Genomic DNA, 144,179 nt, shown 5'->3' with positions numbered 1-144,179 from the left:
CATAGAAAGATATTAACATACAAGTACCCACTGATGGCCATACTTAGAATCACTGAAGATCAACAATCCAGTATGTGTTTTTTAAGTGAGCCACATTCATATTTTAAGTGTGTATTCCACAAGTTGAATCTTTAGATGAGGCATTGCTGTAGCTTATTTTTTTTTTTTTTAAACATTTCTTTCTTTATTGAAGCATTTCTTTGAATAAAGTGACAATAAGTACAATGACATTGTGAGTTTCAGTTTAAGAAGATAACAGCAGAACAGGTGGACACATCGTGGCATTCATCAAATACAATATATGACTTAAAGAAGAGTCGATATACAGGCGGTTTGCATAATATTTAAGAATACCAGATACCCTCTATAAATATGCCATGCACTTACAGAGAGATGGGAACACGTCAGGGCCCCTAGCTAGCGCCATCAAGCTCTATGGGAGGATCTCCAAGAAAAACCCTGGTTTCAAACCAAAGTGTGTTGCGAAAACACTGACCAATGGCCTCCTTAGTATGAATAGGAAGTGTTTCAACAAAACTCTCCCATGTTTCGAAAAAATATTCCGTGCGAGATTCCTTTTGTAGTGAGGCTTCCAGCCAATCCATATGGCAGATAAAAAAAAGTTTGTCCCTAAACATTTCCAGTGTCGGAACAGAGCTGTGGACCCACATTTGCAAGACAGCTTTCCTAGCTGCCGAGGAGATTGCCAACAACAACTTCCTAACGGGTTTGGAAACTCTAATGCCAGGGGGTATAATGCCAAATATGGCCCACTCCGGTGTAAGGGGAATATAACTCACTAAATGCTGAGAAGCAAAGCGCCATACTGCTAACCAGAACCTTCTCAAAAGCGGGCAGGCCCAGAAGCAATGATATAGGTCGGCAGAGGGGTGGCCACATTTAGGACAAAAAGGATCAGCTAGTAGACCTATCAAGAAACCCCTGTGGGGAGAAATATAGGATCTGTGGAATATGCTCAGGTACATTTCTGTGTATTTTGCGGCTGGGAATGTGGTTATTGAAAAATGTAACATGCGTAATAGCCCCTCTACTTCTAGGTTGGGAAAGTGTTCCAACCATTGTGCTATTCCAGTTTTATATAAAGAATGGTCTAGTGTGGTATGGAGCTGTTTATAGTAGAATGAGATAGCCCCTTTAGATTGTTCTGGTCGCATCAATATGTGGTCTAGCTGGTTTCCCCAATCAGTTGTGGGTATTAGTCTGGAGATTTTACTTATATAATGTTGGGCTTGAAAAAAAGCAAAATTCTGTGGGCCAATGTCGGGAAATTTAGATTGGGCCTCCTCATATGTTAATGGTTTGTGGGATTTAGAATTAAGGAGTTGGCCTATGTTACATATTCCCACGGTTTTCCATTCCTTAAAAGAAGAGGCGGCTTCTCCGTTTTGGAAGCCCGGGTTGTTTAAAAAGGGCAAATGAATGGATATATGTTTATGTAATTTATATTTATGTCTCAAAGACAGCCAGACTTTCCTCGTGGTCATTAGGAGGGGGTTAATCATTAAGTCAGGTGAAATCTCGGCATCAGTCAAGTGCAAAAAGGCTACCAAAGACACCCGTGGGATAAAATTTTGTTCAAGAAATGAGTCAGCATATGTGTGGGTGTTAGACAACCAATCTTTAATGTAACGAACATGTGAAGCATAGCTGTACGTCAGGATGTCTGGGAAATTGATTCCTCCATTTGTTTTAGGCTGATCTAATTTAAACAGACCAATTCTCGCTCGCTTATTGTTCCAAATAAATTTCCTAAAGGTCGCCGTGATTTGTAGGAGATCTTGCCTAGAAAGTATAAGGGGGAGGACTTGCAGTGGGTAAAGAAGTTTCGGAAAGTATATCATTTTTATTATGTTCGCCCTGCTGTAGCTTATTTTATATTTTCATTTACTGTGCTTTTACAGGTAAAGTGAATCTGAGCAGAAACTAATGTAAATTTAATTTAAAATAGTTTTGCTCATTCTAGAATGTGTAACCCGGGTGCACACACTATTGTTCTCTCTGGTGTAACCCAGCCTCATACACCACTGTTCTCTCATGGTATAACCCAGCCTCATATACCACTGTTCTCACCTGGTGTAACCCAGCTGCATATACTACTGTTCTCTTCTGGTGTAACCCAGCCGCATACACCACTGTTCTCTCTTGGTGTAACCCAGCCTCATACACCACTGTTCTCTCCTGGTGTAACCCAGCCGCGTATACTACTGTTCTCTTCTGGTGTAACCCAGCCGCATATACTACCGTTCTCTCCTGGTGTAACCCAGCCTCATACACCACTGTTCTCTCTTGGTGTAACCCAGCCTCATACACCACTGTTCTCTCCTGGTGTAACCCAGCCGCGTATACTACTGTTCTCTTCTGGTGTAACCCAGCCGCATATACTACTGTTCTCTCCTGGTGTAACCCAGCCGCATATGCTACTGTTCTCTCCTGGTGTAACCCAGCCACGTATACTACTGTTCTCTTCTGGTGTAACCCAGCTGCATATACCACTGTTCTCTCCTGGTGTAACCCAGCTGCATATACTACTGTTCTCTTCTGGTGTAACCCAGCCACATACACCACTGTTCTCTCTTGGTGTAACCCAGCCTCATATACCACTGTTCTCTCCTGGTGTAACCCAGCCGCGTATACTACTGTTCTCTTCTGGTGTAACCCAGCCGCATATACTACCGTTCTCTCCTGGTGTAACCCAGCCTCATACACCACTGTTCTCTCCTGGTGTAACCCAGCCGCATACACCACTGTTCTCTCTTGGTGTAACCCAGGGTATCCGGACTCTAGGTCGACACTGTCTAAGTCGACATGAACAAAGTCGACACGGGGGAAAGGTCGACATGAGTTTTTCACAATTTTTTTCTATTTTTTTTTTTTTTTTTACTTTTTCATACTTTTATGATCCACGTGGACTACAATTGGGAACAGTAACCGGTGCCGAGCGCAACGAGCGAACGCGGTGCACTAATTGGGGTTCCCTATCACTTTATGAAGAAAATGACACAAAAAACCCCATAAAAAACTCATGTCAACCTTTTTCCATGTCAACCTTGTTCATGTCGACCTAATGGCCATGTCAACCCATTTCCTGTGTCGACCTAGTCACTGTCAACATAGACACTGACGACCCTGAGTCCCATACCCGTAACCCAGCCACATACACCACTGTTCTCTTCTGGTGTAGCTTCTCTCCTGGTGTAACCCAGCCGCATATACAGGTTGAGTATCCCTTATCCAAAATGCTTGGGACCAGAGGTATTTTGGATATCGGATTTTTCCGTATTTTGGAATACTGTAATTGCATGCCATAATGAGATATCATGGCGATGGGACCCAAGTCTAAGCACAGAATGCATTTATGTTTCATATACACCTTATACACACAGCCTGAAGGTAATTTTAGCCAATATTTAGAATAACTGTGTGCATTAAACAAAGTGTGTGCATACACACAATTCATTTAAATTTCATATACACCTTATACACACAGACTGAAGGTCATTTAATACAATACTTTTTATAACTTTGTATATTAAACAAAGTTTGTGTATATTGAGACATCAGAAAACAAAGGATTCATTATCTCACTCTCACTCAAAAAAATCCATATTTCGGAATATTTGGATATGGGATATTCAACCTGTACTACTGTTCTCTCCTGGTGTAACCCAGCTGCATATACTACTGTTCTCTCCTGGTGTAACCCAGCTGCATATACTACCGTTCTCTTCTGGTGTAACCCAGCCGCATACACCACTGTTCTCTCTTGGTGTAACCCTGGGTCTCCGGACTCTAGGTCGACACTGTCTTAGTCGACACAGTAAATAGGTTGACACTGCCATTAGGTTGACATGAACAAAGTCGACATGTGGGGGGAAAAGGTCGACATGCGTTTTTCACAAGTTTTTTCAATTTTTGTTTACTTTTTCATACTTTATGATCCACGTGGACTACAACTGGGAACAGTAACCGGTGCCGAGCGCAGCAAGCGAATGCGGTGCACTAATTGGGGTTCTTGATCACTTTACGAAGAAAATGACACCGAAAAAAAATAAAAAAACTGTTGTCGACCTTTTTCCATGTCAACCTTGTTCATGTCGACCTAATGGCCATGTCAACCCATTTCCTGTGTTGACCTAGTCACTGTCGACATAGACACTGTCGACCCTGAGTCCCATACCCGTAACCCAGCCATATACACCACTGTTCTCTCCTGGTGTAGCCAAGCCGCATATACTACTGTTCTCTCCTGGTGTAACCCAGCCGCATATACTACTGTTCTCTCCTGGTGTAACCCAGCTGCATATACTACTGCTCTCTCCTGGTGTAACCCAGGCACATATACTACTGTTCTCTCCTGGTGTAACCCAGCCGCATATACTACTGCTCTCTCCTGGTGTAACCCAGGCACATATACTACTGTTCTCATCTGGTGTAACCTAGCCGCATATTGGTGGTCATTCCGAGTTGTTCGCTCGTTGCCGTTTTTTGCAACGGAGTGATTACGTGGAAAATGCGCATGGTACGCAGCGCGCATGCGTTCAGTAATTTAACACAAAACTTTGGAGATTTGCACAAGCTCGAGCGACGTTTTTTCATCGCTCGAGTGATCGTAGTGTGATTGACAGGAAGTGGGTGTTTCTGGGCAGAAACTGGCCGTTTTCAGGGTGTGCTAAAAAATGCAGGCGTGCCAGGTAAAAACGCAGGAGTGGCTGGAGAAACGGGGGAGTGGCTGGCCAAACGCAGGGCATGTTTGTGACGTCAAACCAGGAACTAAACGGACTGAGGTGATCGCAATCTAGGAGTAGGTCTGGAGCTACTCAGAAACTGCAAGGAATTATTTAGTAGCAATTCTGCTAACCTTTAGTTCGCTATTCTGCTAAGCTAAGATACACTCCCAGAGGGCGGCGGCCTAGCGTTTGCAATGCTGCTAAAAGCAGCTAGCAAGCGAACAACTCGGAATGACCACCATACTACTGTTGTCTCCTGGTGTGCAGATGTATGTGCAGGAGCTCCTGAGCTCCAGAGCCTAGCAGTGCAGCAGAGTGAGAGTGCCCGCCCCCTGCAGGATTCCTGGGCAGAAGTTGCTGCTCTTAGCAGGGGGAGAGTGGAAGTTTCAGCAGGTGGAAGGCCCAGACCCGGGCCCAGGGCTGCTGCCGTCGGGTCCCAGAGGTATGAAGAAGGGGCAGGCATCCCCCATGCCACCCCCTTCCCCAGTGGTAGGGGTTGGGGGACAGGAAGGAACGGTGGATTCAGCTAGCCAACCACAGATTACAAGGAGTACCAGCAGTGTTGCCGGAGCCCCTTGTTAGGCAGCAGGGATCGGCAGGAAGATTGTGTACCCCTAAGCCTGTGGAAGGCACCTCTGCCAGTAAGATTATTGGTGGGGATGGTACAGTCGCCGCAGCGGCTGAGCCTCCAGACAAGGAAGGGGTTAATGTCAGTGTAACAGAGGGGATCTCAGATGCAGAGGACTCAGACTGTGATGTTTCAGAGGAAGATTACTGGGTCCATTTAGGTCTAAAGGAATTAGTGGCAGAAGCTTCTAAACTTAAATCCCGGTATTATGCTCACAAGAGAAAATGTAATACAATTGCCAATTTGGAGTGGGTCGGGATCCAGGGTGAAATGGATGAAATACAAGCAACCATGAGCAATATAAAGACGAGAAAAACATCTCTAAAAGAATGTGAAGGAAAGAAAAAAAAAGGCAAAAGTTTCCTTACAAGCAGCGATGGAGTTAACTGCAGTGCATAGAATTCAGGTTACACCCTCATCAGAGGAGTTTATTCACCTTGAGAAGGAAGAGGGTGTGGAGATGGAGGAATCCCCAGCTATTGATGAGCTCCAGAGTGTGCCTGTGATCCAGGAAGTGGCCGTGGTTGTTCTGGAAACAGCGTCATCGGCTGCAATGGAGACAGAAGCAGAGGCGAGGGGAGCAGACGGCGGCTCGGGAGTCCCTGGTGGTGCACCAAGCAAGGTAAGATCTGTGCAGGTGTTGTCAGGAGGGGGTTCCCGGGGGTTACCCGTGGCTTCCAAGGTGCCGGGCAATGGTAGCAGTAATGAAAATGCTGTAATAGGTGACAGGCCAGTGAGGACCGGAGGACAGGGCCTGGTGTCGGGTCTATGCAGGGCACAGTGTGGCATGGAGGATGAGCCTGTTAACATTTTGCTTGAATCTGATGCAGGTCCTAGTGTAATTGTGCAGGCTGTGTCCAAAGAAGTGCAGGGAGGTGTGGGAAAGGCAGTGAGGAAAACTGTAATAACTGATGGTTTGGCTCAAGGTCTGCCAGCTCTAAATCCAGAGACTTTGGATGCTGGTGAGAAAGCAGTTGCAGAGTCAATGTATGGGAACATTCCAGCTCCTGCCAGGGTGAAGGAAGTATTGTTGTTAATCAGTGCAGAAGTAAAGAAAAAGAATTCTAAAGACATCCCAGAATGAAAGGATAAAAATGTGTGGGGGGTGGGGGGGAATGCAAAGTGAAAATGTCAATTTAGCTCCACTTGTTTCTTTTTCAGTGACAGAGGGTGGATAGAGTGTGGGCAAGCCTAACCCTGAAGAAATGTCTTATGCACAGAAGGCGGCAGATATGGGGAAAAATTCTGGAAATAAGGATACAAGACTTGGTGGTGGTAGTGGTGGCCAGAGAGTCAGACGGAACCTAGTACAGTGTAGGTGGGTGGGTGATGGTGACCACCCACCTAAGACTGATTTTCTTAGGTTAATTTTTTCTCTTGGGGTTATTTACAGAGATTTATATGCCTGTATTCACCCTATAAAATCTGTTGAGTATGATGTTGGCTTTTATAATAAGGAAACATTGTTTATTTTTTGGAGAAAGTGGCCAGTAAACAAGGACAAGAATGGTTACTGTAATTATGAGGAAGATTTGATGGAGAAGCAAAATGACATAAAAGTGACCATCCTGGTCCACAATGAATCCATACCTGCGGAAGATATCAGGTTTTGGTTAAGCAGGCAATGTGAATTGCAATCCGACATCTGGCAAACGGACCACACAATGGGAGTGTGGGGAGGTGCTTGGTTGGCCAGTGTACGTCTGCATCCTGGGGAGACCGGTGTGCGCCATATTCCATCTGCGTACATAGGTCGAGACCGGGTGCAGATATTTTATACTGGTCAACCAAGGACATGTTTTAAGTGTGGTGAGGCTGGGCACCTCAGTGGTGACTGTGGAGGTGTGAAATGTTCGATGTGTGGGGAGAGTGGACATACATCTAGAACATGTAATAAGGTGAAATGTAACCTTCGTGGGGAGATGGGGCATCCCTACAGTCGTTGCCCCATGGCAAGTCATAACAACAGGGGTTGCATTAATTTTGAGGAAGGTAGTAGTTCAGAAAAGAGAATTACTAGGGGGGGGAGTAGTTAAAGTGAACAAAGAGAAAGAAATGTTATGGGAAATTGGAAAGAAAGTGTCAGAAGGAAGCAAAGATCAGCCTCAGGAACAAGCCCAGCCTCAATCCCAGTCCCAATCCTGGTTTCAGGTGAGAAAAAAAGGTGGGAAAACAACAAAGAGGAAAGTGGAGGAGGAGGTGATTCTTTCAAATAGGTTTGGGGTATTCACAGATGAGGAAGATGAGAGAGAAGTGGTTCTAGAAAAAGGGGAACCAAGACTTAAACCTAGAAGACAGAGAAGAAAGAACAAAGAAAGGAAAGAAAAAGTAATCAAGATGGTAGGGAAGAGAAGGAGGGAGAAGGGAATGCAGACAGTGAAATAGAGGATGTTGCAGCAAAAAGTTTAGAGTGGGATCTAATAGGGATTGAATTGGAGCAAATAAAAAGAGGTGAAGGAGTTTGGGAATCCACTGTTTGAGGATGAGGAGGTAGGTGTGGAGGTGGTTGCTGCTGAGGAGGAAGTGATGGTGATAGGGGAAGAGGCAGAGAGTGAATCTGAGAGTCAGATTAATCAAAATAATGAGTCTGGCCCTGGGTCATTGGATGCAAGGGAACCCCCTGACCCTTGTCCTAAAGTGGCTGGTGCAGGTGTGGATGTGATTGAGGAAGTGAATGGGGTAGCATGTATGTGTCACGATCCGGGTATCTGGACGCCATTTCTTACCTATCAGATGCCTCCTAAGGCTGGCTCAGCGCTCCAGGACCGGATCCCATCTGTTATCCTGATGTGCACATTCCCGCATCCTCTCCTGTCTCTCTGGACGCAGTCACAGTAACGCCTTATACATCTGGCATGGCGTCTCCCGCGGCCTCCGCCGCCGTCCCTGAGCTTCTGCATTCAGAGTGGCGATTACGTCAGCCGCGGCCTCCGCTGTGTCCGCGTGGTCGGATGTGCATCTGTCAGCCTGGCGTCTCCTGTTTCCGGTGGCCGGCGCCGCCATTACTGTTTTCCAGACCACATGGATTACAATCCAAACTTCCCTCCAAGTGTCTGCATGGGCGCAGCCATCTTGGATTCTGTCAGCTGATCATTCCTACCAATCCGTTGTCAGTATTATTAATTTGCATAATTGCCTAGCCAATGCCTTCCTTGCTGCAGGTATAAATAGGTTGTGCCTGAGCAAGCAAGGCGTCAGTGCTTTGGTTGTCAAACCTAGTTCCAGTTTGTCTCTCTTCTGTGAATGTCTTTCAGGTTCCAGCTCCTGTCTCCAGACTTCTGCTATAGAGACCCGCACCAGCATTCCATCTGCGGTGTAGCCTGACTCTCCGATCCATTCTGGACTCACCTGTTTCCAGCTACAACATCACCTGCTTCCAGCTCAGCTTCCAGCAGTGTACAGCTTCTCTTAAAGGGCCGGTGTCCTTTCTGCAGTTTACCACTCTCCACCGGTATTATTATTTCTCCGCTCTCAAATTCTACATTTCATCTACATTGCATCGCTCTCAAGCTTTATTTATTATTTAACTGGTTCCAGCCAGTATCCACTCCGTGCCAACACCTGTCTGGTTCTAACCAGTACCCACAGCAGCATTTTATCTACAGCAGTCCAGCTTTCCCTGGAACACCAGCTGGTACGACCCTGGGCTTTCCTCATTGCTACAGTTGAGCCTGGTAAGGACTTTCCAACTTGCAGATAATAAGAACTGTCTCATACCACCAGAGCTCTGTGGCCCCTGCCACCCTGTAGTACCCAGGAACTGTATTATTATTTCTCTGCTGATTTTTATGTTACTTTTTACTGCTACTGTGATGCATGGAGTTTGTCATAAATAAATATCATTGACTTTTACTCAAGTTGTCGTGGTCACGCCTTCGGGCGGTTTCTCTTCATGTTACTTACATGTCCAGGGGTCTGATACAACCTCCCAGGTTCTGGTACATCTCAGCCCCTACAACTGAGGCTGTCTTCCGTCAGCTCAGGCCCTCAGTTGTGACAGTATGGAGGTGGGGGTGGGGGTGATAACTAAAGTAATGTATGTGCATAGTCCATTTCAACAATCTGGAACCATGGATCCCCATCCTATTCGATATGCCACAATGAATGTGGCTTTCATGTTATCCGTACGTGCTCGGTATCTGGCTTTTGAGTTTTTGACAACCAGGACGTGGACATCTTGTTCTTTCAAGAGACCCGGATCAACATATTGGCAGCCCCTCACAAAGCTAAAAGTGATTGGAGGCGCGGGCCCTCTTTTTGGTCTCTTGCTGCTGAGCTGTACGGTGAGATGGCAGTACTTTTTACCGACATGGTAACCGTGCGCAAGGTTGTTGAGTTACAAGTGGGAAGGTGTATGATTTTGGATGTCACTTTAAGAGGACATAACCTTAGGCTTATCAATATCTATGGCCCCCAGTCTCGCTGGAATAGGCAATGTCTTTTTGAAATGATTAAACCCTTTCTTTTCATGGCCCAGCAAGTCATCTTAGGGGTCGATTTCAATGCCATCATTAGGCCAAAAGACAGGGGAGGCTCCAGAGGACTGAGGCTGGGCTATGATGAGAATTTTTTAGTTAGTATGGCTAGTCAGGCAGGTATGGTTGATGTACACATTAAACATCAACCAGACCTCACGGGTTCCACTTACTTTTGTGTTCAGCACAGATCTAGGAAAGACAGTTTTTTTTTAAGGAGTCCTCAAGTACTTTACCTTCAGAGGTCAAGTTTGTAGAGTTATCCGATCACGGGTACTTAAGTTTTGTTTAGAATGCATCGGAATCCTTCCAGAAAGGAAGGTGTCTGTGGTGTCTGAATGCTGAGCATCTTAAGGAAGAGGAAGTGAGACAGTCTTTCAGGGAGTTTATTCAGGCGCAGGAGTCACTGTTGGAGGCTAGTTGGAGTAGATCGGAGTGGTGGGTGGAAGTAAAAATGAGAGCCCGAAGTCTTTTCAGGAGGCTAGCAGTCAAAAAAATTACTACTATACTCTAAGAAGGAGATTGTCACAACTGAGGGCCTGAGCTGACGGGAGGCAGCCTCAGTTGTAGGGGCTGAGATGTACCGGAACCTGGGAGGTTGTATCAGACCCCTGGACATGTAAGTAACATGAATAATAACTGCCCGAAGGCGTGACCACGACAACTTGGATAAAAGTCAAATGATGTTTATTATGACAACTCCGCAACACAGCAGCAGTAAAAGAAAACGTAAAAGTCAGCAAAGAATAAATACAGTTCCTGGGTACTACAGGATGGCAGGAGCCACAGGGCACTGGTAGTGTGAGATAGTTCTAATGATCTTCTAGATGGAAAGTCCTTACCAGGCCCGGCTGTAGCAATGGAGATAACCCAGGATTGTGCCAGCTGGTGTTCCAGGAAAAGCTGGGTTGCTGAAGATAAAACAGCTGCTGTGGATACTGGCTGGAACCAGACTGTTGTTAGCACGGAGTGGATACTGGCTGGAACCAGTTAAATAATAAATGAACTTGGGAGCGATGAAATATGAACTGAAATGTAGAACTTGAGAGCGGAGAAATAATAATACCGGTGGAGAGTGGTAAAGTGTAGAAAGGACACCGGCCCTTTAAGGGAAGCTGTACTCTGCTGGAAGCTGAGCTGGAAGCAGGTAATGTTGTAGCTGGAAACAGATGAATCCACAATGGATTGGAGAGTCAGGCTACACCGCAGGTGGAATGCTGGTGCGGGTCTCTATGGTGGAAGTCTTGAGACAGGAGCTGGAACCTGGAAGACAATCACAGGAGAGAGACAAACAGGAACTAGGTTTGACAACCAAAGCACTGACGCCTTCCTTGCTCAGGCACAGTGTATTTATACCTGCAGCAAGGAAGGGATTGGCTAGGCAATTATGCAGATTATCAATACTGAGAACAGATTGGTGGAAATGATCAGCTGACAGAATCCAAGATGGCTGCGCCCATGCAGACACTTGGAGGGAAGTTTGGTTTGTAATCCATGTGGTAATGAAAACAGTAATGGCGGCGCCGGCCACCGGAGACAGGAGGCGCCAGACTGACAGATGCACATCCAACCACGCGGACACAGCGGAGGCCGCGGCTGACGTAATCGCCACTCAGACACTCTGCATGCAGAAGTTCAGGGACGGCGGCGGAGGCTGTGGGAGACGCCATGCCAGGTGTAATATGGCGTTTACTGTGACAGCGTCCCAGAGTGACAGGAGAGGATACAGGAATGTACACATCAGGATAACAGATGGGATCCGGTCCTGGAGCGCTGAGCCAGCCTTAGGAGGCATCTGATGGGTAAGAAATGGCGTCCAGATACCCGGATCGTGACAGCACCCCCCCCTTTAGGAGTGGCCCCAGGACACTTCTTTGGCTTTTGAGGAAACTTGGAATGGAATCTCCGGACCAAGGCAGGAGCATGGACATCAGAAGCATTGGTCCATGAACGTTCCTCAGGACCATAACCCTTCCAGTCAATAAGATATTGTAGTTGACCGTAACGGTGACATGAGTCCAGGATCTTGGCCACTTCATACTCAACGCCTCGTTGAGTTTGGACTTTCGGAGTTGGAGGAAGTGAGGAATGAAACCGATTCAAGATCAGCGGTTTCAACAGGGAAACATGGAATGTCCTGGGTATTTTTAAGAAGGGAGGCAACTGGAGTCTGTAAGCAACAGGATTGATGACTTGTTCAATCTTGAAAGGACCGATATAGCGAGGTGCAAACTTCATACTGGGGACTCTTAACCTCAAATTCTTCGTGGATAACCATACCCGATCACCCACCTTGAGAGCAGGAACTGCTCGACGCTTCTTATCCGCAAACTTCTTGTACCTGAACGATGCCTTGAGCAGAGCTGATCGTACGCTCTTCCAGATATTGGCAAACTGATGCAAGGTGATATCCACTGCGGGGACAGAAGTTGCTGGAAGCGGTTGGAACTCAGGGACTTTAGGGTGGAATCCAAAGTTAGTGAAGAATGGTGTTGAAGCAGATGAAGAATGATACTGGTTGTTATGACAGAACTCGGCCCAGGGAAGTAATTGAACCCAGTCATCTTGAGAGGAGGACACATAGATGCGGAGGAAGGCCTCCAAGTCCTGATTCACCCTCTCGGTTTGACCATTGGTCTGAGGATGGTAAGCCGTGGAAAACTTTAGCTTGACTTGGAGGACTTGACATAAACTTCGCCAGAATTTGGCTGTGAATTGAACTCCTCGATCTGAGATAATTTCTTCAGGAAGACCGTGGAGTCGGAAGATCTCTTGTATGAATACTTGAGCCAACTTGGAAGCTGACGGAAGACCGGTGAGAGGAATGAAGTGTGCCATCTTGGTGAACCGGTCAACTACCACCCAGATGGTATTGAACTTGTTGCACATGGGTAAGTCTGTAATGAAATCCATCGACAAGTGGGTCCATGGTCGACGGGGAACGGATAGTGGAACCAGTTGCCCCGCAGGCGACTGGCGGGATACTTTATGTTGGGCACACTTTGGGCAAGATGCAATAAACTCCAAGACGTCCTTTTTCAGAGTTGGCCACCAATAGGACCTAGAGATAAACTCCAGGGTTTTTTGGATACCTGTATGTCCGGCAAAACGGGAAGCATGGGCCCAATGCATGAGCTTCTTCCTTAACATCGGCTTCACAAAACTTTTCCCTGATGGGGGCGTAGAGTCCATCCCTACCGTGGAGAATGCCAACGGATTTATAATAGGATGCTTGTCTGAAGACTCTGACTCATTTTCTTGCTCCCATGAGCGGGAAAGGGCATCGGCCTTGCGATTCTGAGAGCCCGGACAGAACTGGAGTTTAAAGTCGAACCTGGAAAAGAAAAGTGCCCATCTGGCCTGACGAGGGTTGAGACATTGTGCGCCCTTCAGGTATAAAAGGTTCTTGTGGTCTGTAAGTATGGTGATTGAATGAGAAGCTCCCTCCAACAGATACCTCCACTCTTCTAGAGCGAGCTTGATGGCTAGCAACTCCTGGTCGCCAATGGCATAGTTGCGCTCAGCTGGGGAGAACTTCCGGGAGAAGAAACTGCAAGGGTGTAAATGGCCATCTTTAGCCCTCTGAGATAACACCGCTCCTACTCCAACGGAGGAGGCATCCACCTCTAAGATGAAAGGAGAGTCGATATCAGGCTGTTTCAGAACAGGCGCAGAGATGAACCTTTGTTTTAAAAGATTAAATGCTTGCATGGCTTCTTCAGACCACTTGGACGGGTTAGCACCCTTCTTAGTGAAAGCAGTAATAGGCGCCACAATGGTGGAAAAGTCTCGTATAAACTTTCGGTAATAGTTGGCGAACCCTAAGAACCTCTGGACCCCTTTGAGGGTTAAGGGTACCGGCCAATTTTGGATTGCTTGTAGTTTCTCAGGATCCATCTCTAGTCCGGAACCGGACACAATGTACCCTAGAAACGGAATGGACTTGACTTCAAAGACGCATTTTTCTAATTTGCAATAGAGATGATTGACACGGAGACGGGACAGAACCTCTTTAACCCAAAAACGATGTTCCTCTAAATCGTTGGCAAAAATGAGGATATCGTCTAGATAGACCACGACATGACGGTATAGAATGTCTCTGAAGATCTCATTGACAAAATGCTGGAAGACAGCTGGAGCATTGCTCAATCCGAAGGGCATGACGAGGTACTCATAATGTCCGTCACGGGTGTTAAAGGCGGTCTTCCACTCGTCACCCTCACGGATCCGGATGAGATTGTATGCACCTCGCAAGTCCAGCTTTGTAAAGATGGTAGCTCCGCTAACTCTGTCAAAGAGCTCAGTAATCAGGGGTAAAGGATAACGGTTCTTGATGGTAATGTCGTTCAAACCTCTGTAGTCGATGCACGGCCGCAGACCACCATCTTTCTTTTTTACAAAAAAGAAGCCTGCGCCGGCTGGAGAAGAAGAAGGTCGAATGAACCCCTTTGCTAGGTTCTCTTTAATATATTCCTCCATAGAATGCGTCTCAGGCAGAGACAACGGATAAGTTCGGCCTCGAGGTGGAACCTTCCCTGGAACGAGATCAATCGGACAGTCCCATTCTCTATGAGGAGGAAGGATATCAGCAGAAGCTTTACTGAACACATCCGTGAAATCTTGATATGGAGGAGGTGGAACATCAGACGACCTGGGGGAGGAAGAACAGACAGGCAATACTTTAAACAAACATGTCTCAGCACAGGAGGAACCCCATGCCAGGATTTGCGTAGTCGTCCAATCAATTGTAGGATTGTGAAGACGGAGCCATGGAAAGCCCAGGACCACAGGATGTGTGGCTCTTGGAATCACTAAAAAAGAAATAAGTTCGGAATGAAGAACTCCCACTCTCAGACGAACTGGTAGAGTCCTTAAAGAAATAACTGCATCAAAAATTTTGCTGCCATCCACGACAGTTAAAGAAATGGACGAAGGAAGTCTCTCGGTGGGTAGGGACCACCGTTTAACATAGGCTTCGGTAATAAAGTTCCCAGCTGCTCCGGAATCAAGGAGGGCAATGACGTTCCGATAACGTTGAGCAACTTGAAGCGAGACTGGGAGATTACAATCTTGAGGAGATGGAGAGGAGATCATTACTCCTAGCCGGCCCTCTCCTTGGCGAGCTAGGATTTGGAGTTTCCCAGACGTTTGGGACAGGCATTAATGGTGTGAGACGGAGCTGCACAATAGAGACAGAGAAACTCGGAGAGACGTCTTCGGCGCTCAGCAGGAGTTAAACGGGAACGGCCAAGTTGCATGGGCTCATCTTTAGATGGTGACAGTTGACGAGGAGGAGGAGCAGAAGATTTTGGAGCAGATGATCTTCCACGCTCAGTTGCTCTCTCTCTGAAACGTAAATCAACTTTCGTGCAGAGTGAGATTAGCTCATCTAACTTAGAAGGTAAGTCTCTGGTAGCTAACTCATCTTTAATACGCTCAGATAAGCCATGCCAGAATGCAGCATACAGGGCCTCGTCGTTCCATGCCAGTTCGGATGCCAGGATCTGGAACTGTACCAGATATTGTCCTACAGTACGTGACCCCTGGCGTAAACGGAGAATCTCGGATGAAGCTGAGGTTACCCGGCCTGGCTCGTCGAAGATGCGCCTGAATGTTGACACGAAGGCAGTGTAGGAAGATAGCAGGGTGTCGGACCTCTCCCATAACGGTGATGCCCAATCAAGGGCTGAGCCACTGAGAAGAGAAATAATGTAGGCAATTTTTGTACGGTCACTGAGAAAATTGCCAGGTTGTAGCTCAAACTGAATCTCACACTGGTTGAGAAATCCCCTGCAGAATCTTGGAGATCCGTCAAATTTTGCTGGCGTTGGAAGATGAAGACGTGGAGCAGAAATGGGTAAGGTGGGTGGGGTTATAGCTGGAGTCACTGTGGTTGACGCACCAGACGCGCCTGATCCACGGAGAGTTGTCTGAATCCCATCCAGCCGAGTAGAGAGATCCTGGAGACAGCGGATGATGTGGCCCTGTGCAGCCTCCTGATGTTCTAGTCGGGCTGCCAGTTCTTGCATCGGCCTGGCCGCTTGATCCTGGTCTCCGGCTGGATTCATTAGGTCAGTGCTTACTGTCACAACTGAGGGCCTGAGCTGACGGGAGGCAGCCTCAGTTGTAGGGGCTGAGATGTACCGGAACCTGGGAGGTTGTATCAGACCCCTGGACATGTAAGTAACATGAATAATAACTGCCCGAAGGCGTGACCACGACAACTTGGATAAAAGTCAAATGATGTTTATTATGACAACTCCGCAACACAGCAGCAGTAAAAGAAAACGTAAAAGTCAGCAAAGAATAAATACAGTTCCTGGGTACTACAGGATGGCAGGAGCCACAGGGCACTGGTAGTGTGAGATAGTTCTTATGATCTTCTAGATGGAAAGTCCTTACCAGGCCCGGCTGTAGCAATGGAGATAACCCAGGATTGTGCCAGCTGGTGTTCCAGGAAAAGCTGGGTTGCTGAAGATAAAACAGCTGCTGTGGATACTGGCTGGAACCAGACTGTTGTTAGCACGGAGTGGATACTGGCTGGAACCAGTTAAATAATAAATGAACTTGGGAGCGATGAAATATGAACTGAAATGTAGAACTTGAGAGCGGAGAAATAATAATACCGGTGGAGAGTGGTAAAGTGTAGAAAGGACACCGGCCCTTTAAGGGAAGCTGTACTCTGCTGGAAGCTGAGCTGGAAGCAGGTAATGTTGTAGCTGGAAACAGATGAATCCACAATGGATTGGAGAGTCAGGCTACACCGCAGGTGGAATGCTGGTGCGGGTCTCTATGGTGGAAGTCTTGAGACAGGAGCTGGAACCTGGAAGACAATCACAGGAGAGAGACAAACAGGAACTAGGTTTGACAACCAAAGCACTGACGCCTTCCTTGCTCAGGCACAGTGTATTTATACCTGCAGCAAGGAAGGGATTGGCTAGGCAATTATGCAGATTATCAATACTGAGAACAGATTGGTGGAAATGATCAGCTGACAGAATCCAAGATGGCTGCGCCCATGCAGACACTTGGAGGGAAGTTTGGTTTGTAATCCATGTGGTAATGAAAACAGTAATGGCGGCGCCGGCCACCGGAGACAGGAGGCGCCAGACTGACAGATGCACATCCAACCACGCGGACACAGCGGAGGCCGCGGCTGACGTAATCGCCACTCAGACACTCTGCATGCAGAAGTTCAGGGACGGCGGCGGAGGCTGTGGGAGACTCCATGCCAGGTGTAATATGGCGTTTACTGTGACAGCGTCCCAGAGTGACAGGAGAGGATACAGGAATGTACACATCAGGATAACAGATGGGATCCGGTCCTGGAGCGCTGAGCCAGCCTTAGGAGGCATCTGATGGGTAAGAAATGGCGTCCAGATACCCGGATCGTGACAGAGATTAGATTTCCTGATCTTTGAACAGGGGGGTAGTGGGGAAATCTCCGGGGTGAAATCACAGATGAGAGTACATCAGTATAGCCGTCTGTCTTCTTTGATTTTGGAGAGGGATTATGGAAAGTACCACTCCCCGGATCCCTACCAGAGTTGCAGAAGGGGGATTGATGTTAAAGAGATAAGAAGGCTTGTTGATGGAGATGGTGTGCTTCAGAAGGGTGAGGAAGGCATCCTAAAAGTCATCAGGTCCTATTATGCTGAACTTTTGTCTGGGAGGGCACTTGACAGAGAAACAATGGAGGCATTTCTGAGGGAGACACCTCGTCTTGTGTAGCCAGATGCTTCTTTTGACTGTGTCAACAGCGAAATAGGTGTGGAGGAGGTCAGAGAGGCAATTGGTGGGTTAACTCCCCAAAAATCTCCAGGGCCAGATGATTTAACAGCTGAATTCTATAAAGAATTCTCAGATATCCTGGCTCCTCGTCTTACGGAAGTATATAATACTAGCGTGGGTGAGGGTGAACTCCCTCCTTCCATGAGACAGTCAGCTCTTATTTTGCTGTCCAAAGGCAAGGACTCGGTCCATATTGAGAACTGGCGCCCCATCGCTCTTCTCAATATGGACAGAAAGATTCTGGCAAAAATCTTTTTCAACAGGCTAAGGGAATTTTCATAGCTTGTACTTTCACCTTCCCAGCACTGTACTGTAAAGGGCCGCAGTACCTTTACTGCTGTCCTTGGTGTCCGGGAGGCTCTTAAAAGGTGAAGGGCTGGAAAGTTGAATACGTTTCTGCTGGCATTGGATCAGTCTAAGGCTTTTGATCGGGTCAATCATGAGTACCTGTGGGCCTTACTTGAAAGGTATGGTTTCCCTATATGGGCGGTAAATTGTTTGAAAGTTTTGTATAAAAAGGCCGAGAGCTTCCCACTTGTGAATGGTTGGGTAGGGCCTGCATTTTCAGCAGACTCTGGTGTTCGTCGGGGGTGTCCCCTGAGCCCTCTTTTGTACGTGTTTGCAATCGATCCTTTTATAAGAAGGGCTGAGTGCGGCGTGTTGGAAGGGGTGCAGCTGAACCCAGAGTTTCCTTTGAGTGTAATAGCCTATGCTGATGACGTCACAGTAGTCCTGTCATCGGTGGCAGAGGCACGTGATGTAGACCAACTGATCATGGAATATTCAATCACTTCGGGTTCCATAATCAATCAGGACAAGTGTGAAGCTTTCTGGATGGGGGAGGAAGGCAACGAGTTTAATCTTCCAGACAGCCTCCCCAGGGCCAGTCAATGTATAAAAATCTTGGGCATCAAATTTGATCATGGTGACTCTGCCAGTACAAATTGGGTCGGGAAACTGGATGGTGCAACCCGTAAAGTAAAGAGCTGGATAGGATGGAATTTCTCTCTGAGGGAAAGGGTGGACCTGTATAAAACTTACTTAATCCCAATGTTTTTGTATGTCAGCTATGCATGTTTTTTGCCGCAGTCTTTGTGGACTAGAATGAATTCCTTGTTTTTTCTGCTTTTGTGGGGGAACAAGATGAACATTGTGAAAAGAGGTATCACTTACAGACAGAGGGCTGAAGGGGGCTTGGATATGGTAAACCCCGTAGTCTTCTTTGTAACAGCTTTTTTGAAGCTAAATGTTGGTGGTCTCTGTTTAGAGACGCCCCCTCGGTGGGTAAATGGCTTTAGGGAATGGGTGTCTCCTTTTATTAGAGTATGGTTACAGGATGACAGACTGAGAATTTTTCGGGCTCAGAGAGGCTACCTCCCAATCTATGTGATCCAGTGTCTGAAAGTGATCAGGCGATGGGGCCTGCAGGTGGGTGATATAAGAGATCTCTCGAGAAAGAAGTTGGGGAAGAGGGTCTTGTGTTTCCACTTTTATGTCCCATTGGCCCTGAAAGACTGCCCAGGTAATGTTCTCACACAAGGATTGAATCTGGTAAATTCCCAGATGGTACCTCTGAAGTTTAGGGCTATTGCCTTGTTCTCTTTTCAAGGGAGGCTTTATGTTAGGGGAAACATCAAATTTAGAAGTGCAGATGAACGTGTTTGCCCACGGGAGGAATGTCAAGGGGAGGAGGAGACCATGGACCACATCTTCTGTAGATGTCCCTTTAACATAAAGGTTTACAAAACAGTGTCTGGTGCCATAGGCATCCCTTGCCTTTCTGGGTTCAGTTATTCAAAGGGTATGGGGTTTTGATTTAGGCACAATATTTTTAGTCAGCTTAGCGGTTAGGTTCCACACGTGGCAGGCACGGTGTCTGGATAGTTTAAGAGGAAAAGTCCTTCCCTGTGAAGAGGTGGTGGGTCGTATTCTTCATGAGGTGAGTCGGATGATGGATCTGGAGAAGAAGAGATTGGACACTGTCAGCTAGTCCAGATTGTGGCGCCAGTTGAAACCCTCTTAGTGGGTGGTGGAAGATTTCCTCTTTTCAGTCTCAGGTTATTTTCTGTCCTGGTCACTTTTTCTCAGCTGATTAAGTTTTGTTGTTTAATTTTTTTATAATATGCAGATATGGTACTCTATTTATAATTATTTGTTGGTAGTCCGGTATGTATGGAGGGTGAAAGGTATAAATGGAGGTAGGAATGTGGACAAATGTGGGAGTGTATGGAGGTGGAGGGTTTATGATAGATGGATAAATGTGTGTTAAATGTTGAGTAAACTAAGGGGGTAATTCCAAGTTGATCGCAGCATCAAATTTGTTAGCAGTTGGGCAAAACCATTTGCACTGCAGGTGTGGCAGATATAACATTTGCAGAGAGAGCAGCCAGTATTAACCCTGCACAGAAACAAAATAACCCACCCAAATCTAACTCTCTCTGCAAATGTTATATCTGCCCCCCCCTGCAGTGCACATGGGCCCTCATTCCGAGTTGTTCGCTCGCTAGCTGCTTTTAGCAGCATTGCACACGCTAAGCCGCCGTTCTCTGGGAGTGTATCTTAGCTTTGCAGAGTTGCGAACGAAAGATTAGCAGAATTGCGAATAGAAATTTCTTAGCAGTTTCTGAGTAGCTCGAGACTTACTCCTACACTGCGATCAGTTCAGTCAGTTTCGTTCCTGGTTTGACGTCACAAACACACCCAGCGTTCGCCCAGACACTCCCCCGTTTCTACAGACACTCACGCGTTTTTCCCAGAAACGCAAGCGTTTTTTCGCACACGCCCAGAAAACTGCCAGTTTCCACCCAGAAACACCCACTTCCTGTCAATCACAGTACGATCACCAGAACGATGAAAAATCCTCGTTATGCCGTGAGTAAAATACCTAACTTTTGAGTAAAATAACTAAGCGCATGCGCTCTGCGAACCTTGCGCATGCGCAGTAAGCGACTAATCGCAATATAGCGAAAATCGACAACGAGCGAACAACTCGGAATGAGGGCCATGGTTTTACCCAACTGCTAACAAATTTGATGCTGTGATCAACTCGGAATTACCCCCTAAGTGAGGAATGTTGGGGGGGTTTCCCTGAAATGGATTCACAGAAATTATGTGGATCAAGGAAAATTTTTAAAATGAAAGTATGATAAAGTGATGGAAAACATATTTGAGTTCGGTAAACGGTAAATATCATGATGTAATGATCTCTGTTTATTTATTATGTATATAATTGTAAATATGATTATAATGTTTATATTTTGTTATAAAATGGAAGCTGTGCATAAATAAAAACATGCCCAGACGCATACACCACTGTTCTCTCTTGGTGTAACCCAGGGTATCCGGACTCTAGGTCGACACTGTCTAAGTCGACACAGGAAATGTGTCGACACTGCCATTAGGTTGACATGAACAAAGTCGACATGGGGGAAAGGTCGACATGAGTTTTTCAAACTTTATGATCCACGTGGACTACAATTGGGAACAGTAACTGGCGCCGAACGCAGCGAGTGAACGCGGTGCACTAATTGGGGTTCCCGTCGTTCCCGATCACTTTACGAAAAAAATGACAATTTTTTTTTTTTCAAATTCATGTTGACCTTTTTCCATGTCAACCTTGTTCATGTCGACCTAATGGCCATGCCAACCCATTTCCTGTGTCGACCTAGTCACTGTCGACATAGACACTGTCGACCCTGAGTTCCATACCCGTAAACCAGCCTCATACACCACTGTTCTCTCCTGATGTAGCCCAGCCTGCATATATTACTGTTCTCTCCTGGTGTAACCGAGCTGCATATACTACTGTTCTCTCCTGGTGTAACCCAGCCTCATACACCACTGTTCTCTCCTGGTGTAACCCAGCCTCATACACCACTGTTCTCTCCTGGTGTAACCCAGCTGCATATACTACTGCTCTCTCCTGGTGTAACCCAGCCGCATACACCACTATTCTCTCTTGGTGTAACCCAGGCAAATATACTACTGTTCTCTCCTGGTGTAACCCAGCCGCATATGCTACTGTTCTCTCCTGGGGGTAAATTTACTAAGATTCGTATTTTCCAGATTCAGGTCAAAGTTCAATCACGAATGACATCGACAGTGTAAAATTGCAACTTTTTGAATTGATTACGACTAATTTACTAAGCTGTCGTATTCGTGTTTTTCTTTTGTTCCGATGTCGATGTCATTCGTGGTTTTCTGCTGTAGAATGCGGCCGCGTTTGTTGTTTCGCGGCCGTGTTTTTTTTTTTTTTACGACTGCGTCACATGTCTGTTACGGCAGTGATTTAGAAATTGCGGCCGCGTTTTTAGTCCTAAGTTTCGTTTTTGTCACGCGTCCGTGATTGGTTGTATTCGTGAAGGAGGAGTGTCTGTGCATATTACTATAAAACCGCCCCAAACACACCGCACCTCGTGGGTTTAGCTAGTGGAGAGGAGAGAGGAAGGTGTATTTGGAGTTGGTGAGTTTGGTGGAGTTTTTGGAGGATTTGGAGAGGAGTTTTGTGATTGTTGAGTGCTGTACTGTGTGTGTAAGTAGTCTTGTCATATTTGTAGTATTGTTTTTTCTCAGTTTGTCTACTTTTTTGTCCTTGTTTTTTTTTTAAAGTCTTTTGTCATTGTTTGTGAGTGAGTGAGTGAGTGAGTGAGCGTGTGTGTTGGCTGTGTGGTGTGTAGTAGTAGTAGTAGTAGTGGAGGAGTGTGTTTTGTGTTTTGATTTTTCAGTGTTTTTTGTCGTTTGTCATCATGTCAGACTCAGAGGTCAGTGTGGTGGCGGAGGTTAGTGAGGTGGAGGCTGGTAGTGAGGTGGAGGCTGGTAGTGAGGTGGAGGCTGTTAGTGAGGTGGAGGGGGGTAGTGAGAGGGAGGAGGTTAGTGAGGAGGAGGAGGAGGAGGGGGTGCCTGTTGCTGCATTTTCCAGAGATAGTGATGGTGTTGTGGCTCCGCAGCCACGCACCACTACCAAGACTGGCAGGAATATTAAGTTCAGCTATGCTGAAAACATGGCGTTGGTGCGTGAGCTGATGAAGCACCATCGCCAATTGTTTGGTCAGGATGCTGGCAAGGTGTCCTCCCGCAGGAAGTCTGTCCTGTGGGGGCAAGTAATAGTTGCCGTCAATAGTGAGGGTGTGGTGAGGCGGACTGAGGACATGTGTCGCAAGAGGTTCTATGACATAAAGCGGCGTGTCAAGGCCAAGATGGCCAAAGAGGCAAAATCTGCCAGAAAAACCGGAGGTGGCCCCCCTTTCCGGGCAACCTATCGGGAGTGGGAGGAGCCTGTGCGGGCATTGATTCCTGCAGAAGTGGTGTCTGCTACTCATGTCCGGGATTCGGACCGACCCACGCAGGATGGTGAGTTGGATTTGTTATATTTATATTTAAATGTCCTCTAAATGTTTTTTTAAGCATTTTTTAAGGTTAAAGTAAGCAAAAATTGTTGGTCAGATATTGCAGGCCTATGCACCCTTAAGGTGTGTTTGTGTTTAGAAATTGCATTTTCCATCTTGCCTTGGCTGTTTTTTTTTAAAAAGTTTGCGCAAAAACAGGTGCAATGCCTGCTGGTATGTGTATTTGCCATAATAATTTTGCGATATTGCTTGGACATCGGTGTTGTATCTAATTGTATTTTTTAATATTTGATTTATTTACTTCAAAAAAAAGGTTCAATAAATGCAAAATTACATTTTGGTCACATTTGCAAGTAGTCAATTTATGCAATATCTGACGCATAATTCTCAAATGTAACAGATTTATTTTGTGCAACACCATGTACATTTTGATATACACCACAAATTAAGGAAGCACGAAGATCTTAAGCAGAAATTAGTTTATTTTCGAATACCTAATAGATGGTTACAGTACACTAAGGCTTTGCAGTTATAATTTTTACACAAAGCATGGTAATAATGTTTGCTCCACTTTTTCAACAGTCCGACAGACCAGCCGGCCAGACAGGCCTCAGACAACTCAGGATGATGCTGGGATTGCAGGTAAGACTTCACTGTAGTCACATATTCTGCAAACACATAGAAGTACAAAATATTAATGTTTAGATATTCTCATAGGTTCTGCTTCTGTAAGCCGACCTCCTGTAAGGCGCCCATCACAGGGCTCGGGCCACTTACCCAGGAGGCCAAGTAAGACACGGCGTCTTGGCACGGAATCTGCGGCTCCATCTTCCCCACCCAGGCGGCGCATTTCTGCAGTGTCACCCCAGCCACCACTGGCACTATTGGCGAGTCCACAGAGTGATGAGCCCCGATCACCTCAGTTATCTGGTGAGTCAAAACAGAAACTAAACACATAGCAAATAATCTACACAGTACAGTTACTATGTTGTGAGTTGGAGTTGAGATTACATGTTTGCCATAACAAGCAATGTGATGTTACGTCTTCAATTGCTAAAGGTGCAAATGCTTAATTTTTCAATGTCTTAGTGGTTGATCTCGCCAACATCATTTTTAAAAAAGAACATACATTTTTAAAAATTTAGGCCACACACGTGCACATTAAAATAAATATTAAAAAATTAAAAAAAAAAAAAAAAAAAACACCCTCCACAACATTATAGTGTTCACACATCTCCCCTGTCCGGTATGTAGACTGCTTACTTGCTCCGCTCCTCTGGACTATCCAGGTAAGCAGTCTATATCGTGGACAGGGGAGGTGACATAACACTGTAATGCTGTGGAGGGGAGGTAGTTAGGTGAGGATTACTCAAGTCTGTCTATGTGCACGCCTGTGATGGTATATATGTTTTTGGCGAAAAAACACATTATAAGTTTAGAAAAACAACTCGAAAAACTTTAAAAATGGAGTATTATGAATGTAGTAATGTGTAGAACTAGCAAATAAATTATTAGAAAAATAAACATTGCATGTTGGCCACCCCATACAGAGCCCAGCTTGATGGCCGACGTGGACCAGCAGGGACAAGACCAACAGGCAACCTTCACACTGCAACTAACACCTGTTGACCCGAGCCAGCCAATACAGCTGCAGGATATCCCCCAAGCCTCCATGAGTCCACAACTGGCACAAGCTCCACCCCAGACACAAATACCAGATGACTTTTGGGCCAGTTGGACAAGCCAACAGGCACAAAGCAATGCCAGCCTGACCGCACATACCCAACACCTTGCCAGTCTGCCCCATCATCTACCGCGCATTAGTCGCAACTCGGGCAGACTGATTGTACAAGTAGGCCGAATCGCAACATCGATGGAGCAAATACGGGCTGACAACAACCAAATGCTGGCTCATTTAACGCGCATCATTGATGAGCAACAGCGCCATCAGCAGGCACTCGTTCAACTCATTCAGCACAACCAGGTTGTGAATGAGTCGTTATCCCGGATTGTAGCCAGCCACACTGCAACCAACACACAACTGAATGCTAGCATTAATAATTTGAGCAACAACATAACATTGATGGCAGCTCAACAAGTGACCTCCAGCTCTGGGACCACGACCCCTATCCAAACGCCAGTAACCTCCCCTGTTCGGCGTTCCTCCAGAGCACGTGCCAGTGAGCCAGCACAAAGCACAGCACCCAGCACACACAAGCGGAAAAAATAAAACTTTTGACAAATGTAATTTTCACAATAAAAATTTGGATTTGACAAACACACAACTTCCTGTGTCCGTCTCAAACATTGTAGAAGCTGCTATGTATGTATGTATGTTTTTCATGGGTAATGACTGAAAATGTATTTATAACATCCACTAAGTACAATGTACACACCACTATAAACAACAAACAGTAAGGGCCATATTCAATTAGCAGTGATAACGGACTTTTCACGTGAAAAGTCCGGTTTTCGGGTGAAAAACCGGACTTTTCACGTGAAATGCAATTACAGCCTATTCAATTATCCTGGAAAATTTATCGGTGATCATGTTTTCACTAATTTCACTTCACCTTCTCTGAAGCAGGTGAAAAGTTGGGAAAAGTCACTATTTTAAGGTAAAAATGTTTGGATATGGTACAGAACTCCTGGGACACCCCCCTTTATGACTAATTAGGCACGTTGAAGTTTTTAATTATTTTTAATTGGCCAATAATGACATGTCATTTTTGGGGTGAAAAAGTAAAAAGTGATGGAAATTGGGGTTCAAGGTATGGGACAGGTATATTGGGGTGCTTTATGAGTGGGACAGGTGTTTTTTAGGCTTGCAGATGGGAGTAATCGGTCTGTTTCCACTTTTTTTAAAAGTACCCTAAAATGACCCAAATATATACTTATACCCATTTTCATGTACCCCAAATTTAGTGAGAGCATTTATTTTGCTCAAAAAAACTTGCTTTCTATCATTTTTTTGCATTTTTAAAAAAATGCATATAACCGCCATTTCACACAATTTAAGTCCCCAAAAACTCTCTAATGTGATCTCTAACACACTTCTCTTCTGTTTTCCTATGTTAGTTTAGCATTTTTTGGGGTACAGGCTGATTTCCCCATTTTCACCTGCACTTTTCACTGCAAGAATTTTCACGTGAAACCCGGTCGGAATTGAATAGGTCGAAAAATTGAGCGTTTTCGCGGCAATTTTCGGCCGATTGCCGCGAAAAATTTCGGGCGAAAAATTGCCGCGAATTTGCGAAAAATTGAAAAACGGAGCATTTTCGCGACAATTTTCGGCCGATTGCCGCGAAAAATTTTCGCGCGAAAAATTGCCGCGAATTTGCGGATAATTGAATACCCTAGATAGTAACAAAACACACAATAGAAAGTATTGCAAAGTGTTTAGTCAAGGATAATTACATCCTACAAAAACTTACCAGAAAAATACCTCAGGATCACTTCTTGCCGTACCTGCCTCCCTACATATGTACTCACACTGTCACCAGATGGTTCTAACTCCTCTGCTTGCTGACTGCTTTCTCCCTCATCATGTGCCAGATGTTGACTTAAACACAGATTATGGAGAAAACAGCAGCAGAACACAATTCTAGTCACCTTTGAGGGACTATACAACAAAAGGCCTGCAGATTTATCCAGACACCGAAACCGTGACTTCAGCACACCAAAACATCTTTCTATCACATTCCGCGTAGCCTTATGTGCATGATTGTAACTGTGTTCAGCAGGAGAATCAGGTTGGGACAATGGAGTAAGGAGCCAAGAGTAGCAGCCGTAACCCCCATCACCTGAAAAACAGATATAGTCAACATTAGGACATGTGTTAGATTATTCTTTCCCCTACTCAAAACTAGAGTTTGTGGTTAAAAGACATACACACAAAACATTTAAACATACCCAACAGCCAGCCATCAGGCATTTGACCGGCCTCAAATTTATCGAAGAGCGATGACTGACTGAGGATGAAGGAGTCATGGCAGCCACCAGGGTAACCTGCAACAACACTCATAATTTTAAAGTTTGCATCACAGACCACCTGGACATTAGTTGATTGTGCCAGATGTCTATTCGTATATATGTATTGGCGGCCCCTAGGTGATCTCAGCTGAACGTGTGTGCAATCTATGGCCCCCAGCACATTGGGCATGCCAGCAAGCTCATAGAAAGCTACCCTGACAGCACGCCACTCCGACTCCTCCGTAGGGAAGCAGATTGAGGCATTAATGTGTGGATCCAAGACATCCAAAACCTGAGTGGACATTAAACAAGCTAAGGTGAGTGTCATGTTAGGTATTCTATACAATACTGTGTTGTTTGTACTTACAGAAGCAACACTTAGACATAACCGCCTATGTATTTTTAGACTCACCTGATTCAAATATCTTGAAAAGGTGGGCTGTGAGATACCAATGACGTCGCCTGCCACAGCCTGGAAGCTCCCAGTAGCCATAAAGTGTAACACAGCCAGGAGTTTGTGTAGGCCTGAGACAGAGCGAGAGCGTGCTGTCTCAGGGTCTAGGCCCAGTTTGACAAGGTCATACAGGTGGAAAATGTTGGTTCTATTTAGGCGGAACATCTGTATGACCCTATCATCGGACAATGCGTTTAAGTTTAAACGCCCTCTAAAAAAACGAGGCTGGCGCAGCCTCCGCGGCACCTGGACAACCTGTTGACCATGTTCACTTACCTGGGCCTGATTCCTGGAAGCCTCATGGAGCAGTCTAAGGTATCCCACAGCAAACATAAATGCATTGGCACACACCACAGCCGCCATTTCAGAGTGAGAGAAATTCAAAATGTGCCTGGAACACTTTTATAGGGCCAAACATTCAGGTGTGAGTAATGGATAATTGAGTACACATGTAAACACGCTTTTCAAATGCTGGCGCGTTTTTTTTTAGGAAATTTTTACGATTTGTATTTTTTCGCGGCCGCAAATGCATTTTCACGGCAGCAATTACAATTACGAATGGTTAGTAAATGACCGAGATTCATATCTAAACAGGCGTAATTTGACCGATGGTGTATTCATTCGTGATTTTTACCTTGAACTTCCAAAATATTACGAATGACCACATCACTGCCGTGATTTGAGTTTAGTAAATTACCGAGATGACACTTTGATGAAAAAACGGCATCTCGGTCAAAATCGGGAGCTTAGTAAATTTCCCCCCTGGTGTAACCCAGCCGCATATACTACTGTTCTCTCCTGGTGTAGCCCAGCCACATACACCACTGTTATCTCCTGGTGTAACCAAGGGCGGATCCAGAAAAAAATTACAGGGGGGGGGGGCACCATAAGGGGCGTGGCTTCGTTGGAATGGGCGTGGCTTCGTTGGAATGGGCGTGGTATTGCAGGAAAAGACTACCTTATACCCCAGTTTTGCAACCTGCACGCCCAGACGTTGGCCACCACAGGAAAGAAAAATAATCCTGATTCATGCCCCTTACATTATTTGTCATTTTTCCTCCTTATAGTAATGCCCAGTGTACATTATGCCACATACTGCAATGGCCCTTAGACATTATGCCACACACAATAATGCACATGACACAGTATGCACACACCGTAATGCCCCCGACACATTATGCCACACACCGTAATGCCCCCGACACATTATGCCACACACTATAATGCCTGTGACACATTATGACAGGAATTGCAATGCCCGTTATACATTATGCTACACACTGCACTGCCCCTGATACATTATAGCACATACAATGTCTGTGACACATTATGACACACACTGCAATGTCCGTGATACATTATACCACACACTGCAATGCCCGATACATTATAGCACATACAATGCCTGTGACACATTATGCCACACACTGCAATGACCTTGAGACATTATACCACAATGCCCGTGATATAGTATACCATACACCGTAATGCCTGTGACACATACCGCAATGCCCGTTATACCCTATGCCACACACCGCAATGCCCGTTATATATTATGCCACACTGCAATGACCCTGAGACATTATACCACATACCACAATGCCTGTGATATAGTATACCACACACCGTAATGCCTGACACATTATGACACACACCGCAATGTCCGTGATACATTATGCCACACACTGCAATGACCCTGAGACATTATACCACATATCACAATGCCAGCGATATAGTATCCCATACACCGTAAAGCCTGTGACACATTATGACACACACCGCAATGTCCGTGATACATTATGCCACACACCGTAATGCCCATTACACATTAAGTCCTACAGTAAGGCTTCTAATTACTTTTCAAATACCTGCTCGTTGTCAGGGGTTTCATGCACTGGGTGTCATGCTCGTTGCCAGGGGTTTCATGCTCTTGGTTCCATGCACGGTGCCAGCGGTTTTCATGCTCAGGGTGTCATGCTCGTTGCCAGGGGTTTCATGCACTGGGTGTCATGCTTGTTGCCAGGGGTTTCATGCACTGGGTGTCATGCTCGTTGCCAGGGGTTTCATGCACTGGGTGTCATGCTCGTTGCTAGGAGGTAGTCCTTGTTGCTAGGGCTGTGCTCCCAGTGCCACATATGTCCCCAGTGCCAGATATTCCCCCACGGTGCCAGGTACTCACATGCCCCCAGTGCCAAATATAGCCCCCCCCCCCATGTGCCAGGTACACATATACCCCCCCAGTGCCACATATGCCCCCAGTGCCAGATATTCCCTGACAGTGCCACATATGCCCCCAGTGCCAGATATCCCCCCCAGTGCTATATATGCCCCCAGTGCCACATATGCCCCAGTGCCAGATATTCCCCCCCAGTGCCACATATGCCCCCAGTGCCAGATATTCCCCCCCCCAGTGCCACATATGCCCCCAGTGCCAGATATTCCCCCCCCCCAGTGCCATATATGCCCCCAGTGCCAGATATTCCCCCCAGTGCCATATATGTCCTCAGTGCCAGATATTCTCCCCCCCCCCTCCCTGCCAAATATGCCCCCAGTGCCAGATATTCCCCCCCAGTGCCAGATATGCCCCCTCAGTGGGTCCCCCCCGCTTCCTCCGCCGCCACCGCTCCCCCCGCTCCCCTGCTGTTAGGAGGGACACGGAGGGCACAGTGCACGCCTCTCTGTGTCCCTCCTGTGTCTCCGGCGGCCGCGGGTCACTCTAATAAAGGAAGTGCTCACGAACGGCACTTCCTTTATGAGACCCGCGGCCGCCGGAGACCCAGGAGGGACACAGGGAGGCGTGCACTGTGCCCTCCGTGTCCCTCCTAACAGCAGGGGAGGAAACGAGACCGCAGACTGACATGCGGACGCTCGTCCGCATGTCAGTCTGCACTAAATCAGTGGCGCCCCCGCACTGCCCGCAGCAATACAAAAATCAACTAAAAATGACAGGGGGGGCACGTGCCTTGGTGCCCCCCCCCCTAAATCCGCCACTGGGTGTAACCCAGCTGCATATACTACTGTTCTCTCCTGGTGTAACCCAGCCACATACACCACTGTTCTCTCCTGGTGTAGCCGAGCCGCATATACTACTGTTCTCTCCTGGTGTATCCCAGCCGCATATACTACTGTTCTCTCCTGGTGTAACCCAGCTGCATATACTACTGCTCTCTCCTGGTGTAACCCAGGCACATATACTACTGTTCTCTTCTGGTGTAACCCAGCCGCATATACTACTGTTCTCTCCTGGAGTAACCCAGCCGCAGGGCCGGATTAACAATGGGGCTAATGGAGCTGCAGCTCCAGGCCCACCATCCAAAATAGGCCCACAGATTCTGTAGATGTTTTTGCTGAAGTAAACAGGAAAAAATAAATTCCTGTTACTACAGCCTGCTGTAACCTAGGGACTGGCCACTCCGGCATCAATAACCCCCCCCCCCCCCTCCCCTCTACCCTTGAACCCCATGCTGCAGCGCCGGTCCGTGGCACACGCAGGGTACCCAACGGAGCAATTCGTTTTTTTATATATTTGTAAACATTGAAGCCCCGCCCACTCGCGGTATTAGGCCATGCCCCCTCCGCGGCATTATGCCCGCGATTTACTAGCCTGTCGGGAGAGGAGTCCTGCCTGCAGAAAACCCCAATGGCTGGAAAGGAGAAGGTGCTCATCACCAGGTTTCCTTGCAAGAGCCCTGACTGCAGAACAGGAAATCCATCCAGCAGCACTGCAAAGTAACTACGGCTCTGTACTTCATCCTCCACATCTACTGTTGGCAAGACAGAACTTCAGTAACTAGGTAGGAGGTGTGTGCACCCACACTGTAGCTATACACATACTGTAATCGGGTTGGGATCGATATATATATATATATATATATATATATATATGAAAGCATACAGAAGGAAAGCACTCCCAGTGAAATAAATGATAGTCCCGGTGCCCGCAGTAGGTATTTCAAGCCGAAATCCAGTATATACACATGGGTAATCCGCAGCACACGGTCAGGAATACAAGCAAAGATAGCAGAAGTACTGCAACGTTTCGATATTTATTATATCGTCATCGGGCACATTAACAAACCTTATATCCCATTTCACCCACATGGCGAGGACCGTGTCCGGAAACAGAGGGGCGGCGCCAATGTATGACGTCATCACCACCCGTCCGTTGCTAGGACCAGAAGCCAAACAAAACAATTAAAAGCATGAATAAAAACACAGCTAGGGGGTATATGCAGAAGCAATCTACTGTACATAACATATTATAATATAGATAACATTATACTACAAAGTAGCACCTCATAGAGTAACATAATAAGATATACAATTCATACATGCAGATATGCCAGAATATTCATTCAAACCCCTCGGTGACAGGGTTTGTAGGCGGTAAATCCACGGAGCCTCACATTTCAATAGTTTAGAAGCACGGTCACCCCTCCTTAAATTAACCGGTATATGATCAATGATCATATACCGTAACGTAGCCAAACTGTGACCCGCCTGCATATAATGACGGGCCACCGGTTGGTCGCTATGATTGGTGGAAATAGCTTGTAGTATTGCATACCTGTGTGTGGCCATACGTTCTCGCAGGGTGCGTTCAGTTTTCCCTACATAACTGAGTACGCAGGAACAAGTAATAAGATACACAATGTAGCATGTAGTACATGACACGCAATGTTTAATATAAAACTTCTTACCACTATATGGATGGCAAAAACTGTCGCCCACAACAACAGAGCGACAGGTAGCGCAATCCAGACAGCGGTAGCAGCCATTTTTATGGTTAAGAAAACTTTTAGCAGTCTGCGGCTGCTGAATGCCTGTGACGTCTGTACGCATAACAATATCTCTGATGTTACAGCCACGAGAATAACAATTCATAACTCTAGTCTCAGTACAATATTGTTTTTACTGATTTTATGTGATTCAGGGTTCTAGCTAAATTATATATTTTTTATCTATTCTTTTGGTATTATCAAGCTTTTATATTCTATTTTCTTATCCCATCATTATGTTTTAAATTGTATAAATAAATATTTTGTTACCTTTTTTTCTAAACCGTATCCTGGAATATTCTTCATATTTATATCAATATATTAGACACTGTAAGTCGCTGATACCCCTATCCCCCCTTTTTTTCCATATATATATATATATATATATACAGTATATATATATATATATATATATTTTATATAAAATACAAACACAGAAACGTTTTCTTACAAATCCTGAATTTGCCCCTGGCCAGTGGATCTAATGCCGCCAAAGATGTTTAGCATATGATGGTAGTGCAGTGGGCAGATGCGATGGGCCAAGTGGTTCTTATCTGCTAAAATCACGCAATTTGGACTTTTTTTTGTTCCCAGAGTATTACTAACCTCAATAAAATAAATGTTATTTTATTAATAATCCATAGTTAATTTTTTTTGTGCCCCACGGCACAGACCCCCCCCATATCAGTAGTCACACCCCCACCATGCTGGTCACACTCCCTGTGGCGGCGCACAGTAGGCCCTTTATAAATTTCAGCTCCAGGCCCATCAGGACCTTAATCTGGCACTGCCCAGCCGCATATACTACTGTTCTCTCCTGGTGTAACCCAGGCGCATATGCTACTGTTCTCTCCTGGTGTAACCCAGCCGCATATGCTACTGTTCTCTCCTGGTGTAACCCAGCCGCATATACTACTGTTCTCTCCTGGTGTAACCCAGCCGCATATACTGCTGTTCTCTCCTGGTGTAACCCAGCCACATACCTCCCAACTTCTGTCCCTTGGGAATCGAGACACGCAGAGCCGAAGGCGCGTCCGCCATCGAAAAAGGGGGTGGGACTTTGGGTAAAGGGGTGGGGTCTCATGGTGCGGGGCGTGGTCTATTACCACGACTCCTGTTTTTGCCATTTTGGGGTCCCCCAGCTCTCCTCCATGTGCTGATAGATGTCATGCGCATGGCATCTATTTATCATGATCACCGGCTGCTTTGCAAAGCAGAGCAGCAGTGATCACTACCTCTTCCAACTTTCCCCCCGCCCGCGGGACACTGCGACCCATGGGAGGGACAGAGTGACAGTGTCCAATTAGCGGGACTGCCCCACTGAAATCGGGACAGTTGGGAGGTATGCTGCCACATATATATACTGTTCTCTCCTAGTGTAACCCAGCTGCATATACTGCTGTTCTCTCCTGGTGTAACCCAGCCACATACATAGCATGGTTTCATGGGGAAGGGGTGTGAAATATCTGTGAAATCTCCTGCAGGCTGCTAGTACGGGGCAAAAATTCATAAACTTATGCAGAAGTTGCAATTTCTACATACTGTTACTAAAATTATTCTGAATAGGGCCCTAAATCTTAAACTGACAAAACGCATTAAGATTATGGGAGAGTTGTATCAAACCTTGGAGATAAAGTGGAGAGGTTGTCCATAGTCCATACCAATCAATCAGCTTCTTCCTGTCATTTATCTAGTACATTTTATAAAATGACAAATGCTAATTGATTGCTATGGGCAACTTCATCTCTGTTGATGGCTTGATACATCTATCTAAGCTGTATTATGTTTTGGGAATAGTGGTGCTCTTTGTTACCTGTACTCTATTTTTGTTATTTATTTACTGTAATGCTGTTTTCTCTAACGTCCTAGTGGATGCTGGGGACTCCGTAAGGACCATGGGGAATAGACGGGCTCCGCAGGAGACTGGGCACTCTAAGAAAGATTTAGTACTACTGGTGTGCACTGGCTCCTCCCTCTATGCCCCTCCTCCAGACCTCAGTTAGAATCTGTGCCCGGACAGAGCTGGGTGCATTTTAGTGAGCTCTCCTGAGCTTGCTAATAAGAAAGTATTTTAGTTAGGTTTTTTATTTTCAGAGAGCTTCTGCTGGCAACAGACTCTCTGCTACGTGGGACTGAGGGGAGAGAAGCAAACCTACTAACTGCGGCTAGGTTGCGCTTCTTAGGCTACTGGACACCATTAGCTCCAGAGGGATCGAACACCGGAACCTAACCTTTGTCGTCCGTTCCCGGAGCCGCGCCGCCGTCCCCCTCGCAGAGCCAGAAGACAGAAGCCGACGGGTTGAAGCAAGAAGACGTCAAAATCGGCGGCAGAAGACTCCTGTCTTCATATGAGGTAGCGCACAGCACTGCAGCTGTGCGCCATTGCGCCCACACTAACCCACACACTCCGGTCACTGTAGGGTGCAGGGCGCAGGGGGGGGGGGGCGCCCTGGGCAGCAATTGATTACCTCCTGGCAAAAAAGCAGCATATATACAGCTGGGCACTGTATTATGCATGAGCCCCTGCCATTAATTTTACACAAAATCACGGGACAGAAGCCCGCCGCTGAGGGGGACGGGGCCTTCTTTCTCAGCACTCACCAGCGCCATTTTCTCTCCACAGCTCCGCTGAGAGGAAGCTCCCCAGGCTCTTCCCTGCAGACTCACGGTAGAAAGAGGGTAAAAAGAGAGGGGGGGGGGGGGCACATAAATTTAGCGCATTAATCATATATACAGCAGCTACTGGGTAAACACTAAGGGGTAAATTTACTAAGGTCCCGATTTTGACCGAGATGCCGTTTTTTCATCAAAGTGTCATCTCGGTAATTTAATAAGCAATAATCACGGCAGTGATGAGGGCATTCGTAATTTTTTGGAAGTCCAACAAAAAAATTACGAATGAATACACCATCGGTCAAAACGCGGCTGTTTAACTATGAATCTCGGTAATTTACTAAGAAGTGCAAAGCAAAAAAAAACCAAACACTGCCGTGAAAAATTACAACTCGTAAAAAAGTGCTTAAAAAAAACAGACCTGCTTTTTTTTACCGTGATTGTATAGGCATGCACGGATCCATGAGATCCGTGCATGTATATCAGTGGGAAGGGGTGGGAAAGTGATTATTTTCTTTAAAAAAATTGCGTGGGGTCCCCCCTCCTAAGCATAACCAGCCTCGGGCTCTTTGAGCCGATCCTGGTTGCAGAAATATGGGGGGAAAAATGACAGGGGTTCCCCCATATTTAAGCAACCAGCATCGGGCTCTGCGCCTGGTCCTGGTTCCAAAAATACGGGGGACAAAAAAAGTAGGGGTCCCCCGTATTTTTAAAACCAGCACCGGGCTCCACTAGCTGGACAGATAATGCCACAGCCGGGGGTCACTTTTATATAGTGCCCTGCGGCCGTGGCATCAAAAATCCAACTAGTCACCCCTGGCCGGGGTACCCTGGGGGAGTGGGGACCCCTCCAATCAAGGGGTCCCCCCCCCCAGCCACCCAAGGGCCAGGGGTGAAGCCCGAGGCTGTCCCCCCCCCATCCAATGGGCTGCGGATGGGGGGGCTGATAGCCTTTGTTGTAAATGAAAAGATATTGTTTTTAGTAGCAGTACTACAAGTCCCAGCAAGCCTCCCCCGCATGCTGGTACTTGGAGAACCACAAGTACCAGCATGCGGCGGAAAAACGGGCCCGCTGGTACCTGTAGTACTATTACTAAAAAAATACCCAAATAAACACAAGACACACACACCGTGAAAGTAAAGATTTATTACATACATGCACACAAACATACATACATACTTACCTTATGTTCACACGAGGGTCTGTCCTCTTCTCCAGTAGAATCCAAGGGGTACCTGTTGAATAAATTCTACTCACCAGATCCCGGGTCCCAGGGTCCTCGGGGCAACCATTTGTAATCCAGGTACTTGAATAAAATAACAAAACGGAAAGCCGAGCCACGAACTGAAAGGGGCCCCATGTTTTCACAAGGGACTCCTTTCCCCGAATGGCAGAAACCCACTCTGACTTCTGTCTAAGTGGGTTTCTTCAGCCAATCAGGGAGCGCCACGTTGTAGCACTCTCCTGATCGGCTGTGTGCTCCTGTACTGAGTGACAGGCGGCACACGGCAGTGTTACAATGTAGCGCCTATGCGCTCCATTGTAACCAATGGTGGGAACTTTCTGCTCAGCGGTGACGTCACTTTAGGTCAACCGCAGGGCAGAAAGTTCCCACCATTGGTTACAATGGAGCGCATAGGCGCTACATTGTAACACTGCCGTGTGCCGCCTGTCACTCAGTACAGGAGCACACAGCCGATCAGGAGAGTGTTACAACGTAGCGCTCCCTGATTGGCTGAAGAAACCCACTTAGACGTCAGTCAGAGTGGGTTTCTGGCATTCGGGGAAAGGAGTCCCATGTGAAAACATGGGGCCCCTTTCAGTTCGTGGCTCGGCTTTCCGTTTTGTTATTTTATTCAAGTACCTCGATTACAAATGGTTGCCCCGAGGACCCTGGGACCCGGGATCTGGTGAGTAGAATTTATTCAACAGGTACCCCTTGGATTCTACTGGAGAAGAGGACAGACCCTCGTGTGAACATAAGGTAAGTATGTATGTATGTTTGTGTACATGTATGTAATAAATCTTTACTTTCACGGTGTGTGTGTCTTGTATTTTTTGGGGTATTTTTTTAGTAGTAGTACTACAGGTACCAGCGGGCCCGTTTTTCCACCGCATGCTGGTACTTGTGGTTCTCCAAGTACCAGCATGCGGGGGAGGCTTGCTGGGCCTTGTAGTACTGCTACTAAAAACAATATCTTTTCATTATCACAAAAGGCTATCAGCCCCCCCATCCGCAGCCCATTGGATGGGGGGGGACAGCCTCGGGCTTCACCCCTGGCCCTTGGGTGGCTGGGGGGGGGGACCCTTTGATTGAAGGGGTCCCCACTCCCCCAGGGTACCCCGGCCAGGGGTGACTAGTTGGATATTTGATGCCACGGCCGCAGGGCACTATATAAAAGTGACCCCCGGCTGTGGCATTATCTGTCCAGCTAGTGGAGCCCGGTGCTGGTTTTAAAAATACGGGGGACCCCAACTCTTTTTGTCCCCCGTATTTTTGGAACCAGGCGCAGAGCCCGATGCTGGTTGCTTAAATATGGGGGAACCCCTGTCAATTTTTTCCCCATATTTCTGCAACCAGGATCGGCTCAAAGAGCCCGAGGCTGGTTATGCTTAGGAGGGGGGACCCCACGCAATTTTTTTTTTGGATTTTACAGTGTTTAATTTAAAAAAAAAAAAAAAAATGAACCCCAGCACGGATCACACAGATCCGTCCGAGATTCATTGTAAAAAAGTCGGCAGTGTTTTGCTAATCACTGCCGTAAAAAACAGAAAAAAAAAACGAATGACATCGACATCGGAAAACCCGAAAAGGCTAAATACGGCAGCTTAGTAAATTAGACGTAATCAATTCAAAAAGTTGCAATTTTACACTGTCGATGTCATTCGTGATTGAACTTTGACCTGAAACGGGAAAATACGAATCTTAGTAAATTTACCCCTAAGTTACTGTGTGATTCCTGGGTCATGTAGCGCTGGGGTGTGTGCTGGCATACTCTCTCTCTGTCTCTCCAAAAGGCCTTGTGGGGGTCCTGTCCTCATAGTACGCGTGTGTCGACATGTTTGACGAGGAGGGCTATGTGGAGGCAGAGCAGGTGCAGATGAATGACGTGTCTCCGCCGACGGCGCCGACACCTGATTGGATGGATATGTGGAAGGTGTTAAATGATAATGTAAACTCCTTGCATAAAAGGTTGGATAAAGCTTATGCCTTGGGACAGTCGGGGTCTCAGCCCATGCCTGATCCTACAGCGCAGAGGCCGTCAGGGTCTCAGAAGCGCCCACTATCCAAAATTGTTGACACAGATATCGACACGGATTCTGACTCCAGTGTCAATGACGATGATGCAAAATTGCAGCCTAAAATGGCTAAAGCCATCCGCTACATGATTATAGCAATGAAGGATGTATTGCACATATCAGAGGTAAACCCTGTCCCTGACAAGAGGGTTTATATGTATGGGGAGAAAAAGCAAGAGGTGACTTTTCCCCCTTCACATGAGTTAAATGAGTTATGTGAAAAAGCGTGGGATTCCCCCGATAGGAAAGTGCTGATTTCCAAAAGGTTACTTGTGGCGTACCCTTTCCCGCCAACGGACAGGATGCGCTGGGAATCCTCCCCTAGGGTAGATAAAGCTCTGACACGCTTATCTAAGAAGGTGGCCCTTCCGTCACCGGATACGGCCTCCCTAAAGGATCCTGCCGATAGGAAGCAGGAAAGTATCCTGAAGTCTGTTTATACACATTCAGGTACTCTACTGAGGCCGGCGATTGCGTCGGCCTGGATGTGTAGTGCTTTAGCAGCATGGACAGATAATCTGTCTGAGGAACTGGATACCTTAGACAAGGATACCATTTTACTGACCCTTGGGCATATAAAAGACGCTGTCCTATATATGAGGGATGCCCAGAGGGACATTTGCCTACTGGGCTCTAGAATAAATGCAATGTCAATTTCTGCCAGAAGGGTCCTGTGGACTCGGCAATGGACAGGTGATGCCGACTCCAAAAAGCACATGGAGGTTTTACCTTACAAGGGTGAGGAATTGTTTGGGGACGGTCTCTCGGACCTAGTTTCCACAGCTACGGCTGGGAAGTCAAATTTTTTGCCATATATTCCCTCACAGCCTAAGAAAGCACCGTATTACCAAATGCAGTCCTTTCGATCACAAAGAAGCAAGAAAGTCAGAGGTGCATCCTTTCTTGCCAGAGGCAGGGGTAGAGGAAAGAAGCTGCACCATACAGCTAGTTCCCAGGAACAGAAGTCCTCCCCGGCTTCCACTAAATCCACTGCATGACGCTGGGGCTCCACAGGTGGAGCCAGGAGCGGTGGGGGCGCGTCTCCGAAATTTCAGCCACCAGTGGGTTTGCTCACAGGTGGATCCCTAGGCTATACAGATTGTGTCTCAGGGATACAAGCTGGAATTCGAAGTGATGCCCCCTCACCGTTACCTCAAATCGGCCCTGCCAGCTTCCCCCATGGAAAGGGAAGTAGTGTTAGCGGCAATTCACAAGTTATATCTCCAGCAGGTGGTGGTAAAGGTTCCCCTCCTTCAACAGGGAAGGGGATACTATTCCACAATGTTTGTGGTACCGAAACCGGACGGTTCAGTCAGACCCATATTGAATTTAAAGTCTCTGAACATTTATCTGAAAAGATTCAAGTTCATAATGGAATCGCTCAGAGCGGTCATTGCAAGCCTGGAAGAGGGGGATTTTATGGTGTCTCTGGACATCAAGGATGCTTACTTGCATGTCCCCATTTATCCACCTCATCAGGAGTACCTCAGATTTGTGGTACAGGACTGTCATTACCAATTCCAGACGTTGCCGTTTGGGCTCTCCACGGCACCGAGAATATTTACCAAGGTAATGGCAGAAATTATGGTGATCCTGAGAAAGCAAGGAGTCACAGTTATCCCATACTTGGACGATCTCCTCATAAAGGCGAGGTCCAGAGAGCAGTTGCTGATCAGCGTAGCACACTCTCAGGAAGTGTTGCAGCAGCATGGCTGGATTCTGAATATCCCAAAGTCGCAGCTGATTCCTACGACGCGTCTGCCCTTTCTGGGCATGATTCTGGACACAGACCAGAAGAAGGTGTTTCTCCCGGCGGAGAAGGCTCAGGAGCTCGTGACTCTAGTCAGAGACCTCTTAAAACCGAAACAGGTGTCGGTGCATCACTGCACGCGAGTCCTGGGAAAGATGGTGGCATCGTACAAAGCCATTCCCTTCGGCAGGTTCCATGCGAGGATCTTTCAGTGGGATCTGTGGGACAAGTGGTCCGGATCGCATCTTCAGATGCATCGGCTGATCACCCTGTCCCCGAGGGTCAGGGTGTCTCTTCTGTGGTGGCTGCAGAGTGCTCACCTTCTCGAGGGCCGCAGGTTCAGCATACAGGACTGGGTCCTGGTGACCACGGATGCAAGCCTCCGAGGATGGGGGGCAGTCACTCGGAAGAAACTTCCAAGGGTTGTGGTCAAGTCAGGAGGCTTGTCTGCACATAAATATCCTGGAACTAAGGGCCATATACAACGCCCTGAGTCAAGCGGAGCCTCTGCTTCGCAACCAACCGGTGCTGATTCAGTCAGACAACATCACCGCAGTGGCTCATGTAAACCGCCAGGGCGGCACAAGAAGCAGAGTGGCGATGGCGGAAGCCATCAGGTTTCTTCGTTGGGCGGAGAATCACGTGCAAGCACTGTCAGCAGTGTTCATTCCGGGAGTGGACAACTGGGAAGAAGACTTCCTCAGCAGGCACGACCTCCACCCGGGAGAGTGGGGACTTCATCACGAAGTCTTCACTCAGATTACAAATCGATGGGAACTGCCACAGGTGGACATGATGGCATCCCGTCTCAACAAAAAGCTACAAAGGTATTGCGCCAGGCCAAGAGACCCTCAGGCGATAGCTGTGGACGCACTAGTAACACCGTGGGTGTTCCAGTCGGTCTATGTGTTTCCTCCTCTTCCTCTCATACCCAAGGTGCTGAGAATCGTAAGAAAAAGAGGAGTGAGAACAATACTCATTGTTCCGGATTGGCCAAGAAGGACTTGGTACCTGGAACTGCAAGAAATTCTCACAGAGGACCCATGGCCTCTGCCTCTCAGACAGGACCTGTTGCAACAGGGGCCCTGTCTGTTCCAAGACTTACCGCGGCTGCGTTTGACGGCATGGCGGTTGAACGCAGGATCCTAGCGGAAAAAGGCATTCCGGATGAAGTTATTCCTACGCTGATAAAGGCTAGGAAGGACGTGACAGCAAAACACTATCACCGTATATGGCGAAAATATGTTGCCTGGTGTGAGGCCAGGAAGGCCCCTACAGAGGAATTCCAGCTGGGCCGGTTCCTGCACTTCCTACAGTCTGGAGTGACTATGGGCTTGAAGTTGGGGTCCATAAAGGTCCAGATTTCGGCCCTATCCATTTTCTTTCAAAAGGAACTGGCTTCTCTTCCTGAAGTTCAGACGTTTGTTAAGGGAGTGCTGCATATTCAGCCCCCTTTTGTGCCACCAGTGGCACCTTGGGATCTCAACGTGGTGTTGGGTTTCCTGAAATCCCACTGGTTTGAGCCACTTAAGACCGTGGAGCTAAAGTATCTCACGTGGAAGGTGGTCATGCTATTGGCCTTAGCTTCGGCTAGGCGTGTGTCAGAATTGGCGGCTTTGTCATGTAAAAGCCCCTATCTGGTTTTCCATATGGACAGGGCAGAATTACGGACTCGTCCGCAATTTCTGCCGTAGGTGATGTCATCTTTTCATTTGAACCAACCTATTGTGGTGCCTGCGGCTACTCGTGCCTTGGAGGATTCCAAGTTGCTTGATGTAGTCAGCAGAGACGTGCGGTGAGCTAAATGGCTCAGGAGTCACTGGCTATCACCAGAGCCAGATTTACATGTACTATATGAGCCAAAGCGTACATCTGGGCATTATACACAGGTGCAGCATTATAAACTCCTGGAAATTTGGTGAGTTTTGATCAGAGATGTGCAGAAAAGATAAGCAGGTGAGGCACTGCCTCACCTGCCAGACTTTTTACTCCAGAGTTTTGGCTATAAAAATAATTAGAATAATGCAAAGAAGATATTTCAAACAAATTATCAGTATTTTTCATATACTTTATTTAGTCAAAACTCTGGTTTAAACGTAAGTATGACAGGAAAGGCTCTGCCTCACCCCACCGCACGTCACTGGTAGTCAGGGCTTTGAAGATCTATGTAGCCAGGACGGCTGGAGTCAGGAAAACTGACTCGCTGTTTATCCTGTATGCATCCAACAAGCTGGGTGCTCCTGCTTCAAAGCAAACCATTGCTCGCTGGATCTGTAACACGGTTCAGCAGGCTCATTCTGTGGCTGGATTGCCGCATCCAAAATCAGTGAAAGCCCATTCTACAAGGAAAGTGGGCTCTTCTTGGGCAGGTGCCCGAGGGGTCTCTACATTACAGCTTTGCCGAGCAGCTACTTGATCGGGTTCAAACACATTTGCTAAGTTCTACAAGTTTGATACCCTGGCTGAGGAGGACCTTGTGTTTGCCCATTCGGTGCTGCAGAGTCATCCGCACTCTCCCGCCCATTTGGGAGCTTTGGTATAATCCCCATGGTCCTTACGGAGTCCCCAGCATCCACTAGGACGTTAGAGAAAATAAGATTTTACTCACCGGTAAATCTATTTCTCGTAGTCCGTAGTGGATGCTGGGCGCCCGTCCCAAGTGCGGACTTTCTGCAATACGTGTATATAGTTATTGCTTAATAAAGGGTTATGTTATGTTGGCATCCATTGTTTGATGCTCTGTTGTTGTTCATACTGTTGACTGGGTAAGTTTATCACAAGTTATACGGTGTGATTGGTGTGGCTGGTATGAGTCTTACCCTGGATTCCAAAATCCTTTCCTTGTAATGTCAGCTCTTCCGGGCACAGTTTCCTTAACTGAGGTCTGGAGGAGGGGCATAGAGGGAGGAGCCAGGGCACACCAGTAGTACTAAATCTTTCTTAGAGTGCCCAGTCTCCTGCGGAGCCCGTCTATTCCCCATGGTCCTTACGGAGTCCCCAGCATCCACTACGGACTACGAGAAATAGATTTACCGGTGAGTAAAATCTTATTTTGTCTCCATGTACTGTCCTTTGTACGGCGCTGCGAAACACTTGTGGCGCCCTATAAATAAAATGTAATAATAATAATAATCTCCCCCCATGTCTTTTAGCCTTTTTTGCTAAATATAATAAACATTTTTTCTACTTTTCCACTTAAAAGGGGAGGGGTTTTTTTGTGTGTAATAAAAATTACTAATAAAAAAACAACAACAAATGGCCTGTCTGTGCTCAGTTGTGTTTGACAATCCAGTTTAATGCAATGTATGCTCTCTTGGGTGGGGCTGGTTATTTCTATACTAGTTTCCTCCCCTCACCTGCCTCTGATCATGTGACTGCAGAGGACAATACATTGTATACCTGGACTGTTTTTGTTGCCTCTATATTATGTTTGACAGTTTTGTGTTTCTTTTTGCTTAATTTCTTCATTGTTTGTTAGAACGGTGAAGGGAAATTGTGGTTGACCTCTAACTTAATTGGGCAGTAGAGTCAGAACATTTGCAACCCCAGCAGAAAGTTTACAGAACTGAGTAATGGTTTATATACACAGCTTCCTCTATGTTCTGACATGTTCTAGAGAGGAAAAGATTTCTTCCTGTTTGCTGGCTGCACACAGAATACTATAGCACTATTCATTCTCATCACAGCCCAATACACGGGAGCTGAGTAATGTATTTGTCTATCTGCTTTGTGTTCCTGACTGGAGCAGTTTTAAAGATACACAGCAACATCTCTCTGGAGAATACTGTGGAGCTTGAATTACAGCTAAATACAAGTGCAAGATCCCCCTTAAACCCAAGATTTCTATCTGTGACAATTGATGCCAGTCTTGCTTCGGAATCCAAGTACATTTCTTTCCTTCGGTAAGTAGGCGAAATAACTTTCTGCTGTTATTCCTTCTTGTGCTAAACATGTATATTTAGTCTTGTGAGAAAATACTAATGGTTTCACTATGTTTAATGCAGAAAATAAAGCATTTGATCTGCAATTCATTAAAATGGTTTAGAGCTACAGGTGTTTCAGATCATCCTAGTTGTACATGGCATTTACACAGAACATAGGAATGTATTGTGAGCTGATTCTGCCATGTATTATATAGAAATTGTAGGTATCTCCTTGTTTTCTAATTGCGAATTTACCTCATGATTATGTGTCCAACTCTCTACACCAACCTGTGGTATTTATTGGGCTAATGAGGGAGACGTATTATAGCTGCACGATCCTCATTACCAAGGTGAAGCAAGAAGGAACATCAACAAGATGTATTAACATCTTGTCTGCTGAAGTGGACTCTCCCCTCCGGTGATCCTCACCTGAGCCCACAACGCATCAACTTAGTGCTGATGCGCTGAGTCTCTCCCCCTGGCCAGCTCCAGTGCATATGTGCAAGATTTTGCTACTATCGCCAGATCTCACACGCAGCCGGGCAGATGCCACAGCCAGGGAACGCACTGTCCTTGCTGTTCTGTATGGGCAACGACAACTGCAGCTTTCGGGATCGATAGCTGCAGGTGTTGGAACAGTCAGATAGTTGCAGGTGTCGGAACGGTCAGTGCTACTGACCGTTCTTCCATTGCCCTGCATATCGGCGTGCTATCTTTTAGATAGCAGTGCCGCTATAGACGGGAGTGAATAGCACCCCAGTCATTAAGAACGCACCGCCGCAATTATACATGGGGGAGAAGCGGTATCAGTGCACATAACATGTGCTGATACCATTTCTCCCCAATATCGATTGTTATTGCATCTACCCCAGTAGGTCTTTGGAAAGCCTCAGTAAATTATAAAATGTATCTGAAACCATTAAAGCTATTTCAGCAATGCCCACTGAACACATATGTTCTACACAAGCTCTTAGGATGTCACCTATGGTAAATGTACATTGTCTGAGAAATCTGGAGAAATTACTCCCAAGAGTCCAATGTAGAGTGCATTAGTACATCCACCCCAAAGGGATGTGCTCAGAGTGGCATAACTAGAGGCTTGAAGGCCCCTGGCAAAATCTCAAGGTAGGTCTCCTACTGGGACGCGGTTAAAATACCACTAGTCGGGATCCCAATGGTCACAACGCTGACGCTGGAATCCTGACTAGCGGTGGAATGCCGCCGACGGAATACCGGCAACACAGGTTATTCTCCCTCTGTGGGTGTCCACGACACCCATAGAGGGAGAATATACACTGAGTATATACAGGGGCTTTCTAGCGCTCGCCATGCTGCCGGCATTCTGGCGGACGGGATCTTTGCAAGTGTTTTGGCTCTCCTTATCCAGCTGCTAGTCATTTTCAGTGGTGGCTGCTGCCCCTATGCTGCAGCGCAAGCCACACATAGCATGCAGAAATGGGGGGGCTGGTTGACCCCTGGAATTGGCAGCACTGTGTATCACAGCCTCAACTGCACTTGGGGCGCTGCACTCATCTTCAGTTCTCCTTACTGTATAAACCCGCCCCCAGGCTCCCATTGGCTAGTTACACAGGATGCTGGCTTATACAGAAAGGAGAAGCTGAGTGCTGCTGCATCCTGAGTGCAGCGGCGGCTGTGAGTCTCACAGTGATGCCAATCCCCTGAGTCTTCGTATCGTTTTATTAAAAGTCACATAGAACTGAACAGTACCCCTAAAGTACCCCAATACATGGGGTAAGGCATGGGGCACAGTGGCGTCTATTCATGAAGCAGTGAAAAGAGTGGAGAAGTGAGCCTGGGGAGAAGTTGCACATGGCACCCAATCAGCTGCTCCGGTCAGTTGTATAGTATGCAAATTTATAAATGTAATTTCAATGCTGATTGGTTGCCATGGGCAACTTCTCCACTGGCTCACTTTCTCACCCTTTTCACTGCTTCGTGAATAGACCAAAGTGACTGATCCTCAGACATTGGTTTCTGTGCCTACTCGCATCCTCCTGTAAGCATGGGCTCCTCTCCTATATATAGGATTGGCTTACTATATCTTTAATCCAGGACTACTGTAGCTGCTTACAAAAATTTGCGTGCTGGTTTTCCATCCCAATCCGCCCCTGGGTAAGCTCCCCCAGCAATTTTCTTGATAATTTTTCCCAACAAGTAATTTTTGATGTTTTCCAGAAAAACCATATTCTGTCATTTTTCAGGTATGGTTTAGAAAATGAAGGAAAACTTAGTTGCATTTGGCAAAACAACTTTTGTACACTGTTGACCTGTAGAATAGTTTTTGTGATTCTGCCTCAATGTGTATATTAAGTCACCAGCATCTAATGGTGCCCATACACTTGTGCGATGCCCCGCGACGCGACATCGCACCTGAACTGCCAAAGTGATTACCATGCGATCATGCGATAGATTGCATGGTAATCACGTGATGGGCACGTCACTGCCGAGTGGGAGTGGCGTCTGGCCGCTCTCGGCGGGTGCCCATCGCACATCGCAGTGCAATATATTGCATGTGTTTTAAACAACACATGCGATCACACTGCGAGTCAATAAATATTAAGTGCAGCACATACTATCTTGAGATGCGAGATTCGACTGGCGTGCCTGCGCATCGCGTCGCAAGGTACCTAAAATATGCATTCAATCCTTCAATTTCTCTCCCAGATCTGGTCGAAATCGAAGGTTGGCACCGATTATCTCACAAGTGTATGGGCACCATAAGATATAGCTCTTCAGCTGACTAATAAGCTTATAATCAAAGGCATTCATTCTGTGTTTAACAATCTGGTAATATTATTTGTAGACAAACAAATGGAACATTTACAATGTGTTTTATCTTGTCCTAGATCTCAGAAACTAATTACTTTAACCAGAGGGCTATCTCCTGCTTATCTGAGATTTGGAGGAACAAAATCTGATTTTCTCCTATTTGACCCAGCAACAAATGCATCTGTCGAAGAAAATCTTTACTGGAGCTTGCCAACAAAACAAGGTGACATAGATAATGGTAAAGATGTGTCCTCATACATCTAGCCTCAATGCGCCATGCACCGCGAGATGCCGTGCCTGAGTGAGCCGGCAGTTCCCTGGCCACCCTGTTAACGTCGGTCTTCTTTTTTTGCCGAACATGCATCTTATTTGCATTGCTGTGGAATAAGAGGGCAGTCTTCAGTATGCCGACTGACGGGATCCCGGCGCACAGTATACCGGCGCCGGGATCCTGACAGCCGGCATACCGACACTTATTCTCCCTCGTGGGGGTCCATGACCCCCCTGGAGAGAGGAGAATAAAATAGCGTAGCGCGCCACGGTGCCCGTAGCGTGGCGAGCGCAGCGAGCCCGCAAGGGGCTCATTTGCGCTCGCCACACTGTCGGTAAGCCGGCGGTCGGGCTCCCGGCGCCGGTATGCTGGTCGCCGGGAGCCCGACCGCTGGCATACCATAGTGAACCCGGAATAAGACACACAAGCAGACTCTGCTGCTTAAAATGATATGCAGCATTCCTATATTCTGTGTGCAACTGCCGGCTGTATCTGCATACGAAATGCTACTTTACAGTGTTTTCCAGGAATGTTACAGGTGTTTTTCATGACAGCTATGGTATCTTCTGTGATACCTTCAATGTATTTCTGTAACACACATCTACTATTTTTATTACATTGACATTTATGCAAGTTGCTAAGTCAGCTTTATGACTACATGGCCTTTGATTGCGAAAAATGTTGACTGTATGCACCAGATATGCTGGACACAAATGGTGATAGTAGAAGTTAACCTATTCTTAGAAGATTCCTATAATAAAGGGCCAATATTTTATATAGTGGTAATAATCATTAAAGTGAGGGTGCTGCCACTGTCAACTGTAAATACATGAAAAACAAAGGAAACTAGAGTTGACTATGTGTGGTGTGCCATGTAATAAACATCTCTAGCTTTTCTTTGTTTTGTGTCTCAACGGCTGTACTATGAATTATCGGCGCCGCGAACCCGACAGCCGGAATGCCGGCAGCGGGGTGAGCGCAAAAGAGCCGATTGCGGGCATGGTGGCACGCTACGCGCACCACGCTTATTCTCCATGGGTGTTGTGGACACCTCAAGAGGGAGAAAAGTTGTCAGTATACCGGCGCTGGTATGCTGAGCGCCGGGATCCTGACAGCCGGTATAACGAGTGCCACCCGTCTCAACATATTCCCTTTATCTTAACATGTTATCTCCAAGTTTTATGTTTCTCTAAAACTATCCAAAACTGCGTGCTTTTCTAAATATTTGTTATCATGATAAGTAAGAGAAAAGAAAGATAAGACCCTTGTCTGGCGCACTCGTTAGTAGAAACAAGATAATATGTGAATTATTAAAACATGACTTTTATTCAAATATTTAAAATGGTAAATTGGTTATCATGATAAGTGTCTACTCCTATCAAGAGCTCAGTCCTTTAGTTGCTTACTCAGTATTCTGAAAGCTTCTTGTTTTTGTTAAAGAAATATGATCATACAAATATGTGTAGTCAAAGTGGAACTGCATGGACCTGATTATCTTACATAGGAATGGTCATCGCTCCTCTATTTACCAATTAAAAAAGCAAAACCAGAGGGGGTCCGCAGACGATAAGACACCTGTGAGGACTGTTCAATGAATTCTGAGAGATAAGGGACTATTTCAACGTACTTACCGACTTCCTGGCTGCACTATCAGGTCGGCTCAGCAGGGGGGCGTGGCGGGGTAATTATGAGCAGAGGGGGCGGGGCAGATGGGGTACGGGGGCGGTACAGAGCATGGTTGCCACATCATTTAAGCCACACCCCCGCTCTTTAATGCGATATTACCGGCATTATACTGCAGGGGACGTGACTATGATGACGCGATTCAACAAGAATCGCGTGATCGACTGCCCGGATTGCCCACTTTACTCACTAAGTGGGCGGCCGGACTGTGGGGGGGGACCACAAAAATCGGGAGACTTGCCTGCTCTTCCGGGGGGCCGGGAGGGGTAGGCGATTTTCGGGATCCTCCCAGCCATTCCGAGAGAGTAGGCAAGTATGTATTTCAAGCACCCTATGGATCCATATGTCTGCCTTTTCGCCTACACTTCCATGCAGTGTGCTCTATGGAGTAAAGTGCCCCATACACTACCGCAACATGTCCGTCTGACATGTCGCGGGCGATCACCCCCCCCCCCCGGCAGCCTCCTGGGGGGCAGGATCGCCCAAGATACATCGTATGCTGTCCTTTTGCATATGATATATCTTGGGCGATCCTGGCTGATCCCAGCCATGCCTGCGGGGTGGGACGTGATTGAATGTGCAGCACATTCACTCTGGAAGATCCGATCCGATGCTCACGGGAACACGCATCAGATCGGAAACGCCTCCAAAATACCAGATTTCATCCAATATATAGGGCCGAATGCCCAAAATCGGATGAAATCGGGCATTATCGTCCTAGTGTATGGGGCCCATAAGACTCATTGAAATTAGCAACAATAATGTTTACTACCTGTTAGGCATATTCTTAAGTGGAATCATTTTATTTATTTATTTATTTATTTTTCTTTTCCGTTTTTTTTTTTTTTTTTTTATAAATCTGTAACTGTAAAACATTTGCTTTTTATGATAATTGCTTCAACTGATACTTCTCTATACAGAATGTAATATGGTGTTTCCCAACGTTAAGGCACAAATGTAAAAAGTTGGGAATACATTTAGTCAGGGCAGGATTAAGCTTAGGCTGTGGGAAAGGAGTGTTAGGGTTAGGCTATGAGGAGGGGAGGGGTAGGGTTAGGCTGAAGGAGTAGCGTTACCTTAGAAAAAGTGTTGGGATCCTGACCGTCGGGATGACGCTGTCTGTATTCTGAACTTCTGCATCCTCGCTTTCGAGATCCCGTACACAACCCAATTAAAGCCCTAATCCTATATTGCACAGATATTCTGAATAACAGCCATCAGCACAGTATTTTGTACAGCATGACGCATGTCTTGTATAAGGGCCAACTAAAGTGCAGGGGATTATGTGATAACCTGCAGGAAGCAGATTATGCCCAGATTACAGAGAATCTGGGCAAATTTTTAAAGCAGCCATCGTTTAAAATGTAAATCTAATAATAGTAGCACCACAACCCCTTCACACCCACTTAGTTGCAACCCCCCCCCCCCCCCCTCCACACACATCCCACCCCACCCCACTCCAGCCGGATCTCCTCTTCCACGTGACAGGGGGACACGGCGAGCAGCGTTTCACATGTGATACGACTGAGCCAGTAAAGTGTACTTGGCTCTGGTCGGTCGCATTACACGTGACTAAGCCAGGTAAGTGGTTCATTGACAGCTGCTCTTCAAATCCAGCCAGACTCTTCGGAATATCACCGGAGACTACATCTCTCAGACTATTAGATAAACCCACAGGCTGTTTCACAAGTTAGTAGTGAGGCTTTAGTCATCTCATCGCTGTCCATTTTGCATTCATGGGGATGTGATTTTCAGGGTTCCTTTTATTCGATGAGGAAAGCACCTTCAGTGAAGATTTACTAGAGCAAAATAGCCTATGTTTTTCTCAAACCCATCTTGGAGTACATTGATAAAAACATCTGTGCCAGTGGACACTCTTACAGCCAACTTTGTTAACTACTGATAAGGCCTTAGATTGGGATGCGGTCGGAATCCCGGCAGTGGAATGCCGATGCCGAATCCCGACATTGATTTAAATGCCAGCGCCAGGATCCTGATAGCCGGAATCCCGATCGAGGACTGCCGAGAAATCGCACTGGTGAACCGCAGAGGGGGTGTTAGGTTTAGGCTGCGGAGGGAGGGTTAGGTTACGGATGGGAAAGGTTAAGGTTAGGCTGCGGTGGAGAGAGGGTTAGGTTTAGGCTGCGGGTAGGGAAGGTTACGGTTAGTCACCACAGGTTAGGGTTAGGCAGCAGGGGGTGGGAGATTATGGTTAGGGGGTTAAGGGATCAAGGGATCAGGGTTACCTTACTTAATAGTAGCTGTCTGATCTTAAGCGCTGAGATGCCACTATTTTGACAGTCTGCACCCCAAGCGCCAGGATCCCATATCCAAAGCCTAGTATTGTTGCAACTCTGAACTCTTATTAAAATGCTTCCAATTCATATCTTTTCAATGTTGTTCTTGTGAAATAAATACATGTATTTAATTAACATTTGACACTGGCTGAGCAATTTTAGAAATACTGTAAGTTGAGCTGCAGTAGAGCTTTACAGTACTGTAAGATATCAGCATCTTGCTGGCTGCGATTGCCTGTGCCTGATTGACAGGTAGAGGCGGTCGCTGGGCGGGAGGGCTGGGAAGTGGGTATTGGTGGTGGTTGGGGGCAGTAGGCTGAAGTTTTGCCTAGTGTTCTGAGAAATCTTGTCTAGGTGGCATGAGGTGTAAGTGGCTGTATGTTGGGCAGAACCAATATTTGAATTTACTTTTAAGATTGAATTGCCATTGTCACAAATATTGGTTTAACTTATAAAATGGTTCTACCCATTATAGATGACCAGTCAACATTAAAGGCCCTATTCATTATCTTGGGTTCATGCATGCACAACTTCTCGGTGGTAGCTGAACAGGGCCAGGGGGATTTGAAAGGTTCCTCTTTGCAACCTGGGACTCCTTCTCATAGGAAAGGAGTGGGGTTTGGGTATCAGTGCCATCTGAAGAAGGCAAAGGTTCCTGCTGTCACGCTCCGTAAATGTAGTATTTTTGGAGCTTGATAATTAGGTCCCCATACTAGTGTATGGTGACAGTGGACCAGATCGGGACTGAAAGATAAGCAGGAGATATCTGATGTATCTCCTGTGTTACTTTTATAATGAACGGCAATTTCTACAAAATTAGGTGAAAATTTTAAATTAAGGGATACAGATGTAGCCACCTTTATCTTAACCGATTCTCCCCCTAGACGGACGTTTAGTCACGCTAAGGCGATAGCTTAGCTTGCTGAGTTTAATCACAGGCAGGCGCGTTGAGGCGATTCTAGATACTCGGCATGCATTACACATCTCCACCACTGGGTGTCTAATGCTCCACTAATCCAGTACTTTCGATCGTATAGCGGCGAATTGATCTACAGCTCTGGCAAATGGTCAGTGACGACTGTAATGTTAATAGATGGTGACCAATGGTCAGACAGTGAGAGTTCTCAATATAAATAAATAGTTTATACAGACACAAACGAACATGTTAAAACACTTGTGCATGCAGACGCAAGATTGTATATGGAGACGCAACTAATTGTGTAAAAGGAAGTATGTACAATGCATAAACACCGTGCCTTTGGAATACATGTACATTATAAGCGAGTTCCCGTAACATTCACTTTATTATAAATTTTTTTCTTTGTTATACATTCAATGGAAGGGTGCACACAGGTTTCACATAAATCTTGTCTTGTAACCTGATCGGAACTCCCTACCTGTCTATTGCATGAACTGTGCAGGCTCCCAGGGGGGAAGGGCGATGGGGGTAGGGAGAGGCGGTGGAAAATACCGTGCTTTTGAAATACAAGTATTAGCGTCCGAGTCCCCTAAGGCACAAACCAACACCAATGGGAAGGAAGTGCCAACCTTTTTTTAATGTGTTCCTGTAACATTCACTTTATTATTTTTTTTCTTTGTTATACATTCAATGGAAGGGTGCACACAGGTTTCACATAAATCAGAGTGGGCGGGGAATTTTCCTACATACAGTAGTATACTGTTGCACATGTCTTGTAACCTGATCGGAACTCCCTCCCTGTCTACTGCATGTACTTTGCAGGCTCCCAGGGGGGGAAGGGGAAAGTGGGATGGGGGTAGGGCGAGGCAGTGGAAAATACCGTGTTCAAAGAAAAGGCATAATCAAAACCATGGGGAACTTTGCGGTGTATCGTTATGTGCATTGACCTCGCTTATCCCTATCACCCCTGTGTATTTTAGCAAGGGGATTCTGACGCTCCTTCAGCATTGCCCCGTAGCCTGCAAAACCTATGCCATTGCTCGCTCCATAGCTGAGTGCTGCCACAAGGCAGGGGTTCACGTGCCTTGGACATTTTTGTCACTTTGCGATGCGATGGGGTCCGGTGTATCGTTATGTGCATAGACCTCGCTTATCCCTATCGCCCCTGTGTATTTTAGCTAGGGGATTCTGATGCTCCTTCAGCATTGCCCCGTAGCCTGCAAAATCTGTGCTGTTACTTGCTCCATAGCCGAGTGCCTCCATGGAGCTAGGAGTCACAGGCGGTAGCCATTTCAATTGAGTCTGCCCTGCTATAGAATTGTATGTGTACCGTACGGTGCAAAGAACCTTGACAGTAGAAACTCTCCTGCAGCTTTGCCCTGCTTTATGTAAAACTTGTGTTTTGTCAGTTTGCTATGCGATCGAGCCCGGTGTAACGTAATGTGCATAGACCTCGCTTATCTCTATCGCACCTGTGTATTTTGGCTAGGGGATTGTGACGCTCCTTCAGCATTGCCCCGTAGCCTGCAAAACTTATGCCATCTCTCACTCCATATCCTAGCGCTGCCTGCCACGTGGTGGGGGTTCAGGGGTGGCGGCCATTTTGCCAGTGTGCTATGCGATCGAGTCCGGTGTACCGTAATGTGCATAGACCTCGCTTATTCCTATCGCCACTGTGTATTTTAGCTAGGGGATTGTGACTCTCCTTCAGCATTGCCCCATAGCTGGCAAAATCTGGACTGTTACTTGATCCGTAGCCTAGGGCCTCCGTGGGGCAAGGAGTCATAGGTGATAGCCATTTCTATTGAGTCTGCCCTGCTACAGAATTGTATGTGTACTGTACGGTGCATAGAACCTTAACAGTAGAACCGCTCCTGCAGCTTTGCCCTGGTTTATGTGAATAAAAAAAATAATAAAGTGTCTGGAAAAACTAACATGCATTCGTACTTTAGGAATCGAACCCGGGACTCTGAGTATAGGAAGCGGAACACATCACCACTTCGCCGCAGACAGATGAATAAATCCATTGGTTTTTATTATGCTGTAATGGCTATGGGATTAGGATGCTAACATACTGTACAAAATTCCTAATCTCAAGAGGCAATAGTGAACTTCTAACACGTCCATTTGCGACAGTATACACTACTGGTTTTATATTGTTTTGTCTGCGGGACTTGGACGCTCACATATTCATAAAGTACTGTAGATGGATCATATACTGTATGCTGTACTATTTGCGTCTGTACCGTATATACTGTATTAAATAATGTGGCGTAATGAGTATTTACTGTATTAAATAATGCAGCTTAATGAGTATTTACTGTATGCAGCGTAATAAGATGCCTTAGTAAAGTAGTCCTTATTATATATTTCAGTATTGTATTTTACGGGAGACCACACGCATGCGCAGTGGTGATTGTAAAAAGCGACATCTGGTGGATGATCGCAGGTATTACATGTAAAGGTAACGCCAAACGCTCTGGGGGTCATTCCGAGTTGTTCGCTCGCTAGCAGATTTTAGCAGCATTGCACACGCTAGGCCACCGCCCTCTGGGAGTGTATCTTAGCTTAGCAGAATTGCAAACGAAAGATTAGCAGAATTGCGAATAGAAATTTCTTAGCAGTTTCTGAGTAGCTCCAGACCTACTCAGCCATTGCGACCAGCTCGGTCCTTTTCGTTCCTGGTTTGACGTCACAAACACACCCAGCGTTTGCCCAACCACTCCCCCGTTTCTCCAGCCACTCCTGCGTTTTGCAACTCGAACGCCTGCGTTTTTCCGCACACTCCCATAAAACGGCCAGTTTCCGCCCAGAAACACCCACTTCCTGTCAATCACACTATGATCAGCACAGCGATGAAAAAGCTTCATTATGCCGTGAGTAAAATACCTAACTTTTGTGTAAAATAACTAAGCGCATGCGCTCTGCAAACCTTGCGCATGCGCAGTAAGCGACTAATTGCAGTATAGCGAAAATCGGCAACGAGCGAACAACTCGGAATGACCCCCTCTGTCTGCCTCCGTGCGATTAGGTACGCCTCTCTGTGACTAGGCGCACCTCCCTACACCCCGATACGCTGCGTATGCTCGATCGGGACAAACGCCTCAGCCAGTCAAGATAAAGGTGGCTACATCTGTAATTAATAAACCCCAAGGTGTGCTAAATGATTCCGTGTTTTTTTTTTTTTTTTTTAATGCACATATTTAAAAATTGCAGTGAGAAAGTCTTTGCATGACAGCTGGTATGTTAGTGAGTGTATCAGGAGTAAATCTTGATGTACATTTTTATTATCAATGTTTCAGCAAATCTGTGTGCAGATGGCAGACTGTCCCCTTTTGAGCAGAAGAAGCTTAGGTCTCAGTGGCCTGCTATGGAACAAATAATACTAAAGGAGGCTTTTCAGGAAAAGTACAAAAATTCTACAATCACAAGTAAGGTAGAACATTGTGTGTCATTAATAAAACCATGGCCAATGCACAGGCCTTATAAATACTGGAAAGTAGCTCATGTTTCTTTTGTAAGGGGTTGCAGAGCTTTTCAGAAGTGTAACAGGCTGGTTTAGATGTATTCTGGCCCTATAATGGGAAGTAGGAGCATAAACCATGTCTAGCTTGCACTTGTGTATCTCTAAAAGTCAAAATAACAGTTTCAAACATTTGAACAAGTGAAAACAATCTTGTCTACTTCTTTTTCCTATTGGTGTTTTGTGTGTGTGTGTGTGTGTGTGTGTGTGTGTGTGTGTGTGTGTGTGTGTGTGTAAATCAAGCTGAAATGAGCAGTATCAAAGTATTATTAATGAGGGATGTGGTCCAAATGGGCATCGGTAGAGAGTGATTAGACTGATTTTTCACCTACTATGCAGGTTCAGTATGAATTACCAGAGGCCAGGATGTCGATCGTCAATATACCGACAACGGCATCCCGCCACCGGTATGCTGGCAGCAGGGCATGCGCTAGAAAGCCCCTTGTGGGTTTTCTGAGCTCGCCACGCTGTGGGCACGGTGGCTTGCTGCGCTCGCCACAGGTTATATTCTCTATGGTGGTCATGGACACTCACAGAGGGAGAATAGGCTGTCTCGCTGGTATTCCGGCGCTGGCACTGTACCGCTGTGTGGGATTCCGGCAGATATTCACAATGTCGGGGGCTTCCAAAACCGTCTCAAAATGGCAACAACCACAGGCAAATTGTAGTCCTGTGCAGAAGCATATATAAAAGTGCTATAAGACTGGCATATATACCCTGTACTATGCCATCTAATATTACAACATTCGATAATGATGAATATGAAAAGCAGACACAAAACAAACCAGCCCACGGATACATTTTACAATGTAGTAAAGTTGTACCAGTGCAGCCTATTTAAAAAAAATATATATATAATAGTTTTACCTAGTATACAGCTTTTACTATTCTTATGTTTTCCCGTATAACAGATATATACTTAATTTTTACAGAAGACACCATTGACCTGCTCTACAGATTTGCAAACTGCTCAAACATGCATCTCATATTTGGACTAAATGCTTTACTTAGGACGGCAGATGATCAATGGAATAGTTCAAATGCCAGATTACTAATTGATTACTGTGACTCAAAGAAGTATAACCTGTCCTGGGAATTAGGCAATGGTAAGCGATGAAAAATGTACGATGAGCCACAGAAAAAGCCCTTCAGCCTTTTGTGTGGAATAGAATTCATAGCCACCATCACTATATGTCCCTATATACACCATAGATTAACTCTTTCTGTTCTTCTGCGGCCATTGAAACACCTGCCATTATATCTGATTGGAGTGATGGCTAGGCATTAACCACATTTTAATATCTTAACTATATATTCCACCTTCCATTTCTACCCAGTGGCCTTTGGCTGTTACAGTGCGGGCCAGCTTGCTCTACCGGCGCTAACGACAATTAAGTCTCAGTCTAAAGATCCACTTTGACTTTCATCACCCATATAGTATAAATAATAGCCTTACTTTTCTGTTTTGTTTTTTATTACTCAGAGCCCAACAGTTTCAAGAAGAAGTCAGGACTGTACATCGATGGATCTCAGCTTGGCAAAGATTTTATTAATTTGCATAACCTTCTCAGCAAGTACAGCAGCTACAAAAACTCTGGGCTTTTTGGGCCTGACATTGGGCAGCCTAAGAAACACTCACAAAAGATGCTAAGGAGGTAAAGCCTTAATTTTTGCGACATTACTTCTGTTGCAGAATAAGGGGTCTATACATGAAGCAGTGGAGAAGTGAGCCTGTGGAGAAGTTGCCCAAGGCAACCACTCAGCTGCTCCGTACAATTATACAAACAAGAATTGTGGGGGTGATTCAGCTGGCGCTAAGCTGCTCAGATGTAACAGGTCTCTGAATAAATGTCACCACATTTAGATCGAAAATACACAAACCAGAAATTAGAAACACTGTCATACACCACAAGCGCTAAAGCAAGATATCACCATAACGTTCCTTTTTGGGCCAGAAGATAGGTTCTATTCTTCTGAGTAAAATCTTCAATTTAGTTCAATACAATATGGAGTTTCTCGAATGTTGATATCATAAAAGACAAAAAATGGCGAGAACAAACCAATGTGTAGTACATACAATCAAGATTTGTTTTCATTCGTACAGTGTCGTGAAATGGATAACAAAAATTGTGCCCCACTGATGTTATACGATTCGAATATAGACCACCTCAAAGTTTATTTTTTTGGGGTCAATTTCTTTTTCTATTTATGAAGCCTCCGGAATAGTATAATAGAGTCTCAATCAAACTAGGGGAGGCCTTATAACAGTTTTCTGGAGAAGGCGGATGATGCGTACCCCAACACTCACACTCTGTGTGCTGATGACAAACATATAAAGGTATCTTTCACTCTTTCAGCAATAGAAGTAATCCACTGATCGCGTACCCCAACTCACGATTTAAAGGGCTTGATAACTCCTATAAAGGTATCTTTGGGTCTCTCCTCGGAGATCTCGATTAGAAGTCTCTAATGTAGTCTCAAAAATGTCGATCACATGTGGAAAATAAAGAACAGCCAATGTGTAGGAAGTTCCACTATTTTCAATGTAGTATGTAGGGTATCTCTAATGAATATTTAAATAGACATGGAGCGTACCCCACTTACACATGTATAGGGAACTTTAAACATATAATGGTTTCTTTCTTGTCAGACATACACCAAATTGAAACAAGATTTCAGGGATAAACGGTCAATGCGTACCCCAACACTCACACTCAGGTGGTAAGTTAGAAGCATATAAAGGTATCTTTTTCTTCTCTAGATATCAATGGATAATCATTCAATATGGCGTACCCCAACTCACGGTTTATTGTGATGAAGGACTCTTATCAAGGTATCTTTAGACTCCCAGTAGAGGATGAGGTTTATGTACTGAATCAGGTTTGGTTCCATTAACCCCAAAAAGAAGAAAAAATAGCAGGGCTCATACCAGAATTTGGTAAAAAAGGGGTTTACAGATTTTATTTCACAGTACAAATGGAAAGCTATGTGCAGGAACAACCCCGCATGATGATATTACAAGGGAAAATATAAAATTTTAAAAAATCGGCAAAGAGAGATGATCAACTCTTGCAGAAAAAAAATTAAAATATGAGAGAGAAAAAAAAAATCAACAATTTAAAAAGTATCAGAAAATCCGGATAAAAAGTGGCTACTCACACTCCAATTTGTCAGACAAATTGGAGTGTGAGTAGCCACTTTTTATCCGGATTTTCTGATACTTTTTAAATTGTTGATTTTTTTTTTCTCTCTCATATTTTAATTTTTTTTCTGCAAGAGTTGATCATCTCTCTTTGCCGATTTTTTAAAATTTTATATTTTCCCTTGTAATATCATCATGCGGGGTTGTTCCTGCACATAGCTTTCCATTTGTACTGTGAAATAAAATCTGTAAACCCCTTTTTTACCAAATTCTGGTATGAGCCCTGCTATTTTTTCTTCTTTTTGGGGTTAATGGAACCAAACCTGATTCAGTACATAAACCTCATCCTCTACTGGGAGTCTAAAGATACCTTGATAAGAGTCCTTCATCACAATAAACCGTGAGTTGGGGTACGCCATATTGAATGATTATCCATTGATATCTAGAGAAGAAAAAGATACCTTTATATGCTTCTAACTTACCACCTGAGTGTGAGTGTTGGGGTACGCATTGACCGTTTATCCCTGAAATCTTGTTTCAATTTGGTGTATGTCTGACAAGAAAGAAACCATTATATGTTTAAAGTTCCCTATACATGTGTAAGTGGGGTACGCTCCATGTCTATTTAAATATTCATTAGAGATACCCTACATACTACATTGAAAATAGTGGAACTTCCTACACATTGGCTGTTCTTTATTTTCCACATGTGATCGACATTTTTGAGACTACATTAGAGACTTCTAATCGAGATCTCCGAGGAGAGACCCAAAGATACCTTTATAGGAGTTATCAAGCCCTTTAAATCGTGAGTTGGGGTACGCGATCAGTGGATTACTTCTATTGCTGAAAGAGTGAAAGATACCTTTATATGTTTGTCATCAGCACACAGAGTGTGAGTGTTGGGGTACGCATCATCCGCCTTCTCCAGAAAACTGTTATAAGGCCTCCCCTAGTTTGATTGAGACTCTATTATACTATTCCGGAGGCTTCATAAATAGAAAAAGAAATTGACCCCAAAAAAATAAACTTTGAGGTGGTCTATATTCGAATCGTATAACATCAGTGGGGCACAATTTTTGTTATCCATTTCACGACACTGTACGAATGAAAACAAATCTTGATTGTATGTACTACACATTGGTTTGTTCTCGCCATTTTTTGTCTTTTATGATATCAACATTCGAGAAACTCCATATTGTATTGAACTAAATTGAAGATTTTACTCAGAAGAATAGAACCTATCTTCTGGCCCAAAAAGGAACGTTATGGTGATATCTTGCTTTAGCGCTTGTGGTGTATGACAGTGTTTCTAATTTCTGGTTTGTGCTCCGTACAATTGTATAGTATGCAAATTATAACTGTTACTTCAATGCTGATTGGTTGCCAGGGGCAACTTATCCACACTTTTTACTGCTTCATGAATAGACCCCTATTTAACATAGCATAGTAACATCGTAATTGAGGTTGAATAGAGGCAAAATGCCCATCGTGTAAACCTGTATTATATTGAGTTGATTATAATGTACCTGCTGAAGTAATGTTTTATGACTAGTTCATAACTATAAATCATGTTACTCCGAGAGGGTGTGGCTTGGCAGCTGAATTGAATGGTTGTGGTGTCTTGGAGCTCCTGCCTGACACCCGTTTATCTGGCCAGCTTGGGGTCACTACCCGCTGCAACTTGCCTACCGTTGGCCCATACAGTGTACCTGTGCCGGGTGGTGTGGTCTGCGGAGCCGGCGGGGGCCTCCTGCTCCCATGCGGGTTGCGGCCCACTCATCCACCTGAAGCCTGGGCCTCGATTTCCTGCCTGACCCGAACTGGAAGTGAGGCGCTCGGCGCCGACGGGCGTTGCGGAGATCGTTGGCCTCCTCTGCTGCTTCCCCGCTCGTCTCCCCGCCTGGCTGGTCTGCACGGTGAGCTCCTTCGTGGCGGCGTTACACGGAGCGGGGACCCACTGCTCGTGGCATCCGCATCCGCGATGCACTGATGCCCGTGGTGCCGCACGCTGACCCACCTCTCCCCCACGTTAGAGAGCCGCGGCTGTGACTGGGACACTGTTCCACCGCTTCCACCAACGTATAGACCCGCTTGGCTAGCCCCAGGACTCCCAGCTACCAAGGCCCTGCAAGTGAGGGTGGAGGCGCCATCTTTGATAAGGACTGCATGCCCACATTAAAGGGAAAAGGGCTGGGGGAAGCAGTGCCACACTCCCCTCGTGGATGGGGGCTTGCATGGGATTTCTGGACACCTCACCTCAGGAGGGGCTCCTTCTAAAGACCTGCAGACCCCAGGTACTCTCCAGTGATTCCCTGCATACTGCACCTATACTCTGAAGTATACTGCAGACACAGACCGCAGTTCCATATGTCATTATGTGAAGACCCCCGGTGGTCACTTGGGTAATGCTGCTCCTTGCCTGATGTATCCTTAAAGCCACGTGGGGAGCTACTGCACAGCGACGGTCCGCCTATTTTTATACTACCTGGGATATGTAAGAGTGACACACCACATCGCCTTTCTTTGTAAACCGATCTCATGGTGAGAGGCACAAAGAAAAAGAAGGCCAAGACCAAGCCAGACGAGACCCCATAATCTGCGGCCCGTCATTCGTCAGATCTACATCAGTTCTTGACCACACCTATAACAGGTCCGGCCACCACTCTAGCTATACCGGATTCCCCGATTTTACGTACTCCGGTGGAAGACATGTCAGCTCCCCAGACCCCGCAACCTCCATTGTCGTCCTCTTTGACAGCAGAGATTAGCAAGATTCTCTCCCATGTCAAGTCACTTCCCACGAAGCAAGATTTCTTGGCATTGGAGACTCGCCTACTGTCTACCATCAAACAAGAGGTGACTGCGCTTCAACAAGACATGTCTCAAATTGCGACCCGTGTCAACGTATTGGAACGACACGAGACATCTAGCTTTGCTACTCTATCTAATTTTCAAGAGGTGATTTCTCATCAGAGGAGTGATATTGCCTTTCTTAAATCCCGCATTGAGGATATGGATAACCGCGGAAGGCAAAATAACATCAGGGGGCTCCCGGAAAGTGTACAGCAAGCTGATTTGACGAATGCACTAACCACAGTCTTTGGAGAGCTTATTGACTTGGATCCAAATGGGGACATTATGTTCGATAGAGCTCACCGTGCTCTCCGACTTCGAGGCTTACCGTCAGACAGGCCAAGAGATGTGATCTGTAGGCTCCACTATTATGCTCAGAAGGAGGAGATAATGAGAAAGGCCCACCAGTTAGATAGTATTGATTTCCAGGGCGACAAGATCCAGTTATTTCCTGACCTGGCATGGTCAACCTTGCAACAACGCAGAGCCCTGAAGCCACTCACTGACTCCCTTCGGAAACTCGAACTGAAATATAGATGGGGTTTCCCTTTCTCTCTTCAGGTTTCCATAATGGTAAAGTAGCGTGCTCTCCAAACCGTCCGATTTACCGGCCTTTCTCACGACTCTAGGCATACCGCCAATACTGTTGCCTGACTGGGACTCTTATCTCATCATCATCAGCCTACTATACCAACCGTGACCCCTCCAGATGACATGTGGCAACAAGTGCGATCCCCGCGTATGCGGGGGACTCCTCCTACAAGCTCGCAATCTTCGGAACCTCCTGGATGAGAATCTTCTGCTTGAATTGGTGTATCAGTTCCTGTTTTTACAGACACATATATGGCTCTTCCTTTTTGTGCTACTACATGCTTCTAAATTATGTGATCTGTTTTGTTAAGGTTTGTTTAGACAGGTGATATGTTATTATAATTGTTACGTTGTGTTTGAAACATATTTAGGATGAATCCCGTTTGCCTATGAGAACATTTCTTCACGGTATTTAGGCCTCTTTTTTATCTCTTTCATAATGTACTCATTCTTATTCCTAGGTGAATTTTTTCGTATTGAGTAAATTTTATGCCGTGGACGGTCGCCGTCCTTAGCCCCCCGTAGGACCCCACTATGCTGCATCCCCTGTCTCTTTGGGTTGAGAGATGGCAGGTTTCCACTCCCATACCTTTTGCAGCAGTTTTTTTTCTCATATTGCTGTCAACAAGGTTTGCTATTGATTCATTTTGCGATGTGACTTTCCACATTGCATTCTCTTTCTATACTTTTTCTGATTTCCTTTTCAAGCTACTGTCCTTTCTTAGTGTCCTTTTTTCTCCCCACTATACTCCTATGGTGGAGATGTCTATTGCGAACTTGTTAAAGTTTAAGTTATAATGGGTCCGGGTGATTTATGTGTAACTAGCCTTAATGTAAAAGGCCTGAATATCCCTGAAAAGAGATCTAAACTCCTCAAATGGCTTAGAGACGAGAGAGTGGATGTTGCCCTTATCCAAGAAACACACTTTAAGATTGGCAACGTTCCGTCGCTTAAGTGTCACTATTAGCCCCTTGTTTTCATGGCCAACAACCCTTCCGGAAAGACGTTGGGTGTAGCCGTCCTATTGGCCAGCCACCTGCCTATCCTTAATGTTTCCTCCCACAGATTGATTGAAGGTAGGGGGTTGCTGGTTAAGTGTGATATTCATGGCCAATGTTTTTCCTTTTTAAATGTTTATTCCCCCAACACTAAGCAGCCTTCCTTTTTGTCATCTGTTTTGGAAGCTGCTGAGCCTTTCCTCGAAGGTGTGGTGGTGATGGGTGGTGATTTAAATTGGACTCTCAACCCCCTTCACGATACTTCTAAGAAGGTTGCTTATAGACAGGAGGAGGAGTATAGGAGAGTGAGGCGTGCCCTGCTTGACCACCAGCTGATTGACTCATGGAGACTGACACACCCTTCTGAGGTGGACTTTTCTTTTTATTCACATCCCCATCAGACGTATTCCAGAATTGATTACTTATTTTTAAGTCATCAACATTTACATTTAATTTCAGACTCTTCAATAGGGCAAATTGTGTGGTCTGACCATGTTCCGGTGAATCTCACGATACGTCTACCGTCTACCGCACCTCACCAATGGTCGTGGCATTTTAACGACACTTTATTGCAAGACGTGGCATGTTGCTCTCAACTTGACTCTGCTATAGACTCCTATATTAGCACTAATGACACGGATGATGTTTCTAAAATCTCTGTATGGGAGGCGCATAAATGCGCCCTAAGAGCGGTGTGTATTCAGTTGGGCTCAGTCTGTAAAAAACAGAGGGAAAAAATTAGAGATGACTTATTATCTAAGATAAAATCCCTAGAACTTCTTCATAAAAAATCCCAAACCCCCCAACACTATTCTGATCTCGAGGCCGCTCGGGCCGATTTGAATAAATTACTCTCTGACAGCGTTAAGTTTTCTTATCGAAAGTGCCGAAGCAGATATTACCAATGGGGCAACAAACCTGGGAAATTGTTGGCCAAGGCTCTTCGCGAGCAACGCGCACTTACTTTCATTCATTCAATTAAAGATAGTTTAGGCCAGCCCCAACATGAGACTCTTAAAATTGCTAAAGCCTTTCAGGATTATTATTCCACCTTATACAATCTTTCTGGGCCGAATGGGAGGGCAGATAAACTGTCCCATCGAGCAGCTATATCTGTCTATCTGAGATCCCTAGACTTCCCGGCACTGTCCAAAGAAGATGCAGATGGCTTGGATGCTCCTTTCTCTACCGAGGAAGTCATGAAAGCCATTGTCTCTTCGCCTAATGGCAAAAGCCCGGGTCCTGATGGGTTTACTATTGCCTACTATAAAGCTTTCAAAGAGAAATTGACCCCTCTTCTTACAAGAGCCTTCAACACCATTTCTGAATCATCGCAATTCTCTTCTCAATCCCTTGAAGTACATGTCACAGTTTTGCCCAAAGAGGGTAAAGATCCCAGTCTCTGTTCTAGCTACCGGCCGATTTCACTGCTGAACATAGGGGGTAATTCCAAGTTGATCGCAGCAGGACATTTTTTAGCAATTGGGCAAAACCATGTGCACTGCAGGGGGGGGGGGGGGGGGGCAGATATAACATTTGCAGAGAGAGTTAGATTTGGGTGTGGTGTGTTCAATCTGCAATCTAATTTGCAGTGTAAAAATAAAGCAGCCAGTATTGACCCTGCACAGAAATAAAATAACCCACCCAAATCTAACTCTCTCTGCAAATGTTATATCTGCCACACCTGCAGTGCACATGGTTTTGCCCAATTGCTAACTTTCTTGCTGCTGCGATCAACTCAGAATTACCCCCATAGATAGATATAAAACTTTTCGCTAAATTAGTTGCAAATCGTCTTAAGCTTTTGTTGCCGGATTTGATTCATGGGGACCAGGCTGGTTTTGTCTTCGGTCGCAAGGCCAGAGATAACACATCTAAGGTGCTTAGTATGATCCACTATGCCAGCCAATCCACGTCCCCCTCAATCATGTTATCGACTGATGCTGAAAAAGCATTCGATAGGGTGGACTGGGACTTTTTGTTTGGTATTTTGAAACATCTAGGGCTAGGCAACGCCTGTCTCCATAGAATTCTGTCCCTCTATGCTACCCCTTTTGCCAGAATTAAAATCAATGGCTCCTTATCCCTTCACTATCTCAAACGGCACACGACAGGGATGCCCATTATCCCCGCTACTTTTTATTTTGTGTATGGAAGCTTTAGCTAGAAGTATAGGAGCTAATCAAAATATTTCTGGCCTGCTAGTGAGGGGGAATGAATACAAACTGGCCCTATATGCCTACGATTTACTCGCTCTGATCTCAAACCCGGTCACCTCACTCCACAACCTGATGTCGGAATTTGATAGGTTCGGAGCCCTTTCTAATTTTAAGATAAATTATTCCAAATCCATTGCACTGAACCTGACTACTTCTCCTAATGTGATTGCGGGTTTGAAAAGCTCCTTCCCTTTCACTTGGCATGACCAGAAGTTAAAATACTTAGGGGTTATGCTTTCCAACGACCTGTCTAAAGTATTCTCTCTAAACTTTAGCCCTTTATTGAAAACGCTTCGCATAGACTTCCAAAAGTGGAGGAGATTACGATTATCCTGGTTTGGTAGAATTAATGTAGTCAAAATGAATGCCTTACCTAGGATATTGTTTTTTCTCCAAACCCTCCCCATTCACATCCCCCCTCTATGGTTTCAAGATATTCAGAATCTTATCCGAGCATTTGTTTGGGGCAGCAACACACCTAGATTTAAACATGACATACTATTTCGGAGAAAACACCAGGGAGGACAGCAGCTACCACACATCCCCAGCTATTTTCATGCTGTACATTTAAATAGAATTCAAGAATGGACACGAGCAAAAGACTGTAAACAATGGGTACATCTGGAAGAGGGATGCCTACCTCACTATATAGAAATCACGCCGTGGCTTCCTGACCTCCCGAAGGTCTCCCACCCCACAGTCGCCCCCACGCTTAAATTATGGAACACTCTTAGGCTGAGAGGCCACATATCCTCCAAATGGTCACCCTTAACTTCCTTTCTTTCTAATTCTGAATTTATTCCGGGTCTTCATGGAACGGCCTTCACCTTATGGGCCGGGGTTGGGCTTTTCAGAGTCGGTCAGCTGGTGAGTTCGGGCAGGGTGCGCTCATTTTCAGATATTCAATCTCTTTGGAATATACCAAATCCCGATTTTTGGAAATTTCTTCAGGTTCATAACTTCTTAACATCTTCCAAGAATCTCTCTGACATAACTAGAAATCTTACCGCTTTTGAAAAATTGTGCGTTTCCCCACGACCTCCCACACACACCATATCCCAAATCTATGTGCTTATCATAGAAGACCTCTTCCCACAACCCCCTACTTTCATGAGTTCTTGGGAGAAGGAAATGCTGAAGATGGCGTTACAATCTAGTTGGGAATCTATATTCCGTAGTACCCAGGCTAGCTCTTTATGCTTATCTACGATGGAAACTCTTTATAAACTCAAATATAGATGGTACAGGACCCCTTTGGTGCTTAACAAGATGTTTCCTGCTCTCTCGAACCTTTGCTGGCGATGTAAGGGAGCCCCGGGGAGCTTTTTGCATATATGGTGGGAATGCCCTCTTATAGTTTCCTTTTGGATGGAAGTTATTAAATGTTCAGAATTGATAATGGGAGATGCAGTTCCTAAAGACCCGGAGTTTTGGCTCCTCAACCTCACTTCGGTGGGTGCCCACACCTATAAGAGCTCACTACTGAGACATCTTAGCAATGCGGCTAAGGCCGTTAAACTGATCCTTTGGAGGTCAACCTCCCTCCTTCGATCAAACAATGGTTTAACAGGATTGATTACTTTTTAGATATGGAGGACCTTATCTCCTTCTCATTGGGAAGATCCATTAACTTTACAGCCACTTGGTTTTCCTGGTATGATTTCAAGGGGTCGCCTGTATATCGGACTTACATTTCTATTTAAATTTCTTCCCTCTAATAATTCTGATAATTGCCCACCACATTTCAGACCACCCACTGGTTTTACCCCTCCTTTAATTTACTGTGAGGCCCATTCGCTCATCTAGAATAAGCTTATCTACTCCTAATTTTTGCATCTCTACCCTCTCTCTCCCCCCTCTATTCTTTCCTTTCCTTTTTCTTTCTTCTTAGTCTTTCCTCTTCCGCTGTCTTATTATAATGTTATCTCTATGTATTTGCTTAAGATTGAAAATGGACAACGCTTTTTTATATTTTAGGAGACTAAGTTATGATATATTGCTATATTTGAAAAAATGGAATTTAGAGAAAATCCCTGCGCTCTAGGGGCAGCTATAGTAAGTGTGGACAAGAGTATATCACCAATTACACTCCAGAGGGTTAGACATACAAAAAGGATTTTTGGTACACACTTTCAGTAGCGCTCCATACATCAACAATGCCGTAAATAATATAATATAAATTATAAGTTCTCATATGATTCCAGAAGGATTTCCTGAAGTCTTCTACCGAGGAAAGATTTTCCAGCCGTCTCCGTCGGTTCAGATCATGAGAGGGGAAAAAAAGATAAGAAAGGAAGATCTCAGTTCCTATATCCTAGCACGGTTGAGTATAAATATATCATAGGGTGAATCCTCAATCTTCCTCCGTATGGGTAGTGCTTGTTTCTTAAAGTTCTTATGGGGTCACCCTTGTGGTAAACAGTCAATTGTGTGCTCACAATGTTCTTACATAAAGCCTTAGAGAAAATTCTCATAAAGGTTTCTTTTCCCATCACTATTATCAGTACAGAAACTAGGGAGATGCTCACATGTATGCTTACATCAGGGAAAGTGTGGATAAACACATCAAGGTATCTTTCACCGATCCTCCCAGGTTCCTTCAGATCTCTCCTCTAGAGATGAGCGGGTTCGGTTCCTCGGAATCCGAACCCGCCCGAACTTCAGGTTTTTTTACACGGGGCCGAGCGACTCGGATCTTCCCGCCTTGCTCGGTTAACCCGAGCGCGCCCGAACGTCATCATCCCGCTGTCGGATTCTCGCGAGGCTCGGATTCTATCGCGAGACTCGGATTCTATATAAGGAGCCGCGCGTCGCCGCCATTTTCACACGTGCATTGAGATTGATAGGGAGAGGACGTGGCTGGCGTCCTCTCCGTTTAGACTAGAGTACTAGAGAGAGACACAAATTTTGGGGAGCATATTATTAGGAGGAGTACTACTTGCTGCTGATAGTGTGACCAGTGACCACCAGTTTAATTAATCCGTTCTCTGCCTGATAAAAAACGATACACAGTGTGACACAGTCACATACCATATCTGTGCTCAGCCCAGTGTGCTGCATCATATGTAATACTGTATATCATTATCTGACTGTGCTGAGTGCTCACTGCTCACACAGCTTAATTGTGGGGGAGACTGGGGAGCAGTTATAGCAGGAGTACATATTTTAAGTACAGTGCACACTTTTGCTGCCAGAGTGCCACTGCCAGTGTGACTGACCAGTGACCACTGACCACCAGTATTGTGATTGTCTGCTGACCACCAGTATAATTGTGATTGTCTGCCTGAAAAAGTTAAACACTCGTCGTGTGGTGTTTTTATAAACGCATTCTGCAGACAGTGTCCAGCAGGTCCGTCATTACATAATATATACCTGTCCGGCTGCAGTACTAGTGTGATATATATATATATATATATATATATATATATATTTTAATTTTATCTCATTATCATCCAGTCTATATTAGCAGCAGACACAGTACGGTAGTCCACGGCTGTAGCTACCTCTGTGTCGGCAGTCGCTCGTCCATCCATAATTGTATACCACCTACCCGTGGTTTTTTTTTCTTTCTATCTTCTTGATACTAGTAGCTTACTTTAGGAGTCTGCAGTGCTGACAGACAGTGTCCAGCAGGTCCGTCATTACATAATATATACCTGTCCGGCTGCAGTACTAGTGTGATATATATATATATATATATATTTTAATTTTATCTCATTATCATCCAGTCTATATTAGCAGCAGACACAGTACGGTAGTCCACGGCTGTAGCTACCTCTGTGTCGGCAGTCGCTCGTCCATCCATAATTGTATACCACCTACCCGTGGGTTTTTTTTTTCTATCTTCTTGATACTAGTAGCTTACTTTAGGAGTCTGCAGTGCTGACAGACAGTGTCCAGCAGGTCCGTCATTACATAATATATACCTGTCCGGCTGCAGTACTAGTGTGATATATATATATATATATATATATTTTAATTTTATCTCATTATCATCCAGTCTATATTAGCAGCAGACACAGTACGGTAGTCCACGGCTGTAGCTACCTCTGTGTCGGCAGTCGCTCGTCCATCCATAAGTATACTAGTATCCATCCATCTCCATTGTTTACCTGAGGTGCCTTTTAGTTGTGCCTATTAAAATATGGAGAACAAGGGGGGCGTGGCTTGGATCGGCATGGAGTAGCTGTGTGCAGCCTTAGCTCTCCACTAAAATCCTGCAAACCCATCCTTTTTACCCCAACCTGTGGATCCTGTTCCCTGCCAGCTGGCCCCTGAATGTGTGCTGCCTTTGCTGCTGCCCTTGCTGATCCGGTGAGCGGCGCGGGTGTGCTGTTGTGGACCTTCCAGCGTGGTCTCCGGCTCCCTACCCCTCCGCCGGCCGCCGTTGGAGCTCCGGGAGCGGCGCGTGTCCGCGCACCCGGCGGTGTCTGAGCGCTGGTCCTCCGGCTGGGGGACTACAGAGAGGAGGGCCCTGTCGTCTGCTGGGTCCAGTGGAGGTGCATGCCTGGGGCCCCACTGCGGTGACGCTGGAGACCGAGTACGGGCGAAAAAGCCCGCGAAAAGCCGCCATTTTCAGTCCTGCTGCTCCTTCTCCCCCTGAGGTGCTGTGCGATGCGATGACTGTGGTTGCCATCCTGTTTCCCTCTTGGGCTTAATACCTGTCCACAGTGCCCTTTTTTGGATGGACTATATACACTTCACTGGAGCCAGCTGCCCTACATTAGCTGCCTGTTATCCTGTGGGGACAGCTTGGGTGCCCCTGACTCAGCTTTCACTCTGCTGCAATTTCTACAACATACACCTGCTTCCTGATTATCTGCAGTGTGCCCACATACTTGCTCCGTTTATTGGGGTGCCATCTCTGCCCTGACTCTTGTGCAGAACCTGCTGTAATACTCCTCCGGATCTGCATTCCCGTTCAGGGATACCATGGTGAGGGGAGGACAGAGTGCAGCTAACGCTGCTGCGAAACTGGAGAAATTTGCCAGACCACAGCAGGCATCCACTTCGACAAAGCGGGGTGAGGCCGACCCGCCCTCGCCGACGGCCGAGGGGGACACCTCTGACCATGATGAACAGGTGCATTCTACCCAGCAAATATTGCAGGCAATTTCTGCGTCCGAACAGAGGGTCACGGACCGGATTGGGCAAGTACAAATGGATGTTTCTCTGCTAAGGCAGGATATGCAGAAGATCCGAGAGCGAGTGGGTGAAACTGAACATCGGATATCGGCTTTGGAGGATGCTGCTCCACCCTTGCAGTTGAAGGTGGCGGACCTGTCTGCCCAAGTGACATCTATGCAGGCTAAAATGTCAGATATAGAAGGGAGATTGCGGCGCAACAACGTCCGATTTGTCGGGCTCCCCGAGAGAGCGGAGGGCACCTCCCCGGAGTCATTTCTTGAAGGGTGGCTTATTGATCTATTTGGCAAGGAGGCATTTACCTCTCAATTTGCGGTGGAGAGGGCGCACAGGCTTCCACCTAGGCCGCCGCCGCCGGGGGCCCCGGCTAGAACATTTATTGCACGCTTCCTGCATTTCAAGGACCGTGATGCGGTGCTCCGTCTGGCCCGAACAAAGGGCCCTATTCAACAAGATGGACATAATATTTCCGTATTTCCTGATTTTGCCCTGGAGGTGCAAAAGAGCCGATCTCAATTTATTCACGTCAAGCGTCAGCTCAGAGACCGCAATATACAATATGCTATGCTGTTTCCAGCCAAGTTGCGGGTGGTGCTTAACAACACCACTAATTTTTTTACATCTCCTCAAGATGCTGGTGCATGGCTGGAACGTCAACCACGTTCTCCTTGATGATGTGTTGTTGCTCAGATGTTGATTTCATTCTTCTTGCACCGCTGTTTCTATTTATCTGATGCATATTCCTGTGAATATAAATGCACTGTGGGGATATATGCGATGTGGGGCGAATAGAAATGGGGCAAAATTATGGTACTGCTTGCTATGCATCGTTATGATATGGCGGTAACGGTCAGCCCCACATTGTTTTACTACTGTTTGATGCTTTATAATGGGGCATGTGCCTAGCTATGTTGTTTTTTCTTTTTTTTTTCAGGGTTGGGGTACTACTTCTTTCTACAAGTTGTGGAGAGCTCTTGCCGAAAATAGTGTAGGGGCTTTTCCTAAGGTTCTTTGGTTAGGCCCTTATCCCTTAGTTTGGTTACTTAATGGGAGTTATGGGATCCAGGTATGCCTTAAGTTTGCGAGGTGATACAGGGTGGGTGCGGGGGGGGTTAGTCTGTTTTTTTCTAAGCCATCACTTTTTAGTTCTGTGCGTACTGTGCAATGACACGCTATATCCGTACGATACTGCTCTGTGCTCTTTTGTCTCCTGGGGCGTAGGGGGACTGGTTGCTCTTGTCCCTGTTTATTGTTTGCTCAGCCTTGCTCTGCTGCGATGCCAGGTTTTGATGTATGTCTCTTTAATCTATCCTGTTGCACCTTCCTTCTATAATTTCCATGTCTGCTGTTTCTGAGGGGCTTCGTCTGCTCAGCTGGAATGTTCGGGGATTGAATGAGAAAATTAAAAGATCGTTGGTCCTGACTCAGGTTAAAAAATACCAGGCGGACATAATTTGTCTTTCTGAAACACATTTGCAAGGAGGTAGGGTGTTGGCACTTAAAAAACCATGGGTTAGTCACGTGTATCATTCCACTTTCTCTAGCAGTGCCAGAGGCGTTTCTGTAATGATTAGAAAGTCCGTACAATTTCACCTGGATGACTGTGAAACTGACCAATATGGCAGATACGTCTTCCTACGAGCCCATATCAACTGCAGATTGTTCCATGTATTAGCAGTATATGTCCCCCCGCCATATAATAATGAGGTTCTCCGTCATGCTGCCCGATTCCTGGCCCGGTCCCCTGCTACCCCTGTAATATGCCTAGGAGATTTCAACAATGTTATGGATGGTGGTATGGACAGGTGGAGGGAGTCTGTTGCGTCCTCCCCTCCCCTAGCGTCCCCTACCCCGTTCGCAAGACTGGTGGGGGAGCTGGGGCTGGAGGATGTATGGAGATGTCGTAATCCCACAGTTACTCACTTCTCCTGTCAGTCCGCTACCCATCATGCTTTTTCCCGTATTGATTTGGTTTTGGTTTCTCCTGATCTGTCCCCGGACGTGCTGGCGGTAGATTATCTCCCTAGGGGTATATCGGATCACTCTCCTGTTTTAGTTACAGTTAATATTGGTTGGGAGCGGGGTGCAAAAATGTGGAAGCTTAACCCCTTTTGGTTGACTTTGCTGGGGGAGGGTGCAGACCTGATTGCCGCTTGGGAAGGGTTCCAGGAAGACAATTTACTATTCAGTGATCTGCCGCTAAAACATGATGCTTTTAAAGCGTTTTTGCGAGGCTCCTTTATAAAGCGGATCTCTGAAGTTAAAGCGTTTAGTAAGAGGGAAGAGGTGCGGTTGGAATCTTTGTGCCGGCAGTTGGAGTCTCAATACCTTATTACCCATCTGCGATCTGATGAGCTGTTGTGGAAGAGCGCGCAGAGCGAGTGGTCGGATTGTTTATTTGAGAAATCCAGGCGTAGACTCCTTTTTGCAGGACATGAGCAGTATTTTCGGGCGGAGATGAATGGCAGCTACTTGGCTTTTTTGGCCCGGTCCGATTCCCCTAGAACTGTAATTCAGTGTGTGAAGAACTCTGCTGGCCAATTGTGTTACTCTGGATCAATGGTGGCGGAGACGTTCCGTAGTTATTACTCCTCGCTCTATGCCTCCCGGGCCAGTTACTCTGACGATCAGCTTCGGGATTTTTTGGCCCAGTTGACCTTGCCATGCTTGTCCCGGGAGGACTCGGGGGCTTTGGATGCACCTATCACGTTGGAAGAAGTGGAGGCTGCGATCCTGTCTCTCCCGGCGTCTAAGGCACCGGGATCCGATGGGCTTCCGGGGGAAGTCTATAAAAAATACAGTACGTTTTTTGCCCCCTATCTCCTACAATTGTTTGACTTACTCTTAGAGGGTAGGGCTCTCCCGCGCTCTATGGCCGAGGCCAATATAATTGTCCTGTTGAAACCAGGGAAGGACCCCCTGCTCCCCGAGTCTTATCGACCCATTTCCCTCCTCAATACTGATGTCAAGATACTGGCAAAAATCTTGGCATCTCGATTGAATTTGGTAATTGCAACAATAATTCACCCGGACCAGACTGGCTTTATGCCAGGTAAGTCCACGGCCCAAAATTTGCGTAGACTGTTCTGTCATCTCCAGAGGGGTGATGTGGTGGGGTCGGACGCGGTGGTGGTGTCCCTTGATGCGGCCAAAGCGTTCGACTCCGTAGAATGGAGGTACCTGTGGGGGGTGCTGGAGAAATTTGCTTTTGGCCCTCGATTTATTAGCTTTATCCAGTTGTTGTATTCCTTGCCTGTGGCTCGGGTGACGGTTAATGGTTTCACGTCTGAGCTTTTTGCGTTGGAGAGGGGCACTCGACAGGGTTGCCCCCTATCTCCTGCACTGTTTGCAATCGCCGTGGAGCCGTTGGCCGGCCTGCTGCGCAGTAATGGTAGGGTCAGGGGCGTTGAGATTGGGGGTCATGTGGATGTGGTAGCGCTATACGCGGATGACATGCTTCTTTTTTTGCAAGACTCTGATGACTCCCTACAAGCAGTGTTACAGGTAGTGGAAAATTTTGGTATCTTTTCCGGTCTACTAATTAACTGGGACAAATCCCACATTTTCCCCATCTCTGGCCTTCTCCCGGAAAATACACAAGGGGCGTATCCTTTGCAATGGACATTGCGGTTCAAGTATTTAGGCATCTGGATTACTCCTATGGCGCGTAGCTATGTGGCCCAAAATATTGACCCCATTCTAGCGACATTTAAAGAGAAGGCTCATAGCTGGAAAAAACTACCGTTGTCTGTCCTGGGTCGGGTTAATCTATTTAAAATGGTGATGCAGCCAAAATTCCTTTATGCTCTACACAATTCTCCGGTATACCTCCCCAAGAAGATCTTTAGTGTTATAGAGGGCGTTCTGTCCTCATTTATATGGGGTGGCAGGCCAGCGAGAGTCTCTATCAGGACATTATGCAGATCTCAGATGTCCGGCGGGGCAAGTCTCCCTGATCTCAGACTATACTATGTAGCGGCTCAGCTGTCTCGTCTGAGTGAATGGATCGGGGATTCTCTAGGTACTACGGTGAGGGGATTTCTGGCTGAGCGGGCGGAGTGCTCTCCTACTTTCTCTCTTTCTCCTCTTCAGCTTCTCCTCTCTGGTCTCTCAGCGCCTGGCTTGCCTCCCCTGTTGCGTCAAGCCTTGCTCATCTGGCGCTATGCACACACTTTATATGATTGGGAGGGACATGATGCCGGTACTCCATTGTGGTTCAATAGTGCATACCCTGAGCTATATGAGATGTCGCTAGATAATATATGGATTGCTAGGGGTGTCGTGGCGCTGGGTCAGCTGTACCACGATGGAGTGCTGAAGTCATTTCAGCAACTGAAGATCGAATTTGATGTACCTAATACTGCTCTGTTCCGGTATTTTCGGCTTAGACATGCTGTACAAACTCAATTCCCTCATGGCCCACCACTGATTGTTGACTCACCTGTTAGGACGATGCTTACTTCTCTGAGTCAGAGGGGGAGGGTGTCTACCATATATGCTGCTTTAAATAATAGAAGCTACCCCGATCTATTAAATAATCTCCGTATTAAATGGGAGACTGATTTGGGGCGCTTGTCCCATGAGCAGTGGCTCCAGATTATGAGCTCCCTTAGATACACTACGCCGTGTATAAGATATAAGCAGGTTTTTTTCTATATTTTACACAGGGCCTATCGTACTCCAGTTACTATGCAGAGGGCTGGTCTTAGGGAAGATTCTAACTGCCCCAGGTGTCGGGCAGCCGATGCCGGATTTTGGCACTTACTGTGGGATTGCCCTGAGATTTCCCTTTTTTGGCGTAAAGTGTGGAGTGATGTGATCATGACAGCACCGTCCCTCCCTACATTAGATCCTGGTATATGCTTGTTTGGGTTAGATCTTGAGGAAACACACTCTGTCTTACTGTATAAATATGTCCTGTGTCTCACTACGCTGGCAAAAGTTGTTATTGCTAGGGTCTGGTTCTCGGCAGATGTGCCTAGGGTGGAGCACTGGAGGGCGTTGGTGAACGAGGTAATTCGTCATGAGAGGCATATGTATAAAATACGGGGTTCCACCTCTCGATTTACAGAGATGTGGGATCGCTGGAGTAGCACATGGCTGGGCGGGCAAGTATTGAGCACTTGAGCGACATTCGTAATAATATTGATATTCTATGTCGTGTACACATATGCGAAAAGAATTAACACGCACACCGAACTGTGATCTGAAAATACCTGTTTATTGATGGCAATTGTTATAGTTTATTTCAATGTTGTTGTTTTGTCTTGTTGTGTCAATGTGTTACAAAACTCAATAAAAAATTACTTGATTTAAAAAAAAAAAATATGGAGAACAAAAATGTTGAGGTTCCAAAAATAGGGAAAGATCAAGATCGACTTCCACCTCGTGCTGAAGCTGCTGCCACTAGTCATGGCCGAGACGATGAAATGCCAGCAACGTCGTCTGCCAAGGCCGATGCCCAATGTCATAGTACAGAGCATGTAAAATCCAAAACACCAAATATCAGTAAAAAAAGGACTCAAAAATCTAAAATAAAATTGTCGGAGGAGAAGCGTAAACTTGCCAATATGCCATTTACCACACGGAGTGGCAAGGAACGGCTGAGGACCTGGCCTATGTTCATGGCTAGTGGTTCAGCTTCACATGAGGATGGAAGCACTCAGCCTCTCGCTAGAAAAATGAAAAGACTCAAGCTGGCAAAAGCACAGCAAAGAACTGTGCGTTCTTCGAAATCCCAAATCCACAAGGAGAGTCCAATTGTGTCGGTTGCGATGCCTGACCTTCCCAACACTGGACGTGAAGAGCATGCGCCTTCCACCATTTGCACGCCCCCTGCAAGTGCTGGAAGGAGCACCCGCAGTCCAGTTCCTGATAGTCAGATTGAAGATGTCAGTGTTGAAGTACACCAGGATGAGGAGGATATGGGTGTTGCTGGGGAGGAAATTGACAAGGAGGATTCTGATGGTGAGGTGGTTTGTTTAAGTCAGGCACCCGGGGAGACACCTGTTGTCCGTGGGAGGAATATGGCCATTGACATGCCTGGTGAAAATACCAAAAAAATCAGCTCTTCGGTGTGGAAGTATTTCAACAGAAATGCCAACAACATTTGTCAAGCCGTGTGTTGCCTTTGTCAAGCTGTAATAAGTAGGGGTAAGGACGTTAACCACCTCGGAACATCCTCCCTTATACGTCACCTGCAGCGCATTCATAATAAGTCAGTGACAAGTTCAAAAACTTTGGGCGACAGCGGAAGCAGTCCACTGACCAGTAAATCCCTTCCTCTTGTAACCAAGCTCACGCAAACCACCCCACCAACTCCCTCAGTGTCAATTTCCTCCTTCGCCAGGAATGCCAATAGTCCTGCAGGCCATGTCACTGGCAATTCTGACGAGTCCTCTCCTGCCTGGGATTCCTCCGATGCATCCTTGCGTGTAACGCCTACTGCTGCTGGCGCTGCTGTTGTTGCTGCTGGGAGTCGATGGTCATCCCAGAGGGGAAGTCGGAAGACCACTTGTACTACTTCCAGTAAGCAATTGACTGTCCAACAGTCCTTTGCGAGGAAGATGAAATATCACAGCAGTCATCCTGTTGCAAAGCGGATAACTGAGGCCTTGACAACTATGTTGGTGTTAGACGTGCGTCCGGTATCCGCCGTTAGTTCACAGGGAACTAGACAATTTCTTGAGGTAGTGTGCCCCCGTTACCAAATACCATCTAGGTTCCACTTCTCTAGGCAGGCGATACCGAGAATGTACACGGACGTCAGAAAAAGACTCACCAGTGTCCTAAAAAATGCAGTTGTACCCAATGTCCACTTAACCATGGACATGTGGACAAGTGGAGCAGGGCAGGGTCAGGACTATATGACTGTGACAGCCCACTGGGTAGATGTATGGACTCCCGCCGCAAGAACAGCAGCGGCGGCACCAGTAGCAGCATCTCGCAAACGCCAACTCTTTCCTAGGCAGGCTACGCTTTGTATCACCGGTTTCCAGAGTACGCACACAGCTGAAAACCTCTTACGGCAACTGAGGAAGATCATCGCGGAATGGCTTACCCCAATTGGACTCTCCTGTGGATTTTTGGCATCGGACAACGCCAGCAATATTGTGTGTGCATTAAATATGGGCAAATTCCAGCACGTCCCATGTTTTGCACATACCTTGAATTTGGTGGTGCAGAATTATTTAAAAAACGAGAGGGGCGTGCAAGAGATGCTGTCGGTGGCCAGAAGAATTGCGGGACACTTTCGGCGTACAGGCACCACGTACAGAAGACTGGAGCACCACCAAAAACGCCTGAACCTGCCCTGCCATCATCTGAAGCAAGAAGTGGTAACGAGGTGGAATTCAACCCTATATATGCTTCAGAGGTTGGAGGAGCAGCAAAAGGCAATTCAAGCCTATACAATTGAGCACGATATAGGAGGTGGAATGCACCTGTCTCAAGCGCAGTGGAGAATGATTTCAACGTTGTGCAAGGTTCTGCTGCCCTTTGAACTTGCCACACGTGAAGTCAGTTCAGACACTGCCAGCCTGAGTCAGGTCATTCCCCTCATCAGGCTTTTGCTGAAGAAGCTGGAGACATTGAAGGAGGAGCTAAAACAGAGCGATTCCGCTAGGCATGTGGGACTTGTGGATGGAGCCCTTAATTCGCTTAACAAGGATTCACGGGTGGTCAATCTGTTGAAATCAGAGCACTACATTTTGGCCACCGTGCTCGATCCTAGATTTAAAACCTACCTTGGATCTCTCTTTCCGGCAGACACAAGTCTGCTGGGGTTCAAAGACCTGCTGGTGAGAAAATTGTCAAGTCAAGCGGAACGCGACCTGTCAACATCTCCTCCTTCACATTCTCCCGCAACTGGGGGTGCGAGGAAAAGGCTCAGAATTCCGAGCCCACCCGCTGGCGGTGATGCAGGGCAGTCTGGAGCAACTGCTGATGCTGACATCTGGTCCGGACTGAAGGACCTGCCAACGATTACGGATACGGACATGTCGTCTACTGGCACTGCATATGATTCTCTCCCCATTGAAAGAATGGTGGAGGATTATATGAGTGACCGCATCCAAGTACAGACAGTCCGTACTTATACTGGCAGGAAAAAGAGGCAATTTGGAGGCCCTTGCACAAACTGGCTTTATTCTACCTAAGTTGCCCTCCCACAAGTGTGTACTCCAAAAGAGTGTTTAGTGCCGCCGCTCACCTTGTCAGCAATCGGCGTACGAGGTTACTTCCAGAAAATGTGGAGAAGATGATGTTCATTAAAATGAATTATAATCAATTCCTCCGTGGAGACATTGACCAGCAGCAATTGCCTCCACAAAGTACACAGGGAGCTGAGATGGTGGATTCCAGTGGGGACGAATTGATAATCTGTGAGGAGGGGGATGTACACGGTGATATATCGGAGGATGATGATGAGGTGGACATCTTGCCTCTGTAGAGCCAGTTTGTGCAAGGAGAGATTAATTGCTTCTTTTTTGGTGGGGGTCCAAACCAACCCGTCATTTCAGTCACAGTCGTGTGGCAGACCCTGTCACTGAAATGATGGGTTGGTTAAAGTGTGCATGTCCTGTTTATACAACATAAGGGTGGGTGGGAGGGCCCAAGGACAATTCCATCTTGCACCTCTTTTTTCTTTCATTTTTCTTTGCGTCATGTGCTGTTTGGGGAGTATTTTTTTGAAGGGCCATCCTGCGTGACACTGCAGTGCCACTCCTAGATGGGCCAGGTGTTTGTGTCGGCCACTAGGGTCGCTTATCTTGCTCACACAGCTACCTCATTGCGCCTCTTTTTTTCTTTGCGTCATGTGCTGTTTGGGGAGTGTTTTTTGGAAGGGCCATCCTGCGTGACACTGCAGTGCCACTCCTAGATGGGCCAGGTGTTTGTGTCGGCCACTAGGGTCGCTTAGCTTACTCACACAGCTACCTCATTGCGCCTCTTTTTTTCTTTGCGTCATGTGCTGTTTGGGGGTGTTTTTTGGAAGGGCCATCCTGCGTGACACTGCAGTGCCACTCCTAGATGGGCCAGGTGTTTGTGTCGGCCACTAGGGTCGCTTAGCTTAGTCATCCAGCGACCTCGGTGCAAATTTTAGGACTAAAAATAATAGTGTGAGGTGTTCAGAATAGACTGAAAATGAGTGGAAATTATGGTTTTTGAGGTTAATAATACTTTGGGATCAAAATGACCCCCAAATTCTATGATTTAAGCTGTTTTTTAGTGTTTTTTGAAAAAAACACCCGAATCCAAAACACACCCGAATCCGACAAAAAAAATTCGGTGAGGTTTTGCCAAAACGCGGTCGAACCCAAAACACGGCCGCGGAACCGAACCCAAAACGCAAAACCCGAAAAATTTCAAGTGCACATCTCTACTCTCCTCGTGATTTCCCAAATGGGGCTGTGCAGCAGGAGCCACTGTGTACCCGCAGCACTGCCGGCCGCCGGGCTCTGCAGCCTCCCCGCTCCCCGGCAGCTGCTCTACATGTCAATGTGCTGCTACTGTCTCTGTTTGCACTGGCACCACAACTCTGCTGAGTGGAGGAGAGGCTGGAGTTGTGGTGCCAGTGCAAACAGAGACAGTAGCAGCACATTTGACATGTAGAGCAGCTGCCGGGGAGCGGGGAGGCTGCAGAGCCCGGCGGCCGGCAGTGCTGCGGGTACACAGCGGCTCCTGCTGCACAGCCCCATTTGGGAAATCACGAGGAGAGGTCTGAAGGAACCTGGGAGGATTGGTGAAAGATACCTTGATGTGTTTATCCACACTTTCCCTGATGTAAGCATACATGTGAGCATCTCCCTAGTTTCTGTACTGATAATAGTGATGGGAAAAGAAACCTTTATGAAAATTTTCTCTAAGGCTTTATGTAAGAACATTGTGAGCACACAATTGACTGTTTACCACAAGGGTGACCCCATAAGAACTTTAAGAAACAAGCACTACCCATACGGAGGAAGATTGAGGATTCACCCTATGATATATTTATACTCAACCGTGCTAGGATATAGGAACTGAGATCTTCCTTTCTTATCTTTTTTTCCCCTCTCATGATCTGAACCGACGGAGACGGCTGGAAAATCTTTCCTCGGCAGAAGACTTCAGGAAATCCTTCTGGAATCATATGAGAACTTATAATTTATATTATATTATTTACGGCATTGTTGATGTATGGAGCGCTACTGAAAGTGTGTACCAAAAATCCTTTTTATATTGCTATATTTGACCTGCAATGATTTTGTCTCCTATTGTCAGAAATTTTTTGTACAACATGTTTGTCTATTGTCGCAATAAAAACAGTTTACATTAAAAAAAAATCATGTTACTCCCGGATTATCAACGTCAATATTTTAAATGTTATTACCTTGGATATCATTTTCAATCAGAAATGTATCCAATCCTTTTTTAAATGCATTTACAGAGTCCGCCATTACCACCTTCCCTGGCAGGGAATTCCAAATTCTTATTGTCCTAACAGTGAAGAACCCTTTTGTCCGTTGCGTACGGAATTTTCTCTCCTCCAGCCTCAGTGAGTGCCCACGCGTCCTAAACAGTGTTCTTTTAATAAATAATTCCTCTGATAACTCTTTGTAATGTTCCTTTACATATTTGAAGATATTAATAATGTCTCCTCTTAGACGCCTCTTTTCCAGTGTATACATATTCAACCTAGTAAGCCTTTCCTTGTAATCCAGTCCCTCTAGCCCTTTAACCAATTTATTAGCTCACCTTTGAAACGTCTCAAGTTCACCGATATCTTTTTTTTTTTTTTTATACAGTGGTGCCCAAAACTGAACACAATATTTCAGGTGCGGTCATACCAATGATTTGTACAGCGGCATGATTACACTCTCATCCCTTGTCTCAATTCCTCATTTTATGCACGCTAGCACCTTACTTGCCTTCTTTACTGTGCTTTGACATTATATACGGTTATTAAATTTACTATCAATGAGTACCCCCAAATCTTTCTCCAATACTGTTACACCTAGACTTTACCTATTTAATATGTAGGATGCAAGTTTGTTTTTAGTCCCGAAATGCATAACCTTGCATTTTTCTATATTGAACCTCATTCTACATTTAGACGCCCAGATTTCAAGTTTAGATAAATCATTCTGCAGAAACTCCACATCTAATATCCAAATTAATTACCTTACACAGTTTAGTATCATCTGCATAGATTGACAATGTGCTTTCCAGGCCTATTTCTAGGTCATTGATATGTTGAACAGTAGTGGCCCGTGTACGGACCCTTGTGGTATTCCGCTGACTTCCCGTTGACCACGACTTGCTGGACCCTGTTATCCTGCCAGTTACTTATCCATGTACAAACAGTTTTTCCTAGCCCAAGCTCCTTTAATTTGATGATCAGTCTCCTGTGAGGCACTGTATCAAAGGCTTTTACAAAATCTAAGTAGAACACATCCACTGCTTTTCCCTGGTCAAGATTATCGTTCACTTCCTCGTAGAAGCTAATTAAGTTAGTTCACACGATCAGGACACTTGCAGGGGTGCTTTGGATTGGTGGTCCAGGACCAATTCACATTATTCATATTATTTATGGTCAATGTAATAGGCAAAACCAGTGCTGATGGCTCCCAATCATAAAGTATGTGGACAAACAGAAGCAAATCTTGTCCCTCACCACACAATTGAACCCAAGGATGATATATAAACACAATTTACTTAATTGAATATTTATTTTTACATTTCTCAATAAGAAACTTTTGGCCCAGGAGTGCGGTGGGAAATAATTCTGATACTCTAGGGCGCCGTGATTTAAAAAACGTTAGGGAACCACTGGGCTACACTTTAGTGTGACCAGTACTTGCAGATTTTCATAATATTGCATGGAGGTTTAGTGAGAAATGTTTGAGACTGCACAGTGACAATCCAGAGTTGTGCTCAGATGTATGAAACAGTCTCCTGATGCTCTAAACTTGACATGTTAAACTAGCATCCCTATTGGGGTCATTTTAGGGAACATGAAAAGTACAGAGGGCCAGGTTCCTGGACAGGGGGTGTGACCAGGGGAGTGGACAGATCTGCAGTAGGTTTATGGACATTTTGTGTGCCAGATTTCAAGCCATTTTCCTACAACTCTAATAAAGAAATATCTGATGCACCTTTGTATGCCAGCCCAGAACCAATTTATGCTCCTATGTATGCCTTAGTATCCATTCATGCCCGTATATGCCAGCCCAGAGCCCCTTTATGCCCCTTTTTATGTAACCAGTCCCACTCATTTCCCTATATATATGCTAGACCACCCCCCATGTCCTTTTACATGACATCAGAGATTTCCTCATGCCCTTTATATGCTAGAGACCAATCATAATATGCCACCAGTGTCAATCCCCTTATGCCAGCAGGGTCAGCAGCCATTTTATGCTGGCAGCCCTGATCCTGTCCTCATTCCTCATACAGACACTTCCAGCTCCAGTCCATATCCAGGCAGCACTCCTCTGTCTCCACCGCAGCCAGGCCAGCACTCTGTCCAATCCGCCTGCACAACACACACATGCGACTGCTCCAGACTCCTTACTGCCAATCAGATGCTGCTGCCCCCTCTCTGATATCACAACTCACTGCAGCACGCTGCTCACGCCCTAAGAAGGAGTCAAACAATCAGCATTGATGTAACATTTATAATTTGCATACTATAAAAGTATACAGAGCAGCTGATTGGTTGCCGTGGGCCACTTCTCCACTGGCTCACTTCTCCACTTTTATCACTGCTTAGTACATCTCCCTATTATTCCCTGAAAACACCTGTTTTCAGGGGTAACCACAACTATTTAAATCACCTTGATGTATCACAGGGGGACCGCAGCAGATATCTCTGTTATGTGCTCCGATACCTCCATTTCCGTTGGCAACCACCGCCCCCATAGTTTTCTATGGGGGATGTGATGCTGCCAGATTTACCAAGCTCTAGATTGGCTCTCACAGCTATGCATATTGCAATGCGATTTTGGGTGCTAATTTCACATCCAGATCGCATTGAGATTATGATTAATGTTAAATAGACCCCTATATACCTTTAATAGTCACTTGTAATGTCAGTGCAGCTGTTGCCTCCTGCAGTGGGTCATTGCACATGACCGCACACAGCAATAGTCTTATATTTCTGCTCTTACTTGCTTTAGCTCTTGTGGCGTTAGGTTTTATACAACAGTTGCATACCCTCCAACATAACCCATTTCATAAGGTACAAAATGCTCTGTTCCTGGACTTCCTTGCCAGTAGCGGCTCCAGAGTTGGGGCTGCAGCACAGTCCAAAATTCAGATAGGGTAGCCACACAAACTGGCAAACATTGCTGGCCGGGACTTATTGGCTGTTGGTGTGGCTCCCCTATTTGAATTTTGGACTGTGCTGCAGCCCCACCTCCGCAACTGCCACTGGCAAGGAAATCCAGGAACATGGCATTTTGTACATAATGGAATGGGTCATGTTGGAGGGTATGCAGTTGCACCTCGTAAATGCTGGAGAAGCTTGACAATCCTTTGTCAGGTTCTTTGTGCAGTTCCTATCTGCATTACAGGAGTCTGTACCACCTATGTAAATAATGTTCATACAGTACCTGACTTTGTTTAGTATCACAGGTTCCTTTGCGGTATTGATATTATATACTGATATTATATGAATGTTCATCCACTTTAATACTCGCTACCATTCACAATAATACATTTATCTTGAAATTTTAAGGTGAGTCTTTTTGATGCTGAGACTGTTGTCTGTAAAGTGCCATGCGCCCTACAGAAAAAAGTCTTACTTCCGAGGTAGGAACATAATGTATAGAAGTAGCCACAATCATCGCTGCTACATCATTGCTCATCGTTGCTACATCTGTGCTAAACCAGCTCTCGGCTTGACTAGGCGCGAATAGCCTGTCCCGAACTACAGCATTTGTTGCTCGAAAATCATGTGAATGGGGCGCATGCGTGTCTATGACACACGTGCCAGACGTACACGTTGTTGCGCCTGACAAGGCTAGATCACAGCAAGATGTAGCCACAATGAGCGTGGCTACATCTGTACATACTTTACTGGTACTGGCAGATTTGTCCTGTTTGTATTAGAAGATATGAGCAATTTATGACAAATTTCATTGACGTGAAAGATAATACAGGTTGAGCATCCCATATCCAAATATTCCAAAATACAGAATATTCTGAAATATGGAATTTTTTCAGTGAGCGTGAGATAGTGATAGTGATTTGTTTTCTGATGGTTCAATGTACACAAACTTTATTTATTACAAAAAATTGTTGCAAATATTGTATTAAATAACCTTCAGACTGTGTGTATATGAGTGTATATGAAACATAAATGCATTCTGTGCTTAGACTTAGGTCCCATCACCATGATATCTCATTATGGTATACAATTATTCCAAAATACGGAAAAATCCAATATCCAAAATACTTCTGGTCCCAAGCATTTTGAATAAGGGAGACTCAACCTGTGTTCTGTTTTAAAAGTTCCATTGCACTGCTCTGTGCACTCACTGACGCTTTTAGACATTTTCTTTATTGCCCTTTAAGTGCCCTGGTTACTTGCATTTAAAGCAAGCTATTGATTCCTTATTGTGTGACTTTACATCTGCTGCTTTAAGTGCCTTTTCAATGTCACTTGTTTCCGTGTTGTAAAGTTTCGTTTTACATAACTGTTCATTCGTATAAGCCTCAGTTACAAAGCATGGTTTTGCCTTGTAAATGATTCCCACTTTAAAAAAAAGTCAGAGTTCGGCCGGCCACCACTGATGGCATTACATCCGGCCCCATATATGATAAGAATGCTGTTTTGTTTTAAAAGTATTAACACATATATTTTATATTTTCTTCCAGATTTTTAGAAGCAGGAGGTAAAGTTATCAATTCAGCGACTTGGCACCAGTAAGTTTAAACAGAGTTACTTGATTTTACATTCAGTTTGATAATTCTATGATTTGTACATGCTTTGTTGCATTGTGTACCCTATCTGGCTACCTTCTGTGTTATTCACCAAGACCAACTGTTGTAGCCAATGCACAAAACATACTGATCTGTGTTATGTTACAAGGCAAGATACAGATGTGTCCTCATACAATTAGGTTTGTTGTGACGTAGTGCAAGACGCCTGACACCACTTAGTACTCCACCGCAAATCACCTGGTGCTGGTTAGATACTCCCCCACAGGTAGTACTTTCAAGATGTTGCTATGGGGTCCATAAAGTTCTAGTTACTCCGCTGCTTCACAGAGTGATTTACTAAAGATTACACAAGACAAGGTACAAATAAATAAATCCCTAAAGGTGGGTAACCCACATTAATAATATATTGCTCTTTGAATTTGAAATCATGAAAAATGATCATATTTACAAATGTGGGATTGAGGCTCTGCAGAACTGGGCTGCAGTGTAACATTGAGTGGTATGTTATCTTTGTTTACAGGCTGTTTTTGCAAGTGACCGTGCCATCTGGCAGTGGTTGTCAGTCCATGCTCCCCCCATATCAGTGGCTACCTAGCACCTTGTATATTCCTGTACCATAACATGTACAATCTTTGCAGATGAGATGTGTGTGAGTGTCATTATCCGTATGAGGGAAAGGGGTGGTCTTCAGTATGCCGGCTACACCTGAGGGAAAGGCACTCCCTAGCGTTGGGGTGAGACACAAGCACATGTATTGATTATCAAATTTTCTTGCATCCAAGATGCCTATGGGTAGACCAATGTTTAAGTTTGTAATCACAGATAAAATGTTTGGTAACGCCTATTATAATATATTGGATTTGTTGAAGTTAGTACAATACGCTTTAATACAATTATTCTCCTTGCAATAAACAGCTATTATGTTGATGGGCACACAGCTTCTAAAGAAGATTTTCTGAGCCCCACTATTTTGGATACTTTGGCTTCAGAAATAGAGACTGTGATAAAGGTATGTATTTTCCTGCTTGTTTACGTCTAATTATTTTGATTGATTTTCCACATATAAGGTTAACAGCCATAAGCTCAGGGACAGTAACGCTGGTTCAGAACATTAGTAAGAAGCATCACAAGGGTAACAACAAAGGGTACATTTCAAAAGGAAAGATAAGCCCAGAACAGAAGCATAAAGAACAAGTTGACAAAGCTATATTCAAGCCTAGGCAAGACAAATATATGAGTAAACCTGTAACTATAAAAATAAAAAAGGAAATACAAGAAAGAAAAACAGAACATAAAATACTAAAGGACTTAAAGTCAATCAATCGAAACCAGTCATTTCAAAAGGTCTCATAGTTCTCAGATGTGGAGAGGAACAAGTGTATATATTCATCTAGAAAAGCCAGTCTGAGATAGTTGGAGGAGAGAAGGATTGCCAACGAATCAGGATAACTGTTTTGGCAGCATTGTTTAAATGTATCAGGGATATTATTATAAAAAAAAAAAAACGGACAATATAGTACAATGGCCTAATATATACACAGTAATAATAGTAGTGACTTATAAAAAAGCTAATGAGAAGAAAACATAAGCCACACAGAAAGTGTTCAACAAGGTCATTCCGACCACCACAGGTCATAACAAAGGGTAGAAATAAGTGGGCACTCATCATGGCTTAGGTTATGTCAGATTGTGTTTGGTCTGTGTCCCCGGAGGGGGCGCTAGTGGGTCAGTGGAGGTAGGAGGAAAGAGACGAGGAGGTTGTATCACGTTCTTGCGCATGAGCGCAATGGTATTTTATTCAGCAGATAAGTTTAAACAGAAATGCAGCAGAAATAATATATCAGATGAGAAAACACTTGGAATGATAACAAATAGTCTATGGCAATGGATGATAGGTGACTTGAGAAATCATATCCGGAAATATAAAACAACAGAATGAATGTCAATGAAATGATTCTGGTTTGAAAACCAGAGCAGGGTTTTAAAACAGAGAACTAAGGCAGTTGATGGTTATTGCAAACCTGAGCATAAGCAGGAGACCAACTCACAGTGCAGGTGATGAGGCACTGGCAGCAGCAAGCTGTGTCACAGGTGGAGGAATGAACACACCTGGAGTTTAGTCTTCAACTGCAGGCTGAAGCACACAAGGTGGTGATGAGTGTGAAGCCCAATGCAGGTTGCTGGTATTGCTGAGCCTTGAAGTTCCACGGGAGCAAGCAGAATCACCAGGAGTATAAGTTCTTAGCAGAGAACCAGGAACTCAGGAGAAACAGGAGCCGATCCTTTCATGCAGGTTGTCAGAATGACACAAAGTCCAGGATGCCTGTGAGGTGAAACTGTAGCCTCCTATATACCCCATGGTGTGCAGGGATTGGATGGAGGAAAGGACAGTGGGTGCGGCCACGCACCGGATTGGCCGCAGTATACTAGCTGTTTGGAAACTGTCATGGCGGCGCCCACGCCGCGGCCCAGCGGGGACGCGGCGCGCACACGCCCGCTGGCTCAGGAGCGCTCCCAGGACCCTGATGATGTCCCATGGCAGGGGCATAGGCGACAGGTGACCGCAGGGAGCCAGGACGGAGTCCGCAGCGGCGGACGGATGCCAGTCTGGTAAGTCGATTCCTGACAGGTTATGTCAAGGGTCCAGCATAAAGGGAAAAGAAGAAAAGCGTTCAGCTATCCTAGAATAAGGAAATGAGAGTGTAATAAGAAAAAAGAAGGGTCAAGCCAGTTGAAAAGTAAGCAAACATAGGGAACAAAAGCACTGAAGAGAAGTCAAGTTCAGTATTTTCAGCAGCCCCAGGAGTTGCCAAAGATTGCTTTCAAGGATGGACCGTTTGCCAGCATTTCCTCCGTAGAAGGCTCGTGGATGAAGGTTCAGGAGCAGAAGACTGTGCAAGTCAGAGATCTTGTGCTTCTCCAGATTCCGTGCCGAACAAAAGTCTCCAAGGTCAGGGTCCCTAAGAGACAACAGCCTCCCTTCATGAGCGACTTGGAAACTCAAAAGATAGCCTCATTTACATTTAATGTCCTATTGAAAGTACTTGCAGGTCTTGCTTGGAGGGAAGGGATTTCACTGCAGAGTACAAGTCTCTGTTTAGTGGCTTAGTCACATAGTGGCCGAGTAATGCCAGAACACGGGTAGGTCATGAAGGTATATCTGGTGGTCTGAAGAGACAAACAGAATGCAATAGGTACACACTACAACAGACGCAGATGGAGGCAAAAGCTCCCAAAGCTTACTCAGACTAGCTGCTGAAGCACCTCTTATGGGACCAGGAATTCTGCATCCAAAAACACAGAGCCTGGCCTCGGGCACACCTACAAAATGGGGTCAACGTGCCCCTGTTTTGTGGAATGGTCCCCATTACCTCCCCCACTCCGGCCGTCCCCCCCCCCCCCCCCGCCCCCACACACACACACACACACACACAACAGCTGCAGCATGTCAGTTATGCTGCAGCTAAGGGGGGTCAGTGAGCGATCACGCAGGACTCGTTCTGGAAATGCACAGACCCACAAACAAAAGTTTACATACATCTCTGATACAGGCCTATTGACATCTAATGACCAACTTATTTATAATATCAGGTTATCACTTTGGACTCCGCTTTCAGTGGATATATGATTAGGTAGCCAAAAATGATCTTCACTACTATTACATTTTAGTCATGTCTATCCATTTATGCTATGTAAGTAGCAATTGATTTAATAACGTTTACATTTTAATCTACCATTGTACCTGATAGATTGACCCTGCCTATGAAGTACTGTTTCTCTCCTGTACCATTTATATATGCAGCAGTGCCGTAACTAGACATTTTAGCGCTGTGTGCAAGAAACGGCATCGGCGCCCCTCCCCCTTAACGTAAACCGGCGGCAGTGCGCGCCATAGGCGTACGCAAAAAATATAGGGGTGTGGCTTCATTGGAAAGGGGTGTGGCCACAAAATAATACCAATTCATAATGGTGCACAGTAGTCTCCATAATTCAAATTACGCCGCACAGTAGCGCCACTACACCAGGTAGAGCCCCTTTTTACACATTACGGCAGACAGCTTCCCCCTTTTTACACATTACGGCAGACAGTGTCCCCCTTTTTACACATTACGGCAGACAGCGTGCCCTTTTTACACATTACGGCAGACAGCGTGCCCTTTTTACACATTACGGCAGACAGCGTCCCCTTTATTACACATTACGGCAGACAGCCTCCCCTTTTTTCATGTTACGGCAGGCAGAGTCCACCTTTTACACATTATGGCAGGATAGGTCCTCCTTTTACACATTATGGCAGGCAGAGTCCCCCTTTAACACAGTACGGCAAGCAGATTCCCCCATACACCCCCCCCCACCTACCCTTAGAGTGTAGTGTACTGTGGTGTAGTGTACTGTAGTGAAGTGTAGTGTAATATACTGTAGTGTAGTGAAGTGTAGTGTATTATAGTGTAGTGTAGTGAAGTGTACTGTGGTGTAGTGTAGTGTACTGTAGTGAAGTGTAGTGTAATATAGTGTAGTGAAGTGTAGTGTAGTATAGTGTAGTCTCTTACCCTCAGTCAACAGCCGCGCAGGTCTGAGCGGAGCCCTCTATATCCACTGAGCGGGCAGCGAGGAGGACTCTGGAAGCCACGGCACTCCCAGCTCTGCCTCTGGACGCTGACTGGTGCCACGCGACACTCGCACAGCACAGAGAAGCACAGAAGCGCTAGACCACCAGGGCTGTTCGAGGAGCGGATGAGGAGACTACCTTGCAACGGAGCAGCCGGGGTTGGTGCTGCGGCATGGTACACTCGCAGGGTAGGACAGCCAATCGGGTACAAGGCGCATCTGATGCGCTCCTAATCAAAAGTGCGCTGTGTGCAATGCACACAGCGCACACACCTAGTTACGGCACTGATATGCAGTACTAGTGGTAATTGTATATAACAGCTATATTTGTTTATTCTGATAACAAGCAAACTTTTTTTCTCTATTTTCTCTTACGTCCTAGAGGATGCTGGGGACTCCGTAAGGACCATGGGGTATAGACTGGCTCCGCAGTAGACATGGGCACTCTAAGACTTTAGATGGGTGTGAACTGGCTCCTCCCTCTATGCCCCTCCTCCAGACCTCAGTTAGATCCTGTGCTCAGAGGAGACTGGATGCACTGCAGGGGAGCTCTACTGAGTTTCTCTGAAAATACTTTTGTTAGGTTTTTTATTTTCAGGGAGCACTGCTGGCAACAGGCTCCCTGCTTCGTGGGACTGAGGGGAGAGAAGCAGACCTACTTTACTGATAGGCTCTGCTTCTTAGGCTACTGGACACCATTAGCTCCAGAGGGTCGGAACACAGGTGTCATCCTCGCTGTTCGTCCCGGAGCCGCGCCGCCGTCCTCCTCACAGAGCCGGAAGATAGAAGCCGGGTAAGTATATGAAGTAAGAAGACGACAAAGGCGGCAGAAGACTTCAGTTCTTCCGAGAGGTACCATGCAGCGGTCGCGCTGCGCGCCATTGCTCCCACACACACAGGCACAGCAAGAGTGCAGGGCGCAGGGGGGGGGGGCGCCCTGGGCAGCAATAATTACCTCACATAACACTGGCACCATTGTTAGATACTGTGGAGACAGTATATTATAAAACCCCCGCCAGTATAAAAAAATGAGCGGGACCGAAGCCAGCCGTCGAGGGGGCGGGGCTTGATCCTCCAGCACTAACCAGCGCCATTTTCTCCACAGCATGCTGCAGAGAAGCTGCTCCCGGACTCTCCCCTGCTGAACCAAGTAACAGGGGACAAAAAACGAGGGGGGGGGCACATTTATTTGGCGCAAATCATATATATAAAAAAGCGCTGTATAGGCTGGGACTGTGTTTTCAGTGTCTAGTGGCGCTAGGTGTGTGCTGGCATACTCTCTCTCTGTCTCTCCAAAGGGCCGTATTGGGGGGCTGTTATTCATATATCCCAGTGTGTGTGTGGGTGTCAGTACGTGTGTGTCGACATGTCTGAAGCGGAAGGCTCGTCTAGGGAGGATGCAGAGCAGATGGTGGTGGTGTCTCCGTCGGCAGAGCCGACACCTGATTGGTTGGACATGTGGAATGTGTTAAATGCTAATGTGACTTTAGTACATAAGAGATTGGACAAAGCAGAGTCCAAGGACAAAGCATGGAGTCAATCCATGGCTTTGACTGTGTCACAAGACCCTTCAGGGTCCTATAAACGTCCCTTTTCCCAGGTAGCAGACACTGATACTGACACGGATTCTGACTCCAGTGTCGACTATGATGATGCGAGGTTGCACCCAAGAGTGGCCAAGAGTATTCAATATATGATTATTGCAATAAAAGATGTATTACATATCACAGAGGACCCTTCTGTCCCTGACACGAGGGTCTGCATGTTTAAGGGAAAGAAACCTGAGGTAACGTTTCCCCCATCTCATGAGCTGAACGCTTTATTTGAAAAGGCTTGGGAAACTCCAGACAAGAGACTGCAGGTTCCCAAGAGAATTATTATGGCGTATCCTTTCCCCTCAAAGGACAGGTTATGGTGGGAATCCTCGCCCACGGTGGACAAGGCCTTGATGCGCTTATAAAAAAAGGTGGTGCTACCGTCCCCGGACACGGCGGCCCTAAAGGATCCTGCGGATCGCAGGCAGGAAACTACTTTAAAATCAATGTATGCCCATATGGGAGCCCTACTCAGGCCTGCAGTAGCGTCGGCATGGGTTGGTAGCGCAATTGCAGCGTGGGTAGATAACTTGTCATCTGACATTGACACCTTAGATAAGAATAGTATTTTGTTGACCTTGGGTTATATTAAGGACGCAGCGTTATATATGAGAGAGGCTGCGAGAGATATTGGGCTGTAGGGTTCAAGAGCCAATGCCATGGCAGTTTCTGCTAGAAGGTCCCTGTGGACCCGTCAATGGACAGGTGATGCTGATTCAAAGAGACATATGGAGGCTTTACCTTACAAGGGTGAAGTTTTATTTGGGGAGGGCCTCGCGGACCTGGTTTCCACAGCTACCGGTGGTAAGTCTTCTTTTTTGCCTTATGTTCCCCACAGAAAAAGAAAACACCTCAATACCAGATGCAGTCCTTTCGGTCGCATAAGTTCAGAAAGGGTCGGGACTCTTCCTTCCTCGCCAGAGGTAGAGATAGAGGGAAAAGAACACCAGCTACAGCTAGTTCCCAGGAACAAAAATCCTCCCCGGTCTCTACAAAATCCACTGCATGACGCTGGGGCTCCGCTGTGGGAGTCCGCACCGGTGGGGGCACGTCTTCGTCTCTTCAGCCAGGTCTGTGTTCAGTCGGATTTTGATCCTTGGGTGGTCGAAATTGTATCCCAAGGCTACAAACTGGAGTTCGAAGATGTGCCTCCACACCGATTTTTCAAATCGGCCTTGCCAGCTTCTCGCCCAGAGATGGAAATAGTTTAAGCTGCCATTCAAAAACTGTATCAACAGCAGGTGATTATCAAGGTTCCCCTAGGGCAACAGGGGAAAGGGTTTTATTCAACCCTGTTTGTGGTCCCGAAGCCGGATGGCTCGGTCAGACCAATTCTGAATCTAAAATCCCTAAACCTATATTTGAAAAGGTTCAAATTCAAGATGGAATGTCTCCGGGCAGTGATCTCCAGCCTGGAAGGGGGGGATTTTATGGTGTCACTAGACATAAAGGAGGCTTACCTTCATGTCCCCATATATCCTCCTCATCAGGCGTACCTGAGATTCGCTGTACAGGATTGTCATTACCAGTTTCAGACGTTGCCGTTTGGGCTTTCTACGGCCCCGAGAATTTTCACCAAGGTGATGGCGGAAATGATGGTGCTCCTGCGCAAGCAGGGGGTCACAATTATCCCATACTTGGACGATCTCCTGATAAAGGCGGAAAAAAGAGAGAGTTTTTCTCCCAATGGAAAAAGCCCAGGAACACCAGAGCATGGTCAAGGACCTGCTGAAACCAAAAAGAGTGTCAGTTCATCAATGCACTCGAGTATTTGGAAAAATGGTGGCGGCCTACGAGGCCATTCCGTTCGGCAGGTTCCATGCGAGAACTTTTCAGTGGGAGCTTCTGGACAAGTGGTCAGGATCCCAACTACAGATACATCAGAGGATAAGACTGTCCCCCAAGGCCAGGGTCTCTCTCCTGTGGTGGCTTCAGAGTGCTCACCTTCTAGAGGGTCGCAGGTTCGGCATTCAAGATTGGGTTCTTGTGACCACGGACGCGAGCCTCCGAGGATGGAAAGCTGTCGCACAAAGAATACATTTTCAGGGAATATGGTCAAGCCAGGAGGCTTGTCTCCACATCAATGTGCTGGAATTAAGGGCCATATACAACGGCCTTCAACAGGCGGAGAGTTTTCTTCGCAACCTACCCGTTCTGATCCAATCAGACAACGTCACAGCCGTGGCGCATGTAAACCGCCAGGGCAGGACAAGGAGCAGAGCAGCAATGGCAGAAGCCACCAGGATTCTTCACTGAGCGGAAAATCATGTAAGCGCTCTTTCAGCTGTCTTCATTCCGGGAGTGGACAACTGGGAAGCAGACTTCCTCAGCAGACACGATCTCCATCCAGGAGAGTGGGGACATCATCAAGAGGTCTTTGCAGAAATAACAAGTCGTTGGGGACTTCCTCCAATAGACATGATGGCGTCACGCCTCAACAAAAAGCTTCGGAAGTATTGTTCCAGGTCAAGGGACCCTCAGGCAGTGGCGGTGGACGCACTAGTGACACCGTGGGTGTTTCAGTCGGTCTATGTGTTCCCTCCACTTCCACTCATCTCAAAAATATTGAGAATCATAAGACGAACAAGAGTACAGGCAATACTCATTGTTCCAGATTGGCCTCGAAGGGCCTGGTATTCAGATCTTCAGGAAATGATCGCAGAAGATCAGTGGCCTCTTCCTCCCAGGGAGGACCTGTTGCAACAGGGGCCCTGTGTGTTCCAAAACTTACCGCGGTTATGTTTGACGGCATGGCGGTTGAACACCAAATCCTAGCTAGGAAAGGTATTCCGGGGTAAGTCATCCCTACTCTAATCAAAGCTAGGAAGGAGGTAACGGTGAAGCATTATCACCGTATCTGGAGGAAATATGTTTCTTGGTGTGAGGCCAAGTATGCTCCTACGGAAGATTTTCAGCTGGGTCGTTTTCTCCACTTTCTACAGACAGGAGTGGATATGGGCCTTAAGTTAGGCTCCATTAAGGTGCAGATTTCAGCCGTATCTATATTTTATCAGAAGGAATTGGCTTCTCTCCCAGAAGTCCAGACTTTTGTAAAGGGAGTGCCGCACATCCAACCTCCTTTTGTGCCCCCAGTGGCACCGTGGGACCTTAACGTGGTGTTACGATTCCTTAAATCACACTGGTTTGAACCTAGTTAAACAGTGAAGTTAAAATTTCTCACTTGGAAAGTGGTCATGTTGTTGGCCTTGGCATCTGCGAGGCGGGTGTCCGAATTGGCGGCTTTGTCTCACAAGAGCCCCTATCTGATTTTCCATGTGGATCGAGCGGAGTTGAGAACTCGTCCTCAATTTCTACCTAAGGTGGTTTCGTCGTTCCATATGAACCAACCTATTGTGGTGCCTGTGGCTACGGGTGACTTGGAGGATTCCAATTCACTTGATGTAGTCAGGGCCTTAAAAATTTATGCAGCCAGGATGGCTCGAGTTAGGAAAACAGAGGCACTGTTTGTCCTGTATGCAGCCAACAAGGTTGGCGCTCCTGCTTCTAAGCAGACTATTGCCAGCTGGATCTGTAACACGATTCAGCAGGCTCATTCTACGGCGGGATTGCCGTTACTGAATTCGGTAAAGGCCCATTCCACTAGGAAGGTGGGCTCTTCTTGGGCGGCTGCCCGAGGCGTCTCGGCATTACAGCTGTGCCGAGCAGCTACTTGGTCGGGTTCAAGCACTTTTGCAAAATTCTACAAGTTTGATACCCTGGCTGATGAGGACCTCATGTTTGCTCAATCGGTGCTGCAGAGTCATCCGCACTCTCCCGCCCGGTCTGGAGCTTTGGTATAATCCCCATGGTCCTCTAGGACGTAAGAGAAAATAAGATTTTAAACCTACCGGTAAATCTTTTTCTCCTAGTCCGTAGAGGATGCTAGGCGCCCGTCCCAGTGCGGACAATTTCTGCAAGACTTGTATATAGTTGTTGCTTACATAAGGGTTATGTTACAGTTGTGATCAGTCTCGGGCTGATGCTGTTTTATTCATACTTTTAACTGGTTTGGTATATTCCATGTTGTACGGTGTGTATGGTGTGGGCTGGTATGTATCTTGCCCTTAGATTAACAAAAATCCTTTCCTCGTACTGTCCGTCTCCTCTGGGCACAGTTTCTCTAACTGAGGCCTGGAGGAGGGCCATAGAGGGAGGAGCCAGTGCACATCCATACTAAAAGTTATTTATAGTGCCTATGTCTCCTGCGGAGCCCGTCTATACCCCATGGTCCTTACGGAGTCCCCAGCATCCTCTACGGACTAGGAGAAAAAGATTTACCGGTAGGTTTAAAATCTTATTTTTTTTTATAGATAGTTAATGAAATTGTTCCAGGAAAGTCAGTCTGGTTGGGCGAAACCAGTTCTGCATATGGAGGTGGATCCCTGGGATTATCGAATACATACATAGATGGCTTTATGTAAGTACATACTGTAAGCTATACATTTTAGATGTGTTTAGAAAATGGTGATTTAGAAGTGATATTTAAGAAACTCTAAAATGTAATGTTCAAATGCCATCAAAGTGTTTTGGAGGCAATAGTGGTGTTTGTATGTATTTAACAGCCAGTGTACACAGATGGAGAGGTATTTCATTAGACGAGTTGATGTTTAATTTACATTTTAGAAGTACTGTTGGAATATACAGGATGAGGCAAAAAACCTCCCAGATTTTAAAGGTTAAAAAAAGGCTTGGTAAAAGCTATTCAATGTTTTAGTCCATTATCTAAAAGTGCATGGAATACAGTTTATGTTCAATTGGTTTTGAATATGATATCGTCTAGATCAGGGGTGGGGAACCTTTTTTCTACCGAGGGCCATTTGGATATTTATAAAATCCTTCGGGGGCCATACAAAAATTCTCAACTTAAAAAATTACCCTGCCCCCCAGTAGGTCTGCCCCTTAGAGGTACCTCGCCAAAAAATGGGTGTGGCCAGTTAAAATGGGACGTGATACACATATGCCCCCAATAGTGCGGTGCCAGATCCACAATTGCCCCCACAGTGCCAGGTATACAGATGCCCCCACAGTGCCAGGTATACAAATGCCCCTCACAGTGCCAGGTATACAAATGTCCCCACAGTGCCAGGTATACAGATGTCCCCACAGTGCCAGGTATACAGATGTCCCCACGGTGCCAGGTATACAAATGCCCCTCACAGTGCCAGGTATACAGATGCCCCCACAGTGCCAGGCATACAAATGCCCCTCACAGTGCCAGGTATACAGATGTCCCCACAGTGCCAGGTATACAAATGCCCCTCACAGTACCAGGTATACAGATGCCCCCACAGTGCCAGGTATACAAATGCCCCTCACAGTGCCAGGTATACAGATGTCCCCACAGTGCCAGGTATACAAATGCCCCTCACAGTGCCAGGTATACAGATGCCCCCACAGTGCCAGGTATACAAATGCCCCTCACAGTGCCAGGTATACAAATGCCCCTCACAGTGCCAGGTATACAAATGCCCCTCACAGTGCCAGGTATATAGATGTCCCCACAGTGCCAGGTATACAGATGTCCCCACAGTGCCAGGTATACAGATGTCCCCACAGTGCCAGGTATACAAATGCCCCTCACAGTGCCAGGTATACAGATGCCCCCACAGTGCCAGGTATACAGATGCTCTGCCCTGCCCCCCCCCTCCCCTCCGTGCTGCTTTCGGCGGGACACGGAGGAGAGCGCGGCTATGTTGGGCGGCGGCGGCATGTAGGACTTGAAACCAGCCGCCGGTTCGAAAGCCAATCAGAGCTCGCGGACCGGCAGCCGCGGCTTCTGATTGGCTGCCGGTCCGCGAGCTCTGATTGGCTCACAAACCGGCGGCTGGTTTCAAGTCATACACGCCGCCGCTCCCACCCGACAGCCGCGCTCTCCTCCCTGTTCTGACAGCTGAGACACGCTGCTGCCGGACTGAGCGGCAGCGTGTCTCACTGACACAAGCTGGTGGGCCGGACCAAATGGCTTTGCGGGCCTTATACGGCCCGCGGGCCGGAGGTTCCCCACCCCTGGTCTAGATGGTGGCCTTCATTCATGATACACATTTGTACATACCTCCCAACTTTTCGCTGGACGAAATAGGGACTCTCGCGCGTCGAAGCCGTGCGCCAACCCGAAAAGTGGGTGTGGCCTCACCTGAGTGAGCGTGGCCTCGCCAAACAGCCCGTTTTTCTGCCTTTTGGGGGCGTGCCCAGTGCTCCCCGAGCAGCTGGCCAGCCCCCGCTCCCCTCCTAGCTCTGAATACATGCCGTGCGCGTGCACACGGCATGTATTCTGTGATCACCGGCTGCTTTGCAGAGCAGAGCAGCGGGTGATCAAAGCCTCCCTCCAACTGCCCCCCCCCCCCCCCCCACACCCGCGGGACACTGCTGCCCACGGGTGGGACAGCGGAACAGGGTCCGAATAGCAGGACTGTCCCGCTGAAAGCGGGACAGTTGGGAGGTATGTTTGTAGCTGATTTCTGAAGCTTCGCATCACTCAGTGGTTCATTTCCGACGTTATCACTGCAATTTCCTGATGAAGCTCACTCACTCACATTTGTCTGGCTACATTAACAAGCAGAATTTTCATTATTGGCAGTAAACAATCCTCATAAGCTTCATGAAATTCTTCTACACAGCCAACGGGGCCATCTGAAAGGCTGCTACACGCCAAGAAATGACGATATAATTTTCCAAACCAGCTCAAAACCAATTGAAAATAAACTGTATTACAATTTTGAATAGCATTTACCATGCCTTTTTTGTTAACCATTACAATCTGGGAGTTTTGGATTTTTTTGCCTCACCCTGTACATCAGGGGTGGCCAGACTTTTGGAGTCTGCGATCTACTTTGAAAGCTAAAAAGCTTTTGTGATCTATCTAGGAGGAATAATAGCGCGCGCCGTAGGCGTGCGCGCCCAAAAAGGGCGTGGCATAACAAAAAGTGGGCGTGGTATAACAAAAAGTGGGCGTGACATAACAAAAAAGGGACGTAGCCTTGCTGCACAGAGTGTAATGACTGCCTCACACGAAATAACACATTGGCCCCCACAGGTAAAAACCTCAAACACATATGCTCCCACAGTGCCAGATACACACATGCCCCCACAGTGCCATGTTCCCACAGTGCCAGAAATGCCCCCACAGTGCCAGATATGACCCCACAGTGCCAGATACAGATATGACCCCACAGTGCCATGTGCCCACAGTGCTAGATATCCCCCACAGTGCCAGATTATAGATATGCCCCCACAGTGCCAGATATGACTCCACAGTGCCAGATACAGATATGCCCCCACAGTGCCATGTGCCCACAGTGCTAGATATGCCCCACAGTGCCAGATTACAGATATGCCCCCACAGTGCCATGTGCCCACAGTGCCAGATATGCCCCAACAGTGCCAGATTACAGATATGCCCCCACAGTGCCATGTGCCCACAGTGCCAGATATGACCCCACAGTGCCAGATACAGATATGCCCCCACAGTACCAGATATGACCCCACAGTGCCAGATACAGATATGCCCCCACAGTGCCATGTGCCCACAGTGCTAGATATGCCCCCACAGTGCCAGATTATAGATATGCCCCCACAGTGCCAGATATGCCCCCACAGTGCCATGTGCCCACAGTGCCAGATATGACCCCACAGTGCCAGATTACAGATATGCCCCCACAGTGCCAGATATGCCCCCACAGTGCCATGTGCCCACAGTGCCAGATATGCCCCCACAGTGCCACATATGACCCACATTGCCAGATATGCCCCCACTGAGCCATGTGCCCACAATGCCAGATATGCCCCCATAGTAGAGCTCATCGTTACTGTGTGGTGAGCGCAGCGCAACGCAGCGCGCGCTTCTCCTGCCTGCCGTCCTGCTTTTCAGTCTGATCTCCGGCGGTGACGGCAGCCAGCGTGTATGTCTCAAATCAGGCGCCGGTCCGCGAGCTCTCATTGGCTAACGAACCGGCACCTGATTTGAGCCATACACTCCGCTGTCACTGCCGGAGACCAGACAGAGGGGCAGGGCGGCAGGCAGGAGAGGCGCGGCTTCGGGTGGCTGGGCGGAGGATCGCGATCGACTGGTCGCATGTCCGCGATCGACTGTTTGGCCACCCCTGCTGTACATAGAGCACTAGTACTAGTAAGTGAGCTTTGCTGTGGAGTTTTTGCTAGTAGTTCTGCAGAGCTGCTTAGCATACTGTAATACATTTTTTACTACTAACACTTTACTGTATGCGTAATATACTTTTTTTTTCTATCAAACAGGTGGCTAGACAAACTGGGAATGTCGGCGAAACTGGGAATCGATGTTGTGATGAGACAGGCACTTTTTGGGGCAGGATCATATAACTTGGTGGATTCTGATTTTGAACCTCTACCTGTGAGTCTTTGTCTTTGCCCTCCTTATTTGTCAATTTATGTTCTACATACTCTATTAATATTTAGGGGGAATTCAATTATCTGTTGCAATTTACTGCAGGCTAATTGACTCCCCGGGGCTATCTAATTAGCCCCGAAGCACGGCAGCCTGCAGCACTTATCAGGGATTTTTTTCGGGACATCAGCAGGCTCTGGAAAAAAAAAAACGTAATTAGCCGGTTTTCGTGAATCGGGTAGTAAAAATACATACGTCCATAAACTTATCACGAAAAACTATGTCTTTTCACCGAAAACAGTCTAATTGAATTCCCCCCTTGTTTGTTATAATTTTATCAATGCTAATTCTAAGGGGTATATTTACTAAAAAGCCCGTTTGTAGAAGTGGAGATGTTGCCCACAGCAACCATTATTATGGCTCTATCAAAGGCTACATTTCAGTTGGGTTTATGACTCATTATGTCTGCCTCTTCCTATTGTATATACAACTTCCTCTTTGTATTGTTAGAATCACAGTCTTATTCTGTAAGTATAGATGTTGTTGGGACAATGCGTACAGAACGATTGTGCAATGTCAATTTGGCATACAGTGAAGAACCTTTTTTATGTCACAGCGCAGCTAAGGGAAGAGAAGACCATTAAGTAATCAAAGTCAAGTTAGGCATTGAGGAGCACATAAGATATGGGGAAGCATAAAGAAGAAAGTACAAGAGACATGGAAAGTTGATAATGGGAGCAAAAGATGAAAATAGACATGCCTAGCTGATATCAGTCAGTTAACATTGTGCCATGATGTCCTATCTAAATGAAGTGGTACGCACATGCTTGGATGCAACATGATGTATTTGGTGACTGTACAGAAGTAGGTATCTCAACAGTCCAGAGTGCTTACAGATTTTACCTTTTAAGGCCACCTCTTCAAAAAAGGGTGACTTCAGTGTTGCAAAGAAGGATCAGAACGTTCAGTAATACCAGCAATGCAGCACAGTCCATTCATTGGAGGATGGTAGTCCACAAAGTTGTGCTATAAGTCTTGTAGCGAGTCGAGAGCTGCACTCAAGTTACCTGTTGTGAGAGCCCAGGCCTGTACAAGTCTTGGGTCAAAGCCCAAGGTTTATCAGAGGTGTGAGTTTCCATCACTTGACATAGTAGACCTTTATCTATAAATATGTGGTTCCCTTCATTTCTAATTTCTTGTCCTACCCATTGTCTCAACTTGTCTCTTTTGGGGTCAGCTCCCTGGTTCACTTATAAGAGCCTGGTCAAGTCACTTATAGCACTGCCCCCCCCCCCCCCCCCCTTCTCCACCAGCCCCCACCACATGCTGTTATGTGTGATCTGCGGAGAGTCCATGGAGCTCACAGCAGGGGCGGCTCCAGACCTATTAGCACACTGAGGGAAAAATGTAGAAGCGCCCCCTACCCCTGCTTCGCAACTTTATTTTATCAAACGCTAAATATATTTTTTTTTCACCCCCCCCTACACACACAATTAGCAGCCTTACACATAATGCCCACAGTAGTGTTCCTTACATATAATGTCCACAGTACAGTGTCAGATACACAAAACGTTCCAGTAACATGGTACACATACATCCCCAATAGTGTAGTGCCAAATGCACATATGCCCCCAGTAGTGCCAGATACACATTATATGCCCCCAGCAGTGCCATACCAGATACACATTATATGCCCCCAGCAATGCTGCCAGATACACATTATATGCGCCCACAGTACTGCCAGATACACATTATATGCGCCCACAGTACTGCTAGATACACATTATATGCGCCCACAGTACTGCCAGATACACATTATATGCCACCACAGTGCTGCCAGATACACATTATATGCCCCCACAGTGCTGCCAGATACACAAATGCCCCCACAGTGCTGCTAGATACACATTATATGCCCCCAGTAGTGCTTGTCAGATACACTAATGCCCCCAGTAGTGCTTGTCAGATACACTAATGCCCCCAGTAGTGCTGCCAGATACACTAATGCCCCCACAGTGCTGCCAGATACACTAATGCCCCCACAGTGCTGCCAGATACACTAATGCCCCCACAGTGCTGCGCTGCCAGATTCACATTATATGCCCCCACAGTGCTGCGCTGCCAGATACACATTATATGCCCCCACAGTGCTGCCAGATACACATTATATGCCCCCACAGTGCTGCCATAAACACCAATGCCCCCACAGTGCTGCCAGATACACTAATGCCCCCAGTGCTGCCAGATACACAAATGCCAGATTATGATACACCGTGCTGCCAGATACACACATCCCCCACAGTGCTGCGCTGCCAGATAAACAAATGTCCCCGGTGCCAGATAACCGGATCCCAGTGCGCGGGGATGGGCAGTGCACAGTGTGCTGAGGTCTGGGAGCTACGGCAGCAGGAACAAGCGTCCCGGGCTGCCGTACACCCGTCCCGCCCTCAACCCCGAGCTCACTTACCGCGATCATGATGTCTGGTCCGCAGCGCGGCTCTTCCCCCGTTCCCGGCCGCCAGTCATCTCAAATGTTGCGCCGGGCCGTGAGCCAATCAAAGCTCGCGGCCCGGCAGCCAATCAGGAGCCGCATCTGCCGGTCCGCGAGCTCTGATTGGCTGGCTGACGGCCGGCACCTTATTAGAAATGGGCAGCCGCTTTTAAATAGCCAGCACCCTGCATGGCCGCTCCAGTCGAACGTGTCTGGAGCCGGCTCTGCTCACAGTCTCCTCTGTCTCACTTCATTATGTGCCTCTATGGCTGCACTGCTATACAAACGGCCAAGTAGTGGAAGGGTAAGAAGTGTTGCGGGAAGGGTGATCTCGCTTATCCCTCCCCTCCCCCATGCATCTTCCCCATTACTTTCATCCTCATTACTTGCTAATACTAGCCATAATGAGTCAGTCAAATACTCCCTTCCACCATTCCCTTCACCCTGTGTTTGGCTGTATTGATACAAGATTCTATTTTTAATTCCTGTATGGAAATCTTGTTGCACCATATAAATAGAAGCTGTTCATAATAATGTATTTAGTCTGACATTCATTTATTTATCCGTTTTACCTGATCCATGTCTCAGAGTGTAAAGGCTCAATAGGCTACTTCACTTGCAATATATAATATAGACAGGGTGGCTGGCCAATTTCACCAGGTACACAACCACATATGGCACAAAGCTGCAAGGGCGCCATCTCCTGCTGCCGTGCTGACGGGTGGTCTTCAGGTTGCCGACTGTCGGGATGCCACTACACCCGTGCTGACAATGCCCCTTAGCGTTGTCCACTTCATCTGCGGCTGCCTGCCCGTCGTCAATGGTGCCTCCTGTCCCAGCACCCGATGACTAGCAATCCAGACTTATTCTCCCCCCAGGATCCTTGCCTGTGCTACCATCACTGGCGCCTCCAGCTTGTCAGCTTCACATGCGTGGCTGCCCGTCTGGAACAGTTATTTGCAGAAAGTCTCTGAATTTAGATTTTTCCATATTCATGTTCCGGGGCACTACTACGGAGGGCATTATGTGTAAGGAGTACTATTGCTGTGGGCATTATGTGTATAAGTGGCACTTGTACTGTGGGCATTATGTGTATAATGGCACTACTGTGGCCATTGTGTATTAAGGGGCAATACTGTGGGCATTTACTACTATGTAGTGTAACCTGAATAAGGGGCACTAGTGTGAGATGTAATGTGAATAATGGACACTACTATATGGTGTACTGTGACTCAGGGGCACTATGTGTGGTTTAATGTGAATAAGATTGTACTACTGTGTGGTGTAATTTGAATTGGGGGTACTGTGTGGACATGCGCCTTCCTTATGAGACCACACCCCTTTTTGCAGCGGGTGTGGTATTGAAGGTCGACCACACTTAGGTCGACAGTGTCTAGGTTGACCACTACTGGGCGACAGCAAATAGGTCGGCAGGGATTCTAGGTTGACAGGGTCTCTAGGTCGACCTGGTCTAGGTCGACAGGTCAAAAGGTCGACTTTTAAAATCTTTTTTTGGTGTCGTTTTCTTTGTAAAGTGACGGGGAACCCCAATTAGTGCACCGCATCCCCTCGCATGGCTTGATTCGTTCGCCATGCTTCGTGCAAGGTGCCTCACTCCGCTACCGCTGCTCTCGGCACAGGTTACCGTTCTCAATCGTAGTCCACGTGGATTGTAAAGTATGAAAAAGTAAAAAAGAAATTTAAAAAAAATGTGAAAAACCCATGTCGACCCTTTGGCCTGTCGACCTAGAGGCCCTATCTGCATCTGGACAAACCATGGGGGTCATTCCGACCTGATCGTAGCTGTGCTAAATTTAGCACAGCTACGATCACTTACACTGACATGCGGGGGGGGGCGCCCCGCATTTCAGGCTGACTCCCCCCCCCCCCCCTCCCCTCCCCCCGCACAAGTACAAAAGCATCACACAGCGGCAATGCTTTTGTACTTAAAGAGTAACTCCCAGCCAGCGCAGCTCCTGCTGCTGGCCGGGAGTTACTCGTCGCTGCCCTGGGTCGCAGCGGCTGTGAGTGACGCCACGAAGCCGCTGCAGCCCGCCCCCCGCCCGGCCACGCCTGCAATGGCCGGACCGCACCCACAAAATGGCGTCCAAACGCCGCTGTGCCTCCCTCTCCCACCCAGCGACCGCCTCTGCCTGTAAATCGGGCAGAGGCGATCGCTAGGCAATGACAGCCGTCGGCTGTCAGCCATGCGCCGGCGCACTGCGGAGCAGGCACATGTGCAGTACTGACGTGATTGCTGTACTACAATAAACTGCAGCGAGCGATCAGTTCAGAATGATCCCCCATGTTCTTTGGGGTGCAAACACATTTATTTGTTGTTTTGCTTGCAGTGTAAATACTGGCTGTTTTTGTATGTAGCCCACAGATGCTGGGCAGCTTTATTTTTACACAGCAATTTAGATTTGAGCTTGGACAAAGCCGTCTCAAATCTAAATCTCTGTGCAATATAAATCTGTCCCACCTACAATGTAACATGTTTTCTCATACGTCCTAGAAGATGCTGGGGATGCTTCAAGAACCATGGGGTATAGACTGGATCCGCAGGAGACATGGACACACTATAAGACTTTGGGTGTGAACTGGCTCCTCCCTCTATGCCCCTCCTCCAGACTCCAGTTATATTCTGTGCCCAGTGAGACTGGATGCACACTGAGGAGCTCTCCAGAGTTTCTCAGAAAAATACTTTTATTAGGTTTATTATTTTCAGGGAGACCTGCTGGCAACAGGCTCCCTGCATCGTGGGAGTGAGGGGAGAGAAGCAGACCTACTTCTTCTGAGTTCAAGGGCTCGGCTTCTTAGGCTACTGGACACCATTAGCTCCAGAGGGTTCGATCACTTGGTGCGCCTAGCTGCTTGTTCCCGGAGCCGCGCCGTCACCCCCCTCACAGAGCCAGAAGACAGAAGCCGGGTGAGTATGAGAAGATCAGAAGATTTCAGTGACGGCAGAAGATGGCGGTTGAGGTACCGCGCAGCGGCCGCGCTGCGCGCCATGCTCCCACACATAACACGGCACTGCAGGGTGCAGGGCGCAGGGGGGGCCCCCTGGGCAGCATGAACACCTCAATCAGCACTGGCATAAGTGATAACAGTGCCTAGGCACTAGTTAAGGGACCACCGCCAGTACAAATATTAATTTAAGCGGGACTGAAGCGCGCCATTTTCTCTTCACAGAAGCTGCAGAGACGCTGGCCCTGACCTCCACACTGCTGTACAAGTAACAGGGAGCAAAACGGGGGGGGGGGGGGGGGGGGGACGACAAGTGATTTGGTGCTAATTTATATATATATATATATATATAGAAAGTGCTAACAGGTCTGTGCAGTCTTTTTACTCGCTTCAGTACCGGGATAGGCGCTGGGGTTGTGAGCTGGCAGAACTCCCTCTGTGTCTCTCTTACAGGCTTTGTTGTGGGTCTGTCTCCTATAGTCCCAGTGTGGTTGTGGGTGTCGGTACGTGTGTGTGTCAACATGTCTGAGGCTGAGTGCTCTTCCCAGGAGGAGGCTGGAGTAGGGACAGACAATACTGTGGGAGTGGCTGTGTCGGCACCACCGACGGATGATTGGGTAAATATGCTGAGTGTTTTAAACGCAAATGTGACTCGGTTGACTAAGAGATTTGATAAATCTGAGTCTAAGAACCAGACATGGAGGAAGTCCATGGAGGATGCTTTGTCACAAGCACAGACCCCTTCGGGGTCACAGAAACGTGCATTTACCCAGATACATGATACAGATACCGACACGGACTCTGATTCCAGTGTCGACTATAGTGATGCCAGATTAAATCCAAAACTGGCTAAGAGTATTCAGCACATGATTGTGGCGATAAAAGAAGTGTTGCATATATCAGAGGACACTGCTGTTCCTGATACTAGGGTCTGTATGTTTAAAGGAAAGAAACCTGAGGTAACATTTCCTCCCTCTCATGAACTGAACGCGCTTTTTGAAAAGGCTTGGGAAAATCCTGACAAGAAGATACAGGTTCCCAAAAAAATTCCAGTGGCATATCCGTTCCACTCTGGGGACAGGGAAAGGTGGGAGTCAATCCCCACGGTAGACAAAGCTTTATCGCGTCTTTCTAAAAAGGTGGCGCTTCTGTCTCCTGACACGGCAGCCTTAAAAGATCCTGCGGATCGTAAGCAGGAAAATACACTAAAATCCATATATGTCTCTACAAGGTCGCTACTCAGGCCTGCTGTTGCTTCGGCATGGGTGAGTACCGCTATTGAAAAGTGGGCAGATAACTTGTCATCTGAGGTAGATACTCTGGGCAGAGATAGCGTGCTTTTGACATTGGGTCACATCAGTAACGCTGCAGTTTATTTAAAAGAAGCGGTAAGGGACATTGGCCTTTTGGGATCAAGGGCCAATGCCATGGCAGTCTCAGCGAGGAGAGCATTGTGGCTTCAATGGAATGCTGACGCTGACTCTAAGAAGGCGATGGAGTATCTACCGTTTAACGGTAGGGTCTTGTTTGGTGACCGCCTCATTGACCTGGTATCTACGGCTACCGCGGGTAAGTCTTCATTTTTACCTTATGTTCCTGCACAGCAGAAGAAATCGCCTATCAGATGCAGTCCTATCGGCCCAATAAATTCAAAAAAGGATGTGGGTCCTCCCTCCTTGCTGCGAGGGGAAGAGGAAGGGGAAAAAGGTCACAGGCTGTGGCAAGTTCCCAAGAGCAGAAGTCCTCTCCGGCTTCTACCAAATCAACCGCATGATGCTGGGGCTCCTCTGCGGGAGTCCGCACCGGTGAGGGCACGTCTCCGACTCTTCGGTCAGGTCTGGGTGCACTCGGACCTGGATCCTTGGATAATAGAAATAGTAACCCAAGGATACAAGTTAGAGTTTCAAGACGTGCCCCCTCACCGATTTTTCAAGTCTGCCTTGCCAGCTTCTCTTCTAGAGAGGGAAGTAGTATGCGCTGCGATACTAAAGTTGTGTTAAAATCAAGTAATTGTCACAGTGCCCCCGTCACAACAGGGGGAAGGTTTTTATTCGAGCCTGTTCGTGGTCCCGAAGCCAGATGGCTCAGTCAGACCGATTCTAAACCTAAAATCCCTCAATTTCTTTCTAAAAGAATTCAAATTCAAGATGGAATCTCTCCGAGCAGTGATCTCCACTCTGGAGGAGGGGGATTTTATGGTGTCGGTCGACATAAAGGATGCCTACTTGCATGTCCCCATATATCCTCCACATCAGGCTTACCTGAGGTTTGCTGTTCAGGATTGTCATTACCAATTTCAGACGTTGCTGTTTGGTCTGTCCACGGCTCAGAGGATTTTCACCAAAGTGATGGCGGAAATTATGGTTCTCCTGTGCAAGCAGGGAATCACAATTATCCCGTACTTGGACGATCTCCTCATAAAGGCGAGATCCAAGGAGCAGTTGCTGAAAAATGTTGCCCTTTCACTGACGATTCTGCAAAAGCATGGTTGGCTCCTAAATTTGCCAAAATCACAGTTGGATCCGACGATACGGCTGTCGTTGCTGGGTATGATTCTGGATACAGAATTACAGAGCATTTTTCTTCCAGTGGAAAAAGCTCTGGAAATACAGAACATGGTAAAACAGATTCTGAAACCAGCAAAGGTGTCAGTTCTTCAATGCACTCGGTTGCTGAGGAAGATGGTGGCGGCCTACGAGGCCATTCCGTATGGCAGGTTCCATGCCAGGGTGTTTCAGTGGAACCTGTTGACCAGTGGTCCAGGTCTCACCTGGACATGGACCGGAAAATAATTCTATCTCCCAGGACCAGAATCTCCCTTCTGTGGTGGCTGCACAGTTCTCACCTTCTGGAGGGACGCAGGTTCGGGATTCAGGATATGATCCTGGTGACCACAGATGCAAGCCTCAGAGGCTGGGGAGCAGTCACACAGGGAAGAAACTTTCAGGGAAAGTGGTCAAGCCAGGAAGCTTGTCTACACATAAACATTCTGGAATTAAGGGCCATTTACAACGGCATCCTGCAAGCAAAACATCTTCTGCATGGTCTGCCCGTCTTGATTCAGTCAGACAACGTAACAGTAGTGGCGTACATAAACCGCCATGGCGGAACAAGGAGCAGAGCAGCGATGGCCAAGGCCACGAAGATTCTTCGCTGGGCAGAAAGACATGCCAGCGCTCTGTCAGCAGTCTTCATTCCAGGAGTGGACAACTGGGAAGCAGACTTCCTCAGCAGACACGATCTACATCCAAGAGAGTGGGGTCTTCATCAAGAGGTCTTTGCAGAAGTGACAAGTCGTTGGGGAGTTCCTCAAGTAGACATGATGGCGTCCCGCCTCAACAAGAAACTTCAGAGATATTGTTCCAGGTCAAGGGACCCTCAAGCGGTAGCGGTGGACGCCCTAGTGACGCCGTAGGTGTTTCCGTTGGTATATGTGTTCCCTCCACTTCCACCCATTCCAAAAGTGATAAAAATTATAAGAAGAACAAGTGTTCAGGCAATGCTCATTGTTCCGGATTGGCCAAGAAGGGCCTGGTATCCAGATCTTCAGGAGTTGCTCATAGAAGGTCCCTTTCCTCTTCGGGAGGACCTGTTACAACAGGGGCCGTGCGTGTATCAGGACTTACCGCGGCTGCGTTTGACGGCGTGGCGGTTGAATGCCAAATCCTAGCCCGAAAGGGTATTCCCAGTGAAGTCATTCCCACACTTCTTCAGGCTAGGAAAGAAGTAACGGCAAAGCATTACCACCGTTTTTGGAGGAAATATGTGTCTTGGTGTGAATCCAAGAAGGCTCCTACGGAAGAATTTCACCTGGGGCGTTTGCTCCATTTTCTACAAGCAGGTGTGGATGCGGACCTAAAGTTAGGCTCCATTAAAGTACAGATTTCGGCCTTGTAGATCTTTTTTCAGAAAGAATTGGCCTGCCTTCCAGAAGTTCAGACCTTCGTGAAAGGCGTGCTACACATCCAACCTCCATTTGTGCCTCCTGTGGCACCGTGGGATCTTAATGTGGTGTTGCAGTTCCTGCAATCGCATTGGTTTGAACCTTTGCGCAAGGTTGAGTTAAAATTCCTTACTTGGAAAGTAGTCATGTTGTTGGCCTTGGCGTCCGCAAGGCGAGTGTCTGAGTTGGCGGCTTTGTCTCACAAAAGCCCCTATTTAATTTTTCATGCTGATAGAGCGGAGTTGAGAACTTGTCAGCAATTTCTACCGAAAGTGATTTCATCATTTCACGTGAACCAGCCTATTGTGGTGCCAGTGGCTACTGACGCCTTGGCGGATTCAAAGTCTCTCGATGTGGTCAGAGCTTTGAAGGTCTATGTCGCCAGAACGGCTCAGATTAGGAAAACAGAGGCTCCGTTTGTCCTGTGGGCTCCCAACAAGATTGGGGCTCCTGCTCCTAAGCAGACTATTGTGCGCTGGATTTGTAATACGATTCAGCAGGCTCATTCTACGGCGGGATTGCCGTTACCGAAATCGGTGAAAGCCCATTCTACCAGAAAGGTGGGCTCATCCTGGGCGGCTGACCGTGGAGTCTCGGCATTACAACTTTGCCGAGCTGCTACTTGGTCGGGATCAAACACCTTTGCGAAGTTTTACAAGTTTGATACCCTGGCTGAGGAGGAGGTATCTTGTTTGGTCAATCGGTGCTGCAGAGTCATCCGCACTCTCCCGCCCATTCTAGAGCTTTAGTATAAACCCCATGGTTCTTGAAGCATCCCCAGCATCCTCTAGGACGTATGAGAAAATAGGATTTTAATACCTACCGGTAAATCCTTTTCTCTTAGTCCGTAGAGGATGCTGGGCGCCGGTCCCAGTGCGGGCTGTATCTGCAGTTTGGTTATAGTTACGCTCACGTTGCATTGAGTTCAGTCAATCTGTGACTGTTGTTGGTCATGCCGTTGCATGCGTTGTTTGTTGAATGCCATGTTGTATGGCGTGTTGGAGGTGTGAGCTGGTATGTATCTCACCTTAGTTAAAATAATTAAATAAATCCTTTTCCTCGAAATGTCTGTCTCCCTGGGCAGAGTTCCTATAACTGGAGTCTGGAGGAGGGGCATAGAGGGAGGAGCCAGTTCACACCCATTCAAAGTCTTATAGTGTGCCCATGTCTCCTGCGGATCCCGTCTATACCCCATGGTTCTTGAAGCATCCCCAGCATCCTCTACGGACTAAGAGAAAAGGATTTACTGGTAGGTATTAAAATCCTATTTTTACCAAGATGCACAGTTACTTGCACTTTTTTGCTTTACTCCCAACTCAGAATCAAGCCCTTAATAGAGGTTGGCAATTATCCATTTCTCCAACACTGACTTCCTGCTTTCCAGTATTTGGGGAAGATGTCATGACTCTAATCCAGCCCATTCCACTTTCCCCCTTGACCTCATGCCTTCCCATCTACTCCACTCCCTCTCTCCCATTGCCTGTTCTCATCTTGCCCATCTCATCAATCTTTCCTCTCACCAGTCTCTGTTCTCGCTGCATTCTAGTATGACCTTATTTCCCCCATCCTTAAAAATTTGTTCCTTGATCCTGACAAGCTCTCTAATTATCACCCCATCTTTCTCTGTACCTTTGTCGCCAAAATCCTTGAGCAGCTTGTCTATAACCTCCTTATCACCTTTCATTCCTCGTACTCCCTGTCTGCCCAATTTCGGTCTGGCTTTTGTCCCCTGCACTACACTGAAACTGCCCTCACCTATAACTATAATAACCTTCTTCCTGCCAAATCTAGGGGCTGCTTTTGACACTGTGGACCACCCTCTCCTCCTTAAAATTCTTTACTCGGTCTGTGAGATGCTGCCCTTTCCTGGTTGTCCTATTACTGTACCTGACCGTTCTTTATATGAACTCTTTAGGTGACCTCATCAGATCTGTTGACACCCAATATCATCTCTATGCTGATGACACTCAGATCTACCTCTCTCACTTGTATCTTCAGCTGTGTATCTGCTATCTCCTCTTGGAAGTCCCAGCGTTTTCGCAAACTTTTAACATATCTAAGACTGAACTGAATGTCTTCCCACACTTCTGAATTGCCTCACATCCCTCAATTTTATTAACAATTAGCAGCACTGCCATCTCTACTAGCCCGCAAGTGCTTTGTCTTGAGGTTATCTGTGACTCCATCCTCTCCTTCAAACCACACATTCAGTACCTTTCGCAGTCCTGCTGTTTCCACCTCACAAATACATTATCTCCAAGATTTGACTCTTCCCCATATGGCAACTAATTTCCACTCACTGGTGATCTCTAGACTGGACTACTGTAAGTTCCTCTTATTTGTCCTGCCAGACTCCCACCTCTCTCTACTCCAATCTATCCTCAGTGCTCATCCAAACATACTACATCTGTCTGCCCACTCTCACAGGCACTACACAGGCTCCCCTTCCCCTTCAGAGCCTTATTCAAACTTACTCTCACTTACAAAGCCCTCACTCAATCCTCTCCTATTTAGGATATCTCCAACCTCCTCTTCCTTCAAACTCCCGCCCTCTCACTTCTCTCCACAAATTAATGCCGCCTTTACACTCAACTGATTACTTCCACCTCCAAGATTTTGCCCATGCTGCTCCCTACCACTGGAACTCTTTCCCACACCCTATCAGACTCTCCATCTCTCTACAAAACTTCAAACGAGCTCCCAAGACGCACTTATCAATGCATTCCATCTCTCATCCTAACCCACTGCTCCATGTACCTCGCTTCCCTCATGTCGTTGTCCTTCTGTCACTTATACAATCCTCTCCTCCACACTGCCAACAACGGCCCGTACCTTTTGGGTTCAGCCAGTGGCGCTTATTTGTGTAATATGACTGTTGAAGCAGCAATGATAATAAACCCTGTAGCCCGTGTACTGTAAGTCTTTTATTTAGGTTTTTCTTGTTTAATTTATATGGTTTCTGTTTTATGGACTTTATAATGTGATGAGGAGCCCATAAATAAAGGCTAATAATAATAATTAATAAACAATAAATCACTAGCAATTAAAATGTCCCATTTAAGATTTTCATTTGTTATTTTTGGGGTCATCCTGTTTATTTTTAAAAATATAAAATCCTTTATAATTTTAGAAGACCGGTGCAATAAACCGATGGACGGTGTTAATCCTATTTCTTTTAACCATACAGAATTGTGCATTCAGACTGCAGAGACAAAGATCAGAACAATCCTGTGAAAACCAGGACAAATGGGAACCCTAGTCATGTTGGGATGTCTTGTTACACCATTACAATCCTTTTCTTCATACCTGCTGTTAGGTTTATTCTGTTATTTCCAATAGTGTGATTTTAACTTAAGTACTAGTAGTATAGAAGGGCAGGGCATAGTCTGAATTGCATTGTGTGCTGTATTATTTTATTTTATTGCAACCTTTAGCTGAAATAATCCTCAGTCACACATCCTTTTCTATTATATATTGTTTTTAACAACTTGCCAGACACATGCAACATTGCAACTATTGCAAAAATACAAAGTGATAATTATGTGTTGTTCCTATTATTCCTTCACCACAGCTGAATGCTCTTCTAGACCAGTGACGTGCGGTGGGGTGAGGCAGGTGAGGCAGAGCCTTTCCTGTCATAATAACGTTTGTACCAGAGTTTTGATTGCATAAAGTATATGAAAAATACAAAGAATATGTTTGCAATATCTTCTTTGGATTATTCTAATCATTTTTATAGCCAAAACTCTGGAGTAAAAAGTCTAAGGCAGGAGAGGCAGTGCCTCACCTGTGTATCCTTTCCACACTTCTCTGATCAAAACTCACCAAATTTCCAGGAGTTTCTACTGCTGCACCTGTGTATAATGCCCAGATGTACCCTTTGGCTCATATATTGCATGTAAATCTGGCTCTGGTGTTAGCCAGTGCCTCCTGAGCCATTTAGTTCACCGCACGTCCCTGTTCTAGACAGCATTATGCCAGGGGCGTACAGAGGGCAGCTATGGTGGAGTGCAAGCTCCGGGCGCCAGAAGGTTAGAGTGCGCTCCACAGTCCCTCCGGCAACGCCCTGCTTGCTCTCACCAGCCACCATATTTTATTTACTAGTAACAGCACAGTGCTGGCTGCTGGTGATCCCATCTTCCCAACCCTCTCGCTGGGGGCATTCTGGGTGCTGTTGCAGATGGTGGGGATTGAGAGGAGAGACAAGGGAGCAGCAGCACATCCACATGTAAGCATGCCTGCTAGCCTGGCCGGACCCTGCAGCTGCAGAGTGGCTAGAGCATCGATTAAGCAGAGCTGCCCAGCTGGAGTGTGCGGAGTTCAAGGCAGAGAATCAAACAGTTATGGCTACAAATGGGAGAAGCAGGAGGTACTACATTTATAGTAGGGGGGGTAGGTATGAGGTGGTTGGGCTGTACCTGGCATAATGTGTATAATGGGCTGTACCTGGCATAATGTGCTGTACCCTGGCGTAATGTGTGTAATGATCTCTACCATGATATAATGTGTAGTATAATTGGCTGTACCCTGGCATAATGTGTATAACCTGGCATAATGTGTATAAGTGGCTCTACTGTGGCATAAACTGTGTAAGCAGCACTCCTGTGTGGCGTAACGTGTATAAAGGGTACTACTGGTCAGTGTAATGTGAACTGGTACTATTATGTGTCCACGCCCCTTCCCATGAAGCCACACCCCTATATTTTTTACAAGCACCTTTGGCACGCACTGTCCCTGTTTTCAGCATGGCAGGCGCAAAAGAAAACTTTTGCCCTGAGCTCCACAAGGTCTAGAACAGGCCCTATCACCAATTTAGGATTTTTACTTCTATTTTCTTTTCAAATGTAACATTCCCCGAATTCAGTATGGGGGAGGGTCGCTGAAACATAGACTTTCTCCAGGCACCATGGCACTTAGCTAGACCTCTGCCTTACACATGTTTACATGTACAGACATTACATAATGCATACCTATAAGATCCTTAGCCACATTGATCTGTATTATATAGCACTAATCTATTTTGAAATACAACCAGGACAAGTCAAAATTTAACGTGTGGATCTTAATGAGATTTTAAGTTTGATATAAGCAACTGTACTTTTAAAAATTAATTCATATAATATCTCACTAGGATTATTGGCTCTCTCTGCTGTTTAAGAAGTTGGTTGGATCCATTGTCTTAAATGTTAGTTTCAAAAGTTCCAAGGATATAGGTGAACGAAAGATTCGGGTTTATCTCCATTGCACAAATATTAACAAGTATGTATATTATTTTACATATTATCTTAATAAGAGCAAGGTAATAAAGCACATGTTTTAGGTAGGTGGTTTTGGGAACAGAAAATGTGATAATTAAGAAGAGTCAAAAATACTATGGCCCAGATTTATCAAGCCTTGGAGAGTGATAAATTGCACAATGCTAAAGTAACAGCCAATCGGCTCTGATCGTTTTTCAAACACAGCCTGTGGCATGACAGTTAGGAGCTGGTTGGTTGGTACTTTATCACCGTGCAATTTATCACTCTCCAAGGCTTGAAAAATCAGGACATATGTTTCTGGTCCAAATGTAAATTTGTGGAAGATGTTAAACCACAAGGAACATCAATATTTGTCTTTCATATATTAAAGGTTGTACATTACTGAGATGAAATACTGTACCTGAAATAACAGAAGGGTCTCTGCTTACCTAAATGAATCCAATATCTAGAGAAAGTTATCATGTTCGGAAGGAGGTGCTTTTCTAACTAAACAGGCCGACAAAGACTTGCAGACTTTATGGACTAGTGCAGTGTTTCCAAAAATGTGGTTATCATTATCAATGCACCCTAACAGTCCAGGTTTTAAGGATATCCATGCACAGGTGACATCAGCAAGTTTGATTTAACCACCTGTACTCATGCAAGGATATAATTAAATCCTGGACTGTTAGGATGCCTTTAGGACCGTGTTTGGGAAAGCCTGGACTAGGATTCATACACAGTGCTGAGGAACAGTAACATTACAGCAATGCCTATGATTGCAGTCTCTTCATCACATTACAGAATAAAGGTGCGTACACACTGGCCGATATATCGCAGGTCCATCGGCCAGTGTGTACGAGCAATATGTTGGTGAATGCCGTAGTTCAGACATATTGCTTTAGTCCTGCAGCACATCCGACAGCCAGTATGTTCAATGATATGTTGGCGCATTGTGCTGTGTGTACACTTGCTGCAGAGGCTGGCTGTGATTGACAGCACAACTGGGTGGGCACATGCAAATGCCCGCCCAGTTTGCGACATCAGTCCTGACGGATTGGGCAGTGTGTATGCACAACAATCTACATACAGTGGCATACCTTGCAACATTCTAGGGCATTATGCTGGGTACACACATGTAGCTATATCTGCAGATACAGATGTGTCCTCAAATATTGTTGCAGCGTACCGTGTAGCGGGCGCCATGCAATTCGCACAACCTCCTTGCGCTATAAGTCCCGTTATAAGTTGCATTATAAATGTAATGTCACGTTATAATTGTAACGTGCAATACTACTTTGTGTCCACCAGATGTCGCTTTTCCTAATCTGTACAGCGTATGCATAAATAGCCAATGGACCTTTACTCGCGCCACCTGCTGATTGACATTTATTGTGACAATAAAGAACCATTAATCACTTCCCTTTATAAAGAAAAAATAAATTTCTACAAAATACAATACCACGCTGCCGCCTGTTCACACTGGCCCTCATTCTGAGTTGATCGCTCGCGGCCGTTTTTCTCAGCGCAGCGATCAGGTTACTACTGCGCATGCGTGTGCACCGCAATGCGCACGCACGTCGCATGGGTACAAACAGCATCGTTGCTGTGCAATACTTCTAGCGACGAATCCATTCGCACAACCGATCGCAAGGATATTGACAGGAAGAGGGCGTTTATGGGTGTCAACTGACCATTTTCTGGGAGTGGCAGGGAAAACGCAGGCATGTCCAGGCGTTTGCACGGCGGGTGTCTGACGTCAATTCCGGGACCGGACAGGCTGAAGTGATCGCATGAGCTGAGTAAGTTCAGACCTACTCAGAAACTGCAAAAATAATTTCGTACCGCTCGGCTGCACATGCGATCGCACACTTGCAAAGCGAAAATACACTCCCCCGTGGGTGGCGACTATGCATTTGCATGGCTGCTAAAAGTAGCTAGCGAGTGATCAACTCGGAATGAGGGCCACTATTAATTTTGTCATTACATTGTGTACTAAATCCTGTATTTTATTAGCATAAACAGCTTTATTATTTCGGAAAGAATTTGAGGCTTAGTTACTATCAAGTGGACAGAAATATGTAAAGCACTATGCCACTGGGTCCATATCTCATTAATTTGGCTTCCAGACGGTCTCCATTGCTGTGCCTCCATTCTTGGCGTATTCAATACAACTTTTTTTTTTTTTTACGCAACTCAGACAAAACATCACATATACACCAGGGGTGCTCACTCTTACCACGGTTGGCTGTGGCCTAACGAATACAGTGTCCGCCCCCAAAATGCGTAAACCCCCGGGTTCGATACCCATTGGGGCGTGCAATTATTATTATTTTTTATGTATTTATTTATTATTTTTTAATGCAATAAAGTTATTTGGTGTGTTGCTACTACTCTTTATATAAAAAAGTCCCCTTCTAAAAAATACAATGCCATGCTGCCGCCCTGCTCACACAATTCATTTTGTCGTTACATTGTGTACTAGATCCTGGATTTTATTAGCATAAACAGCTTTATTACCTCTGAAAGATTTTCTGGTTTATTTGCTATCAAATGGACAAAAATATGTAATGCACTGTACCACTGGGTCAACATCTCATTAATATGACATCCAGATGGTCTCCATTGCTATGCCGCCACACTTGTCGGATTCAATCCGACTTTTTTTTAATACGGATCCGCAAATCAGACAAAACACATCACATATACACCAGGGGTGCTCACTCTTACCATGGTTGGCTGTGGCCTACAAAATACAGTGTCCACCTGCAATGCGTCCACCCCCGGGTTTGATACCCAGCGGGGCATGCAATTATTATTTTTTTAATGTATTTATTATTGTTTAATGCAATAAAGTTATTTGGTGTGTTGCTTCTTCCCTTTAAATCTGAAAAAAACAAAATTCTCTTCTACAGTATTCTATGCCATGGTATGCTGAGGCGCTATTTACACTGTATTGTTCACAGTCTAGGCAGCTCCCTACACTACAGTATGCAATTCTATGCAGGCTTCTGCACCTCCCCCCATTAATCACTCATTAGTATTCATTCCCACTGAGCTCACTGTATGCATGTACCAGGATACGGTCATTAGGTCGACAGTCATTAGGTCGACCACTATTGGTCGATATGCAATAGGTCGACAGGGTTGGTAGGTCAACATGGTCTATAGGTTGACATGTGCTAGGATGACATGAAAAAAGGTTGACACTGTATTCATTAGGCCACAGTCAACTGTGGTAAGAGTGAGCACCCCTGGTGTATATGTGATGTGTTTTGTCTGATTTGCGTTAAAAAAATGTTTTATTGAATCCGCCAAGCGTGGCGGCACAGCAATGGAGACCATTTGGAAGTCATAATAATGAGATTTGGACCCAGTGGTACAGTGCATTACATATTTCTGTCCATTTGATAGCAAGGAAACCTGAAAATCTTTCTGACATAATAAAGCTGTTTATGCTAATAAAATGCAGGCTCTTGTACACAATGTAATGACAAAATGAATTGTGTGAACAGGGTGACAGCGTGGCATTGTATTTTGTAGAAGGTGACTTTTTATATAAAGGGAAGTAGCAAGACACCAAATAACTTTATTGCAGTAAAAAATAATAAATAAATACATTCAAAAAAATAATAATTACGCGTCCTGCTGGGTATCGAACCCGGGGTTTATGCATTGCGGGCGGACACTGTATTCGATAGGCCATAGCCAACCGTGGTAAGCGTGAGCACTCCAGGTGTATATGTGATGTGTTTTGTCTGATTTGTGTTTTAAAAAAAAAAAGACGTATTGAATCCGCCAAGCGTGGCGGCACAGCAATGGAGACCATCTGGAAGTCATACTAATGAGATACAGACCCAGTGGAATATTGCATTACATAGTTCTGTCCGTTTGATAGCAACTAAACCTCAAATTCTTTCTGAGATAATAAAGCTGTTTATGCTAATAAAATACAGGATTTATTACACAATGTAACGACAAAATGAATTGTGTGAATAGGCGGCAGCGTGGCATTGTATTTTGTAGAAGTGGACTTTTTTATAAAGGGAAGAACGTGATTGGCCAGCCTCTCTCAGATCACTGCCTACTGCCACAGCATTGTATTCAGCACCGTAGTCTTAACACTGAGCATTTGCCACCCAGAGGTTAAACTGTGTAGTACATGGCGTGGGACACAACGCACACCATAATGTTATTTATAACTCGCAACTCAGAACCCTAAATAGTGCGCTATGAGCAACGATGTTTTAGGACACATCAGTATATCTACATGTGTGTACCCAGCATAAAGCCCTAGAATGTTGCAAGGTATGCTACTCTATGTAGATTGTAGCAGTAAAACATTTACTTTTCTAATTATCCTGTAGTAGAATATCTGTTTTTCATTTTTTTTTTTTTTTTATGGTTGAGATCTGAAAATGTCAGTTTTGGGTTTAGTGCATTAGTGAATAGCCTATGCCATGTCATGACATATACAATAGGGGATTGGTTTCTTTTTAAATACATTTTTATTCTGGATGGCCAAGACAACAGCATGCACAAGACCTTAGTCCCACTGAACAGCACAAGAGGAAACCAGTCTAATAAAACATAGGTAGGCATACATCCAATGGCATAACAGAAGCCAGGTAAGAATATACTTTATCAAATTGTGAAGACATAAAGGAAATAGTGGGTGGGTGAGGAAGCGGTGGTGCAGGAATGCAGAACTGATGAGAGAGACCTGGGGAAGTTGTTTATGTATTTATTGCTATGATAACTTTTTTTTTCTTCAGCCCAAAATACACAGTGGGAGATGTTACTTTGTTTGCCATAAACTTGTACGACCACTCACAGCAAATACAGTTACCGAGCTTCCTCTCAAAAAAGTCTGTGGATGAATATCTGCTTTTACCTGGTGGTGAAGGAATACTTTCTACGTAAGTTCAATTACAAGCAGATATTCTACTTCAACAAGTATGGAAAGTACCCAACCTTGTGTCACCTGAATTACTGTTTAGTGTGCGCTGGGCTTATTTTACTATTTTTCTCTTACGTCCTAGAGGATGCTGGGGACTCCGTAAGGACCATGGGGTATAGACGGGCTCCGCAGGAGACATGGGCACTATAAAGAACTTTAGAATGGGTGTGCACTGGCTCCTCCCTCTATGCGCCTCCTCCAGACCTCAGTTAGATCCTGTGCCCAGAGGAGACTGGGTGCATTACAGGGGATCTCTCCTGAGTTTCTCTGAAAAAAGAATTTTGTTAGGTTTTTTATTTTCAGGGTGCACTGCTGGCAACAGGCTACCTGCATCGTGGGACTGAGGAGAGAGAAGCAGACCTACTTAAGTGATAGGCTCTGCTTCTTAGGCTACTGGACACCATTAGCTCCAGAGGGTCGGAACGCAGGTCTCACCTTAGCCGTTCGTCCCGGAGCCGCGCCGCCGTCCTCCTCACAGAGCCGGAAGATAGAAGCCGTGTGAGTATTAGAAGAAAGAAGACTTCAAAGGTGGCAGAAGACTTCAGCTCTTCTCTGAGGTATGGGTGCAGGGTGCGGGGGGGGGGGGGGGGGCGGGGCGGGCGCCCTGGGCAGCAATAATAAACCTCTAGGACTGGCTAATATATTATATAGGCTGCGGAGGCAGTAGATATACAATCCCCCGCCAGTGTTTGTAAATTTGAGCGGGACCGAAGCCCGCCGCAGAGGAGGCGGAGCTTGGTACCACAGCACTAACCAGCGCCATTTTCTCCACAGTACACTGCAGAGACGCTGGCTCCCCGGACTCTCCCCTGCTGAACACAGTGACGGAGGGCAAAAAGAGGGGGGGCACTTATAATTGGCGCAGTGAGTGTATATTGTCATATATATATATAAAAGCGCTGTTTATCTGGGAATTGTTTCCAGTGTCAGTTGGCGCTGGGTGTGTGCTGGCATACTCTCTCTTTGTCTATCCAATGGGCCTTATTGGGGAACTGTCTCCAGATAGAAATTTCCCTGAGTGTGTGGGGGTGTCGGTACGTGTGTGTCAGCATGTCTGAAGCGGAAGGCTCTTCTAGGGAGGAGGTGGAGCAGATGATTGTGGTGTCTCCGTCGGCAACGCCGACACCTGACTGGTTGGATATGTGGAATGTTTTAAATGCAAATGTGGCTTTATTACATAAGAGGTTGGACAAAGCAGAGTCCAGAGATAAAGCAGGGAGTCAATCCATGGCTGTAACTGTATCACAGGGCCCTTCTGGGTCTCAGAAACGCCCACTGTCCCAAGTAGCAGACACTGATACCGACACAGAGTCTGACTCCAGTGTCGACTACGATGATGCGAGGTTACACCCAAGGGTGGCCAAAAGAATTCATTATATGATTATTGCAATTAAAGATGTTTTGCATATCACAGATGACCCCTCTGTCCCTGACACGAGGGTACACATGTTTAAAAAAAAAGAAACCTGAGGTAACTTTCCCCCCATCTCATGAGCTGAATGAGTTATTTGAAAAACGCTTGGGAGACTCCAGACAAGAAACTGCAGATTCCCAAGAGAATTCTTATGGCGTATCCTTTCCCGGCTAAGGACAGGGTACGGTGGGAATCCTCGCCCAGAGTAGACAAGGCGTTAACGCGCTTGTCCAAAAAGGTGGCGCTGCCGTCTCCAGATACAGCAGCCCTCAGGGATCCTGCTGATCGCAGGCAGGAAACTACTTTGAAGTCAATTTATACACATACGGGTGCCTTGCTCAGACCAGCAATAGCGTTGGCTTGGGTTTGTAGCGCTGTAGCAGCTTGGACAGATACCTTGTCAGCTGACATTGATACCCTGGACGTTGGCCTGCTGGGTTCGAGAGCCAACGCCATGGCGATTTCTGCCAGGCGAGCCCTGTGGACCTGCCAATGGACGGGTGATGCCGACTCAAAGAGGCATATGGAGGTTTTGCCTTACAAGGGTGAGGACTTATTTGGGGAAGGTCTCACAGACCTGGTTTCCACGGCTACTGCAGGTAAATCTACTTTTTTACCTTAAGTTTCCTCACAGGAAAAGAAAACGCCACAATATCAGATGCAGTCCTTTCGATCGCATAAGTCCAGAAGAGGTCGGGGATCTTCCTTTCTCGCCAGAGGTAAAGGTAGAGGGAAAAAACTGCCGGCTACAGCTAGTTCCCAGGAGCAGAAGTCCTCCCCGGCTTCTACTAAATCCACCGCATGATGCTGAGGCTCCACTGAGGGAGTCCGCCCCGGTGGCGGCACGTCTTCGACTCTTCAGCCACGTCTGGGTTCAATCAGAGGTGGATCCCTGGGCAATAGAAATTGTATCCCAGGGTTACAAGCTGAAATTCGAAGACGTGCTTCCTCGCCGGTTTTTCAAATCGGCCTTACCAGCTTCTTCCCCAGAAAGGGAGGTAGTTTTAGCTGCAATTCAAAAACTGTGTCATCAACAAGTGGTTGTCAAGGTTCCCCTACTTCAACAGGGGAAGGGGTACTATTCAACCCTGTTTGTGGTCCCGAAACCGGATGGCTCGGTCAGACCCATTCTGAATTTAAAATCCCTAAACTTGTACTTGAAAAGGTTCAAATTCAAGATGGAATCGCTCAGGGCGGTTATCGCCAGCCTGGAATGGGGGGATTTTATGGTATCACTAGACATAAAGGATGCATACTTTCATGTCCCCATATATCCGCCTCATCAGGCGTACCTGAGATTCGCTGTACAGGACTGTCATTACCAGTTTCAGACGTTGCCGTTTGGGCTTTCCATGGCCCCGAGGATTTTCACCAAGGTAATGGCGGAAATGATGGTGCTCCTGCGCAAACAGGGAGTCACAATTATCCCGTACTTGGACGATCTCCTGATAAAAGCGAGAATGAGAGAGCAATTGCTGAAAAGCGTGTCGCTCTCCCTAAGCGTACTGCAGCAACACGGCTGGATTCTCAATCTACCAAAGTCACAGTTGGTTCCAACGACCCGGTTGACTTTCTTGGGCATGATTCTAGACACGGAACAAAAGAGGGTTTTCTCCCGGTGGAAAAAGCCCAGGAACTCCAGAACTTGGTCAGGGACCTGTTGAAACCGAAAAGTGTGTCGGTCCATCACTGCACGCGAGTTCTGGGGAAAATGGTGGCGTCTTACAAGGCCATTCCCTTCGGCAGGTTCCATGCGAAGACTTTTCAGTGGGACCTTCTGGACAAGTGGTCCGGGTCCCATCTACACATTCATCAAAAGATCAGCCTGTCCCCCAGGGCCAGGGTGTCTCTCCTGTGGTGGCTGCAGAGTGCTCACCTTCTAGAGGGTCGCAGGTTCGGCATTCAGGACTGGGTTCTGGTGACCACGGACGCGAGCCTCCGAGGATGGGGAGCAGTCACACAAGGAAGAAACTTCCAGGGACTATGGTCAAGCCAGGAGGCTTGTCTACACATCAACGTACTGGAATTGAGGGCCATATACAACGGCCTGCGTCAAGCGGAGAATCTTCTTCGCGACCTACCGGTTCTGATTCAGTCCGACAACGTTACAGCCGTGGCTCATGTAAACCGCCAAGGCGGGACAAGAAGCAGAGTGGCAATGGCGGAAGCCACCAGGATTCTTCGTTGGGCGGAAAATCATGTAAGCGCTTTGACAGCAGTCTTCATTCCGGGAGTGGACAACTGGGAAGCAGATTTCCTCAGCAGACACGATCTCCATCGAGGGGAGTGGGAACTTCATCAAGAAGTCTTTGCAGAGATAACAGGTCTGTGGGGGCTTCCGCAAATAGACATGATGGCGTCACGTCTCAACAAGAAGCTGCAGAGGTATTGTGCCAGGTCAAGGGACCCTCAGGCAGTAGCAGTGGATGCCCTGGTGACACCGTGGGTGTTTCATTCGGTCTATGTGTTCCCTCCTCTTCCACTCATCTCAAAGATATTGAGAATCATAAGGAGAAAAAGTGTTAGGTTCCTGGTGCTCAGAACAAGGGAGATGTTCATGAAGTGAGTCCAGAGCACCAGGACGTAACGCTGGGAAAGGGGAATGGAAAGGGAATAGCCCCTGGCGCCCTAACTCTGTTGTCTCACCCGTGCTATCGGAAATCCCTTGCGAGACTATGGTTTCTTGAGCCCTTGGCAGCCACGTTTGAAGGGCGGATTATGTCTGCCCAACTCCGGTGCCCCCCGGTCTTAATGAGAGACAAAGGGAAATCCGAGGCAGAATGATAACAAGAGGACCTCTAACTAAGCAAACAGGCCAGGGGCTACAAGCTAACTAAAAACCTAAAGTATGTGCGGAGAAACCGCCAAAGGAAAAGAACAACAAAGGAAATGCTGATCACACGCCGACACAATGCCTTTGTGTACCGGCGGTGACAGCACAAGCAGAACCCTCTGCAAAACACCAGGGACAGAAACAAACATGGAATACAGCGGCCTAGGCCAACGGACGCGGGAGAGCCGCTACTCACGGAACCGGTACGAATACTGGCAAACGGACAGGAACTTCTAATGCTGCCGACACTGACTCTCAGAACTGGAGGACAGGCAGAATCCCAAACGACAGACCGGTGGACACCAGGAAGCCAGAAGACTTGACCAGGGACAGGCAAAGCCACTGGAACTAAGGGCAGGAACGCCTCACAGCAGGACACGGGATCAGACACAGGAATCGACACAGGGACTGACACAGGAATCAACACAGGGACTGACAGGAACCAGCTCAAACTTCAAGCAGACTGCAAACCAAGGAATATCACCAGCATCTGTGAATTGCAAACAGCCAGCATATAACAGAGAGGCCTAATTAATAATCCCATGCAGCTGTCTTGTTGCATGACTCTAAACTGACAAGATGCAATTAGCAGCCAGGTGAGGCTGAACACATGGGAACAAGCTGCAATTACACAGACTCACCAGCGGCAGCAGACAAGAGTATTCTAAAACAGAGCAACGGGAAATCCTGGCATGCAAGACAACTTTATAAACATAAAATAGGAATGAACCACTACCTGTGGTTCATAACAGTATCCCCTCCTTAAGGGTGAGCTCCGAGCACCCCATGACACCCACGGGGAACATAAACAGAAGTATAACATGAAATACAGAACAAAACTGCAAAACAGGAATGAGCCACAGCCGTGGCTCATAACATTACCCCCCCTTGAGGAGGGGTCAAAAGACCCCAAAATTCAGACTATCCAGAACAAGGGATACAAAAAAAAAAAAAAAACCTGACACACTGGTCTAACAGACAAGAAAACAAAAAACAAGCTGTAGCAACAACTTGTAACAGTGCCCTCCCCTTGATGGTGGCCACTGGACACAAGACAAGGGGAAAACCCCCCCCCCCTTTTTTTTTTTTTTTTTTTATCAAGGCAAGAGTCAAAAATTACTTCTTTTTCTTCTTCTTCTTTTTACAAAGCTCTTTAGGTCTGACCAAGGTAATTCCCCAAACATTGTCTGAACTGATGGTACCACCCAGCAAGGCTGCGTTCAAATCAGAGACAGGTCTCTTACCCTTGGGAGCTGAACTTTCTGGTAAAGTACTATTATTAGAAGAAGAAGTCAAAAAAGCACATCCTGCAGTCAAAACAACGGGCTGGGACTCTTGTGCCGAGTTTACAGTATTTGGTGGACTCTCAGCAGACAAGACGGGTGACTTAGAGGAATCTGAACCAATTTCTTTGGAACCGTATCTTTTAACAATTGCATCACAGAATGCTAGGGGATCCTGAAGAATGGGATCTTCAGCTTTCATTAGACTGGTCGCCCACTCAGAAGGCTCTCCTCTAAAAGAATAAATCAGATAGAGCCCAAGGTTTTCTGAAGTGATGCCCAGAAATGGTCTAGACAACATAATAGTGTAATAGTGTTTGAAAAGCGCCAGAAATTGGGCGAAGTCCCCATCAAAGGTTATGGATGTTGAGATATCAGAGTCAGGATCTGTTTCCTTCTCATCTGACTGACTGGAGTGCTTTGCTAGGACCTGGTCACTATTGACCTTACTCGAGGCTGAGACTCTCTGAACCCCACCCGGGGCAGTGGCCTCCGGGAACCCCACTGGGGCAGTGGCCTCCGGGAACCCCGCTGGGGCAGTGGCCTCCGGGAACCCCGCTGGGGCAGTGGCCTCCGGGAACCCCGCTGGGGCAGTGGCCTCCGAGAACCCCGCTGGGGCCAGCACCTCGGATTCTTTTACTGGGACCGGGCCGTTGGCCTCCCTGACTGGGATCGGGCCATCGGCCTCCCTCTCTGAGTCGATAATTATCGAAAGTTCTCCCGGGACTATGACTTCCGGGACTTTTGCTGAAGCAATAACGTTCAGATCCTCCACTAATGCTATGCTTCTTAAGTTCTTTCCTGGGGAAGCGACTTCTAGACCCTTCTTTGGGGCTGCGTCTCTCGAGACCCCACTTGGGGATATTACTTCAAAGATCCCTTCTGGGGTTTTGCTTCTCGAGTTCCCCTCAAGAACTATGGTTTTAGAGACCCTTTCTAGGGTTGCGCTTTTCAAGTCCCTACCTGGGGTAACAGCTTCTGAGACCCCTTCCGGTATGGACACCTGAACTATAATATTTGATGTCCTTCTATAAGCTTGGGCATCGGGCACCGCTCCAGCACTCTGGGCATCGGGCACCGCTCCAGCACTCTGGGCATCGGGCACCGCTCCAGCACTCTGGGCATCGGGCACCGCTCCAGCAGTCTGGGCATCGGGCACCGCTCCAGCACTCTGGGCATCAGGCACCGCTCCAGGACCCTGGGCATCGGGCACCGCTCCAGGACCCTGGGCATCGGGCACCGCTCCAGGACCCTGGGCATCGGGCACCGCTCCAGGACCCTGGGCATCGGGCACCGCTCCAGGACCCTGGGCATCGGGCACCGCTCCAGGACCCTGGGCATCGGGCACCGCTCCAGGACCCTGGGCATCGGGCACCGCTCCAGGGACTTGCAACTCCGCTTCCACAGGGACCTCAAGAGAGGAGAGAAACATTCTCTTTTGATTCCTGAATCTATAATGGGGCTCCCTTGCCCAAGGACCCCAATTATAGGACAGAGAGCTTTTTTGTGTGGGTTGTGTGACAAGTACCTCTGCCACAGTAGAGACAGGAGTAGGTCTTGTATCATGACTCAACTTGGCCAGAGGGCAAGACTCGTCACCACACTTTGGCTTGCGCAACTCACAGGTCTGCAGATAATGGCCTAAACCCCCACAATATAGGCATAAGTTTAAGTTTCTGCGACGCAGACGCTCCTCTTCTGAGAGCCTGGGCCGCAGAAAACTTTTAAACCTTTTCTCTTCAATTAAACCAGAGGATTCTCTTGTCACCATACTGTGAACAAGAGTCTCTTTAGAGATAGATGTACTCTCAACGACTTCTGGCAAAATGAGCAAGATTTTAGTCAGAAGGTTTTGCAGTTGCTTTAGGGATTGCTGCAAAACTTTTAGTCGCTCTGGTCTCAAAGCACTGAATACAGAGTTCAGGGCTGCGAGAGATGCCTGCAGGGCTTGCATAGTAGACATAGGAGGATTTAAAACTAGACAAGACAAGACAAGGCAAGACAAGGCAAGACTAAATTTTGCTAAACAAAACAAGACTTTTTTTTTTTTTTTTTTTAAACACCGGACTGGATTCTAAACACCGGACTGGATTCTAAACACCGAATTCTAGACAGGACTGGATTCTAGACTAGACACTGGACTGGGCCAAAAAAGAAAAAAAGTTTTATTTCTTTTTTGTGGTATGGCTGGTGATAATGTTAGGTTCCTGGTGCTCAGAACAAGGGAGATGTTCATGAAGTGAGTCCAGAGCACCAGGACGTTACGCTGGGAAAGGGGAATGGAAAGGGAATAGCCCCTGGCGCCCTAACTCTGTTGTCTCACCCGTGCTATCGGAAATCCCTTGCGAGACTATGGTTTCTTGAGCCCTTGGCAGCCACGTTTGAAGGGCGGATTATGTCTGCCCAACTCCGGTGCCCCCCGGTCTTAATGAGAGACAAAGGGAAATCCGAGGCAGAATGATAACAAGAGGACCTCTAACTAAGCAAACAGGCCAGGGGCTACAAGCTAACTAAAAACCTAAAGTATGTGCGGAGAAACCGCCAAAGGAAAAGAACAACAAAGGAAATGCTGATCACACGCCGACACAATGCCTTTGTGTACCGGCGGTGACAGCACAAGCAGAACCCTCTGCAAAACACCAGGGACAGAAACAAAAATGGAATACAGCGGCCTAGGCCAACGGACGCGGGAGAGCCGCTACTCACGGAACCGGTACGAATACTGGCAAACGGACAGGAACTTCTAATGCTGCCGACACTGACTCTCAGAACTGGAGGACAGGCAGAATCCCAAACGACAGACCGGTGGACACCAGGAAGCCAGAAGACTTGACCAGGGACAGACAAAGCCACTGGAACTAAGGGCAGGAACGCCTCACAGCAGGACACGGGATCAGACACAGGAATCGACACAGGGACTGACACAGGAATCAACACAGGGACTGACAGGAACCAGCTCAAACTTCAAGCAGACTGCAAACCAAGGAATATCACCAGCATCTGTGAATTGCAAACAGCCAGCATATAACAGAGAGGCCTAATTAATAATCCCATGCAGCTGCCTTGTTGCATGACTCTAAACTGACAAGATGCAATTAGCAGCCAGGTGAGGCTGAACACATGGGAACAAGCTGCAATTACACAGACTCACCAGCGGCAGCAGACAAGAGTATTCTAAAACAGAGCAACGGGAAATCCTGGCATGCAAGACAACTTTATAAACATAAAATAGGAATGAACCACTACCTGTGGTTCATAACAAAAAGAGTGCAGACAATACTCATTGTTCCAGATTGGCCTCGAAGGGCCTGGTATTCCGATCTTCAGGAAATGCTCACAGAAGATCCGTGGCCTCTTCCTCTCAGAGAGGACCTGTTGCAACAGGGGCCCTGTCTGTTCCAAGACTTACCGCGGCTGCGTTTGATGGCATGGCGGTTGAACGCCGAATCCTAGCTGGGAAGGGCATTCCGGAAGAAGTCATCCCTACTCTGATAAGGGCTAGGAAGGAGGTGACGGCGAAGCATTATCACCGTATCTGGAGGAAGTACGTATCTTGGTGTGAAACCAAGAATGCTCCTGCTGAAGTTTTCCATCTGGGCCATTTTCTCCACTTTCTGCAGACAGGAGTGGATATGGGCCTAAAATTAGGCTCCATTAAGGTACAGATTTCGGCCCTATCAATTTTCTTTCAGAAGGAATTGGCTTCTCTCCCAGAAGTCCAGACTTTTGTAAAGGGATTGCTGCACATACAGCCTCCTTTTGTGCCTCCAGTGGCACCATGGGACCTTAACGTGGTGTTAAAGTTCCTGAAATCTCACTGGTTTGAGCCACTTCAAACGGTGGAATTAAAATTTCTCACTTGGAAGGTGGTCATGTTGTTGGCCTTGGCATCTGCAAGGCGGGTGTCTGAGTTGGCGGCTTTGTCTCACAAAAGCCCCTATCTGATTTATCATATGGATAGAGCAGAATTGCGGACTCGTCCTCAATTTTTGCCTAAGGTGGTTTAATCGTTTCATATGAACCAACCTATTGTGGTGCCTGTGGCTTCGGGTGACTTGGAGGATTCCAAGTCCCTTGATGTAGTCAGGGCCTTGAAAATGTATGTAGCCAGGACGGCTCGGGTTAGGAAAACAGAGGCTCTGTTTGTCCTGTATGCAGCCAACAAGGTTGGCGTTCCTGCTTCTAAGCAGACTATTGCTCGCTGGATCTGTAACATGATTCAGCAGGCTCATTCTACGGCTGGATTGCCGTTACCAAATTCAGTAAAGGCCCATTCCACTAGAAAGGTGGGCTCTTCTTGGGCAGCTGCCCGAGGCGTCTCGGCATTACAGCTTTGCCGAGCGGCGACTTGGTCGGGGTCAAACACTTTTGCTAAATTCTACAAGTTTGATACCTTGGCTGAGGAGGACCTACTGTTTGCTCAATCGGTGCTGCAGAGTCATCCGCACTCTCCCGCCCGGTCTGGAGCTTTGGTATAATCCCCATGGTCCTTACGGAGTCCCCAGCATCCTCTAGGACGTAAGAAAAAATAAGATTTTAAACCTACCGGTAAATCTTTTTCTCCTAGTCCGTAGAGGATGCTGGGCGCCCTTCCCAGTGCGGACTAAATTCTGCAAGACTTGTATATAGTTATTGCTTACATAACGGTTATGTTACAGTTTTGATCAGTCTCTGACTGATGCTGTTTGTTTCATACTGTTGACTGGTTCATATATTCCAGGTTATACGGTGTGGATGGTGTGGGCTGGTATGAATCTTGCCCTTGGACTAACAAAATCCTTTCCTCGTACTGTCCGTCTCCTCTGGGCACAGTTTCTCTTACTGAGGTCTGGAGGAGGGGCATAGAGGGAGGAGCCAGTGCACACCCATTCTAAAGTTCTTTATAGTGCCCATGTCTCCTGCGGAGCCCGTCTATACCCCATGGTCCTTACGAAGTCCCCAGCATCCTCTACGGACTAGGAGAAAAAGATTTACCGGTAGCTTTAAAATCTTATTATTTACACCTTTACTGTAATGTTCCTAAAATGCCATCTATTTTTTTTTTTCTTCCAAACCATCACATTTTATCTTGATGCCTCCAGCATCCCAGCGATCGGGATGCCAGCGGTCATGTGACTGACGCCAGAATCCCGACACCACTCAGGAGACTGGCGCAGGAACACCGATAGCCGACATCGTTGAGTATTGGTGTGCAGGTTAAGGTTAGGGACTAGGAGGGGGGTTAGGGTTAGGCACTAGGGGGTGGTTTGCCACAGCTGCCACCCCCTGAGGGTTAGCCGTAGCAGACACCCTCCCCATAGCCGCCAAACCCGGAGGCTTGGAGGAGGGTAGACATACTTACCCCATCTGCAGTTGGGATCTTCATTGTCAGCATGCTGGTGTCTGTCATGTGACCGCCAGCATCCAGACCGTCACTATTTAATACCGAACCCATTTTATCTTATCAGTTGATGCCTAGCAATCTGCATTACTAATACAAGTATTTTTCCTTCTCTAGAACGGTCTTGCTGAATGGTGAAGTTTTAAAGATGGTGGATGAGAAAACATTGCCAGTTTTACATGGAAGGCCATTAGATCCAGGCTCTCCACTCGTTCTTCCTTCTCTGAGTTTTGGATTTTATGTTGTAAAAAATGCTGAGGCCACTGCTTGCCTATGAGGTCTGAAGAGGACACATCCCGTTTATGAACTTCAGGATCAAATATTTATGTACATGTTATGGGTTGTCAATGAACTGTACTTTTATATCTCAGGGAAACTAAAAATGAAGGTTATATTTGTAATCTATTATCTTGTATTTCCATTATTTAATTGGCACTGCCATCTGTAAGATTGTAATATCCCTATTGCTGTACATCCTTATGAAGATAGAGATTTTTTAATTAATTTTTTTCAATAAAATCCTTCCCCTCAAATAGCAGACATTGAATGATATATAAGGTGTGTACCATTGAGCAAGGCTTAAACCGGAAGCAAAAAACCCCAGGGCCAGTTGTTCCCCATTCTGTGAGTGGGAGGGTGGAGAAAGGGGCAGGGAGTAGAGGGAAACCCATTTGAAGAACTAAAGCATGTGAAAATCAGTAAGAAGTCATTTTCCAAGAAGACTTATGAGACCTGTGAGCTGAGATCAGAATCGCACACAGCGAAAATCACTTTAGCGCCTTTTGCCGCAGTCATGTCTGCCCTTCCCCTGGTGTACATGCGTCTGAATGCGCAAAGACTGGGAACCCACTTGGAGTGTCTATACAGCTTGGTGCATCTTTAGACGGGATCCGGTCTGAAGATCGACAGTGTCTAGGTCGACAATGTTTAGGTCGACCACTATAGGTCGACAGTCACTAGGTCGACATGGATGGAAGGTCGACAGGGTTTCTAGGTCGACATGTGCTAGGTCGACAGGTCTAAAGGTCGACATGAGTTTTTCACTTTTTTTTTTTTTCATACTTAACGATCCACGTGGACTACGATTGGAACGGTAAAGTGTGCCGAGCGAAGCGGTAGCGGAGCGAAGGCACCATGCCCGAAGCATGGCGAGCGAAGCGAGCCATGCGAGGGGACGCGGTGCACTAATTTGGGATCCCGGTCACTTTACGAAGAAAACGACACAAAAAAAAAAAAAATCCTCATGTCGACCTTTAGACCTGTCGACCTAGAAACCCTGTTGACCTTCCATCCATGTCGACCTAGTGACTGTCGACCTATAGTGGTCGACCTAAACATTGTCGACCTAAATACTGTCGATAAAACGAACCACACCCCTTTAGACATCACCACCGTTCACACCATTGAGACTTGCGCAGCCCTAAGGCAGGTGTAGACTTTCCATCTGAGTATGGACTCCAGTGTGAGCGATTAAGCAGCAACAAAAGCAGCGACACCCCTGCAAGGATCCCATAAAACAGACGACCATCGTGCATCTGAATAGTCAATTTTTCCAGTCCCTGCTCAGGAACGGCCAGTAAATTTCTGTTACCATGCGTGTCAATTGCAACTGCCCCGCTATGCACCGTAACATGCGCCGTACAAGGTTTTAGGGATATTCGCATGCACACAGTAGCATAAAATCGCTGAACTGCATGAACATCAACATTGCATGCAACTCAATCAGGCCCCAGGAATTATCCAGTCCTGCACTTGGAGCTCATCTTGTCTCTACAGTCTTTTTGACATTTTTCCCGATGAGGGGGATTAAGGTGGAGGTTCTAGATGAGAGGCTGATGCCTGGCATTTTCGAAAGAGTAATGGAGGGAATATCCAGGGAATCACAAAAGATATCAAGTTTGGATGGCGCTCTGTGGGGAATATTTATTAAACCCATTTTAGGGAAATACATTTTCTGCAGCCGGGTACACTGGGATTCCACAGGGAATAACATCGGGGTGTAGAGTTGGATCTTGATCCGAGGCACCAACAGGCTAATGCTTTGACTGTTCCCAAGATGCACTGCACCGCCTCCTCTATTTCCCCGCCTCCAGGCACTGGAGCTCAGTTTGTAAGTTGGTGCTTGCAGTGCAGGCAGCTAACAGGATGGGCTGCGTTAGGCAGCCCTGAAAAGAGCTTTTCTAAGAAGAAAGAAGACTTCAAGGGCCGTAGCACAGGCACTAGATGCTATATGTCATACTGACATATATCATGCTGCGGCTCCATCTCCTCCCCCAGCGGTGCTGTATACTCTCGCGCCCCGGTTGCCAGGTACTTACAGCGGAGGCGCTCTGGTTTCATCATGGCACACATCACCGCTGCTGCTCTCAGGAAGGAGTTAAGAGGGTCCCCCAGGTGGGACCCGCCAAAATCACGATCCGGATGTGGTCCCAGGAGACGGACCGCGCTGCTGGCGTGGATATTGTGGCTGTGCAGGGACTCCACTATATCTACCAGGGCAAGGAGCACAGGTGGTATTTACTAAAATCCGTTTCCTATAGGCTCAATAGTACCCGGTGGTGAAGTCCAGCAGAGGGGATAAGGCACTCACCTGTAGCCCCTCCCCCAGTCCCAGGCGCCATCTACAGCAGATGTTCCTGCCCTGGAGCTGCATCTCTCTCTCTCCCTGTCAGCGTTTGGGCGCCATTACACAGAGCTGCGCTGATTCAGGGACTGCTCGGCACTGTCTCCTCTGTAAAGCCGCCTGCCTCATCAGCGCTGTGCATTTACAGTACACTTAAGTATTCTACATGTCGTTTAGACAGTGTTAGTTAAGAACAAGTGCATAACTACAGGAATATTTAGTAAAAGTATTCTGTGATATACATCCAGTATTTATTGTGCATTGTTATATCTGTATACATACATAGTTTTATGTAGTATTGCTAGTCCAGTGCAGTCTTGTTGTGTGTAATAATTTCTGCATTGTACATGTGACTGTGTGTGCCTGTAGCTGCCGTGTGGTTTCCATTCCGTGTATCACGTCTTGCTATCACTATATTCTGTACCCTGAGGGGGCTAAGTGCGTCAGGGTCATATATATATATACAATGTGTGTGTATGTGTGTGTGTGTATATATATATAGTGTTTCACGGGATATACTGTTTTTTGTATTTTTCTCTGTCTATTTCAGTCACAATATACCACTTAAATCCTCTGTTTGTGTTCTGCATTTGCAGTCACACTCCACAGGTTTTTTTTGCCAGGTACTGAGGCTGGCTATATTGTACTGTTATGCCCTAAGGCTACGTTTCCATATAATGTCTGCTACACGGGGTGGGAGATCCGTGGCTGATCCTGCGTCATGTAGTGCTGACGTCGTGGATTTATGCGGAAAATATTCCAGCTGAGAGTCCAGGTAACGGGTGTTGTGTACCCCTCAGTCAGTCTGCAGCACCGATGGCACACCAAGACCCACCTTGGGCTGTTTTTTCTAATTTACTGACTACGCTAGTAACGAGACTTACGCCCCCTGTGGGACCTCCTGTGCCATTAAAGCCACATATTGTCCCTGTAGTTAATCCGCCATGGGCGGATACTCTGTCTACTCAGTTACAGCAATTAAATCAGTCTTTGGTTAAACAAAAGCCTAACCCTCGCCCTCCTAGGACCAAGGTGTCCTCTAAGCGGGCCATTTCTTCCTCACAATTCACTCATGTTTCAGATACTTCATCCGATGAAAATTGGGTATATACTGACCCATCAGACACTGATGCAGATGCTTCTGATGAGAAGTCTACAATGCAGGTTGATGTTCCTGACCTATTGGAGGCTATCAAACTGATTCTTCAGATTGATGATGAAACTGACACTCCAGATATGTCTAAAAAACCTGATAAATTCAAAGTCAGGTTACTTAATTAGTTTTGCCACATTCTGACCATTTAGTTGACATACGTCAGGAATCCTGGGAGTCTCCAGGGAAGAAATTCTCCCTGTCTAAAAAGATGCTAGCTCGCTATCCCCTCTGCAGAGTTAAGTAAGAATTGGGAAATACCAACACCGGTGGACTCGCATGTAGCTCGTCTTGTGGTGTCTTCTACTCTGCCTGTCACTACCGTCTCCTCTCTGAAGGAACCGACGGATAAGCGCGTGGAGGGTTGCTTGAAGTCTATTTACACTCTTGTGGTGCTATACATAGACCCACTATAGCGGTTTCTTGGGCTGCAAAAGGTATTGAAGCCTGGGTTCAAGCTGTTAAAGCAAAGCTACCTCTGAATTTTTCTGATAATGCCAGTGTCTTTAATATATTACCCCAGCCTCTCATTACATTCAGGAGGCGGCCCCTGATGCCGGTGTTCTGGCGGCCAAAGCGTCTACTATGTCCATTCTGGCTTGCCGGATTCTGTGGTTGCGATCCTGGTCGGTAGACTTGGACTCTAAAAAGACCTTGGAGGTGATCCCTTTTAATGGAGACATCCTATTCGGGGAAGATTTGAACAAGAGTGTTGCTGATTTAGCGTCTGCTAAAACTTCATGTCTACCAAGTACTAATCCTTCGGCTCCGAAGGCTAAAAGTACCTCCTTTCGTTCCTTACGAATTCCAAGTAAAGAAAATGGTCAGGCGTACCCGAAACAGGCTCACACTTCCAAAACCTCTAAGCCCAAGCCTAAACATTCTTGGGCTGCCCGTCAGCCTGCTTCCAAACCAGACAAGCCTGCTGCATGACGGGGCGGGGATCCCAGGGTGGGAGGCCGACTTCTGCGGTTCACCCAGGTATGGTTAAAGACCACTTCGGGTGCCTGGGTGAGGGAAGTATTCACTCGCAGATACGCCATCTCTTTCAAGACCCGTCCCCCTCACAGGTTTTGCTCGACGGTTATCCCTTCGGATCCATTAAAGGCAAAGTCTCTATGTTTGGTGGTGCAATCACTCCTGGACACGGGAGTGATAGTGCCGGTGCCTCTGTCTCAAAGGGGCAGGGGGTACTACTCAACGCTGCTACTAGTCCCAAAGCTGAATGTATCCTCCTGGCCCATTCTCAACCTCAAATCTTTGAACAAATTTGTGAAGGTATCCAAATTCCGTATGGAAACTCTTCGCTCTATTGTTCTGGCTTTGGAGCCCAAGGATTATATGGTATCCCTGGACATACAGGATGCTTACCTATTCATACCTATTGCTGTATCGCATCAGCAGTATTTGCGGTTTGCTATTGGCATCCTACATTATCAATTCCAAGCCTTGCCCTTTGGACTGCCTACAGCTCCTCGGATCTTCACCAAGGTCATGGCAGTCATAACGGCCATTCTCCGTCGGCAAGGTATCATGAGCCTGCCGTATCTGGACGACTTGCTGATCCTGGCGAACTCCCCAGAGGTTCTCAACCGCCATCTAGAACTGATGGTTTAATTCCTACAAGCACACGGGTGGCTCATCAATTGGATGAAATCCTCACTGGTCCCTGCTCAAAGCATGGAGCACCTGGGGGCATTACTGGACACACACAACCTACGTTTGTTCTTGTCTCCAGAGAAGGTCCTGAAGCTTCAGGACAGGATGATGCTTCCTCTCTCACCAACGAGTGTCGATACACTCTCTGCGATGCAAGTACTAGGCCTCATGGTGTCGGCTTTCGACATGGTAGAGTACGCTCAATTTCACTCTCGCCCTCTGCAGAAGCTAATCCTTGCAAGGTGGGAAGGCCTGCTTCACTGGATCAGATCTCACATGATCTCCTGGACTCTGGAGGTTCGTCTGTCACTGAGCTGGTGGCTACAGGACCAACAATTGAGCAGGAGTCGTCCCTTCTGGATCTCCAACTGGGTCCTCCTAATGATGGATACCAGTCTGCGGGGTTGGGGCGCGGTGTTGGAGCAACACGCTCTTCAGGGTGGGTGGACCAGGGAGGAATCTCTCCTCCTGATAAATATTTTGGAGTTGCGGGCAGTGTTCAATGCTCTGAAACTTGCCCTGCCTCTGGTACAGAACAGGCCTGTTCAAGTACAGTCGGACAATGCCACCACGGTGGCGTACATAAATCATCAAGGCGGCACACGAAGCTGCATGGCAATGTTGGAAGTGTCAAAGATTCTTCCATGGGTGGAACGCCATCTGCCAGCCATATCGGCATTGTTCATTCCGGGGGTCCTCAACTGGGAAGCGGACTTCCTAAGTCATCAGGACGTACATGCCGGAGAGTGGATCCTTCATCCAGAAGTATTTCAACTCCTAGTGGACAAGTGGGGCCTACCAGATGTAGACCTGATGGCGTCTCGTCTCGACACAATGACAAGGTTCTGGTCTTCGGAGCAAGAACAAGGGATCCTCAAGCAGCGTTTGTGGATGCATTGACAATTCCATGGAACTTTTGGCTGTCATACGTGTTCCCTCCGGTGTCACTTCTGCCCAGGGTAATAAGGAAGTTAAAGCAAGAAGGAGGAATGCTGCTTCTAATCGCTCCAGCGTGGCCCAGACGGCATTAGTTCTCAGACCTGCAGGGTCTCTAGATAGAGCGTCCTCTTCTGCTTCCGCAACGCCCAGACCTCCTCATTCAGGGCCCTTGTGTCTACCAGGATCTGGCCCAACTGACTTTGACGGCGTGGCTCTCGAAGCTTCACTCCTGAGGGCCAAAGAATTTTCTGAGGCGGTCATTCAAACAGTAGCGGATCTTGCGACGAGCAAGCAGGACTTTTGCCCGGGGCGCCGCCTTCCGGAGGGCGCCGCACCAGGGCAAGATCCGCTGCTGCTGTGCCCCCCGCTGGCCGCTGTGAAGGGAAACTAGAGTTTCCCTTCGTGGAGAGGTCCTTTACTGTGCAGTGCGGATTTATTATGGAGTCTGGAATTCTTGCTTCACCTGGTGCGCGGCTAAGAATTACGATGTATACAAGTTCAGTACTGCCAAACTTTTGGCTTTTCTGTGACAGGGCCTTCGTCTGTCCTCCCTCAAGGTTCATATATCTGCCTTGTCGGTGTGGTTTCAGAGAAAGATTGCGTCTCTTCCTGATGTTCACACTTTCACTCAGGGTGTTTTACGGATTTAACCTCCCTATGTCCCTCCTGTGGCTCCATGGGATTTGTCTGTTGTTCTGAATGCCCTGCAAGAGTCTCCATTTGAGCCTCTTGAGTCTGTGGACCTTAAATGGCTTACACCTAAGGTATTATTTTTGCTGACTATTGCCTCTGCTAGACGGGTTTCAGACTTGGGTGCCTTGTCTTGTCAGTCACCCTTTCTAATTTTTCACCGTGACCGTGCGGTTCTTAGAACTCACCCTGGTTATCTACCTAAGGTGGTGTCATCTTTCCACCTTAACCAAGAGATTGTGGTTCCGGCTTTTATCTCTCCTGATTGGTCCTCCAAAGAGCGGTCTTTAGATGTGGTATGGGCTCTCCGTATCTATGTGAAGAGAACCGCCTTCCTTAGGAGATCTGATTTTCTTTGTCCTTCTTGGTTTTCACAAACGTGGCTGGCCTGTGAATAAGCAGACCTTGGCCAAATGGATTAGAATCGTGATTGCACAAGCTTATGCTCAGGCTAGACTTCCAGCTCCTGCTGCTATTAAAGCCCATTCTACTCGGTCTGTTGGACCATCTTGAGCGGCCCGCTGTGGCGTGTCCCTTGAACAACTGTGCAAGACGGCTACGTGCTCCTCAGTGAACACGTTCATCAGGTTCTATTCCTTTGATACCTCCGCCTCCCAGGATGCCTCCTTTGGACGGCGGGTTTTTGTGCCTGCTACAGTGCGTCCCCTCCCATGAGGAACTGCTTTAGGACATCCCCCTCTGTTATTTCCTGTGGAATCCCAGTGTACCCTGATGCAGAAAAGGAGATTTATGGTAAGACTTACCATGGTTAAATCTCCTTCTGCGAGGCACACTGGATTCCACCCTGACGCACTTAGCTTCTTTAGGTTTGTGTGGCATTAGCCGCTGGTACCTTCTCCTGTCGTGAGAATGTGGTTCTATGTGGCTAACATCTACTGTCTCTTTTACCTGCTACTGCATTGAACTGGTTAACAACACTGAGCTCCATTGCCTGGAGGTGGGGATATAGAGGAGGCGGTGCAGTGCATCTTGGGAACAGTCAAAGCTTTAGCCTGTTGGTGCCTCGGATCAACTCTCCACCCCGATGTTATTCCCTGTGGAATCCAGTGTACCTCACAGAAAGAGATTTAACAATGGTAAGTCGTACCATAAATCTCCTTTTTTGGGATGTTTCAATTGTAGCCTATGGGCTACATATCGCATAATTTACTGGGAAATGGATACTCCGAATCCCTCCCCAGTAACACACTTGCTCATGCACTGATTACCGCACATGTGCAATAGGCCTCCCGAGGTCTCACAGCACAAAATAAAGTTCAGTGCAGCTCCGCTGATCACAGACAGATGATCTGCTCCAGGATCAGCTGTGCTGGGAGGCCATGCAATGCAGCAGAATGGGATATGGGTTCAAATTATTTTACTTACTATACTGCACACACCCGATGTCAAACTCTGTCCCCGCACCTTGAAAAAAAAAAAGTCTCATGATAATATGTTATCGCAATTTGATCCTACTCACTGTTTCAAATGTTAATTTGTGATAGAGGCCTTAATAGGCAACTGTTTACATTCAGCAAGAAGACTGAAGACAAAGCCACAAATTAATATCCCTGTCCAGAGCTTATCTAACAGCAGCATCTGTTAGCACCACTGTTGTAATGTAGACCACTAGAGTTCTTGAAATATCTGGATTTTGCTTCCATTAAAGTCCATTCCATTTGGGTGTCAAACGTTTCTTAGTGTCCCCACCTTTGTGAATGATACTGTAAGTGATATTGCCGTTGGGCTTTTATGACTAAAGGACTCTCTGGCAAAGGGCTCAGGGAAGAATTTATGGGATTGGGTAAAAACCAGAATGGGGCGGACCCCGGTAAGCCGGAACGGACCAGCTCTATGCAGCAACCTCTGCCACTCCTCTGGAACCTGTTCAGTAGTGTGCGTCCTGTCTGCCCCTGTCCGTGGGGTGTCCCATCCGGGGGTGCCTATGACAGCTGTCACCATGGAGATGTGGAGGGAGAGATTACAGTCTACCTGTGTGGTCTGGGAATGGGGTAAAAACAGGAATTGTCTGGACCATACATGGAGGCTGTAAGCTCTCCCTCCCTGTCTCCCCAGTGACAGCTGTCATAGGTAGCCCCTGGATGGGGACGCACACTACAAGCTCCATAGTGGCAGAGTTTGCTGCAGAGAGCCAGTCCGGCGTTGTGGGGTCCAGACCGTTACAGTTTTACCAAATCCCAGATCTTTTATTTTCCCTGTCATGGGAATCTCCTCTGAGATAATCCTCACCCATAGATTTTTCCTGTGTCCTCTACCTTGTCTTTGCATATCGAGAAAAAGTAAGTTGTCCCTCTCATGGAAGAAAAGCTAAGCACAAATATCACTACTGCAATTAATCCAATGATAAGACGATCACCAGCCAAGAAACTAAAAATTATTTATTTATTTAACAGTTTCTTATATAGCGCAGCAAATTCCGTTGCGCTTTACAATTTGAAATAACAATAACAAAATGGGTGATAACAAACAGTCATAGAGGTAGGAAGGCCCTGCTCGCAAGCTTACAATCTATATAATAAGGCATCCATGTTGCTTGTGGTACAAATAATAAATAATTTGTTCACAAGCTAATCCTTACTCACAACCCTTTTTGTTACATCCAAAAAAGGCATTTGTGAGAAGAATGTAGGGGGTCTATTTACTAAGCCTTGGAGAGAGATAAAGTGGATGGAGATAAAGTACCATCCAGCCAGCTCCTATCTGCTATGTTACAGGTTGTGTTTGAAAAATTACAGTTAGGAGCTGGTTGGTTGGTACTTTATCTCCGTCCACTTTATCTCTCTCCAAGTAAATAGACCATACTTGCCGACATTCTGGCTGCTCTCTGCGGGAGAGAGCAGCCAGGTCGGCTCAGCAAGGGAGCAGGGGAGGACTGTGACGTAGGGAGGAGGTGGACCGGAGGCGGGACGGGGGTGGAGCAGGGGTGGGATGGGGGCGGAGTTTTGGAAGCACATCCTTTAAGCCACGCCCCCTGCTCTGTAATGCCGCGATCCCCGGCATTACACTGCAGGGGGCGTGGCTATGATGACGCGATTCAGCAAGAATCGCGTCATCAACTGCCCGGACCGCCCACTTTACACACTAAGTGGGCGGACGGGCAGGGGGACCCCTGATTCTGGGAGACTTGCCTGCTCTTCCGGGGGGCCGGGAGGGTCACCCGATTTTCGGGAGCCTCCCGGCCATTCCGGGAGAGTAGGCAAGTATGAAATAGACCCCATAATTACATTTAGGGACCAGGTGGCAGCAAAGTCATTTCAGTAATATATTTCTTGCTGGGCATTAACCTCTTAAGTGGAGATCACCCACTACTGATGAAAAATGATCTCACCAAGATGAATATAGGCTGCAGTCTTGTGCCTTCTGCTGCAAGCTTAACCCCAACCAATGGGTACCACTGCTGTGGTAATTTGTAATACTTAAATATGCTTAAGAATATTGAGGTATTCCCGGTATATCTCCGCTGACTCTCTGGGAAGCACATAAGGCGGTCTTGCGGAGCCACCTTATCAGTTTGGCATCTAAACATAGGAAACTCATTGATTCTCACTTGACTTCCCTTACCTCTAGACTTCATTATCTCGAACTCCAGCATAAATTGACCCAATCTCAGACTCTTTTGGAGTCGGTAAACAAAGCTAAAGCAGCCCTTTCACTGTTCCTATCAGAACGCACTGCTAAATCTTTGCAAAGACTGAACCAGATCTTTTATGAAAAGGGGGATAAGGCCGATAGGATCCTAGACTCTAGACTCAGGGCCAAGAGATTGCGCAATAACATCCTAGCTGTTAAAACCAGCAATGGTGATTTCTCGTACCCCCCTAACACTATTAATCAAGAATTTCCGGCTTTTTTATTGTAACCTGTATAATCTAAATAGGGACATCGTGGAATCTGGACCTTCCAGCAAGCCCACCTCCCCTGTCTGTCTGAACAAGCATCTATGCAATTAAACCAATACATTTCTGATGAAGAGATTGCTAACGTCCTGAAGTCCCAAAAGCCATCAAAGGCCCCGGGACCAGATGGCTTTTCGGCTTCCGACTACAAAAAATGTGCCCATATCTGGACACCTTATCTTAAGTCCCTATTTAATGCAGTACTACATGGGTCCCAGTTTCCCAAACCATGCTTGAAGCCAAAATAATCATTATTCATAAAGGGGGTAAAAAGCCCCAAGATTGTGCCAATTACAGACCTATAATTGGCACACATTTAAACTGTTCTTCCTGGCCTGATCCACTATGACCAAGTGGGTTTTATCCCAGGTCGTCAGGCCAGGGACAATACGAGACGGACAATAGATCTTATCCAAATTCTCAATCGCAGGCAAACCCCTTCCCTCATCCTCTCCTTGTACGCCGAAAAGGTGTTTGATCACATCTCCTGGCTTTTTTTGTTTAAAACCCTGCAAATGTTTGGTATAAATGCTAAATTCTTGACCACTGTATCGGCCCTATATTCTTCCCCGATGGTGAGAGTTTTGACTAATGGTATTTCGGATCCCTTTCCACTTACTAACGGGACGAGACAGGGCTGCCTGCTTTCACCCCTCGTATTTGCTCTGGTCATTGAACCGCTTGCTGCCATGATCAGACTGTCTTACAAGGTGCGAGGTGTGGAAATGGGCCCCCAGACTTTCAAATCTCGTTGTTTGCGGATGATGTCTTGCTGACGCTCACACATCCTCAATCTTCCCTTCCTGCTCTTTATGACATTATCAATGAAAACGGCCACTTATCTGGCTACAAAATTAATTTTTCTAAATCTGAGGCTCTGCCCCTCCACATTCCCCAAGATCTAAAGAGTTCTTTATCCTCCTCATATCACTTTAAATGGCAGGAACATAAAATTAAGTATCTAGGAGTCTATATTACGTCCCATTATGATCATCTCTATGCGGAAAATTATCCCCGAGTTATACATAAACTTAGACAGGATCTTAAACTCTGGAAATCCTATATAATTTCGTGGTTGGGCAGGATTATCGCCATCAAAATGACTATTTTGCCCCAACCCCTCTACCTTTTTCAAACACTCCCGGTTAAAGTCCCTGAAAAAGTGCTGAAGGAAATACAGTCATATCTTTCACAGTTTGTGTTGAATGATAAACTCCCTAGATTAGCTCTAGGTACTCTCAAGCTTCCTAGATCGTCGGGAGGTAGGGGGTTCCCTGATGTTAAGCTGTATTATCTGGCCAGTCATTTGAGCCAAATAGCGACCTCCTTTGCTCCTCTGGGTGCTATTGACTTGGAGACCTACACACTGGGAGTCTGCTCCCTAGCCTTCCTTTGGGGTCTAGATAAAACTTCTAGAAGCTCACTGCTTAATTTGCTCCCCTCCCTTAAATTCTCCCTCTCACTTTGGGACTACTCGTCCAAAAAATTTAAGCTGCCCTCCTCTCCCTTCCCCCTCACACCCCTGTGGGATAATCCGGCTTTCCCTCCTGGTCTCTCCCCTACACAATTTAAATTGTGGTACAAGGCAGGTATTAGACTAGTGTCGTATCTCCGCTCTCAGGGATCATGGGTTTCTCTTGATGAAATCAAGGTTAAATTTCCCTCATTCGTGCCCCATTCTTTGAGTTTCTCCAGATTCGACATTTCCTTCAATCACTCTCCTATACTGAGACGAGTGAGGATCTCCCACATATACTCGATACTGATTGAGGCTGCCTCTCCTATGCGGACCCGCCATGAACTGGATTGGGAGAGGGATCTCGGTCCCCCTCCGGATGACTCCTGTTGGGAGGAGGTGAGGGAGGGTATAGCTAAGAGCTCAATCTCAACCACCTATAAATTGTATTATCGGTGGTATTATACCCCTGATAGATTGTCTAAAATCTTTCGCTCTGGTTTGTTGGCGGGGCTGTGGACAGAGAGGCACCTTGTATCACATATGGTGGACTTGCCCTATCATAGTTCTCAAATTATTCTCCCATGTCTTAGCCGCTGTAAAATCCTTAATCGACAGAAATTGGAAATCACCCTCACCCCCTACTGTTCACGCACTAACCAATTATGTCTGGTTTATTGCCAATATGGAGAGGATTACGTACTATCTCCATGACTGCCCCATAAATTTAATTTAGTCTGGGACCACTAATTGTCAACAAGGTAGACCTGTCCTAGTTTGGATTCCGCACCTCCTTCAATCCCCATTTCTTGAACCTTTGATGTTTTGCCCCCATGCCCTCCTTATGGCTTCCTACATTGTCTTTCTTCTAAGCTACTACTGAATGCTCTAACGCCAGTAATTTTCTTTTCTGATATCTTGCTTTCCCTTTTTATATTTTTGCTCTGGCCCTCCCCCCTGCCCCGCCATTCCCCTTCTTATGTCTTGTTCTCTTTTATTTCGTCTTATGCCCTGTTTTTTATTTCCTTGTAAAATTGAGAGCTGTCTGTTAATTGCTTATGTTTCTAGGTATGTCCATTTAGCTCTTGTTGAATAAAGAGTTAAAAAAAAAAAAGAATACTGAGATATGCTGCCAATCAGATATGACCTGGAGGTTGTTTGCTATTCTAATCACAGAATTCCTGCCTTAAGCAAGTGCAAAAGATGTTTAGGTAAGCTTCTGTACCAGTAATCCCACATTAATGTGACACCACCTACTGTACATAATATAGTCCCCTATTTTTTCTTTTTCCTTTTGAACTGAAAATGTTTTTTTTTTAAAGAAAAAGTTTAGCTTCACAGTACAGATATCACAAAACATTATACATACAAATGTAGGAAACGAAAAAAGGCTGCGCTCACGGGAATGAGGATAAACACATGAAGGAGAGCTGACGTGACTGTTACTTTAAAGTATTTATTGAGTATCACATTTATCAAATATCAATAAAATTCTGAATAAAATTGTAATGATATACATAAATACGTATAAACAATT

At 46.5% G+C, this 144,179-nt stretch overlaps 1 protein-coding gene across 2 annotated transcripts; it reads left to right on the top strand.

Moving 5' to 3' along the window:
- Positions 1-43,191: 43,191 nt before the first annotated feature.
- On the top strand, positions 43,192-130,743 carry HPSE (heparanase). 2 transcript variants are annotated; one of them, XM_063919734.1, is made up of 12 exons: positions 43,192-43,757; positions 46,646-46,791; positions 55,041-55,169; positions 56,194-56,367; positions 56,745-56,916; positions 85,070-85,117; positions 86,051-86,144; positions 95,649-95,755; positions 99,589-99,703; positions 114,230-114,357; positions 119,111-119,254; positions 130,323-130,743. In XM_063919734.1, the coding sequence occupies exons 1-12, from the start codon at positions 43,564-43,566 to the stop codon at positions 130,480-130,482; spliced, it is 1,611 nt and encodes a 536-aa protein (XP_063775804.1). In that variant the 5' UTR covers positions 43,192-43,563; the 3' UTR covers positions 130,483-130,743. The 2 variants fall into 2 exon arrangements, with proteins under 2 accessions (XP_063775804.1, XP_063775801.1); XM_063919731.1 differs by having other exon boundaries at positions 46,646-46,806.
- The last annotated feature ends 13,436 nt before the right edge of the window (positions 130,744-144,179 follow it).

The sequence above is a fragment of the Pseudophryne corroboree genome, chromosome 1, assembly GCF_028390025.1.
Source record: "Pseudophryne corroboree isolate aPseCor3 chromosome 1, aPseCor3.hap2, whole genome shotgun sequence".
Classification (NCBI taxonomy): domain Eukaryota; kingdom Metazoa; phylum Chordata; class Amphibia; order Anura; family Myobatrachidae; genus Pseudophryne; species Pseudophryne corroboree.
Note: the sequence above shows the minus strand (reverse complement) of the source record. Positions and strands in the feature narration are given on the sequence as shown.

Excerpts from the sequence above, each read along its gene's own strand:
- HPSE (XM_063919731.1), top strand. The coding sequence starts at position 43,564 with ATGTATTTGTCTATCTGCTTTGTGTTCCTGACTGGAGCAGTTTTAAAG. Across the intron at positions 43,758-46,645 it reads AAGTACATTTCTTTCCTTCG|ATCTCAGAAACTAATTACTT; the intron begins GTAAGTAGGCGA and ends ATCTTGTCCTAG. Across the intron at positions 95,756-99,588 it reads ACATACATAGATGGCTTTAT|GTGGCTAGACAAACTGGGAA; the intron begins GTAAGTACATAC and ends TCTATCAAACAG.